General features: G+C 38.4%; 8 protein-coding genes and 1 long non-coding RNA gene across 13 annotated transcripts in view; 3 read left to right on the top strand and 6 right to left on the bottom strand.

Annotated features, from left to right (window-relative positions):
- aifm1 (apoptosis inducing factor mitochondrion associated 1) overlaps positions 1-2,451 on the bottom strand; it is a 15,254-nt gene extending 12,803 nt beyond the window's left edge. Inside the window, exons 1-4 of one of the 3 annotated variants that reach the window (XM_054625380.1) lie at positions 2,183-2,451; positions 529-659; positions 297-417; positions 98-121 (exon numbers count right to left, since the gene is read on the bottom strand). In XM_054625380.1, the coding sequence (XP_054481355.1) occupies positions 98-121; positions 297-417; positions 529-659; positions 2,183-2,270 (364 nt within the window). In that variant the 5' untranslated portion in view covers positions 2,271-2,451. The remainder of the gene's footprint in view (positions 1-97; positions 122-296; positions 418-528; positions 660-2,182) is intronic. The other 2 variants (XM_054625381.1, XM_054625382.1) reach the window with 2 other exon arrangements.
- A 5,950-nt stretch (positions 2,452-8,401) lies between these two features.
- tbc1d8b (TBC1 domain family member 8B) lies at positions 8,402-22,883 on the top strand. 2 transcript variants are annotated; one of them, XM_054625768.1, is made up of 21 exons: positions 8,402-8,528; positions 10,532-10,642; positions 10,858-10,976; positions 11,323-11,548; positions 12,056-12,296; positions 12,891-13,098; positions 13,196-13,363; positions 13,458-13,619; positions 13,874-14,024; positions 14,226-14,440; positions 15,030-15,147; positions 15,256-15,541; positions 15,635-15,764; positions 15,843-15,941; positions 16,024-16,092; positions 16,201-16,441; positions 16,531-16,596; positions 18,693-18,785; positions 18,960-19,007; positions 19,104-19,201; positions 19,320-22,883. In XM_054625768.1, the coding sequence occupies exons 1-21, from the start codon at positions 8,402-8,404 to the stop codon at positions 19,761-19,763; spliced, it is 3,420 nt and encodes a 1,139-aa protein (XP_054481743.1). In that variant the 3' UTR covers positions 19,764-22,883. The 2 variants fall into 2 exon arrangements, with proteins under 2 accessions (XP_054481743.1, XP_054481744.1); XM_054625769.1 differs by lacking the exon at positions 18,693-18,785.
- A 5,674-nt stretch (positions 22,884-28,557) lies between these two features.
- On the bottom strand, positions 28,558-29,640 carry gja2 (gap junction protein, alpha 2). The gene has a single exon (XM_054625404.1). The coding sequence runs from the start codon at positions 29,626-29,628 to the stop codon at positions 28,558-28,560; it is 1,071 nt and encodes a 356-aa protein (XP_054481379.1). The 5' UTR covers positions 29,629-29,640.
- Positions 29,641-34,667: 5,027 nt separating this feature from the next.
- gjb1a (gap junction protein beta 1a) lies at positions 34,668-37,663 on the bottom strand. Its single transcript, XM_054625975.1, has 2 exons — positions 37,636-37,663; positions 34,668-35,404 (listed from the first exon to the last, which is right to left on the bottom strand). Exons 1-2 carry the CDS (start codon positions 37,661-37,663, stop codon positions 34,668-34,670), a joined length of 765 nt encoding a protein of 254 aa, XP_054481950.1.
- A 3,879-nt stretch (positions 37,664-41,542) lies between these two features.
- LOC129113631 (oligophrenin-1-like) lies at positions 41,543-67,250 on the top strand. The gene is given in 25 exon segments (XM_054626039.1): positions 41,543-42,247; positions 43,566-43,661; positions 44,117-44,178; positions 45,029-45,100; positions 46,883-46,984; positions 47,090-47,200; positions 47,343-47,447; positions 47,546-47,675; positions 47,787-47,887; positions 48,081-48,172; positions 49,580-49,658; positions 52,364-52,397; positions 52,594-52,656; positions 53,317-53,391; positions 54,143-54,227; positions 54,635-54,693; positions 55,679-55,784; positions 55,954-56,113; positions 56,473-56,620; positions 57,521-57,820; positions 58,371-58,436; positions 58,439-58,517; positions 59,653-59,703; positions 65,936-65,972; positions 66,099-67,250. Coding segments are annotated over 25 exon segments (2,373 nt in total). The 5' UTR covers positions 41,543-42,093; the 3' UTR covers positions 66,105-67,250.
- Positions 67,251-72,659: 5,409 nt separating this feature from the next.
- ar (androgen receptor) lies at positions 72,660-96,217 on the bottom strand. Its single transcript, XM_054626472.1, has 8 exons — positions 95,036-96,217; positions 87,727-87,878; positions 87,432-87,548; positions 82,103-82,381; positions 77,905-78,049; positions 73,625-73,755; positions 73,343-73,494; positions 72,660-72,941 (listed from the first exon to the last, which is right to left on the bottom strand). Exons 1-8 carry the CDS (start codon positions 96,097-96,099, stop codon positions 72,783-72,785), a joined length of 2,199 nt encoding a protein of 732 aa, XP_054482447.1. The 5' UTR covers positions 96,100-96,217; the 3' UTR covers positions 72,660-72,782.
- Positions 96,218-112,550: 16,333 nt separating this feature from the next.
- On the top strand, positions 112,551-115,152 carry LOC129113928 (N-acetyllactosaminide beta-1,3-N-acetylglucosaminyltransferase 3-like). Its single transcript, XM_054626412.1, has 2 exons — positions 112,551-112,596; positions 114,015-115,152. The coding sequence occupies exons 1-2, from the start codon at positions 112,589-112,591 to the stop codon at positions 115,150-115,152; spliced, it is 1,146 nt and encodes a 381-aa protein (XP_054482387.1). The 5' UTR covers positions 112,551-112,588.
- A 4,310-nt stretch (positions 115,153-119,462) lies between these two features.
- Positions 119,463-121,911, bottom strand: LOC129113787 (uncharacterized). The gene is made up of 3 exons (XR_008532405.1): positions 121,846-121,911; positions 120,044-120,166; positions 119,463-119,903 (listed from the first exon to the last, which is right to left on the bottom strand). It is a non-coding gene; the product is annotated as an uncharacterized LOC129113787 (long non-coding RNA).
- Positions 121,912-125,098: 3,187 nt separating this feature from the next.
- On the bottom strand, positions 125,099-139,964 carry LOC129113466 (moesin-like). 2 transcript variants are annotated; one of them, XM_054625778.1, is made up of 13 exons: positions 139,661-139,964; positions 131,332-131,415; positions 130,658-130,753; positions 130,235-130,509; positions 130,016-130,099; positions 129,469-129,615; positions 129,241-129,337; positions 128,976-129,139; positions 128,658-128,788; positions 128,375-128,535; positions 128,191-128,283; positions 126,651-126,881; positions 125,099-126,087 (listed from the first exon to the last, which is right to left on the bottom strand). In XM_054625778.1, the coding sequence occupies exons 1-13, from the start codon at positions 139,670-139,672 to the stop codon at positions 125,923-125,925; spliced, it is 1,740 nt and encodes a 579-aa protein (XP_054481753.1). In that variant the 5' UTR covers positions 139,673-139,964; the 3' UTR covers positions 125,099-125,922. The 2 variants fall into 2 exon arrangements, with proteins under 2 accessions (XP_054481753.1, XP_054481754.1); XM_054625779.1 differs by lacking the exons at positions 130,235-130,509; positions 130,658-130,753; positions 139,661-139,964 and having other exon boundaries at positions 131,332-131,390.
- Between the last annotated feature and the right edge of the window lie 4,215 nt (positions 139,965-144,179).

The following is a 144,179-nucleotide window of genomic DNA, read 5'->3' as shown; positions in this document are numbered from 1 at the left end:
GAATATACCATGGTTAAGTGTTCCTACCTATTAACTTATTAACAGAGTTGGAGTTTGATCTATGAATATCTACTCATATGAGATTGAAATCACTCACCCTCTGTCTCAGTGGCTTCTGCAGCTAAAACAAAACAAAACACTCATCATAACAGTGAAACTCTTAATTGATCCAAACTGAAAACATATCACAGAAGAATGCTGTGGCTCTGATAGAAATATATTTAAACTTGTTTGTTGATTTAAGTAAAAGGTCAGTTTTATTATCACTTAAATAGATAGTCCTTAAATCTGCTCACCAGGAGGCTCCGACTGGGTGGGTGTGGCTGGTTTTTCTATGGCTTGTTTAAATGGTCTGGATGCAATTTCATCGATACGCTCCTGATATCTTTTTTGGTCTCCCTTGACAGTTCGGTATGCCTATGAAAATAGAAAAGATTTCAGCCATGAAAATTTGTGAACTTCCTGCAACTAATGACTTCTGATTTTACACACATGTACTGTATTTTATGACAGACGAAGCTTACTCACATATACGCTGCCACCAACGGTGGCTACTCCAACCAGAAGAAAGTACAGCTGGTTTTGTCTACCTCCCCCTGCAGGCCCGGTGGACATCTGGGCTGCAGGTACACATGATGGTATTCTGCCATTGTTTAACCCTGAAAGCAACGACAAATAACAAAAATTTAGATTGGTCAAAACTGCATCAATTTCGTCAATGAACCTCAATGTTGTTTACAAAAGTAATCCAAACATAGGTCAATTGTAGTTGCAGTGCATCTCCAAGCCATGCATTATGATATACACACACATGATTAATACACTGAATTTAGGCTTAAAGATGAGATGTGTGTAGATTTTTGTTAACATTTCTTAATCCTGTATGGTTGTTGTTGACAGGCTTAGTTGCGGCTATCTATATGACAATGTCACTTAATCAAATGATGTATTCATTGTTCATAACATCTCACTTTGCGATATGTCTAGGCACAAACAACAGTGAGGCAAAATGTAACAATCATGACACTGCATTTCCTTTCTATGGTTAATATAGCATGTGTATGAAGGTGACTGCGACACAGTTGTGATACTAGTTATGTATGGGTTTTTTTCTTGTTGTTGTTGTTTTGTTTATTACTGTTATTATGTCATCTCTCTGCATTGTTATTTCTTTTATTGCTTCTGTCTTTAGCATGTAAGTTGCCTTTGAGTACCTTTTAAAGCGCTATACAAATAAAATGTATTATTATTATTATAATAGTTGGCAGGAATTGTTGAAGAAGAATCCCCGATAAAAAATACTCAAAGTTTAAACTATTTGTGTAAATGCTGCTGGATCTATTTAAAAAGGAACATGCCTGATGACAACGAAAACATTTCTTACTGCAAGATCTTTCCAAGATAATATTACATCTCTACAAGTCAGCATAAGATAGAACTTGACATCCATAAAATGGAGGGAATGGCACATTTAGCTGCCATGTCTGCTCGTGAATCTTTGAGCTTGTTAACTTGGTTAATTAAAGACAGGGTGCGCACACACACAGACAATTTGAGTTTTGAGACTTGAATCCTCATTATGATCAAACTCTCTCATGAACTATATATATCCCTCTAATAACTGTCAATCAAAGGGGGTAACTACTATGCAGAGGGACCCTGTTGTACATGCTGTTCTTGTACCTTCAGGGTCGCAGGAGATTGTAAAATGCCCGTGATCAAAATCTAGATCGGCCTTTGTGATCATGGTCAAATCGGACGTGATATAAACTATGGCGTAACACCATCGACAAGCAGAGTGAAAAGCAGCCCTGTAGCAAACACATGTTGGTCAGTGACACGAGATTATGTTTCATTCAATAGCGTTGCTTTATGGTAAGGTTCAGGCGAGATCTTGCACCAGTGTTGTGCAGTACGGATATAGCCAAGCTCACGTTAGTTATCGACATTATGTCACTGACTTGTGCATGTTGCCATTTGCTAATTTGCTCAGTTAACGTTAGCTTTGAAACAGCCATGCGAAGGTCAAAAACTTGGACTTGGCTATTAAAACATACCACGCGTGGTTTAGCAAATTGTTGACAATGTGCATTATTATTCTACAAGCAAAGCGTGTTTCAATTGAGTGAAGCTAAGGAGAAGACACCGGGTTACTCTACCTATCGTTAGGGACTTCACTTACCTGCTCTTCTCACATTCAGCCGGCACGCCGTGGAGGAGGCTCTCGCCAGAGGTGCAAGCTTCTTCCATACACTTCTACATTTCAGCATCGTGGCTCCGCTCCGCTGTGACGGCTCCCAGTTTACTAGCGGACCTGTCGGACACGAACACTAGCTAGTTAACGTTAATTAAGTCCTGGAGCCAGCACGCACTGACGAACAGCAGCACAGCGTTACGAGCCAAGGCCAGAGACAGGGGACAGGTCATACGTTTCAGGGGAGTCATGGGTAATGTAAAGACTCTTTGAAGGCGTGAGATTGGTCACCACTAGAAAACTAAGCAGCGTAAACGCAATGGAAGAAAGATGGCGTCGCCGGTCGTTTCAGTGACAGCGTTGACTTTGTATTTGTTGTTATTTTTTGCTATGATGCATCATGTCTTTTTTTTCTGATACTATTGTCAGCAGCTAAAAAGTTAACGTTTATTTTATACATATTTGAAGTCTGTTTTGAATGCTGTTGCCTCGAACCTCAGCTGTGATCGTATCTTTCCGTCAAGACTCTTTGGTAGCTGTCATAATCCCGGTTCTTCTTCTTGACATTTCTACAGATTACATGCAGCCACAATGTGCTACTGCTGCCCTCTACAGTATATTCAACATGCAGTACGTGTTAACGAAGAGAGGCGGAGAATAAAGAACAGGTATGTTTTGGAGAAGATAGAGATTAAACATGAGGTTGTGGAAATACATGATTCATGTAAAACAAACGGCAACATAATAAGGATTTACTAAAATATATTTAATCAAAAACACATGAGGTAAGAGATAAATCAAAATGGTTTTACATAATACATAATGATTTGTATTTCAACTAATGTAGGCTAATGTGTGTGGGTGTAATGTAAGTGAGTCTTTCAAGAGAGAAAGAGATCAGATTTAGCCTGTTTGTATATCGATATACTGCAATCAATTGCATGATGTTGTCTTCTGCATGGGCTTAAATTGGTCTGTATTTATCTGTTTAAAATTGTTGATATTAAGGCAGCTGATTATTCATGATAAGAAATCATTTTAATTGTGACAATGAGGATTTATGTTCTTCTTAATGTAAGATTGCGATGATGAGAAGTGGGCAATTGGTGGCATGTCAGTGTTTTAGTGGCAAAATAAGTTATAAATACACTTATCTCTCTAGGGATAAAAGATCATTTTATAATTACCAAACAAGCCATTGTGTTGCTTAGGTGTCTTGGTGTATTTCAGTAGAGTATTTGTCTGATGTATATATTTGATTAAGTCACTGATAATGACGTTAAAGTTAGAACATTTTAAGTTTTTGATGATAATCTAGGAACTAGGATTAACTCACCAGTGTGTGGAAAATGCTAAACGGATGAAGTTAAGTACCAGTAAATTATTGAGCCTTTTAAATATTGAATCTGTCAAGCATGAAATAAGGCAAAGCTACATATGCATTGCCATCAAGTTTCTAAAAAGTTGTAGACTCAGCAGAAGAATAAATTCTTGAGCCACTTGGGGGCAGCAAAAATCTGACTGCAGCAACAATACTAGCATATGATGAAGTTTATTTGGTATATTGAACAACTCTCTACAGTTTGATCTCCCTTTCATTGAACTGTGTTTACTACTGATTCATATAGCCTAGCATTCAGTCATCAGTGTAGCTTAATTCTGAATCGCCTACTATGAGTCAACTAAATGGATGTGATTACATGGAACATATCTCAATATTTTAGGCTCACTATGTGTCTTATTAACTGCCACCAGTGGTGGAATGTAACTAACTAGGCTATAATTACTCAATAACTGTGCTTCAGTACAAAGGAAAGAATGCATACTCTTACTTTTGATTATACTCTACTACTTTAGTAAGATTTTGAATACAGGATTTTAAATTGTAGTGGATCTGAATGCGTATTTTTTTTCGTCCACTATTTTATTTCAGGAGAGTTTACCAAACTATTGGGTGAACATAAGAACATTACACGACACTGAGTATCTTCATTCCACAAACAGATTAAAACAGTATTGGTAAGAATCTGCCTTGAATGTATTAAAAGTTTTTTTAAGGGCACTTTGGTGGAAAGGCTTCAAAAAGACAAAGGAACAAGCTCAATAATATATATAGTACCAGTCAAAAGTTTGGACACACCTTCTCATTCAATGGTTTTCTTTATTTTTATTTTTATTTTTCTACATTGTAGATTAATATTGAAGACATCCAAACTATGAAGGAACACATGGAATTATGTGGTAAACAAACAAATGCTCAACAAACCAGAATATGTTTTATATTTTAGATTCTTCAAAGTAGTTGTCCAAACTTTTGACTGGTACTATATATATATATATATATATATATATATATATATATACACACGTGTGAAATTGTTTTAAGTTGGGTGTGACACATTCATTTTGACATAAACTTGATTGTTGACTGTTGTAAGCCAATCAAAAGAGCTGTTAGTGTTCTTTCAGCTGACTTTCCCTTTTCACCGCAAAAAAAAAAATCAAGGAGGGCTTTGAGAGCTCAAACAGGACCTCTGTTGTCCAAATTAAGTTATTGCAAGCCAACCTCCTCTGTCAGGAAAGAAGTCCTTTGATGTCTTGTGGAGTATATGGTCAAAAATATCACCACATAACTGGGCAGTTGTTCTTGGTGAGAGCCAGGCCTATTTTTCCCAGTTCAGGAACACCTTAATTTAACAGCATAAAATGGTATTGTTACATTGCACTTTCAACTTTGAATATAAAAGTTCTGGGATGACCTTTTCATGACTCAGCACGACAATATCCTCTGTCGCAAACCAGGGTCAAAGAAATAGTTTTCTGATTTTTGTGTTTACGAACTTGACTGGCCCTGCACAGCATCTTTTGGAGAGCCTTCCCGGAACAGGCTCTTGATGCACGATCAACAGTCACATACAGTGGGTACGGAAAGTATTCAGACCCCTTTACATTTTTCACCCTTTGTTTCATTGCAGCCATTTTTTTTCGCATTAATGTACACTCAGCAACCCATCTTGACAGAAAAAAACAGAAATGTAGAAATTTTTGCAAATTTATTAAAAAAGAAAAACTGAAATATCACATGGTCATAAGTATTCAGACCCTTTGCTCAGTATTGAGTAGAAGCACCCTTTTGAGCTAGTACAGCCATGAGTCTTCTTGGGAATGATGCAACAAGTTTCTCACACCTGGATTTGGGGATCCTCTGCCATTCTTCCTTGCAGATCCTCTCCAGTTCTGTCAGGTTGGATGGTGAACGTTGGTGGACAGCCATTTTCAGGTCTCTCCAGAGATGCTCAATTGGGTTTAGGTCAGGGCTCTGGCTGGGCCAGTCAAGAATGGTCACAGACTTGTTCCGAAGCCACTCCTTTGTTATTTTAGCTGTGTGCTTCGGGTCATTGTCTTGTTGGAAGGTGAACCTTCGGCCCAGTCTGAGGTCCTGAGCACTCTGGAGGAGGTTTTCTTCCAGGATCTCTCTGTACTTGGCCGCATTCATCTTTCCTTCAATTGCAACCGTCCTGTCCCTGCAGCTGAAAAACACCCCCATAGCATGATGCTGCCACCACCATGTTTCACTGTTGGGATTGTATTGGGCAGGTGATGAGCAGTGCCTGGTTTTCTCCACACATACCGCTTAGAATTAACGCCAAAAGTTCAATCTTGGTCTCATCAGACCAGAGAATCTTATTTCTCATAGTTTGGGAGTCCTCCATGTGTTTTTTGGCAAACTCTATGCGGGCTTTCATATGTCTTGCACTGAGGAGAGGCTTCCGTCGGGCCACTCTGCCATAAAGCCCCGACTGGTGGAGGGCTGCAGTGATAGTTGACTTTGTGGAACTTTCTCCCATCTCCCTACTGCATCTCTGGAGCTCAGCCACAGTGATCTTTGGGTTCTTCTTTACCTCTCTCACCAAGGCTCTTCTCCCACGATTGCTCAGTTTGGCTGGACGGCCAGGTCTAGGAAGAGTTCTGGTCATCCCATACTTCTTCCATTTAAGGATTATGGAGGCCACTGTGCTCTTAGGAACCTTGAGTGCTGCAGAAATTATTTTGTAACCTTGGCCAGATCTGTGCCTTGCCACAATTCTGTCTCTGAGCTCCTTGGGCAGTTCCTTCGACCTCATGATTCTCATTTGTTCTGACATGCACTGTGAGCTGTAAGGTCTTATATAGACAGGTGTGTGCCTTTCCTAATCAAGTCCAATCAGTTTAATTAAACACAGCTGGACTCCAATGAAGGAGTAGAACCATCTCAAGGAGGATCAGAAGAAATGGACAGCATGTGAGTTAAATATGAGTGTCACAGCAAAGGGTCTGAATACTTATGACCATGTGATATTTCAGTTTTTCTTTTTTAATAAATTTGCAAAAATTTCTACATTTCTGTTTTTTTCTGTCAAGATGGGTTGCTGAGTGTACATTAATGCGAAAAAAATGAACTTTTTCGATTTTAGCAAATGGCTGCAATGAAACAAAGAGTGAAAAATTTAAAGGGGTCTGAATACTTTCCGTACCCACTGTATGTTTGGGAGTCCACATACGTTATTGCCACATTGTGTAGCTTGAGCCAATTCCTCAGACCTCACTATCATGTAACAAATGATCAACTATAACCTTTCGGCTGAGCATTTCATTCACCAAGTCACAATGCTTCTGCCAGAAGTTAACATTCACACCATCAATGGTAACGGATTTACAGTTATTCATACTGCTGATCTGTTCGTAAAATCATTGCACTAACTTCCTGGAAAGTGAATCACCCGTAATGGTACTCTCGCTTCCTTCAATAAGGCAACAATCATTTAAGTCTGCCAGTATTACATTTTACAGGCTGCATAGAGTTCTAATCTTGTTCACACACAACACATTTTTATTTTACATTTATTAAAGCACTAAAATACCACCATTAGATGAGTCATAATAAGTTCATAGGCACCGCACATACATCCCTGGTATCCCTTGTACAGTTTTACAGCTAACATTTGTAGATCAGGTAACATCTTAAGAAAGGGTCTTTGCTATTTCATTTTTCCCTATAGCCTTACTGGTGAGAATGAAATCAAAGCATGTTAAACAGTTAAACATTTTCACACCATGTTACTCAAACCATTAATATGTCAGTGAGCAGAAATGTAGTCTAGGGGTCTGTCACAAAGATCTGTTGATGTTTACTAAGGTACTAGTGCTGACATTGCATTAAGGGACCCATTGGGTACTTAAGGCAGAATTTCAGAATGAGGTTCAAAGGGGTCCCATGAAACCTAGACAGTGCAAAGAAAAAAAAGATAACTATAGTCATTTAGATATGGACAGTGTTAGGGATGCTAGGGATGGGATAGGGATGCTTCTGATAAGGGAATGCTGTGCTCCGTCATTACCCTCCATGCAGTGTTACTAGGCCCTGTCAGGTCTTTGTGTCTTTGATAATTAAAGTTGTTGGTCTGAGACACAAGTATACATCTTTTAATGTACGGTATCTATTTCAACAACATCAGTACAAACACTAAACCAATTTAGAAAATGTTGTTAAGCAAACACTGTTACAAGTTTATTTAAATAAAACTTCACAATGCAAAATATTCTTTTAGTTGAAATAAAAACACAAGAAATCTCAATAAAAGGGAAAACTTAGAATGAAACATGCAAATTTTCTAAGTTGTCTTTTTAAAAAGGAGCTGTTTGCATATTTTTTTTTGCCACTGTTCTGTCGCCTCAGACAATGGAAGGAATTGTGAAACAATGGGTGTCTTTAAATATTTTTTTTTTGTGTATTTAGAATGTCATTTGTTCCTTTTAAAAATAATCCCCCTTTATTTTTAGGTTATATGAAGCAATGGATTATTGAAGGGAATATTTAACAAATTTTGTAGCTTGGATGAAAAATAAATAAAATACTTCTTATGAATTAAAGATGAGCAACTACAATACATATATATATGTATATAATAAAAACAATTAACCAGTTATTCAGTAGTTTTTTCCCCCTTTTCATTCATTAAATAGTGTGTGTGGCGTGCCGGAGCACCGCCTTCTCCTCAGAAACTACAATCCCAGAATGCCTTGCAGCGTTGGCAGCGTTTCTTGTCGACGTGGGAAGGGAGGGATTCAGACACAAACAAATGTCCACGGGTTTGATGTCGGGCCACGTTACAGACAAACTGTGACATGTCAGGCGGATTTGACAAATAACTCCATGACAGCTGAAACATGTGGCTCAAACCCGACGAGATCCTGCTGAAAAATGCGTTCAAACTGTGGGTGACGGAAGAGGATAACGAGTACTTCGTCCTGCAAAGGAGACGAGGTTACGGAGAAGGTGGAGGCGGGTTGACAGGTAACGTGTGCGCTAATGTTTCTCGCCCTCCTCTCGCATGTGTGGGACAGCTGCTGCGGCTCTGCGGAGACACGTTAACGGGTTAACTCGCTCCACGTTTGCATAGCTACCGTGCCGTCTGCCCGGTGTGAAGGGCGGGTGCTGCTGTGGAGCCCATCCGTCTACGGGGACATGTCCTCATAGCAACAGGTCTGAGCCGAGTGTCAGAATGGAACGAGTCAGCTTAGATACTGGTCAGCTGGTTCGCCATGTTGCCATGGCAGCCTTCAAAGTCTTAAACAGGGTTGAGTGTAGGTGTTATTGCATTGTTAAAGTCTGGCTGTCCACTAACGTTGCATTGTTCATTTCATTTCCTGCTGGTTTAAGCACCCTGCTGCCTGAGGTTATGTTGCAGGATGAACATGGGCCTAAAAACTTTGAGCCATTGTTGTGACAGATTTTGACTAAATGTAAATTACCAGCTGACAAAAGTAGACAAATTCAGAGTATTTTGGAGTAGCTATGTTATGAATATACTGATTTAAGGACTGTGTCAGCAGTAACGTTTTGTTGTTGTGTCCAAGGGCACTTCAGTCAAGTCTGTGAAGAGTTGCACCACTTTCTCCCTGATGCTATAAATATAAGAGAAAATCCTTGCATTTATAATGTCAGGGGCCGCTTCTGTCTGGACAATGAATGTGCCAGAGACATTGATGCTCAATTGAGTTGTTACACTGTTATTTAGGTTATATCAGCGCTTTGACAGCTGTTTTTTTTTTTACACGCTACAACTAATGAATGTTTTCATTAGGCCTATTCATCTGTCAGTTATTACTAACAAATCCTAAAGTTATTAAATTCACAATGACATAAAACCAGGAAGGAATTTTAAAAGCCAAAAGAAGTGAATTTTGTATTTTTTTTTTCCTTGTTAAAATACATTACTCCTTATGGATTATTATACATTTTATTTGATTTTATATCTTATAATTTATTTTGAAGCCGTTTGTAATATTTCCTCTTTCGAGGACAGTGACTGAACTTTAACATATTTACCAGTTTTAATGAAGAGTGGTGCATTTTCAAAACTAACCAGAAAAAGTAACGCGGGAACTCTGAAAAATAATGGCATTCTCTTTGGAGTGCACCCTCAGGTCCTCGGTTCCAACCAAACCCCAAGTTTGTTGGAGATGCAGTCACAACCTCTCAATAACCTTACAGCATGACATCCTCTACTGACTTGGATCTTTGAAATTCATTGTCACTTGCCTGTAAGAAAGTGTTACCTATAATACCACCAATGATTGTAACCTACAGTTTCTAGCCACATGCCTCGGTGTGACAGCCACAAGTTAATTAATAGCTAGTTAATGATAATAAATGGTGTTCTAGCTGAAGACAAAAGGATCAATGTCCTGTTTGGGGGGTTTAATTGTAGTGGAGGTAAACACTACCTGATGGCGTGATGCACTTGAAGCCCTCTCCAGCACAAGAGCCTTTTATGTCTGAAGCATCATTTATGTGTTTAAGTCTATGCTCTACTGTGTGATGTTGTTCTACACTGTTAAGGACATTATTTATGTGAACTGTGTTTGATCCTTTGAATCCTTTGCAGCTCACTAGTAGAGCATGTGGAGAGTATTATGCTGATGCAGTGCATGAGTGTGGTTTCACAGCGACCTTGTTAATAATTCATGGAGGGCATGTCAGAGAGAAGTTATAAAGGTAACAGATTTTGCTAATTTTAGTTGTGCAGCTCTGACGTGGACCTGAGGGATCTATCCTTTCTACACTGACAGTGCAATTATCAAGGCTCAGTAGACTGTCATAGGGTATTTATTGCTTAATAACACATTGACTGTGTCAATGTTCTAAAAATGAAAAGTTGTTATTTTTGCTTCTGTTATTTTTTATTTATTTCATATTTGTCCAATATTTGTCTTTCTGATTTTCAACGGTGTCACATGGCTGAAGGTCACGTGTGACAGAGGTGGTTAAAAATATCAATGTACTGTATGTTACAGGCCTCCTTGTGGGAACTCTGGATACTGTGTTGGACTCCACATCCAAAGTTGCTCCTTACCGAATTCTGCACCACACACCAGACTCACAGGTGTATTGGTCCATAGCATGTGGTATGTCAATCATTCTAATAGTGCTGTCGAAAGATTTGGTGTTCAAGATTACTAGTTGCAAAATGTCTTTGATTAATTGCATATTAAGTCATATATGGAAAGTCACAATGAAGGCAATATTCCCAAATCCAAGATAAAGTTTACAAATTTTACAGTAAAAAAATAACTGACAGTTGAGTTATTGTTTTGTGTTTTCTCTCTTGACGTTGGGTCAGGTGTCACCAAAGAGGAAATTGTTCAGCACTGGGATTGGCTGCAGCAGAACATCATGAGGACACTCTCTGTTTTTGACTCCAGCGAAGACATCACCAGCTTTGTACAGGGCAAGATTAGAGTAAGAACCTCTGAAAAATACTTTTTTTAATGGGGACTCCTCATCCCACACGGCTTATATGTCTACATGTTAATCTCTCAGCAGGGATGTAATTGTAATACCATAAAATACTGTATAATGGCCTCTTAATTCTTGTAATACTGTACTTATACCCGGTCATTTTTCTGGCCACATAGCGAATAAGAAGGTGTGGGTTATTCACCAACAGCAACACTTATCAGATTACACAGAGTCATTTTTTCCATTGTTGATATAAAGATATTTATTCAAGCAGCTTAAAGGAAGATGGTGCATTCTTCTATTGTCACCCTCCGTCTGCGGTAACCTTTGATGTTTAATGTCTTAGGGTCTTATTGCTGAGGAAGGGAAGACCTCCCTGGTGCTGGAGGAAGATCCCGAGAAGTTCCGGGAAGCACTTTTGAGGTTCGAGAAGTGGTTTGAGCTGCCACCGAAGGAAAAGCTGGTCACATATTACTCATGCAGCTATTGGAGAGGCAAAGTGCCCTGCCAGGGCTGGCTCTACCTCAGCACAAACTTCCTGTGCTTCTATTCATACCTGCTGGGATCTGAGGGTAAGCTGATTTTTGCTTCATTTATTTACATGAGCTGCCATTTATCTTGCCAATTCTGATGGGCGGAAACAAAGACTGTGGCAGCTACTAATGGCAACCAGGCAAGTTGGCTTTTATGGACTGAAAGGAACACTATTTGAATATTTTTTCTCAAGGTAATTATAGGTTTCATAATTGTGAAAAAGCCATGACATCATAGTGGAGCCAGACTTAAAAAGCAGTGTGGATACTGAATACTGAATATTAATGAAGCCAAGCGACATTTTAAGAATTATCACAATAATGTTATGAACATTTTCAATGTTTGGAATCGGCAATTCTTCATAAAGGAACTAGGAAGTATGTTGTTACTGCAACGCATTTCCTATATTTTAATGAATTAAACATTTGACTATTTCTGTACTTAATTGCGCAGTTATAATTTACCCATTCATTAAAGATCCTTATCCTGGCAGCTGTGATCTCTAATCACTGTTCTTGTTTCCACTTATTTTGATGACTCTGCAGTGAAACTGATCATCTCCTGGGATGAGATCTGGAGGCTGGAGAAAACCTCTAACGTTATCCTGACTGAGAGCATCCATGTCTTAGCCAATGGGGAGGATCACTACTTCTCTATGCTGATGCACCTTAATGAAACATTTGTTATCATGGAACAGCTGGCTGACTACTCCATCAAGCGCCTTTTTGATAAAGAGGCCTTCCAGAGAGAGCCAGCGCTCTCCGACCCCCTTCAAATTACCAAGAGGTAACTGTCTGCCTGCGGCGCTGCACAGCTTCACATGATCCTGTTAGTGCTGGCTGCCCGCTTGAAGAAGCAGAGTAAACATGAAGTCTGACTTATGTCAAAAAGCATTTGTGTTTGTTTTAGCCTGTCTGGAGTGGCAGGTAGGCCATATATGACAATACCAGTGGCAGGTATTTTAAAATCCACATCCTGTATTTGTTTACTTTGATCATTTTGACTTCATATTAGAGCTGTTGATTTGATCTGAGCTTTAATTCTAAATGCTTTAATTAAAGGTTCTAATGATACAACAGGATAATTTAGAAACTGAACTTGAACAAAAAAATCTATATGTCAATACTATGATGTACAGTATTATATTAGTATACTGTATGTATCTGTAATGATCTAAAGTAGTCGTAGGCACTGAAATAACCTAATATTCTAGTGCCTAAAAGATTGATATGGAAGGTGACAGTCAAGAGAACAAAAAAGAGGTTATTGTGTGACTGTTGTGTGTTTTTGAGTCTGTAAGCTGCTAAAATGTTGTTCTTAGAAAACTTAAACATACTGTTCTGCTCATGACATTATTTTCTGCTTTACTTCCCCCCACAGAGGCCTAGAAGCTCATGCAAAGAGTGAGCAGTTCCGGACGTTTTTCAGGCTTCCCAAAGAGGAAAACCTGTTAGAGGTGCATGAGAGCTTCCTGTGGGTGCCCTTCAGCCATTTTAACACTCTTGGCAAGATCTGTCTGTCTGAGAACTACCTGTGTTTCGCCAGCCAAGACGGAAGCCAATGTCATGTCATCATTCCAATGCGAGAGGTAAAGTGAAACGGCAATGATATAAACCAAAATGACTCAAAAAGCGTCCCAGACGATGATAGCAGAAAACTTACCATTGAACGTTTCCCTCTTCCAGGTTATTAATGTCGAGAAGTCAGACTCCAGCAGCAGGGCTCTAACGGTGTGTATGCGTGGAAAGAGGGCGCTGCGTTTCTCCGAGGTGCGGGACTACCAGCGGCTTGCCAACACGATCCGCAGCAGGTGTGGGATTAGTGCCAGCCCTCAGCACTCTGCATCATCAGAGGTAACATGTTTACTGATTTATTTGTGCCATTGTACTTTACCCACAGCTAGCATTGCTTTCTGACATTGAAAAATGACATGTTTCTATGTCTAAGACCATACGAGGCGAGTGCCAGTCACTCCTCAACCACTTTGAGGACAACCCAGAGGACGTAACGCTGATGGTGGGACAGAAAGACAGCAGCAAGGCTGTAAGCACCGAGGCTCTCATGACTGTTTTCCACCCCCAGGATGTTGAAAACCTTGACCCTAAAATGGTAAATATAGTAGAGCATCGTTTCTAATAATACATAACCACCACTTACAAAATCTGACTGGATTACCTTGATGTTATTGTAATTCACCATGATCTTCTCATGCTCTGCAGGATAGGGTTGCCTTAGTGGGCGTCTAATCAATTCAGGGGTCGACATAAATATAAATGCCTCCGTTTAGAAATGCAAGCGGTTTTAACATTGTTGCAGAGCATGTACAATAAAACTGTTTTGTGTGCTTTCTGTGCGTTTGGCAGCTGAAAGAAAAGATGAAGGAACAGTCGTGGAACATCCATTTCTCTGAATATGGACGTGGCACGAGTATGTTCTTCACCAAGAAGACACGGGACTTGATTGTTCGTGGTGTTCCTGAGGCCTTGAGAGGAGAGCTGTGGATGCTTTTTTCAGGTATTTACACAGCAGACATTTCTCTGGCCGTGTCATGTTTACTAAGTGATATGCCGGGTGAGTGATTTCTTAGCGAAGCATTGCTTGATTGAAAGTGTTGTGTACTGAGTGCTTGCTCAACTAAATAATTAAATAAAATGTGGTTGGTGTGGGATCTCTGCAGCATCTGTTTTTGGACTGACTGTGTTTCTAACTCCGTAGGAGCTGTGAACGACATGGCCACCCATCCCGGCTATTACACTGATCTGGTTGAACAGTCTCTGGGCACAAGCACTTTGGCTACAGATGAGATTGAGAGAGACTTGCACCGCTCTCTGCCAGAGCACCCTGCCTTTCAGAGCGACACGGGAATCTCAGCTCTACGCAGAGTCCTCACTGCCTATGCATACAGGAACCCTAAAATCGGCTACTGCCAGGTGCTTTGATTTCTTGTTTTTAACAGGCAGAAAAGCCCTGATTGAAAATGATTAACATTCCGAAGCTCTTTAAATAAAATGTAGGAACATTAGCCATGTGACTGTATGTAGCCAGAAGTTTATCACAGAAAAACACATATATGATTAATATGAAAAACATGCACACAAAAAAAGTGTCCAGCCAATTTGCTCACATGAGCATTATCTCACTCTTCATTTGTAGTGGTAATTCATGTGGGATTATCCTTTGTTTTTGCTTTTTTATAACAGTGACAGATGAGGTGACAGATGGTTATGGTACAGACAACAAAAACTATGAACCGTTTCGGTTTTAAATCCGTGTTCTTTAGTGCGATTGGTCATTTTATGACACTGAGGAGTGCAGTAACTGTGAAAAGCAGAGGTTCATTTTTAAAAGGCCAAGTACCTAGGAAAGGCTGTAGAGCTCAGAAATGGCCGCATGTGATATAAAACCATTGAAAAGGCTCTTGTGCTCTGAAAAATGTACCTTTTTGACACACATTTGTATATTGGCCTCCCACTCCCGTTACTGTAACCTTATACTAGAAATCCTTTTTTTCTTCTTCAGGCCATGAACATTCTTACCTCAGTTCTTCTGCTCTACGCCAAAGAAGAGGAGGCTTTCTGGCTCTTAGTTGCCGTCTGTGAGAGGATGTTGCCGGACTACTTTAACCGGCGCATTATTGGTGAGAGTGGAAGACATTCTCATTCTGTCTCTGCTGGTAATTTCAGGACTTGAGTGATATCAGGAGTGAAGTCGCACTCTGAAATGTTGCCATTGTCGCTTTCTCTAGGTGCTTTGGTTGACCAGGCGGTGTTCGAGGATCTGATTAGAGAAAACCTCCCCCAGCTGGTGGAGCACATGACAGACCTGAGTTTCTTCTCATCCGTGTCCTTGTCCTGGTTCCTCACCCTATTCATCAGTGTCCTCCCCATAGAGAGTGCTGTGAACGTGGTGGACTGTTTTTTCTACGACGGCATAAAAGCCATCTTGCAGCTCGGCCTGGCGGTGCTGGACTACAACATGGGGGCTCTGATCAGTTGCCACGACGATGCAGAGGCCGTCACCATCCTCAACAAGTTTGTGTTAATACAAACCAAGCTGGACTACTGTTTTTAAACATTATCACTGTGTAAATTAAAATCCCTCTTTCTCTAACAATGTTATTTCAGATTCTTCGACAGTGTGACAAACAAAGACAGCCCCCTGCCTCCAACAGTGCAGCAAGCTTCAGTGGGCAATAACGATAAAGCATCAAACTTCAACGTTGATATCACTGAACTCATCCGAGAGGCCTACGAGGTACGGGATGTCTCCGTTCCAGTATTATTCAGTGATGTCAATTTTGTGCTTGAATTAACTAGTTGTGCTTGGTTTTAGAAATACGGAAATATCCGTTCAGAGGAAGTCGAGAGTTCACGGAAAAGAAACAAACTGCATGTGATCCAGACACTGGAGGATACGACCAAACAAAATGTGGTAAGAGGCCATTGAGTTTACAGTAGTTAGTGTACTTGCATTGTTTCTGTTTAATTAAGAATACATTTTATTCTTTTCTAAGATTCGGGTGGTGACACAAGAAGTCCGATTCAGTCCCTCACATCTTGACGGGCTTTATAACTTGTTCAAAGTGAGTTAAATACATGACACAGCACAGCTTGAGTGTCGTACAAAAATTTCAACAGTCAACAAAAAGAGAGAAATGGACTTGATTTAGATTTTTTTTTTATATTTTCAGAGGCAGCATTTTCTGTGCTGCTACTGGACAATGAAGAGTCCAGCTCTGCTCCATCATGACCCCAGCCTGGCCTATTTGGAGCAGTACCAGTTGGGTTACCAACAGTTCAGCGTGCTCTTCTCTCTGCTGGAGCCCTGGGCCTTCTGCAGCTCCAAGAGCCCCCTCTCCCTCTGGGTCTTCCGCCTGATAGACGAGAACCAGGATGGCCTCGTCAACTTTAAAGAGTTCTGCTCTGCCCTCGGTGAGTTCACTCGCTGTCTGCTCTCCACTAATGCAACCGTTAACATCAGTATCCCCACTGCTATCATTTCTTATTGCTCCTCCCCGCAGATACTTTGTACAGTGGATCGTTCACAAATAAGCTGAAATTCCTCTTCAAGCTGCATCTGCCACCAGGTGAGTGATGGAACCATTGTAGCAGCAAATCTCAATGACATAAGAAAAGATTAATAGTTCTCAAGTGACAATTCTAGCCCCTAATCCTGTCTCTCGTTAACTACAAGATAGATATGTGTTAGTGTAACTTAAGCTTCAACCTCTGACCCATTCCTCTCACAACACGTCTACAGTGATGATACACTCCTGCAGGTTCAAAGTTCAAATGCAGCACATATTTTTGAACTAGATCCTTATCGTTCTGCAGACTCTGCACAGCGTGCAACAAAACAGAATCAGCCTAAAGTAAAACCCAAGGTCAGATAGATGTCAGTCTTTGTGCTACAAGGCTTGAAAATGTGGGATTCGTCCATAACCCAGCATCCGATGAGTGAGCACATTGCCCTGGGTTAGAAACTGTCCTTTATTGTGTGACTCTCGTCTGTGTGATGTGGCAGTGTGGGCTTGAAGGCAGAAGTAAGAATAGCCTATACTGGGTGAAACAACTTTGCCATGGCAACGATGGGTGCGAGGAGCTGTAAGGGCATTTTGCAGTGGTCTAGTTTCTTCACAAAGAGGGTCTGTGACGAGGATGAAGTGCTCAAATTACAGCTGACAGCTTAGCACCAGACGAGCACTGAGTCACCGCTTGTGATGTGCCAGGCCAGTGAACGTCAAGCAGCAGAGCTTGTTTTTTTTATGTCTGGTGGAGAGTGCGAGCACATCCCTTCATCCCTGAACTCTTCCAGACTTTAATCAGTGCGAGTGCTCAAAATGCATCTGATAAGTGGGACAGCACTTTCATGATGTCATTTTACCTGCACAGTGATGTTTTTTATGCACATAAGTATGAGGCTGATATTTCAGTATGGAGTTAACCAAAGTGGGCCATTTTTTAGATGGGTTCTTGTGTAGAAGTAAACGAGGTATACCGGACCAAATCACCACATTAAGACAAATTAACAACACATGCCAAGTGTTTTGTTTTTTATGACGCAAAAAAGCACTATCAACACAGCTTTTGACGTCACACTGCAATGCATTGTGGGTTTTTTTGTGAACTTTCCGAAAGTTCGCAGAGAGGGAGCTGAAAAAGTCAACCACAGGGACCTCAACCACAAGATTTCACAGTGGGACAGCCCTGGGGCCTGGAACTGGGCCAAACGCACCATTGATCAAGGAAATTAAATCATGTGCTCTTTCGTCTGTATGTTTTTTAGTCTAAACACAAAGTGCAGCAGCTGTATTCACTCATCAGCTTTAATCAGAGAGCAGGGACTACACAGTGCCCTCATCTGTGCCGTGATTGGTTGTAAGGACAACAAAATACCTTAACTTATAGCTACAGATAGAGTGCTAAAAATGTGAACATCAGGAGTGCACTTGCCGTTAAGAGTTGTACAATTGTGGAGCCTGAACATAATATACGGCAAATATAAAGCTGTATCTCATGTGTAAATGGAAAGTTAGTGTTAATGTATCATTAGTTATCTGTGTACATAGTGATAATGTGATGGATCGTTGATGAGAGGGTCAGAATTTGAAGATAATAATAATAATTTGGAGATAATCAATAAGTTTCATGATCATCTGCCCATTAGATTTTAAATAATATTTTAGATTTTTGTCGGGAATTTGAGCCTGTGTCTGGCAAGTTAGGAAAGGTCACCACAATCATAAAGGTTAATTCTGTTTGGATCCTGAATATCAGCAACAAATTTCCCATCAGAGAAGCACAGAACGACTGACAAGGGCGATCATCAGGCTGTGCCGCTTATGCAGCACTAAGCTATCTGCCAAATATAATGACACTGCTTGTTTGTGTGGGTAATTGTTTAATCCAGCAATGCAAACTGACACACATGCATGAACACACAGACAGACAGTCACTGCTGTGGGTTGGAGCAGAGAAGTAGAGCTCATCTATTCAGCATGACCTCAGACTTTGTCAGATTCACAAACGTGCAATCTATTTCAGGATTCTCGATTACACTGTATCTAATAAACTGGTAATTTAGCGTGTATGAATATCTTTGGTTTAACAAATTTGTGGTTAACTCATGTGGATCTTCTGTCTTCATCTTCATCTCAGTGCTCTCACAGTCTGTATCTTGTAGCTTTTACAGGTAGTCCTTTGCACTTAAAGGAACAAAGAATCCAGCACTTTATTCCAGTGACTGAAGACTCTTCCCACTTGAGTAGACTCACTGGTTAGCCTCTTTACTCTTTCTTCTCCTTATTAAACTCAAATTTCACCTTTTCCTTTTCTTCCTTAAATCTGTCCTAGTTCTGTCTTAATGCTTGTCGGATTTCCTGATTTTATTCTTGTTGTTTTTGAAGCATTTTGCTATGCTTTTTGTTCACACGCTGCATCTATATTTCAGCATTTGATCTACCAGAAGATGGCGTGATAAGGAAAAGCCCTGAAAGAGGTAGCATTTCAAAAAATCCATGGCTACAACAAAACAAAGCTCTAAAAATGTCTTAGTTGTGTTTGATAGTTTACAAATTGTGTGTCAAATTCACAGGTAGAGGGAAAGTGGACCTACAGGCCTACCTGAAACAATGGCAAAATGAAATACTTAAGAAAGAGGAAACTATTAAAGACCTACCCCGAATTAATCAGGTAATTTAATCCATGTCGTGTTTATTGATTTAAGTGACCATTTTCTTCCTAAAAAACGATGTGATGTCAGATTATCTGAGGAAGCACAAAACTTATATATTTTTTTGTTTTATCTCAGACTCAGTTCATCCAGTTCTCCAAGACACTGTACAACATCTTCCATGGCGATCCAGAGGAGGAGTCTCTGTACCGAGCCGTGGCCCATGTGACCAGTCTCCTCCTGAGGATGGAGGAGGTGGGACGGAGGCTGCAGGAGCCGATCAGCCCATCCGAGACCACAGAACCTCCCGACAACGCTGCTGCTGCTGCTGCGGTGGAGGAGGAGCCTTCAACGAAAGACGCTCCTACCAGCCCGGAGAGCTCCGGCACCTCCAGCTCCCGCAACAGTCAGGACGCAGGGACCGACCTCACAGAGACACAGTGGTCGTTTTCGTTTGAGCAGGTCATCGCTTCTCTGCTCAACGAGCCGACCATAGTCCGCTTCTTCGAAAGGCCTGTCGACGTTCAGTCTAAACTGGGACAAGCTAGGGTTGCCCAGCTGAAGCTAAAGGCGAATAAGTGAAAGGATACATAAGTGAATTGATAGTTTGCTTCTGATTCAAACACACAAGTCAAAATGAATTTCCTTTCTCCACTTGGAAAGGACAGCGGGTTTTGGCGAGGCAGCGCGTGGTCTCATAAATAAAGAGGAGACATCAGATTTTAAAATCTGGGCTGTGTGTGTGTGTGTGTGTGGCTCCGAGCAATGATGGCTTACAAAGCAAATAAGGCACAAAATCTTAAAGCCACTATAAACACTGTTGTTACAGTCCACTGACCAACACCTTCAGTGCATTTTTATGTTGGGCCTCGTTGCTTACTCCAGGCTGTCGTTCCTCAAATCTGATTATGCATTTTCAAACTCTGTGATGAAATTCATCCTCTCATGTAGCCTCAGATTCTTTCGGATTTTAAGGGAAATTAAGTTAAATATATATTTTTTCCCCTAACTGCCATGGAGCATCTACAGTATAGTTTTGTATTTTGTAAGGGACACTCAGTACTGTTCCCTGTATTTAGAAACATTACAACAGATTTTGTCCTGCCCTCTCTCTGATGTCATGCTGCTGAAGCTCAAATCCATGGCAAATGACTTAAACAAGGTGACGGAGAGGTCGACGGGATGATTTTCCCTCTCGATATCGTGATATATTTTCTCTTAAAGATAACTAGTTACTGCTGTAGTAAAACAAACTAGTGTGTCCTGTGACTTAGGTGTCTACTGTTCTTAAGCAACATCAATGTTATTCTGTAATTGTCTGCGTATTGTGAGAAACAACAGCTTTCCAGTTGAAGAGGCACAGAATAAACAGTAGTACAGTGAGCAAGGTAAAGCATTATTGTCCCTGGAAGCCATAAAGATGAGCTCAATGAGGATGTCAGATGCATTTTATTCAGTGCATGAAAGATTCTAATATGGTATTATAAATTTGCAATAATACACAAGAGAGGATGCCGTACTGCCACACTTAACTGTCTCGTTTCTCTAACAGCAGCAAACGCTGTTACATTATCAAAGCATGACTTCAAGCATGTCATACTGGAAACTATGGTCAGTAAAGGTTAAATAATTTGAATGCAACAGTGCTGCTGCTGCTGCTGCAGGGAAATCTCCTGCATCGGCTTCTGAAAATGTGCCATGTGTTAGCTTCAGAGTGCGATTGGTTGATGTACTGTTAGCTTATGTCCGTCTTAATGTATATGTAGAATGTTATGCTCTAGTATAAGTGCAGCATTTTGTACATAGAGATCATTTCAATAGTCGTTTGATTATTGTATTTATGAAGCGTGTATCGACAATATAAGATATGAGCTCGTAGACTGTTGTTGACACAACTTAAACCTTTTGAAGGATATTTTATTTTATCAAATCTCAGGGTGCAATTTGTGTAAAATAAAAAGGAGAAAAGGGATATTTTTGGGATCTGGGATATATAAAGTATATAACAGAGTTATACATAGCTTACAAATGTCTGTAACATTAAAATATAGAGCATGTGTAGCATAGTTACAGGACTCGCCACTTTATGTTAACTTTCAATGAACAGCAATTATAACTGCTTGCTACAGAAAGCCAGATCTGACTTACAGTATTTGTTTTTTTTCTTTTTATCTGTGCTTTTTCTGCTTCTTTGTTTTTGCTTCTATCTCAGTGAATCATCTGCACAATTGTTTGAGATTCACACGTTATAGATAAGCCTTAATCTAGGCCAGATCTTGTAGGCGTTCGATTCCAAAAAGGTTGTGATCGCCTCAGCTGCAGCTTGTTGTCTCTAGGGGCCAAATTCAGAGCTTTATCTCTGCTTGTCTTTAGGAAACAGTGTTCTTAGAAGCGCTTTAAGTGCAAGTGCAATTCTCTGTATCCTTTATTTGAATTATTTTGCCTTTTGCTAGTAAGGTTTTGTGGGTTTTGTTTTTTCAATTAAGACTTACAGACCAATTTGAAATGTATTTCATTGTGTAATTATCGGGTTAATTGATATAGATTGTTGAAGTGAGTTGTACATTTTTTGAAAACTCATTGGAACTGAAAAGACACATCTGTCACTGTTTACATGACTAATGTAAAAAAAATGAATATCAAAATACACCCTATCAGATATCTTCTCACTGCTCGAATTCAAAGCTCAGTCAGTGACATCCGTCCAGTACATTAAGCCATAATGAAACCGTACTAAAGCGGCAGAGTTTCAACAGGAGAGCTCAGCATACTCTCAAAACAGCAGCGCTATTTCCACAATTTTAAACAATATTCTCTCACCGTGGTCCAACTATTTCAATAAAACTGTTCCCTGGCAGTTGAATGCTGCATTTGTAACCTCTCTGACCTTCAATAAATCATTATAAAATGCAGATTAAAACATCTGATCAAAAATTGTGTTACAGTTAATTGCTTTATCTACTTCTGATTATGTGATAATATTTTAAAGATTAGAAATCCTACAAAAGTTAGTTACATTTTTTCATCTTTATGGAAGAAACGAACAAACAGACTGAACAAATCTTAAGATGCTCAGTAATTTCCTAACTGGTTCTTTAGGCAAAACTTTTGGAAAATGGCACATGTTTTTTTAAGTTTGTGGTTTTCGCTTTGTGAGGAAATAAATGAAAGGCGATGACGTTTTAGGGAACAGAGAAAATGTGAAGATTGAAAATCTTAATCCTCCTTGGCATGCTATCAGATTTGCCATTTAGCCTCACAGTGTATACAGCAGACATAGACAATGCTCCAGCTCCTGCATTACTATGATTAATCAAGTCTGTTTATATGCAAGTGTAGTCTACAGCTTTTATAGTCTGTAGCTTTTGATTTTGAGCTTGTTTTGCAAAATATGTGAAGCACAGATCGTTTGGTTTACCTTCTTGATTATGGTTTGGTTTTCCTTTTTTATTTCACCATTCAACGGTATCAGAATAAAGAGTGATGATACTATCAATAATTAGGTTTTGGTCGTTTTGAGTGTTATCTGGAGCACCTTGGATCTGCACACACCAACAGTGATTTGAAATGAGATCTTTGACATGTTAATTGGTACTTGCTTATTTGTGTTTTAAGGGTCATAAAGTACTGCCTGTAAGGGTTATCTATCAGTAAGTCATGTATGTTTATATTTGTCTATATGCATAAAATAAAAGGGAAAGTTATGTAGAATTTTATTGTAAAATAAATATAGCCATGGATGAATAAGCAGACTGTCATTGTTGTAACACCTCTTGTTTGAAAATCAAAGGGCTAAGTAAAAATCAATTTATATACAATGTACAATACAAATACAATTTTTAAGAAGTCGCAGCAGAGAATGTAGTTAGGTCTGTTACAATTAGGGGCCTTCAGGTATCCCATATTCTGCCCATAGATGTGGGTTAAATGTAATATTGGGCTTTATCCTACAATATCTAATATAATTATATCCGGCCACATATTTATTTATTTTTATGGAATCAGTAACATGCCTATTTATATCCCTGCGATGATACTATTGCTCAATGTTTAAGAATATGTACAGTATGTTTAGTAGGCCTACGAGGAACATTAAACCTGTAACTTGCTTTTTGGTTAAGATGGTTATTCACCAGCAGTTACGGAGCAACAATAGTAATTTGGAATCGTGTTACGTGTCCAACTGGTGTATCTAAGTCCAATATTATTCACTCTCAGTCAACTGTTTTCAACTGCTAGGGGGAAAATCCTGCTGTTTAGCAGCTAAATGCTTGACTATGTTCTCTTGCTATCTTAGCTGCTAACTGTGTCTGCCTATTGTGGCCTAAAACGACGTTATGACAGCTTGACAGTGAACCAAATCAGTAAAGTTGTGGTTAGAAAGCTAAATTATAAACTGAAACTCGCGTTAAAGCCAACAGGAAACACGTTATTTTCACATCGTCAGTTGATAAAAGGAAGCTTTGATTCAATGTACGCTTATTGTATCTGTCATAGTTGTGAGAGAGGCTCCAAACTTAACACACAGGTCTGGAATGGCTCTGCCCCCTCATAACAGCTGACTACCCCATCACAAACAAACAATAAATATCTACAGCTCCTGGCATGTTTCCTGTTCAGATCCAGGCAAACAAAAGCCTTGAAGGATTCCTTTTCATATGGTGCCTCAACATACAGTAAAAATGGGATTTTTTTATGAAAAATTCTGGGATTAGGATATATGGTTATGTTATAGTGCAATTTAATGACAACTTCACGGCCAGTAAGTGAGACCTTTAAAAGTTTTTTAAAACATTACAGAGCTTGGTGACAAAAGCCCATTATATAGACCAAACTACACTGATATTAAATGTTTAGTTCCTGGCTTTTCCAAACCACATGTATGTGAGAGTAGGATGAAAATGCATTGGAAATACTTTTTTTCGAAACACCAGGAATTCAACGTTCAACATCCAAATGATTTGTGTAGCATGTAGACAAAGCAAAATTAAATAAGGTGCTACGTCTTGGAGAAAGAGAAACACAAATCTTGTTTGTCCTCCAAGTTCTGCATAAGTGGGTGATATTTTGGCTTTATGATTGACACTTACAGTTTACCATTAATGGCGACCCTGCAGCTACAGAAATAGCCTCTCTATGGCATGAGAAAAACATGGGACCATACAGTACATATAGGCCCACAATAAATCTTCATTAACACTAAAATGTCCCCTCGTTAACTTGTCCCAAAGCTTGCACTCTGTCTGTCTGATTTACGAGAAGCAGTGTGACTCGGTGACGGATCGTCTCTGCGTTTTGGGAAAACTATTCTGGCTCGGATATTTGGTTGCATATGGTTGTATCCCAGAGTTCACAACCTTCACCCTCGTCACCTGTTCAGTTTTCAGCTTTGTCCTGTCAAGAGAGATTTGGCTGCTCCGGAGGTTAGAGAGTTCATATCTTGGTGTATAACATTGATGAGAGCCAATGGAGACCTTTAAGGGGATAGTTTGGATCTTTTGAAGTGTTTTTGAATGTGGTTCTTATCTGTATTATCCACATTAGATGGCAGTTAGCACGTCCCTAATTTTGGAGGAACAGACAATAGTGTGGGCATGCAAGGTCAGCAATATACTGCTTTGGACAGGGACATAAAAAAAAACATATTTTAGCGACATAAAAAAAATAAATGTTCTCTTCAAAGCCACAAAACTGACAAACTGTCCTTCCTGAACATACTATTACCACTTTGCATCGATATTGAGGCGTGCTGTGCATGTGATTAAAAAAAAGCATTAAAACTCCAAAATGCTGCTGGCGATGCGTTGGAATATTACTAATATTTGACTGGATGAATGAAACAATTGCGGTTGTTAATCAGCTGCAGGGCAGAGAACAGAAGATACATTGCACTATGCACACCAAGCTTATTGGTTTTTATGTGGGCCAAATTGTTTATTGTTAATGTTGCTGATGCAGGGGAAGAAACGTTTGGCCCCTACCCTAAAAAACAGCCACAATGCTCCTGAAAGTGTGCATGAGAGCTATTTATAGCAGCAGTGAGGAAGTCTGTGAAGCAGAGCTCTCGCTAGTGTATGATGGCATGTGTTTTGCAAATGGGTCCATCCACACAGCACTCAAGTCTGTGCATGTTTGCTGCAGCTGCTGGAAACCAAGCAGTTAAAATGGCAGCTTCAGGCTAGCAGGGCTGCATCGACACACTTGGCAAATCGAATCATAGCAGTGATTGCAGTTCACAGTTACACAGATCTTACAAACTCGCTAGTTATTGCGATAAAACGGCATCGACTTTTATGTTGTTTGAGCAGCTTTGTCTAACGTGAATAAGCATCAATTCATCCTTTCTCTTTTTTTTATCAAACTGATCCATTCAGTACAAGCGTTGTTTTTGATTGGCTCCTTCAAATAATTGTCACCATCTCTCATCCAATAAGGTGAGAGCATGGCTTTTAAACAAACATGTCAGCAGTTGCCCACAGGAGGCTGTTGTCAATCGATTGGAGGATCTTAACCTTTTGCTGAGCATTTATTTGTGAAACATCAGGACAACGATTTATCTAGGGAAGTCCTGAGCAAGTATTTCCTGAGCAAGTATTTCCCTCGTTTCTCATCCTGATTAGAATCCTTGATATTGTGTTTCTGCCCTTTACGGAATCTGATCTAATGTAAGAAAATAAAATGCTCATCCAACATGTATTTGAAACATCAAAATGAAAGCTGTAGCTGGCTCCATCTGACACATCCCTAATTTTCTCTTGTTCCAAATACTGAAGGGCCTGATTCCTAATTATAAAATCAATCAGTAGAAGCTCAGTCTATAAGGGACTTGACTTAGGAACTAAAGGGTAGCTGGTTCAGCACTGATCGGATTGTGGACTGATAGCTGGAGAGGTGACAGTTCACCTCATGGGCACTGCCAAGGTGCCCTTGAGCAAGATTTCGAACCTCTAACTGGAGAAAACGAAGGTCATCACTGGGCTTACAAAGAGAAACATGTTACCTGATTGTTTGTACACAGAGCTTTGTTCATTTTAAATTCAGAGGAGGGATCACAGTTTAGAATCTGAGTTAAGCAAATGTGTTTATTTCTGGCAAACTGGCCGTTAAAGTCATATTCCCTTGTATAGAGTGCCAAGGGTTGATGTTTTTTATAGGCCAACCAGGAAGTTAGCATCGCACTGCTCCCCTCGACAAAATAAGTGGAATTTTTCAATTGGTGCTCATCACAGACCTTATTGCAGGCATCTAATCAAAAGTCCATTCAAAAAAACCCATTGACTATGAAACAAGTAACCTGAAATGCAAAAAAGCTAACTCAATCCAGCAACAGTATCGGATCCGCACGATACCAATCCACAGGAACGGGTCCGGCATTCCCTACATCATTCCTATATTGAGAATAAAATACTGTATGACCAAGATGACCCATATACTTATTTTTAGCAATCATTCCACACACAAAACTAATTTTGATTTCTCAATACTGCTTTGGTTTTTTGCAAATGGTTGATTATTTTTTTTTATCAATATTTATTTTTGGTCTTTGTGCTTCATGACGACGTTCTGACTTTCTGATACTCCTATTCCGTTAGGATGCATGTGTTTTTTTGTTTCTTATTATTTTTAACTAAATCCATATTTCTATCATACCTCCCTGCCTATTGTCATGTTGTGTATACAAAAAGTTAAATAAGTATGTCACAAACAAAAAAGAGATTAAAATAAGACTATGAGAAATTAATATTTGGATGTAATTACTTCAGAATCACTTCAGTGATTTCTACCTATTGGTAAGCATTTTTGTGGTGATGTCAGTTTTTTATTATATGTGACATTATTTTTTTAATAAATCCTTGGCAGTAGATTTCAAACAAGGTTTTTCAATATAGTGTAGCTTCTTTTTTTTCTCAGTGAATTAATGTCAACTCACCTCTTGTAGGTCATAATGTTGACAGCTTAAAAACTGTTATATACTAATGTAGCTGACAGGTTGCAGTCAAAGAAAGTAAATAATTATTTATGTTAATGTCTAATGTGTATATAACTGACTTAGTGGTAAATGTTAATATGTTTTTTTAAATCTACATCCACTTAAATTATTAAACAAAATCATAATAAGGTGAAAGTGCAAACACCCAACTGTGCTGACTAAAACATTTCATGTTTAAAATACTGAAATGTAGGTGTCACACATTAAATTCACATTTGATGATTTAATGCTGTGATGAACACTGAAACATCAGTCATCTTATAAGAGGTTTATATGAATACTAATATGGTCTGGCTCTGAAGCTGTGACATTTGCTGAGCTGTAGGATGAATAATACATTTTTATGAATGCAGTTTTTCACTATCACCAACTTGCCTCCAGCGCTGGGCATGTTGTGGAAAAACTGTATGTTAGCAGAAGAAATACTGCTAGAGTATATAAGAGTCTAACATATTTATGATAAGAATTCAAGGAATCAATGTTATTTTTCACCTCTCGATGATCACAATAGATCTGCTATTTGACTTAGAACATGAATATAAAAAAAATAATATTTTGCTGCACATCATAAGGCTTGCCAGTAACAGTTGCCAGGTTGCCATTGGTTTTGAGAAATTGGCAACCAGATATTGGATTTTGGTTGCCATCAGTGGCAACTATTTCTTAACATATATATTTTTTTATATCTCTTGCCCACATTCTGTTGCTACATGATGTGTTGTTTGCTCTCTCATTCTCTGCAGCTGGATGTGAGAGGGGTATCAGCTGACTATCTCTGAAAGTATAGATGATGGACTAGACTTCAATGCTCAAGGGCCAATGGATCTGTGATGGCCATTTTTTATTTTGGGCATTCAAAAGCTGATGTCTGGTTGCCAGCCTGACAAACCGTGCGTCCGATTATTGAAATTACAAAGTCACATATAAGTAAGTAAAGACAATTAAATGTTTGTGTACTTCAACATATTTACTTTTGGGAGGAAATCCAAATACTCAGAACAAACGATGAATTGTGGTTGTAGTTGATTATTTCACACCACAAGAGGAACTCATTAAATTAAGATTCGAGTGAGAAGTGTAGCTTCCTTTGTTTATTGTCTCCAAAGTTGTATCCATCACACAAATTAATAGTGAGAGCAGAGTAAAACAATTCAAGTGTCACCATATTCAAATCTGTCTTCTTCGTAACATCACGTTACTTGATCTCTCAGGTTTACTTCTGAGAACATTTGACCACAGAAGCCATTTATGGGTACAGTATGTTCTTTTAAAAGCCTGTTTGTAATGGCCTCTCACATGTTCTACATTTACAAAGCTGTCCTTGTGCACATTTTCACAGACAAATGCATGTTGTTCCTGAGTCTTGGGTCAAAACACAGAAGGTCCCTAGATCTTCAGGTCATCCAGCCTGCTCTTGTTATTGCTGTGCTTGCTTGACTGGCTGTTCCTGCGCGAATTTTCAATGGGCATCTCAAAGACGGGGCTGGAGATTTTCCTCTCATTCACCTCGTCTCCCTCCGGTTTACCTTTTCTCTCCACGGCCAGATTGTCTCTGTTCTGCTTGTAAACCACTTTGCTGTTGTAGGGGCTGTAGGTAGCGTTAGGCTCTGCCATGCTGTACTTTGAGTCCGCGGGGAAAGGTTCAGGCACTGCAGGATGACCGGCAAAGAAGTTATAGTTGGGGACGTACGGCATGACTGTCTCAGTAAGGGCCTTTTGAGCCTCAGCTGCAGCCTGCGATCGTCTGTAACTAAGACCCTGGTGGCACTTTGTGAAACCTAAATGGTACATTTCCACCAAGTTGAGCAACAGGGAGATGCAGGCCACGGCCAGCATGAACACGATGAATATCGTCTTCTCAGTGGGTCGAGAGATGTAGCAGTTCACCACATTGGGGCAAGGCCAGCGGTCGCAGGTGTACATCGCCTTGAGCTCGAAACCATACAGGAAGTACTGAGCTACGATAAAGGCCACTTCGAACAGGGTCTTAAAAATAACGTTGAAGACGTAGGTTCGCAGCAGTGCGCCTTTCAAACGCACGTGGCCCCGGTTGTCTTTGACTGGGGCCTTCTTGGCTTTGGTTGGATGTAACTGCTGGTGTTTGTCACTCTGGACGGTAAGGTCCTTCTCTTTCTGTTCCTCCTTTTCCTCCATGCGGACCAGATGAACGATGTGGCCCAGATAAATGAGAGTCGGCGTTGAGACAAAGATGATCTGCAACACCCAGAAGCGGATATGCGAAATGGGGAAGGTCTTGTCGTAGCAGACGTTCTGACAACCAGGCTGCTTGGTGTCACACGTGAAGCCGGACTGCTCGTCACCCCACACCTTCTCAGCGGCGGATCCCAGCACCAGGATGCGGAAGATGAACAACACCGTCAGCCACACTTTGCCCACAACGGTGGAGTGTTCCTGGGCACTCTCCAGCAGCTTCCCCAACGAGTTCCAATCCCCCATACTGGCTCACAAATATAGACTAAATTTATCGAAAAAACCAGTAGAGATGCCTGTAAGGAGAGGGAGTAAATATTTTTTTTCTTGGATGAGATTAACACACAGTTTTGTGGCAGACACTGGCCTAGTTTCTTTAACTTTGCACTATGTCCTAAAGTTACAAATCAGGCCCTCGATTTAACATGGTTTTGCTTTGAAATTGTGGTTGTGAAAGTGGTTTTCTTTCTTTCTTTTATTGTATCTTTTAAAACTTGCTGAACCCTCCAAAAATACATATACTGTATTAACTACTAAACTATACTAACATTAAGGAATTAAATCAGTGATTACAGATTTTTTGCCCCCCAGGGGCAGCTAAAAACAAGCTGTAAAGACTGACTTTTAAGCTGATTTGGTGATTTGGAGTAATTATTCTAGCAGCTTTAAAGAGAAATTTTGAAATTTCGTATAAATCTGTCACGCAATTAATGTGGGAAACTAACGTAAATCCTATCAAGTGAATTATTAACTATCTGAATCTTCTTAATAATAATTTAAGCTGGCAATCTAAACAGAATCACATTCAATCCAATAAGGACATTTAGTTTCTGTGCGATTTACTAATGGCATTCCTTGTTAACTATTATAAATATGGTATTTGTTTTTGCAATACTGTTACCCCACAACTGAAGGCTTCAGTTGGCTTTTTTCAGAGATTTACAAATAGAAACACAGATTTATTATGAATTCACTATTTGTACTCCCAGAGGTTGTGTCCTATCCAGACTATAGGCTAATAAAAAGGGCAAGGACACAGCTGACTGTGTGTGAGAGGAAGCCCTGCAGCAGGCAGATGAGACTCCTAGATCTTGTGACACAGTAGCGAGCAATGCTCCCCGTCTCCAGAATTAGGTTTGTAGTTTAGATTTCAGGGGCCTATTAGTTACAACATAAGGCAAAAATGAACTTTAAAAATAGTTGTACTTTTCCTTGTGATCAAAGTACACATTATGTGAATCGAATGTTAGAAATAAGTAAAGCTTGTCAACCAGGAATTAAAGGATATTTTAAAGGATCACACTTTTTATGCAGTAGTAACTTTTGTTAGTTTACTTAATACTGAGCCTGGATTTAATTCTGAAATCTATAGTCAGATATACTTTGTAAAAGATACTGTAGATAGCCAAATTAACTTCAGAACTGTAACACGTTTTTTGAATATTAAGTTAGACATTAAAAAAAGATTATCTTGGGTATCTTCATTAAGAAAAACCTACCGATAATGTTCATCTCCTACAGCAGTGCAGATCCAGAGTCAGTTGGTGACTCAGCCTCTTCAGTTCACAGAGAGGCCATGTTCTCTTGAAGAAACTGCATAGCCGAGATAAACTTCTCTCAGATAGTTTTTAACCGGAGGTTCTATGATCCCGCCTGCTGCGCTCCCACTGACCTGATCAATGCCCAGTGTTCAACAAGCCACCACAAGTACACTCGTCCAGCCTCAGTGCCAGCACAGATGAAAACATTCCCACTTGTAGGAAAGTATAAAACCCCTCACCCAAGAGGTGTTGCCGTTCAATGGAGTGGCAGCTGGAGGGTCCAGTGAGGATGCAGGTTAGTCCTACATGTCCAAGTAGGATCTAAATATAATTCACGGTGATGGGAGTGGCTTTGTTGTCACTCTCACGGTGACCCTTGACTGTGTGGAGGAGCGTCAGACACTGTTGAGCCTCCACTCAGCGCTGCAGTGAGCGCTGCTGCTTGTTGAGTGACTGATAAGCTTCATGCATGGTGGTAATATGCGCAGAGAAAGATGATATACAAACTCGACGCTGTTCTTTAGACTGCGTGACTGGAGTTCTTTATTCTTTGTATCTACTTAAAGTTTAGCAGCATTGTGTTGCTGTGGTGCAGACGACTCAGCAGTGGCGGAAAGAAACTACAAAGTAGCCTACATTTACTCTCATTCTGTACATGAGCACAATTTTGGTACTTCAGCAAATTCTCATTCTCTTATTACAATTTTAAGTAGGATTTTAAGTAATGTATATATATATATATATATATATATATATATATATATATTAAAATTGTAATAAAGGAATGTAAATCATAAACAATAACTTCCCTTAAAGTTGAGAGGACTACACTATATATTTTAATGTCTTTCATGCATTTAGGTTGTAGAAGGTCCTCTTTACAAAATAGACGTTATCTTGTATGGAGGTTTTGCAAAAAAAAGTTTTTTGCATGGCGAACACGCTGTGCAATGGTTCAACCAATAAGCTATAAAAAGATAATCGTCAAAATCAGCGTCCTTCTGATGAACTTCTATCTAACTTTGCCAATCACTTAATCAAAACGTGTGGGTGGTAGTGAGATTCCCCATATATATGTAAAAACTTTGCTCACACACAGTCACCACTAACACTAGTCACAGACAGGAATACCAGGTACAGTGCTACCAATGATGTTCACGTCTACCTGAACACTATAGATGGTGTTTGTCGACGCGTTCCATAAAAAGATAAATGCCCTCATGCTCGGTCATCTCAGGTCCAGCTGTCCTATAGGTCAACCATTGACAGTGTGGTGACCCACACACTGACCCTGTACATGGCCAAGCTATTGATAACCAAAAACCTCTGCACTCTGGCCTTCAGAAGGAGTTTAGGAATAACTTAATCAGCCTGAGACGATTCCTCACAGGTGGCAACGCGGCTCCGAAGACCTCTCATCCAAAGATGGTAACGCTGCCACTACTGTAGATGTGGGATGGAGCTTCATTCACGTTTATGAAAGTGGCAAAACAGTGCAGATTAATTTCTTCTTGCAGATAAGTACTGCTCTCTGTTGATTTCAGAACTATTTCCACTAAATCCTATCAAAATATTGTACAGCAGAATAATTTTTCACCTGGTATGTTGGAGCACTCCCATCTGAGTCTAAGACAATTTCAGAAGCCATGGACAATCCACAATAGTAATTTCTGCATGTGTAATCATTTGTCTTTGGATTTGGAGAGAAAACCTAGTAAAAATTACAATAACACAAACTGTGGTTGATTTTATTCTATTGTGCACTGACAACATATAAACATCCAGCTCCAAATTAATTAATGAATTTAACCCTTGTACCTCACTTTAAAGAAAACAATGTTGCTCTAATGTCCTTGGACTTAAAGGACAAAAATGCCCACATTAATAAACTACCAGTAAATGTTATACATATATTCATTTTCACTGTTAAATGTTTCAACCAACTTCAGCCCTGATCATCACTTCCAAATATCCATTCATTTTCAGAATGTTAACCCTTTGAATGCCAGTTGGTTTACATAATGCCTCTGTTGTTGAAAATAACACAACAATTGAATGCTTATCTGAATAATAAATGAGAATGACGCAGTGGTCGAGCAAGCTACAGAGTGAATGAAGAGAGGGAGCAGCGATAACAATTATTTGAGAAATAAAACGTTTTGTATCATAGTCGCTAAAAGGTGCCTCGGCATCAGACTCTGAAGGTTGTAAGACCTGGGATTGAGAACGTGACGAACACCCTGCGATGTTATTGACTTGGGGTCACACATCATGTGGGGCCAAAAGGCTATTTGCTGACGCCAAGAAATGTCCCGAACACAGCAAACTAAGAAGAAAAGTTGCTCATATATAACGATTGAGAGGGATTAGTTTTATTTCAGTCCAAACATTGTTTTGAAGGAAAATACTGCATATTATACCCTAAAAAAAACTTCCACTAGTTTAATGCCATTTGCTGTTGTGTTTTAATGATTATTCTCTGTATTATAAATGCTAGGGTGATTATTTTCACAGTCTGGGATGTGTCAATAACAACATTGATTTTGATGCATTGCATCAAACACTGCAGTACTCCATAATACAGCAGCAATGGCACCAGTGGAACCCAGGAAAATAGTATGAATAAAATGGCCAAAATCGCTCATTGTTGTGAAAAAAAAAATTAAAAGCAAGGGCTCTAGATTGAATGCCTCATATAATTGAATACATGATTTTATGGTGTAATGGCCGTGGCTTCAATAATTGTGGTTTCAATGGGTTTCAATGGGGACATTTTTGTCCTGAAGGGAGTGTTTTTGGCTACACTGTTTGTTTTGGGAGCTGAGGTCGATCTTCCAAAATATGAGAAAAAAAACCAACACTCACACCCTTGCAAAACAAAATAAAAAAAAATGAAAAAGACAAATAAGTCCCTAGTGAGGCACAAGGATTATAAAACAAGTTAAGCATTATTAATACATTGAAATTGTTATTCTTTTATGTGGGTTATTGCTTTTTTTTTTATATCTAAAGGAAGTAAAGAATCAGTATCAAACAAACACTTTCAATGTTATAACATGTTTTGCATGTATTAGTACATCTCTCTCCTAACAACTAGAATACATAGATCCTCCAGTCCATTAGATTCAATCTATGGCGATTAAGGCAAACACATGATGTTCGTGATCATATTTAATGTAAATAATAGAATATATAAATCAAAAGGCCCAAAATATTAAAACATTGAATGCCGGCACACTTCTCTGATTATTTTAAATAGCACGTGTCACATTTCATGATTTAACATTTTCATTTCAAGACCAAACAAATGTCCACAATTGTGGATATTAAAGCCCATGACAATGAAAGCCTATAATGTGGTCAGTTGGCATATGTCTTCATAACATGTTACTTAATTGATCTCTATTTGCAACATCAATAGATATCACGTCAGTACAAAGTGCTGCTGTAAACAGTCTTCAGGTTCAAGGCAGAATATGTAAACTGTAGTTCCTGTGGGAATTCTTCCAAGTATTATCTTAAGTCTGGTGAGAACACGTGTTGTTTGAACAGTACTTTTTCCCTACTTTGGCATTAAATGCTTTGTCACTGATATTATAAACCACTGGATAATTCATCCCATGTCAAACTGCCATATACAGTATATTATATGCACTTTACTCACAAGTTAAATCAATAGCTGTTGCTAGAAATCAAGGATAACATATATGTCCCTTTGTGCAAGTATGAAATCTGTGTGTTTTGTTAGAACGAGCCAAGCTTTTGTTGGATCCAAGCCCCCACAGTTGAGTCTCCAGCAGTGTGCAGATGTTTACCGCAGGCCTTCCCCACCAAGAAAACCACCTCTGCAATGTTGAGCAGAATACAAACCCCTGACACGGCCAGCATGAACACGGTGAAGACAGTCTTCTCTGTGGGCCTCGACACGAAGCAGTCCACCGTGTTGGGACAGGGGTACGAGTCACACTTCACCAGCCGGATCATTTTGTACCCAGGGTAGATCATATAAAACAGATACATGAAGGTGACCTCAAAGACAATGCGGAACAGCAGGCTGATGACGTACGTCCACCACAGAGCACCTGAGATTTTCATCTTCTGGGTCTTTATCTGCTCCAGGTCTTTGGGGTTGGACCGCCCTGACAGTTTGTAGAGCCTCTTGTCAACGTGGCGACGGTGGGCGACGTGCATGGCGACCAGCAGGGCGGGGGTGGAGACCAGAATGAGTTGGAGAGCCCAGAGGCGGATGTGGGAAATGGGGAAGAAGTGGTCGTAGCAGACACTGTTGCAGCCCGGCTGCTGGGTGTTGCAGGTGAAGCCGGACTTCTCGTCACCCCACACGCTCTCCGCCGCAACCACCAGAACCATGATGCGGAAAATGAAAAGGACAGAGAGCCAGATGCGACCAATGCCTGTGGAGTGTCTGTTCACACCGCTGATGACAGCATAAAATGATGCCCAGTTCATCTTTGTTTCCTGGTCTGATGGAGAATACATCAAATGGTCAACAGCTGAGAGAATATTGTGCTAAATATGTTTGGTTTTTTTGTAATGTAAGCTTTTCCACTGCAAAAAGGACATCATGCAACAAAAGAGCTACAGTAAATCATTAGGTACATGGAGCAGAATAAACAGAACAAATCTGTTGGGGATATAAAATGAGCTAACAGAAAGAAAAAAAATTAAAAACCAATAAACAAAAATTAAACAACATAAAAAAACAATACTACACATACTATAAAAAACTACAACATAGAAACACTAAAAAATAGGAGTATTTTCTCCAGATTTTGTGTCTTTCTTTCTATAAAATACAAAAATTAAACCAAACTTCTCTTGATCATTATTTATAACCACCCAAAAATGGCAATGTCTTTCATTAATTTGAACCTTTCAGCAAAATCAGGCTTCGATGTGACTATTCACTCAAAAATACTTTTGATTACTCATTTCCAAAAATAAATATTTCAAGGGTTAAATGCATCAGTTCAAGACATACATTTCCAATAGTAACTTTAATAACAATACAGCCAGTTATTAAAAGTATAATAATACCTATGTTTAATTTTGTAGTGTGTAAATTTGCCGACTGCATCACTAAATGAGGTAAGATTAGGGAATCTTAACGTGAGAAAAAAGTTATCAGTTCCTGATTAGTTTATACATTAAAAACTAATTGCATTATACACATCACTAACAGATATTATTTTCTTATTAAATGTGTTAACTTTGACAAGACAACTGATGACTGTGATGACTTTAAAAAACATGTTTGTTAATGACTGTTTAAAAGTATATTCTCACTTTAATTGCTGAAAAAAATTAATTGAAAATAGATTATGCTAAGAATTTATATTATTTAGCTGATTATTTTGGCCTATACTTGTCTCTTGCCCTTTAAGCTTGACTTTTGCTAGATACATCCACAAGAGTCACGAGTGTTCACACGGCGAAAGTGACATCATCAGATTGCTTGTGTTTGGGTGGTTGTTCAGTTTTAATAGATATTCTTAGATTTCATTATGATTAAATTAATTAATTAATTTAAATTCTTATTTTATTTTTTGTTTGTTTTTAGCGTTTTATTATTATATTTGATTATTGTGATTGTTCTACCCTGTGCAGCACCTTGAGATTTCTTTGTATTTTAAAGTGTGCTATATAAATAAAATCCATTATTGTTATTATTATTATTATTATTATTATTATTATTATTATTATCATACTATCAGGCATCGCCCTGATGGTATGATCCAACATTTAAAAAACATTTTTAAAAAACATTTTTAAAAAACATTTTTAAAAAACGCAGATCTGTATGAGAGGTGAAAAATGGAGTTATGAGGAGCTTTGAGATTGTTTGTTTGCTGCGAGGAGAAACCAGCGCAGAAATTAAAAATCAAAATGTTTCCTTGTCTAGATTCCGTGTCAGCTCATGTCTTTGCAACCATCCATACGTAAAGTATATCCGAGGCTTAAGTCACAGCAGATTTTAAAGCTGCAATAATAAGATGATGAGTAAATTAGTTAATTGACAGAATATTAACCAACAACTATTATGAGTAATTTTTCCAGAAAAAATTGCCTAATTGTGAGGATTTGCTGCTTTTCCTTGTCTTACATGATACATTTTATATCTTCAGACTGTTGTTCGGACAAACAAGTGGAATTGAGGAATTGGCGCCATTATTAAAATATTGTCATACAAGAGATTCACAGAATATTAAAGGAAATAATCAGCAGATTAATCAAAAATGAAAATGATCATTGCGGCCTCACAGTAAAGAGGTGGCAGGTTACATTTCCAATATTCTGTTGTATATCTATCCAGTGACAACCAGAGACTCAAAACATTTAAAGAACATTAAAGAAGCTACAAAGAATTACAAGTATTTTAGAAGCAAACTTACAAACACAACTTGAGTCTGAGTGCAGATTTAGTATTTACATACTGGTTAAAATACTACTGTTCCTTAATAGAAATTTGTAAACTCCAAATGAACTCTCGATGCTTGAATAAAAATGAATCATACTTCCAGTTTTCTACTTCTTTCCATCAAATAAGTTAAGTTTTGTAAAGTTCTGAATTAACTCCAAGCCAACAAATCATCCAAAATGTAATATCTACTCTGTGCTGATCATAATTGGTTGTCCTGTTTTAGCTTCTAACGTGCTTGAATTTCCAGTCTGGTATAAATGTCAGAGTTGTTACCCGGCTCAGCAGGAGGCGTAAGAGGCATAGGAGACGGCGTAGAGGACAATGTTGACCTGCTGGTTTTGCATGGATGTGAATCCAGAGAAGAAGGAAGGCTCTCTGCCCCCCTCTGCAGTTGGCAGGCCGCTTAAGAGTGCAACACTGAAGTCTGGCACCGTGTGTCATGTGACATGCTTTCACCAGTCGCCATGGTGTAGCATACAAAGTGGGCATCTGCATCCAACATAACGGTGTCTAATACTCTTAATTATCGTAAGGGAAATAGTTTATGGTCCGAAAGTGTTTTGATGTTTATTAAAGAAGGAGTCCTCTGGTTATAAATTTATGATGATTCAGTGACTGGCAGTATAGTTATCCATAAACATGACTCAGGGACTGTAAATACTGTTTTGTTTGATTTGTTTAAATAATAAAGAAAAACTTACTTAGTGGAATGTCACAGTTTTATCTGTAACTAACTGTACATGCACATATTTACCAAACTCTTTAAGGTCAAGACATAACAGTAAAGAACAAACTGCCCATGAACACAGATTCAATCATCTGAAGACAATGAAAATCTTGTCCTCAGCGACATGATCTAAAATGAAGCAGACTTACCGTCAGCTGTAGTTTGGAATAAAGCACATCCAGAAACATTTACGTTGACATTAGCAGATGTTTTTTTTTTTCAAAAATCTGTGACTGTGAACAAGAGTATCAGAGCACCATGACTTTGCATTGCTAATGATTTCCCTCACACTAGCCACTGCCCTGCACTGGAGAGGTCATATGATTCTGTGTCCAATATTTGCATACAATAGCCCCATTGACAGACACCAAACAAACGGCTTCAGAATTCAGATCAAACGTTTTAATTTCTGCCCAGCTGAGGAATCTGTGTGGGGACTGCGGTCGGTCCTCTCGTCCTCATTGTGCTGTGTTGTGCAGGAGGAAGTGGAGGATGCTTTTGACGCAATATGGAGTAAAACATAAAAGGTCTAAAACAAAGAAAGACCCATTAAATCTTAAGATAAGAGAACAAGAGTGTATTGTCATATTTAAAATGTTCACAGTTTGACGTATTACTGTGGGATTAATGACCCGTGTTTTAGACTGAATAATCTATTTAGCTGACTGTTTTTAGCAGTGAGGTGTTGAAGAACTTCAACATAACTTTAAAGCATTTCCACAACAACCACATAATTATTTATCACGTTGCAATGTTTATTTTGTAAATAGATATTATTTATGTACAGCATAAATAGAAAGGGGACCAATACTGATCCTTGTTTGACTTGATTTGAAGCTATTGGAAACAACAGTATGAACTCTACCAGAAGGATGTGATCAGAAACAGCCATATGCAAAACATATCAACAAAACATTTGGAACGCAGCTTTTTTAAAAACAAACTAAAATGATCAACGATATAAAATGCAAGCAAAATAATACTAACAATTAAACAATTAAATCTGATTTCACGCTCAGGGAGTTAAATAAAATTTGGTTTGACTGATGTTAAGGTTAGGATATATCCAGGAAATAAATGCAATGTCTGTGTATCAGTGTGTGTGTGTGTGTGTGTGTGTGTGTGTGTGTGTGTGTGTGTGTGTGTGTGTGTGTGTGTGTGTGTGTGTGTGTGTGTGTGTGTGTGTGTGTGTGTGTGTGTGTTCATCATCTGCATTGTTTGATGCGTTCTCACTCTGATGAACACTTACGAAATGAGTTGCTGGCATTGTGAATGTTGTAACACTTTAAAGGTAGTGATGGATTGTGGATATTTAATCAAGTACTGTACTTAAGTACAATTTGAGGTACTTGTACTTTACCTATACGCCAATAAATTTTGGAGAAAAATATTGTACTTTCTACACTGCCCTTAGTTATTTTGCTTATTTAAACAAAAATTAGCCTGAACTATCAGCAGCAAAATTTAAGTGAAGAACACATTAATGTATCAAATCCTGTAATATAATGTCAATAATTCTGAAAGGGCCATTCTGTTTATTGGTACTTTTACTGTTTGTACTTTAGGGAAAATTGATGCAAATACTTGTTTTGCTTTTACTTAAGTAAAGTTTTTAATGCAGGACTTTTACCTGTAACAGAGTATTTCTACAATGTAGTATTGCTATTTTTGTAGGTCCAAAGTATTGGGTGAACCTTTTTCAGATAAACTGATGAACCATCATCAAAATAAATGAACTTAATTAACTAAAAGTAAATGCTGTAGTCTCCTGCTTCAGTTCAGACTGAATGATGACATCTAGAGGTCATTAACAGTCATTGCAACATTTTAATAATACTTCCCTTACACTGCAGAAGTGAATTCAGTCTTGGGAGAGTGACAGGCAGTAATTTGTTTAGTCATCCAGGTCCACATTCCTGAACGCCTCTGAGGAGACAAACAAGTCTGCCGGTGTGTCAAATAAACTGAAAGCTTCATAACTAATGTTCATCAGGAAGTGATCAATACCTTTATTTCCAGAAATCTTGATATTTCTTTAATATTCCTAAAGCGGTACTCAGCTGAGTCAAGTGACCTTAATACTATTGTTTTTGTGTGAAGACATAGTTTTACATTAATGTTTCCATTGTGTGAGGGACACTTCTGTGCTTGTATAAGCTCCAGTAAGTCTGGTGAAGGTGCCTGTGAATAGACCAGTGATATTATGGTGCTCATTCTTAAATGTAGGAACACACCCAGTCACATGCAGGTGTGACCAGTCTCACTGTGAAATAAACACGTTCTCGTGATGTGTTCAGGGCCCTACACATTAATAATTATTTTTTATTTTATTTATTTTATTGGTTTACTTGGTAGGGACAGTGCACATTAATAAAACATTTCTGTAAATGCGCCCGAGTTAGCCAAGAGGTTATTTTTCATCTGTAGTCCCTAGACAGATGTTACAAAGTCACCCTAAAAACAGAATGTAAGTTAAGTTTAACACTTGTTATACACTTAAGCAATTAAGTGTCAGTGCAGCTGTGTCTGTACTGTGAGATGCTTTAAAATTTAAACTATGTTCCTCCAACACACAGTGCTACCGTAGCTCTAATTTAAAGGTCTATAACAATGTTAGCAAGTAGAACCTTTATTTCATTAATTCAGGAAAGTCGACATTGACACAGGGTGCTGCCGATTACAACCAGAGACAGATCTGTTGTTCACTGCAGCAGTTGAGAGTTAAGGGCCTCGCTCAAGAGCACCTTACTGTATCCGGTTTCTGGTCATTAACTCACTTCTCTAACATTGTTGTTCACAACCTTCCAGGCTTTTGATCCCTTAAAATGAAGCAATGTCATCTTGCAACAACTGGTTGTGACCAATTCAAACTAAAAGTATTGATCACCCTTTGATTTAGCCTATTACTTTCTAGGGGTAAAATGTTCCAGTAATAAAAGCTAAGATTAATAGAAAGTCTAAAAAAAATGTTGTTATAATGATGATTTTAATGTGGCAAAAAGTATTTTATCTTTATTTTTGTCGCATCTTGTGACCCCTCAGATTTATTATGCAAACCTTTTTTGTGGTTTGGAGTCACTGCTTTAGGTGATTTCTGCACCTCAAGAACATTTTTAGAACTGTATATCTGCTGAATAGCTGCTAGTTGTGCTCATGATATATTGTATATTACCCTATGAATACAATATAAAGCGTCATTTTATTTATTTATTTATCTTCTTTAAAAGAGGATGGATAGATAGCAATAATATACGTATAGTTACTGGGCTATTCCTCTTTCTTCACTTTCGCAATTGTTATTACCACTGTGTTTCGGACATTTATTCCTGACAGCACTTGAAAGCAGCATCTTGAACACGAGTACAGAAACTGTGCAGCAGCCCTTTAAGAATATCCTGGGTGTGGAAAAGGGGGAGTTTTCAGCAAGTCCATAGCCAGCATGTCGCGTCCCATTTAGCTTTGTGTGACTCCTCTCTGTAAAGATGTGAGACTTACAGGATGCGTTTGATATCTCTGTTTGAGAATACGTTTTCACTAATGTGTATTCAGTGATTTAATAGCGTGCTGCCAACTTAACAATTCAAATTCGATGTCAAACCAAGGTAAAGGATGGACAAGGTTTCGTGAAAAGCGTGAAATATTTCGGAAGCGGACGCGTCCAGATGGATTCTAGCCGCTCTTCTCATCACGACACCGCAGAAAGGAAAAAGTGGTAAAGAGGACCAGGATACAACTAAATTACAGTTTCAACAGCGCGCCAGACGAGCTAAAGAGGGAAGTAAACACAGCACCGTGCCTCCTCACTGTTTGGTTCCCTTCACACTCGACCAGCGGCTGCCGCAGGCTCCCACGGACACCATGGTCTCTGCTCCTCCGACCAGATGAGTGTGTGGAGTCGCTTCAACCGAGCAGCGATGGCCAGTGTGCGGTAGACAGGCGAGGGCTGTGAGGCTCCAAAGAACAACATCTGTGCTTTTATTGACTGAAACCCATTCGTCCAGAAGATGGGGCATCCTCCTCTGGAGTTTAGCGACTGCTATCTGGACAGTCCGGAGTTCAGAGAGACTCTTAAGTGTTATGAACTGGAGCTGGAGAGGACGGGCAAATTTCTCAAAGAGTTGATCAAAGACGGCAACAGTGTAATCTCTGCGATCAAAGGTAAGCTTAATGCTGGCATCTCTCGTTTTAAAATCAATAAAAGTACATTTTACACATTGCATGTGTATACAGTGGTATGAGGAGGCTTGGGATCAGCATCAGTGGGGCCTTTTTTTTAAGGGCCCACAGGATCAATGTGGGAGAGGCTCATTCAGGGAGGTGCTAGTGCTCCCTCGGGAGAGGACCAAACAGCCTGCCTTTGAGAGGCCATGGATCTGGTGCAGATGTGCAGGATGAGGGGCTCAGTTCGTTTCCAAAACAACACAACAGCTGCCCTTCTTGTGTTGCTCAACCACCTCTCCTCCCCCCCTGTGTGGTGTTTTCTGTCATCTCCCTGCTGCTGGTTGTAGAGTGGGACCAGTCCCACTGATAGTGTGGATCAGAGCCAGTGACAGCACCCAGTAGATGTGTTTATTGGGTCAGTGGGGCACATATGAAGGCCAGCACTGTTTTGTTTTTGTTGTTGTTTGACTCGCAAAGTGACCACTCTGCTGTCCAAATCACCCGTGACCAGCTTTTCACCTCGCAAACAGAAACTGTCATTGTAGGTGCTGCAGCAGGGCTGCATTGTGGTTGGGGTCCTACTGCGTATTCAGTCCACAGAATAGCCAGAGGTCACGAGTGCTCCTTCTTGGGGTGAAATGCATCGATGAGAGACATTCATTGAAAGTCACATATTTATCTCGAGTACTAATAATCTGGACTCACTGTTCATGTACTCATTTTAAACACTGATCTCCAGCTGTAAGTGCAGTGAAATGGGCTATGTGTGTTCTGGCGTGCACTTTGTCAACAATAAAAGCTTTTAATAAAAAGGCACTTTTAAAGCAAGCTTCCAAAATAAACTAAAAGAAAACCCACATTTGGTTGATGGAAAAAAACATGTGATATGGTGGAAAGTTTAAAACTGTTCCATAACAAAGAGGGATATAAGGAGGAATTTAGAGTATGATACTAAGTGCTAAGTATGGTAGCCAAGTTCCTCAGCCAAAAAGTCCAATAGTAAAAAGAAAGACTGTTTTTGATTTCATTAAAAAACGAGACAAAGCAGGGATAAAATATTGTCCAGACCGCTTACTGGATGCAGCTGCTGATCTGATGAAACCTGCCAAGGATATCTTTCATACATCGGACTTTCCTGCTAGAGGAAAAAAGAGAAAAGCACTGTTTTCATAATCCTTACATTTTATGAGAATTAGATTGTATTTAGAGGATAAAGAGAATTGTATGCTTTATTGTTGTTTAAAGTAGTTGTGACAGAGGCCTTTGTAACACAATTCAGATGTTTCAGAAGGACTAAATGTTGGTTTTTTTACAGGCTATTCTTTAGCAGTACAGAAGTTTTCCCAGACTCTCAGCATGTTCCAGTTCGACGTCATCGGTGACTCCCTGACGGATGATGAAATCAATATTAGTAAGATAATGCTGATTTGTATTTATTCACTGTTAATATTATGATGATAAACTGACAACTAGCAGGAGATGTCATGCCATATCCCAGCAGTTTTTCTGTTTATTAAAACCATATGGATAAATACACATTTTCCATCAGAACTAGCAAAAAGACTTCCCCTCCTTGACCTAAGTGGAAAAGAAATGTTTTGCTCCTCTCCACTTAGAGAGTTAGAGAGTTGTTTTCACAACTTGAATGTGAAGAATCAGGAAAACAAATGGTCTGGGAAAAACATCAATTTTGTATAAAAAAATAAAAAGTTGGATAAATTATGATCATAAAGTCTATTCTAATGCACATTTGTTAACACTGAAGTGTTTTTTTATCTTTCACATTGCGTTTCCTGCACCAGACACTTAAGATAAGAATGTGCGATGTCTTTATTCCGGTCATCATGTTTGTGTTTTCCTCCCCAGCTCAGTCGTTCCAGGAGTTTGCCGGACTCCTGCAGGAAGTAGAGCACGAGAGGATGATGCTGGTGTGTTATCAACTTCCTCCACACTGCTTCTGCATCCCATTCAGACCCTCATTAGCTATTAGAAACCACACCAACAGATGCTGCATGAAAGTTTAGACCACTTGAAAGGAAATGTTTGGCACATTCGGTAACAGATGACCAACTTCCTCATTGTTATGATGAAAAATCATCACTTTTTTGCATAGTAGATATTCCATCTGTCTTTAGTCATTTAAATGTGCTATAATGAGACACCTGCACACACCCAGATGCTGAAGCTTAGTCAATGCTTGTAGAGAAGTATGCTGTAATTATATTGTTATCAGTTCCTCTACTGGGTTTCTTGTTCCCTTTTTGTAAATGTGTCTGATGCCGTTATTTCACACATTTATTATACTGTAACTACTGAAAATTGTATAGTGCTGGTGTTGTGTTTTAAACTATTTGCTTTATTTTCATAATTGATATAGTTGCACACAGGTTTCCCACATCTTTCCTTACATACCAAACCAGATGAACTCAAACTAACCTTCTTTGATTCATCGTCGTAAAATGACAGCAATCAAGTCATGCAACAGGAGTAGAAGTTCCAGTTAGACTGGGTTTTCTCGATACAGTTCTACATTATAAACTGGAAGTCATCTGGTATATTGTTTTGGCAATGGTGTGGAGGAGCAGCATTATTATGAACTTTTCATACTCACACTTTACATTCTTTACTCTTTCAACATGTTTCTGCCCCCCAAGTTTATCCTCAAACATACCTTTTCAAAGAGTGAGTCCTACATAAGGCAATACATGATGTGTGTGTAAATGTTTGTGCATGTACACTTGCAAAACATTAACAGCTGTTCCATTTTTACCCATCCAGGTTCAGAACGCCTCCGATCTGCTCATCAAGCCATTGGAGAAGTTCAGAAAGGAGCAAATAGGAGTTACAAAAGTAAGTGTTTTTACCGATTCATCTGCTCTGCAAGTGAAATGTGGCAAAAGTAATCAGTTCTTCAGTTAGCACTGCAAAGCACCGTTCTGGTGTCTCAATGGATGGAGATATACATACATAAACATCTATATAATGCTTTCCTTAGGTGCTTACAGACCAACAGGCTGTTATGAGCTACTTCCCCAAATCTATTTATGAGTATGTGTGTGTGTGTGTGTGTGTGTGTGTGTGTGTGTGTGTGTGTGTGTGTGTGTGTGTGTGTGTGTGTGTGTGTGTGTGTGTGTGTGTGTGTGTGTGTGTGTGTGTGTGTGTGTGTGTGTGTGTGTGTGTGTGTGAGAGAAACATTAATCTGTTCAGAACACTAACATCTACCTCTCTTCTTCCTCAATGTTTAAAGACGTTTTGTTGAAAGCAGTTTTGTATTTTCGAACAGCTCATGTTTTTCTCAGGTGACCCCCTGTGTGCCACTTAACCAACGTTTTATTCTGCTTTTAAAGTCATCATTAATCTCTGTGGGGTATCACCTTGATTATTCAGAATGACATTTCAGTTTTTTTCTGGTTGTGCTCTGGTGATCAGAAGGGTGTGTGTCGTCGCCCCCCCCAGTGTATTTATTAACCAGCCGCTTCCTGTTATTCATGCTGCTGTTTATTCAATCTGCGAGTGGAATTAAAGTATACATAAAATATACAGGTCCCACATGACTTAAAAAAACAGATGCATATTAAAAACAACATTCTAATCTAATCCTATCTATCAACTTATTTTTATTATTCCATTAACTAATGCATCTTATTCAGAAGTACACACGTTTTGCCCAATTTAAATAATAATAACAATAAATGTTAATTTCAACAATACTAAAAATCTACTTGTTATAAAAAGATGTCTTTCAAAATAAAAGAAACGGGGTATCATGTCCTTTACGAGGACAAAGTACATGTCAGTAAACCAGGTTTTAAAACAGTGACAATGTTCAAAATAAAATTTACTAGATCTGTCCCCAACCTTCTTTATCTGACCCCCACCGCCCTATCAGATGAACTCAAGAACCTCTTCATCGACACGACCCATCATGTTTTAAACGTGAAATTTGAGTTGATTTTAAACTGAACATTAACAAACTATCTTTAGGTTGCTTTGGTCAAGTTTTCAGTCAAACATGACAATTTGGATCAGCAGAAGCTGAATGTTCCACCATTAATCCGTTACTTTTAGATATCTATTCAAACTGTTTATCTTTAGCTAACAATTTAATCAGTTTACTTTATTATTTTTCATTACTTTCAGTTTATAATGCCAACCACAACTTTTCAGCTTACTGTTTAGATTCCTTTACACACAAGCTAACACATTTTGTAGTTTTGTCACTGTGTCATGTAGTGTTCAGGTGTTGCAGGGGACTCAATAGGGGGATGCTTTTTGTTTCAAATCAGTGTATTCATCAGAAGAAATTGCATTACAGAAATGCCAAAAATATGTAATTTAGGTGTCTAAATCACAAAGTCTGCCCACGACCACAGAACCTTTATCAAAGCTTCATGCTAAACTTACATATGATGTAAATTTAAGGAATCTTTAGCAAAAATGTAAGTACTAGCTTGAAAATTCAGCTCAAATTGAAGATTTTGCTAGTTTTAGTTTCTGAGAGCTGCTCAAAATGCCAATGAGGGATGAAAGTTTCTAAACGCTATTTGTGTTTCAGTCAAGCTGTGCTTGATTTAAAAAAAATAAATAAATAATTTAATCTTTCATTTTCACAATACCACATCTGTCCTGCAGGAAAAGAAAAAGAAGTTTGAGAAGGAGAGTGAAAAATATCACTCCCAGGTGGACAAACACCTGAATCTTTCTGCAAAGAAGAAAGAGAGTCAACTTCAAGAGGTAAAGTACAACAAGTATTTATCAGTGGTGTAGTGAAATGTAGAACTGAGAGCAACGAAGTAGTCACTGTTTCCTTTTTCTATTTATTTTTCTATTTTATTACAGGCTGATGAACTCCTTGACAAAGAGCAGGTGAACTTCTATGAATCTTCAGTGGAGTATGTGTACCAGATCCATCAAGTGCAGGACAGGAAGAAGTTTGATGTGGTGGAGCCGGTGAGTGCTGCCTGTGGTCTCCCACACTTCCTCTTTAGTGCCACACGCATGAAACAAGAGATCAAGGAAGTGTATATTAGAATAGAAGATCTCGATGATAAATATCTATCATCTATATTGATATCATGCTTTGGTTGGTCAGGTGCTGGCGTTTCTACACAGCGTCCTAACGCTCAACAACCTGACAGTGGAGATGACTCAGGACTTCATGCCTTACAAGCAAGAACTGCAGCTCAGCTTGCAGAACGTAAGTGGTGCAACAAATTATTTGCCATAAGTGAGTTTTAATATCTTCTTAATCGGATGTCAGCAAGATTCTAAAGTGCTGCCCGGTTTCGCCTGCAGACAAGAAACCACTACGAGAGCACTCGCGAGGAGATGGAGGAGCTGATGAAAAGGATGAAACACCCGTCCCAGATCTGTAAAATGCACAGTTTGCTGCCCATGGAGGGCTATCTGTACTGTCAGGAGAAGTGTACGTGTGCTGGATGTTTATACAGAAGCATGATGCTTGTACAAGCTCTTGCTGGAATTCTTTCGACAAGCCCTGTCCTTTTTTAAAATTGTTTCTTTCTTGTACCAACAGGGGCTTTGGGCGTGTCGTGGGTCAAATATTATTGCAAGTATCACAAGGAGGGGAGACAGCTGGTCATGGTGCCTTGCGAACAGAAGCCTACAACTAAACAGGTGCTTCACTGAAAATGAATTATTATTAGAAACAAATCCACAACTGTTAGCCACGGACCAACTTGCTCTTACATCTTCAGCACCTGTAGCCAGTTTATATCCTAAGACTGCTTCCTCTACTGTCATCGTCTCCATCACACGTACCAACTTTCTCTCTCTCTCTCTCTCTCTCTCTCTCTCTCTCTCGCTTCAGGGCCCTACGCAGTTGACGCTGAAATCCTGCTTCCGCCGTAAGACGGAGTCCATCGACAAGCGCTTTTGCTTCGACGTGGAAACGAACGAGAGGTGAGCGCAAACAAAATCCAAGACACTGGGAGGGGAGGCAACGCGGGAGCCTTGTGGGATAAACAGGTTCAGGTGGCGGAGTGAACAGGTGGCTTACAAGGACAGAGCGCGAGGGCTTAATGGACTGTAGCCCAAACATTCCCTAAGCAACGGGCAGGGAGCTGGAAACAGATGGAAAACGCTGTGATTTTCAGGGGAAGGAACACAACAAGCTCTTGTTTATATAAGCGGGCTGTTCAGTACAGCATGCATTTTAATGGACACTCGAGCCATAGGGTTTTTTCTTGAAATGTGTGGAAATACTTTGAGTGTCGTCAGGGTGTCTTTTAAAGGTTTAAAGGCTGCTTGAATTATTCATGAAGTGCTTGAAAGTGTCTCTGAATGTTGAGCCACTAATTTGTCAGCCGGTATTCGAGCTGAACAACACAATGAGGAGTAGGCCGTTTGATAAACTGAAGGTGGCAGTGCTGTCTAGTGAAGAAGATGATGTTGTTGGCTCGAAGATGTTTTAAAGTGAAATGCTCCCCAGTGCTGCTTCCTGACCCTGACCTTTAACCTCCCTAGAAGGTGTTTACATAGGGTTTATATAATCCTATACTCTTAATCCATCCATCCATCTTCCATAACCGCTTATCCAGTTAAGGGTCGCGGGGGTGCTGGAGCCGATCCCAGCTGTCAATGGGCGAAGGCAGGGTACACCCTGGACAGGTCGCCAGCCTATCACAGGGCCCTATACTCTTAATATCTCAGATAATTTGTTTAAATCCCAGTTTGCACAATGCCAGCATACCAGTGTTTGATTGGCTGTTTCAGGTGTCCCATTCAGGAGTACTGACATGCAAGAGCTTCAAAACAAATCAGGAAAAGAGGGAAATCTGTAACATCATAGCCATGTGACTCCTACATATATCAGGGTTATCTGTTTAAATGGCGATAGAAAAGTTATTTTATTAAAGTTTTTAAGGTTGTCATAGTTAGCTGATTAGTGCAGTTGGCAGCTTAAAAAATCATTGCACAGTTGTCTTAGTTAACAATTGATCCAGTCTCCTATGAGCTGTAAAATTTGGCACTGGATTATGTTGCTTCTGCAGAAGACAGATTGCAGCAACTGATTCTCATCATCTCTTCAAGCTTGTCTTTTTCATCTCCATTTCTTATCTACATCATTAACACATTGGATTTAATCAGTGACTTCAGAGACAACGCTTAAAGTACTTCTTCTTGTGCTGTTTTTTGTTATTTTCTCCACTCTGTTTTATGTGAAACGTGTGTAAGATCTGTGACTTGTGGCAGCTCTGGAAAAACTAAATATTAACAATGGTTGGAGAATGTAGCAGTACAAAGTGTGACTGAATAATTGAATTGCAACCTTTGCCTCTTTAATGGCATTTGTTACTGTTTCCATAGAAACACACCTGTCACTTTCCAAGCTCTTTCGGAGGGAGACAGGAAGTTGTGGATGGAGGCCATGGATGGAAAAGAGCCTGTGAGTTCATCTCTCATCTCATTTTGGATTATTATTCTCCTAGATATCATTTTGGTCAAAACTGCTTTCCTGCCAAAAATATCTTCGATGCAGTATGGAGTCTGCTACTAAGGGGAGACATGGCTACTGGTTACTGTGGTGACACATACAGCTCCCAACGCCAGTTTATATTTCCAGTCTGGATTGCACAGTCTATCCAACCAACAAAGGGAAGAAGCTACAGTTATCTAAATGGATGTCATTTGCAGCTTCTTAATTGGATTGCACCAAATTAAATGTTTCATATTCACAATTTCAGCTTCTGAAATAAAAACTGATTTATGAAGAACTGTGCTGTGTAAATAGTATATGTTTAACAGAAACAATATTATGTTTTGTTATCAAATTCATCATGTAAAGGACATAACAGCTCACATGTGACATTTGTTAAGCACCGCAGGATGACGGCAGGGGTGATCCCATTATGGCTTCTCTGTTACAGATCTGTGAGGTTGAATGAAGCCTGTTATACCAACAGTGTGCAGTTAATGTTGGCACCTATCAATGATTTTCTTTTTGTTCTTATAATCATCTTTAGTTGTTAATGGAAACCTCTCTGTAAAAGCAGCTAAATGTTTGATCCCACAAATGTTGCTCCTCCCACGTTCTGCTTTTGCATTCAGCAGATTTGAGGCAATGATATACCAAATAGCCTTACTCACAAAATTTACGATTTAGTTGGTTCCTCTTTTGGTTGTATCGTCTGCTTTTTTTCTGCTCTCTCTGCAGTCCCTCGTGTATCATATGTTTTCGGTTTAATGGTGGATGTCATGTGAGTTGTGGACAAAACAAATCGACCGTCACTGCCAGAGGATGTGAAAATAACAGAATGCACTCTTTTAGTGCCCTTTCTTCCTGTGCAGCTTCCCCAATGACTTCTGTATATCATGCACATTTCACAAGAGCTTTTCCGACCACTCTGCCCAAATATTGTCAAGCAAAGATGCACTGCACTGCACTATTGCCAGGTATACTCTGGACAAGGATCAACTCTGGTGTTCTGTTAGAATAATCTGTTCTTCCAAACTGACTCAATCGAATTTATCACACTCTGAATGCCCTTTAGCCCTTTGAATGGCTGACATATAAAATGCATTCTTATGGACACTTAATATTGGCTTATATGGGCCTCATAGTGCAGCATGTTGTTGCTTCGTGTTATACGTTTCAACATGTCTCTGTACATACCTCATCTTTTGAACCTCCCTGATACTCTGCTGTCTCATTGTTAGTCTCTTCACTACAGAGCTTTGCTTTAAGAGTATGCTGATTTATTGCACTTTTAATGCACAGTGTTGATCTAGTTACCCCAATCATCTAACACTTATTGACTTAGATTGGAAACTACAGCTGAGGTAATTAGTGGATTTAACTAATAAAACTAATCAGCAACCAATAGATTCATTGTAAAATCTGTTTTTCTAGCAGAAAATGCTGAATATTCCCTCCAGCTCTTCAAATGTGAGGATTTGCTGCACTTTCTTGTTATATATATATATATATGATAGTTAACTGAATATTTAAGACTGTTGGTTGAAAGAAAAAAGTAATTTGATGATGTCACCTAGGGTTCTGGCAAATGTGATTGTTAATTTCACTCTATCTTCTTCCTCACATTTCCAAACCAAGAAGCGGTTGACATGCATGAACCTGTGTGTCAATATGGCCAATGTTATGTAATACTACACTTTCAGAACACTTGAAGGCCCTTTTTTGTGCACTTCTTATAAGTTAAAAGTATTTTGCATCAAAGTGCTGGACAAAGAGAAAATGCTTGCACGTTCCTCTCCAAAAGCAAGAGGACATTTTGACAATTTTCTTATTAGCCACTGAAATTAACATCATCATTCAAACATTGGAAATAATCTGACTTTTCACTGCCTGTAATTCCTTAGCTTCATTATCTTTGCATGTACGGATCAGATTTGACCGTCTTGAACTAAAGCTACCACGTGATCTTATTTTTTTAATTAAAGAAACTCATGTTAGACTGAGAGATTTTGAGTAAAATCCTCCCAAAACAAAGCAGAGAGCGTTGTAATAGTTGTTCTATTCTCAGGCCTAAATCAATAACAAGGCGTGAAAGGGATATTTCAAAGGCTTGTGACAACAACACTCATCATTGCTTAAACTGGACTCTGCTGTACCGTCTCCAGCTGCTCTGACAGCTGGCCCTGACCTCTGACAGTCATTACTGGGGAGGGCGACAGAGTAAAAAAAAACATTGGAGAAGAATAAGACAATGCATTTATATAATAACCACTTAGAGTTGGATGTGTTGGTTGTGAATTACTGACATATAAAGCTTTTCCAAATTGCTGCCAAGAGAACTGAATTATTTCAATTTCCGTTAACAAGACACACATTCTGTCCTCTCATCCTTTTTTTTCTCTCTGTTTCCACTCTTACTATTTTCATGCAATGTGAATCTGCACATAAGGTAGACTTAAACTGGGCTAATAGTCCCATAAACTACCCGGGGAGCTATTACTATATCCAGCCAAGTTGGATTTTAAGTGAAGCAGCTCTGTGTCCTCCTCAAGTTTCTCTCTTATTTTCCGTGAAAGAAATGTTCATTTATCATCATGTCGTGAGGCCAGTCTTAGATTTTTCCATATATTTCCTCAATTTCATTTTCACTTTTTTTATTTATTTTTTCATTTCAGATCTATCATTCCCCAATTCACAAGCAAGCTGAAAGTAAGTCAGTCAATACCCTCAAAGTCTTACGTTTTGATGTTGATGTTATGAGATTTAGACAGACACCGTAACATTTGGGGTTTCACTTTACATCTCTTGTCACTGAGTGCATCTGTATTCACGTTTTAACAATGAGAAGATTTGTCTTAAAATTATTGTTTGCTTTTAAATCTTTTCATCTTTTTTACTTCCACAGTGGAACTGAATGAAATTGGATTTAAGTTTGTGCGAAAGTGCATCAACTACGTTGAAACAAAAGGTAAAGGAGTCCTGTAAGAGGTTTATTCCAGCTGTATTTAGCTCTGTAAGTTTAGTTACTTTCCCTGAAGGGGGCGTAGTTGAGTCAGAGGTTACACTCTGATGCCAAGCCTGCAGGCTGCTCCCAAGGAATAAATGTTCTTAATCACAATACTAGTATTCTGAAATAATGGTCCTATTCAGATTGTACAGGATTTGAATCATCTTTATGCCACACATTTAATATAACATATAGATTTTTTTAAGGATAGATTTCTTTATCATCATTTCTTTAACAAAAGCCCTTCTCTCCCTGCATGGCTTTTATGTAAAACATAAAAACCCAATAACTGAAACCTGTCCTGAAGGACGCTGCAACTTTATAATTCAACAGCCACATAATGTCTCGCCAGAAAGGTGATTCATCTTACAAGAAAAGAAGAGCACTCAAGCCATAAGCATGTAATTCGACTCATGATCAAAGCATGGCACATTGTTCGTTCTCGACCTAAATGGTTAAATGAAGCGTGCACAAGCAGGAAAGAACATCTGTAGCTTAATTCTGGCTCTTGCGGTTTCTGAAGAGAAGCATTTGGTACATTTCCACTGCTCTGTATTTGTCCAGATTACACTCCCCTTTTTTTAAATTATTTCTTTTTACCTCTCCCTCTCGTCTTTCCAGGAGTCACACAAGAAGGGGTGTACCGAACAGTTGGCAGCAACATCCAAGTGCAGAAGCTATTAAATGCCTTCTTTGGTAAGGGAATAATTCTGTGAATTTGTTTAACATCTGTCCATTCAATGTTCCTCTTCGCTTGGGCTTGTCTTACTGAACAAAACATAGCAGGTTCTGACAATTCTGTGAAGCTTGCTTTAAAGTAGCTATATATGTAGTGGCCAATTGTCCGAAAAATCCAAACACAAACATAAATCAAAGGGCCACTGTCGCACCATGGGTTCGTGGTTTGCGAAGGCAAAAGAGTTAATTGTCCATACAGAATTCTGTGTTTCTCGTGATTTATTTGGTCAAACAAAACAAGCAAGCAAACAAACAAAAGAATAAAGGAAATCCTGTGGCTGACTCTCCTGCGCTGGTAAAAAACCATAGGCCCACCCCGGTGCATGCTGGTCCTATACCTGCCTACTCCTATATATAACCGCAGGTGCCCACAGTGTTACCCAATTCAAAACAAATTACCAAACCAAAAAACTAAGTATACTAAACTACAACAAAAATATTATTAAACTAAACAAATGACCATCAATAGAAAAGATCTTAATATATCAAACAATCTAACCTAAATAAGCAAACATCTAGAAAAATGTAACAATTTTACTTATGCATAAAATAACTAAATACTAACATCCAATAAATAGCTCCTACAATATATGTATATATATATATATATATTTTTTTTTTTTTACAATCAAATGACTATGCATTAGAGGTGTGTTTGTAGTGGCATTAAATATTTTGTGCTTGTTTGTTTTGATTTGCGCCTTCATAGACCCCACAAACCCAGGAGATGTGGATCTCCACAGCAGTGACTGGGATGTTAAAACCATCACAAGTGCACTGAAGTTTTATCTCAGGTATGTGTGTCTGTGAGTAAATAAATGATAGTAGGATGCACAAAGTTAATATGTGGAAAATACTGAATAACACTAGCTCCAGATCTACGGCTGTTTTTGACTGGCATTGTTTTAATTAATTAAATCTGTACATCTGTTCTGTATTTTATCTTAAATTAAATGCAAACAATTATAATATTATAAAAATGAATTACATTATTTAATACAATTGAATTGGTCAAGAGTTTTTATTGGTTGTTATTAAATTAGCAAATGCAGCGTAGACAGAGTTTGCACTCTCTAAGTGCTTCTTACTGTAATTGTGTAACAAATAAGTGCTGCTTTTTGTTTTTTTGTATGTCTGACGTGGTGAGTTATATTGCACTGGGGTCTTGCACTTGTTTACATGTGTGTGTATTTATCTGCAGGAGCTTGTCTGAACCTCTTATGACCTACAACCTGCACAGAGACCTCATGTGTGCTGCAAGTAAGGCGTATTTTAGTTTTGTTTGTATGTTAATGTTTTATTGGTCTCACATTTTTTAAACTATCCTCTCAGATCTAGACCTAACCCTAAAATATGTGTCAAACTCACACTGGAGTTTCACTCAAAATCTAATCCTCTTGATGGCGCACAGTGATTAGGTCGATTGCAATTTGATTATTTGCTTTTATCTAAAACTTGTCCTCACCTGTGCAATAGGGGAAACAACTTCTTAATTTCATGCATGCTTATTCATGTTCTACTTTAAGTACCAAAAGCCTTCATGCTTTTTATTTGCAAAAATGAGAAGAGAAAAAGATATGTGTACATGGAACATGCGGTTTGTAAATACTTGTAACTTAAATGTTGTAATTACTTGGTTCTAAAGGATATTTCACAATTAACCGACGCAGTTTCCTGAAATTAACTGACTGTTGTCTTGTATAATCTATAAATTACAGGTTAGACGCTCAGATTACATTTGTGTGAAGATTTCAGATTACATTTCCAGATAGTTTGGTTAGTTATTGTGAATTTGCCATGTATCTTGCATATCTTTACACCTGCGTTACCCTCGAGAAGCATTGCCTGGATGGCAGGTACAAAAAAGGCATTGGTAAATCAATGCTTTGCAAGCTGCAGGTTCAGCAGTTTAACAGGCAGTACTAGGTCTGTCTGGAAGCAATAAAAGTCCTCTGCTTATTTTTCACTCAACGTCATTGTAAAACAGAGAAGACAATGAGTTTAATAGCATCAGCCTCATTCTGTCAGGATGTTACAGTAAGGCAAATGGTGGCTTCAGTTTCCTGGAAATTGTTCACTATTTGAGTAGGGGCTCCTCATCAAACGGTCTGAGTTTTTTTTCTAGACTTTTTTACTAGTCTTGTGCCATTGCAGTGTATGGCTGGGCCCCATTTTATATATTGTGTTTCTTCAACATCTTCATGATTTAGGTCTACAGATACTTTGTTTTGTCTTTGAATCACAGAGTCAGATAATCTGGACTTTCGACTGAGTGAGATTCATTCTCTTTCCCACAAACTACCAGAGAAGAATCGGGAGATGGTGGAGATGCTTATTAAACACTTGGTCAAGTAAGTTCTAGCATACAATGTTTTTTATTTTCTCTTTTTACTGCTGCCACAGGACCTCCTAATAATTATCTCAGATCATCACAAATTATCTGAGATAATGTGTCACTGCCTGGTGTTAACAGTTAAATTACTCTTTATTGTATTCACCCAACTTGATGTTTGTTATCAGCGTGTGCAGTCACAGTGAAGAAAATCGAATGACCCCTTCAAACATGGCAGTTATCTTTGGACCGACACTCATGAGAGCCAAGGAGGAGACGGTGGCGGCCATGTTGAATATCAAGTTCCAAAATATTGTTGTTGAGATTCTGATTGAGGACTTCAAAAAGGTAAGTTTCTGGAGATTTACGTTTTTTTACTGAGAAAAAAAAAAGTGAGAGACCATCAAGCAATAGCATTTTGCATAACTTAAAAAAAATGTTGAACAATGTAATGCTTCTTAATGTGATTTTGTGAAGCAGAAGCATTTGTTTGCCATATAAGTCACTAAGTCACTAATTTGGTATTTGTACTAAGTCCTTTCATTAAGATTGTTCTGTGAAAAATAGCAGTAACTTGTCTTTCCATTTCTATTGTCATTGTCTTTCTGCTCCTTCTCATGTATGATATATCATTTTATTTATTCAGTTACAGGCTGTTACCGTAGCCACTAAACCAAAGTGAAACTGTATCTTTTCTGTGATCACAGATCTTCAGTTATATACCAGAGGACAGCACTTCCCCACCAGTCCCTCCTCCGCGGATCACTCCAAGAAAGCGGCAACCAATCACAATCTCCAAGCGGCCACCTCGTGTTTATCAAGCTCTAAATCAAGACCACTTCAAGCAAACAGAAAGTAATTATCAGCCTCCCTTGGCTTGATTGTCATCATCACCCTCATCATTAACTCACCCTGCCAATGCTGTAGTACACTTGATTTATTTTTATGAAAATATTGCAGAAAGATTTGAGCCACAGCTTCCCTGCAGGTTCCGTTCTTAACATTTTCTGAAGTACACTACAAATTATGATTTAATGTGTATTCCCATCAAATACCATTCCCAAAAAATAAGACATATTCTTTAACATGAAATCATTCTTTTGTTTGTCAAAGAATTTCAAATCAAAATTAATTTAATCTCTGTATTCCTTTTTTTATTCTTTATTGTCAATATGAAATTCCTCTGGTACTTGTTATATTTTAAGTACTAATAAACTAAACCACTCCTCTTTTTTTCTCGAATTAGTCTTTTTCTTCAAGGCCTTTGCTAAATCGTGTAATTTTCTGTCTGTTTGAACCCCTCATTAAGTGGGTGTGTCTCATGCTGTCATACACTGTGGCAGAGAGATTTGGAGCACCTGCAGCTTGTCCTCCCTGCTTTGGGTTAATAACTATTCTTAACTTACTCCTTGAATAGCTAAATAATGATTAATCCAAACTTTTAAATTTATAAAGATTTTTTTTCTTAAACCAATGCATCACGTGGTTGGGTTACTAAAATTTTTACGGCCATTTGTATTCTTATGTGACCTTCAGTACATTTTTTGCTGTCCTTTGCTTGTTTTTTTCTTTCACATTGAAGACAATTTGTATTATTTCATAAAAGAATACATTTACATTTGACTGAGGCCTAGAAATACTGTATCGGATAGAAATAACAATATACCTATCTTTATCTTAATGATTATCAGTTGAGTCCACTCCTAGTAGTCAAGTATCTTGCATTCATCAGTTATGTTTTTTTCTTTGCAACAGATGGCCAAATCAACAGCTCTGTCGCGGAAGGGGAAGTCTCAACGAACCCTGTTCCCCTACAGCGGACAAAACCTGCAAGCTTTGCTCCACTCGTTCCAAGAGAACCTCCTCCAAGACTAGCATTGATGCCCAGACCAGCTAGTCGACACTCAGACTCTGACGCTGGCAAGATAGACGACACGAGGCAAAGACCAGATTCTTCTTCAGCGGCAAATGGGGAGTCTGGAGTCTATGTGAGCAGAGTACCATCCTTCCAGGGCAGAAGACAACCTCCTAAAGGCACTGGAGCCAACAAAGAAGGTATAATGAACCCGGTGTTTATGTGGGTAAACTTCCTTCAGTCATACTTGTTTATCTTTAACCAATAAAAATACAAATCTTCCAGGTTTTATGGGATTTTAAAAAGTGAACACAAAGGGATGTAGTCTAATGTAGAAAGCATAGTTCTGATTTATTGATCAGATATTTTGGGACATGAAAATATTCATAGTCATGTGGAACATCGTCAGCCAGCTCTTAAGAATTTTGTCTGCTCATTTTTGTCATGTGGCTACAAAACAAAATCATTCTTCTCTGCTGTTGATTTGTTTTATGCCTCTGCGCCGGCTATAGACATGGCCAGAGGCATTAGGTTTTTGTGAATTGTCTGTCTTTAGCATTGTTATGAATGCAATATATATCGCCTTGAGGGAATTTTCTCCAAATTTGATAATTTTAGTTTATTGTTGTTGTGTAATAGTAGTGTCAGTTGTGTTTCCTAACCTCTTAACCCCTTACAGCCTTTAGTCTTAGTTTTGACATTTACAATTGCCTTGCACAATGTGTAATTCTATATTAATGTGTCTTTCAGGAGATTCGGATGGTCTGGCCAGAACAAGGTCCACAGAGAAACATGCCATTTGTAGACCCCCTGTCAGGCCCCTGAGCCCCCCTCCAGATGCCCTGCTCCACAAAAGACCCAGAGTGCAGCCAGCAGCGAGGGAACAGCGGTATCCTAGTAAGTGCTCATCTGTATTCCAAAAGTCTGTCGCCTCGCTTAGGAGATACTGGTCAAGAAGTCCTATAGAAACTCCACTATAGATCTTCTGGTTTTATTTAGAAAAAAAAACTTGAAATAGTCCCAGACATGCAGAATCAGCAGCCCTAAGGCATGAGTAGCTTCGATGATCAAAACTGTCCTATCAAAGAATGGACATGTTGCCAAGAGTGGCCGAGAAGACAATTATCTTTTAGATTCAGTCATCCCAAAGATTATTAAAAAGAACATAATCAATATTAATACATCAACGATAGACTAAGCGTAAGGGGTCGCCTGAGTTTTAGCATCTTTCAGCTCATTGATATGGTTCTACAGTCCACAACTTAAGTGTTTTGGTTCATTCTTATCGCTCTCATCAACATCATTTTCAGATGCAGCAGGCAGCGGTTTTCAGTGGTAAAAGCTCTAAAAACCCACTGTACAATACCTGACGAATGAGCAACTAGCTGGTGAACATACGTTCAATTTCTTAATTGCTGAACTCAGCAATTTAGCAACTTAAGGAGTAGATATTTCCCTCAGGGAGTGGTAGAGACCAAAAACAGAGCAAAAAGATTGTAAATATTGGCCTTAAATACACCAGGTGGCCAAAACCACTTATCAAGATAAATACTTATATTACTAATGTAAATAAGCGTGAGTCAACAACCAAAAAAAAATCTGGCTAAAATTGAAGTCCGTGAGAAACAATATCAGAGAACTGTAGCACCTACATTACATTACAATTATTTAGCTGACGCTTTTATCCAAAGTCACTTACAATAAGTGCATTCAACCGGACAATAGGAGATACAGAAACAGGTGAGAGTGTTTTATTGGGCCAAGGTTGAATCTGAACAGATGAGTTTTCAGTCTATGACCTACATGGAATGCATCAAAGGCTTAGCTTTCATAGATAAGTACCACACAAATGAAACACCAGAATATCAGTGGGAATAGTATAGGCAGGTAGTGGAGTATAAAAAGCACAGAATACTAAATGATACGCACTGACTGTTGGACCACAAAAGGATCTAATGAGGAATTCCACCAATGAGATGAACCATATTTTTACCTGCAATACCAACGTGTTTTTTTCTTTTTTTCCCTGCAGTGTTGCCTCTAAAACAAAGTTTTTTGAGAATGCCTCCAGACACGTTGGGAGGTATGTAAAATATTATTTTTATTGTAAGTGCTCCAACCTGTCCTTTTCTTTAGTTCAGTACACTGACATGTTTTTACAATCATGTAGATGGTTAAAGGTTATTAACAACCCAACTGAGTATTAAAGTGAGACTCTTTCTTCTGATGACATAGTGGAAACATGTCTCCTCTTGATTTGCTTGGATGGTCCAAGTTTTGGTCTTTGCTGCCCTCCCTACACAAGCAGTGAAGAAGGCTATAAACTAAAAATGCCTGAGTGGGAAGAGTTTGTAGGAGTGTTATCAAAGAGAGTTTATCTTTTTTCTACATTGTTCTCCATTAGTGTAACAAACAGTTCACATTACCGTGTGGCCTCTGCTGACATAAAGGTCTCATTTGGCCTTTGGAAAGAAGAAGCACATATTTTGTCGCATAGTGATTATTATCCCACACAGCTGTATAATATGAATATTGTGTAGATATATGTAGATCTAATAAATAGTTGTTAGCCAATGAAGATTATTACAGGTGGTACATAGACAAACAAGATAAATCAATTACTTTTCATTCCACTAACATCACAGTGCTACAATAAGCCAGTTCCACAATCTGACCTGATGCATTCAGACATTAGACAATCACAATAACATGAACCTGCAAGATTCCTGTTATCACATATATGGGCCATAAAAAGTGCAGTCAGTGATTCTAATCTAGAACACTTTGTCAAATTCAGCAAATTTCTCATCATGGTCCGCTAGCTGTTCGTTCTGTGTGCTCTGAAAAACTAAAATCAGGTGTTCACATCCCTGGCTCTGTCAATGGTAAACAAACAACAACGCTATTCCAGCCAATCAGTAACTTGGGACGTTCTTTCTCCTGCACAGAGCAGGGTAAAGGCCATGGGTGAATAAAGGGAAAGCAGTAATGTGTAGGGAAATCCTTGCCTGGATAGGCAGTGACCTATGACTGTGGCATATGGATATGTCCATGCTTGACTTGGATATATATTCTAAATTATAAGATATACATTCGTTTGGTCATTCAGCAGTATGTAGAAAACAGCTTATTCACCTAAAGCGCAAAATGCATCCACACACTATAAGCATCTGGTGACAGCCATCAGAATGAAGAAAAAAAAAGAGAGAAAGCTTGGTGTCAGCGCACCGGTATACAACAGTTTACCACTCCTCCAAAACGCAAAACTTCACCCACACACAATGAGCATGTGGCGACGGCGCACCAGGATAAAGAAAATAGAGAAATATTGCTGGCAGCGCACCAGCAGAAAGCAACTTCAACCATCCTACAAAATGCTCAAAAGTTCACCCACACACAATGAGAATCTGGCGACAGCGCACCAGTAAAAGAAAAAAAGACATAACTCCTAGTGTCTGACATCAGAAAACACACACAGAGTCATTAAAAGGGTTTTAAAAATTGTAAAAGTTAATAAATAAATTAGGCTAAATTAGGGCTGTAACAAATCATGTTCTACATTGTTTTTTTTATTTTATTAATTGACAATTGTCTTGATGCCATCACCCTAAACAAATGTGCAAGGTAAGATTTTATGTTAGTGTGGTTATAAACGTAATTTATGGTGATGTAAGATTGCTTTCAGACTGCCCCTGAGAACAAACTGGTTCTGACCACAGTACAGAAAAATGTTTTGGAAGGCCTGAATGGCAACAAATATATGCAGAATACTTTTTTTTAGAAAAACACATGATTAGAATTTCGGAAATCCCATCGTATCTTTTTCTAGTAAATTTTGACTTTTGGACTGAGACAATAAGGTTAAAGCAAAGTGTGTTTGAGAGGGTGTACTATAACATGCTATGTCTCTAAGCTATTATTAATATGATTAATATTAAAAATAATAATAATGATGATAATAATAATTGATATGATTGTTATGTTGTTATATTATTAAAAATAACAATAATGATATTAATATAAAATGAATGTCAACATTAATAAACAAATCTTCAAACTATTTGGTAATATAAATAAATACTATATAGTATTTATTTATATTTTTAAAGGAGGCACTTACTTTCTTTGAAGAGGAAGTCCATGCGCCTTTCCCTCTGGACAAAGATGTTACTGACTTTGATGTGAAAGTCCTCCTTGTTGGTTTATTTCTCAGTTCCAGTTTGTGGCCGCGGATACAGTCTCGTGCACACCATTGCCAGTCAAAAAAAAAGTATTTAGCAGCTGCACAGGAGTCATTCCTTGGACTGTTTATGAACAGTATAATCCCACCCAAAAAAATATTATAATCCAATCAGTTCAAATAATTCATATCTATACAGCTTTTCATTTTTTCTCTTATCAAATTTAGCTTACAACTTTAATGCATTACTTTATTGTTCAGAACTATCATAAAACCCGTCAAACAGCTGATTGGTTAAAGTACACATGGCGCCTCTGACGTCCATAGTGTTGGTTTGAGGAAAAGGAAGCAGCTGTTTGTGAAATCCATGTTCATATCCACTTTGACAAAGGATGCTGCTCATATGTCACGTTGTATATGACTTATGAGAACTTAAATATAATCATTCAAGTTGAGGAGCTAATATGTGTTTTTGTGTTTTTTTTATCTTCTTCTGCCAAGACATGCAACAGCCTTTTTAAAAAAAAATATTCCCCTGTTTACCTTTCATTGTGCGCGCTGATAATCAGCGCTGATAATAGGTTAATTGTTCAGGTCTCAGCTTCCTCATTTTATCCACACACATTTGCTGCTAGAGGAGAAGAGTGGAAATGGGGGAAAAACAAAACAAAAGTTTGCCAGTTTAATGTCAGTCCTCCTTCTCCTACCACGCGGACCGTGTAGTGCGTGGCCGGTGGGTAAGATCATGCAGGTCATGTGTTTTCTTTCCATTAGCGTTCACAGCTTCCCCCCCCTTCTTTATTAGATGGTGTTGAGTGTTTAAAGTCAGGAATAGCCGCTGGGATAACCGCGCTACTTCGATGCGGTGTTGCCAAATCAGGTTGCCAGTTGTCCAACTTGAAACCTGCCCATTTCAATTAAAAAAAACTTTGCCAGAAACATGTGTAAAACCATTACCTGCGCAATATAAATCACATCCAAGCATAGAAGGCTTAATCTTTGCATCAGTTAACCAAATATAAAATGTTAAATAGGTGATAGGACAACCCACAAAGAGTGCAGTTGGACAACCAAATACACTAATTCCCATATCAGTGATGATGATGATGATGATGATGGGTTCGTTCGAAAGTGGACGAGAGCAGCGGCAGCAGCAGCAGGGGGCGTTGGAAACAAAACTGCGATCAAGTCGAACAGTTTTCAGCCGCGTTCAATGAAAACACGGGAAATGTTTCCATCCTGTTCGTTACATTTGTAGGCTACCTGTAGTTCCAGACTACGGTTGGGTTATATGGATGTCCATCAGTGACAATCGTTCTCTCCTTTTAAAAGGTTTTCTGATGCTTCACTTCGTTAATCTATGGACTGAAAACATGGTGACATCAACATGGAATTAGGCTTTATCAATAAATATCTTTATTTACAGATACTAAATAAATAACCTTATTTATTATGATAATAATAATAATAATTATTATTATCGCGGGTTATTATTATTATCAGCCACATCATTGCACAACATGAGTCCACTAGCCAACAATCTAGCGTCAAATCTTACATTTACACAGAAAATAATAATTTTCTACAAAACGTGGTGTTTGTTGTCAAAACTAAGAGTTAGCTCTTTATCATAATAGCATATATAATATAAATACAGTACGCAAAAATAACTTCGACGGAAAGGATGCCGTCAAGAGGGGTCTCTGGTCGTAATCAGTCGCAAGTCCGGACCAATCAGCATTCATTAGCAGAACAGCCCAAACTGTAAGAAATCGAAAGGACATAAGTACTCACTCATTTGACTTTTGTTTCCAGGTGAAAGAGGCAGTTTGGGACTCCCATTCAATCATGCAGTGGGTGGAGAGCAACTGGCGCCTGGCTGTAAAACCTGCAGCCGCCTCGCTCTCGTGAGGTTATCGTTGCCCACGTGTTCATGACGTCAGAGCAAGTCGGGATCAAGTCGGACACAAATCTAACCGGCATGCATTGCGCGGCGACCGATTCTGCGCAGGACTGGCTTATCAAGAACGAACCCATTAAGAAGGTCCTCCGATATCCCCAACTACATAATCATTCACCAATCAAATAGTTCTCAAATTAAATTGGTCAATGATGTGAGTAGCTGGATACAACACAGTTGACTGCATTTTCATATCTGTGTATTTGACCATAAAATGACAGTTTGATAATATTGTTTTTAAAATATATTCATTTGGATAAAAATCAGCCCACATGTGCGCAAACCGGAGCAATCTGGCAACACTGCTGCGAAGGGCACCGAGGCGTGGCCATGAGGAGTTGAAGTCACGTGACATGAGGCAGGGTCAATACGTCAGGAGGTCAGAAGGTCATTTCCATGTATTTCTGTGAGATCACACAGACAGTGGCACCGATATCTCCTCCGCCGTAGCGCCATGGCCCTGCACTCCCTGCATTCATGGAGGTATTTTTTAGGATCAAGTGGCAAAAAGAGAAAACGATACTATTTGGACTATTGGAGTATATGTTGGCCTAATCCTGGGACATATTTTGAATGATGAACATTCAAACAAATACCATTTTTAAAAAATGATTAGGAATATGAAGAAATCAATGCATTAAACCAGGGGTGTCAAACTCAAATACACAGTGGGCCGAAATAAAGAAATTGATCAAGGGCCAGATGGGTTCAACGTTTATTGAAAACTTATTGAAAGAACCTTAGTGCACATATTGAACCTGGAACTAACAAGGCCTATAGAGTATTGCCTATAAAACAACATTAATTATGAAATAAATGAAATAAAAATTATACATAAATAAATAAAAGTAATAGAATCAGTTTCATTAATTGCTTATGGCTCTATCTGCAGTTTTTCCAGAGTAATTTCAAGTGAAAACATTTTCTACAGGCAAACAACAGCCAAAAATAATTTATTTCAAAGAAAAATCAAATGTCCTGTAGTAGCAAGAGAAAAAAAATGCAAAAATGAAACATTAAAAACTGAAAATGCGTCAAAGCACCGTTTGCTGCTCTGTGATGACACTTGGTGTCATTGGTGACACTTGGTGTATCTTGGATACAAGTTCATCAGTGTCTGGGGTCAGGCTCTGAGCTGAGGAAATCCTCAGGACTGAGTGAAGGTGCTCATCAGTAAGACGAGTCCTGTGTGAACTTCTGTTTATCTTCATCAGAGAGAACAGTTGTTCACAGTATGTGCTGCCAAACATAGAGAGCGTCTGAGCAGCCTGGGAGCGCAGCTGGGGCATTGTGTCGGGATGAAACGTGGAAACTCTGCAGCCCACAGACTCATATTTTTCTTATGTTGTATTCTTTCATTACAGCCACACTGTCTCCGCACACAAGACACACAGCTTTGCCCTTTACATCCGCCAACATATACTGTGCCTCCCACCTGTCTTCAAAACTCCTGTTTTTTTTACTTTTTTTCCATTTTTTGGGGAGAGGGATAGTTGAAAGTTGACACAAGTGGTATGTAATACAGACTGTGAGGCGCTTGACGTGCCGACACACGGACAGTGCATTGTGGGATTTGTAGTATTTTGGTGGTGCGTGCGATATACCGGCGGGCCAGTTCTAATAGTAAATAGATTTTATCATGCGGGCCAAAGATAATTCATTCACGGGCCGGATGTGGCCCGCGGGCCTTGAGTTTGACACATGTGCATTAAACTATCATGTAATAACAACATTTCTTTCTACCTTTTGTTGAGGCAGTGGGAGTGAGACGAACGGTAAATCTATTGATAGATCTAATTGATAAATTAAAAACACAGTAGCCTACACAAATGTGCATACAGTGCTAAAATTCATCAGGATATCGCAATAAAGTGACTTATTTCTATTAGGTGGATAGGAAGCAGGCAGGAGAAGGGGATGGCATTAATATGCTACTAATATTCCATTTTTACACAAATACACCAACAAAAATTAAACCTCAATTTATACCTCTAATCATAAAAATAATAATGATGAAAAACACACAAACTTGGAAACCAGACCAAAGCTTGGAACTGTCCCAGAAACCCGTGTGAAGAAATGTGCATTTGTTTGGTTGTGGAGTTAAAATAGCAACCGTCTTTCTCAAGAATCGAAAATGGATTTTTAATTTATTATTTTTTTCTTCCAATTTAGTCCACCAGCTTCTCCAGTGGCAAATGTAAAAAAAGAGGTGAGATTTACTGTGATTGTGACAGATTTTAAATCATTAAAATACTGAATCAATTGAGTCTACCTGTATAATAAAGTGAAACATGATTTATCTGTTTTAATTTGTCTATTTCCATGCTTTCCTCAGAATTAGAGATAAGGCGACATCATGGGACCTCTACATGTGCTGTTGGGTGCTGATCAAGCTGGAGGGAGTCATTGTCAATGATCTTAGCGGATAGACTGAAGAAGTGGCTCCCCATATATAACAATGGCGATATTGATTCCATTTTATTTTTAATGGTAAGAATGATGTTGTAAGGCAACACAGTAGCAAATGGACTTTTGAATGGGCTTTCATAGTGGGCTAATTGTCTGTGTTTGATCATTATTCCAAAGTTAGGATGGAGTAATGGTACTGTTTTTCCCCTTGTTTCATGCCAGTTGACAATTTTGTCCACTCATTTTACAATATTTAGTCATTTTACAGTTTTAAGAAGTTTGAATGGCCAATTTTATTATTTTTATTAGAGGGAACTAACTTCCATAACTGGTTTAACAGCTTACTTAGAAGTCTTGTCTAGAATCTTAAGACTTGTTTTTTGCATTGTAAAATAGATCTCCCAAAGAAGACTAATTGATTAAATAGGGTTAATCATTATTAATTTGAAAACATGAAATATAAGTATTATTAACTTCTTGATTTTCTAATGAACCATGTCAGGGTCTGTCAACGAGCTGGATGAAGCAAATTCATGAAGTAAGTTACATCCATGAAATGATTATTTCTGTGGAAAGCTTTTTTAGTTCTTTAGTTTTTAGTCTGTTCAAAAGAATATTTAGATAAATTCAGCCATGAGTCACTTTTAAGATGCATTACAAAAAAAAGTATTTTGCTCCCCAGTGTCAGCCTGTATTCCAGTCAGTGTAGCTAGGACATTTACATGATCAATATAATGCTAATGTTGCTTTGATAAGGAATTATGGAAACTAGTGTACATTCCTTCACTTCTGACCTTGGTGTCGATCACTTCTTACCTCATGTAGGAAGGTCAGGCTGCACAGGAGAGTCCTTGAAGTTTACCTGAATCTGTTGCACCTCAAATAAATTGTTGGGATTACCAAAACGGGTCAAGTAAACTGAATGTTACAATAGTTTATGTGAAGATAACACTCCAATGTTTTTCTTTTTATTTCTTTGTTCTTAAAATAGTTATGTTAATTTCACACTTTTGTTTGATAACCTAACTTGATAATTCTGGTTGGATTTGTTTTCAAAAAAGGAAATAAACATGATGTTCTTAACATAACTCATGATAATGTTTGTGTTATTGCATGATGTTATAGTCCTATCTCTTCTCAGTCAGTGAGATGATGTTTGAAATTAGTCATTCATTTGTTATTCTTAATTTTGCACATGGATATTGTAAACGAGAGAGGTAATTAATATGTAAAGATAAAGGATAGAAATCAGTCAACTGTGGTGGAATTTATACTACCGTACAACAAAATCAAACGGCGACAATAAACAATAGAGGTACCATTAAACTGAAATTCAAGAGAGAAAAGGGATTTTTTTTTTCCAGAGCAAAAGCAGCAACATAAAAAAAAGAAAAGAAAACATCCATGTCTGTCTTATTAGACATTCTCATAACCAGGATATGAATACTTTAAATTAATGACCCAAAATGTGTTCCGTTAGGTAAAAATGACCTTTGACCACCAAATTCTAATTAGCTCGTCCTTGAGTCCAAGTGGACGTTTGTGCCAAATTTTAAGAAATTCGCTCAAGGCGTACCCAAGATATCTCGGGGATGGTATGATGTGAGGTCACAGTGACCTTGACCTTTGACCTCCAAAATAAAATTAGTTAAACCTTGAATCCAGGTGGATGGTTGTGCGAAATTTGAGATATTGTGTTAACGATAATGGACGTACATCAAGAGACGGACAACCGAAAACATAATGCCTCAGTGCCAGCGCCAAAAAACCCAGATTACCCAAAATCTTAAAATTTCATCCTGAGAGGAACATGAATAGACTATGTGTAGTAAATTCTCCATTACCCCTGGAATAATGGAACAAATCTCATAGAGCCATCTGACTATCACCTTGGATCCTCTCAAAAAACCCAACCATGCTGCCTTTGACAAGCAAAATTACTCCTCGTGTGTCATATTTCCATGAGGTTTTATCTTAATTCACTTCAAATAAAGAATTGTATGCACTTCCACAATAGGAAATGCTTACAATTTAAGGAGCAAGATATTCTTACCAATGCAAGTGAAGTTAAAACAGTTAGACCACAAACTTTCCCACCGGAAACATTCAAAATGAAAAAGAGAAACACAACAGTTGCCTTATGCCTTATGCACTCAGTGCTTCAGTATAAAAACCTCAGTCTATTTTATAAACCTACAGTTGGACATTGTATTTAAGTTACCTTTATTGTTACCTAAATTTATGAGCTTGAGCTGCTGTAAATGAATATGCAGCCAAGTGTGAGACTCTCAAATAGGAGACACACACACGAGAACAAAAGAATGTGTGTTCTCACTGAAGCAAGCGCACGGTTCACCGGATGTCCAAGCTGAACTAAAAATGTATTTAGGGCCAACAAATTTTCTTTGGTAAGGCATCAATACTGGCTGAGTATTTGTCCTACTTTTGAGTTAACAGCATCATGCTTACCAGCTAACTATGGCACATTTCTCTCTATTACTAAGATTCTTTTCCCCTCTTTTGCCAGGCATTTAAGCAGTCTATTCAATTTAGAATCCAAACAAATAAAATTAAGTACTCCATTTAAAGACCACGAAACCATTTGGACTTGGAGATAAAATGAAGACATGCCATCGCCACTACTTTACAGTATCTTGTACAATTACATCAAACAATGAGTCAGAATTGTTTTAATTGCCTTTAAAAGATGATGCAGCTTTACACATTTGAAAAACACGCATATCCAAGTCACAAAAGGTATAAATCATACAAGAGGTGACTTTAAAAGTCAAGTAATGGGACACCAAAACAGACAGTAAACAAATCAATATATACAGTTACTGTAGCATGTACAAAGAATCAGGTTAATATGCAGTACACTGGGCACATACCAGCTTTTGTCAATTGACATAATAAAAACACTGAAGTCCAATATGATTAAATGATATTAGTATTAAAAAATTAACAGAGCCACTAGGTGGCTCGTTGAGGTGTATGACTCACTCCTTCGAATTCCCTGTGTGTAATACATAACAAAGTTAAAACAGCGTAAAAAAATCACAACATTCTTTAGAACCAGTGTCATTTTAAAGGATAAATAGTTGCTGCAACATCAGTCTTAACATATAGTGCATTCAGGAAATGTGAGGTTTGATAAATATCCATTTTAGAATTTTTTTAATTTGATCAAAACTTGAGCATTATGTGATAACTTAAAATACAACATCGAATCATTTCACTTTTTTTATATATAATTTGGGTTTTATTATGTTTTAATTAAGTTTCTGTGTCGTTTCAACTTCAAAATGAACTGCTGCTTTCTCAGATGACAGCAGACACATTTATTCATGTAGTCAAGTCTCAGGATCACCTGAACTTGTCTAAAGCTACTGGATTCCATTTTCTCCCCCATTCCTGTTCACATAGCAAAGATTGTATAAAAAGACAAGACAGAGACATTCATTTCTGCAGATGGAGTAAAGTACTCTAAATGCTCAACTGCAGTTTATGAATGAATCGCTTACAAAACACTTAAAATTACTGTTATTGTCACCTTATCACTTTTCACTGTACAACAAAATGGCATCATGCCTTATGAAAGATGTCCCATGCGTTGAACAATGCTGACATTATCAGTCAGTATACAAAAAACAAGTACTTGGAGTGATACATGGATGTCCATGCATTGTTTTGTGTAAAGCTAATCGTGATGGCTACATTTATAAAGTCACATGATGCATGCATCTACAAGCTTGTTAAAAAAATGTGGAATTGTTAAAAAGTGTTGAATTTACAGACTTATGAAGCATTTTTGCAGAATGTACCACAGACGTGAATTTGAAGTTTTGTTTGCGTTGGATTGTTAGTGTGCTACACTTTTAGTTCATTGACTGAAAGACACTGTTTCAGTGTAATGTACGCATCAAGTAGACAAAGATGTATGTACAAAGTAACTTATGTTTCACCGCCTTGGTTTACGTTTCATAAATAAAAAATACAAAAACTGATAATTGCATTTGACTATATGAATTAATACTTTTCACAGTTTTACTCAAGTGGCTTTGTTCAGTTATCTTCAAGGCATTCTTCAAAAAAAATTCTTGGTTTTCATCTCTGAGATTTGGCAGGACAAGTCAAGGACTTCCACATTCTACATCTGAAGCCTTTCCAGTTATAAGTTGGCTGTAAATTTCTATTTGTTGTCCTGTTGGAACATTCCTGCCCTAATCTGAGATCGCTGGCTCTTTGAATTATCAAAGTTCTCATCCAGTGTTTGCCTGTATTTGGTGCCACGCTCTCGTCTTGTGTCCCTACAAGTCTCCTAGTCCCTGCTGCTGCAGACCGCAACACACAGCATGGCGCTGTCCACACCATGTTGTCTATCAGAGAAGTTCTACTCTGCTATAGTACACAGCGCTCGGTGCAGACAACTTGGTTTTAGTTGCATCATGAATCTCGTGCTTCAAGCTTGTGATTTATCACATGCATTTGTTTTGCCTTTATATGCTTTATAGCAAATGCAAAAAATATCAAAAGGGGGGTTTGATACTTTCTAAATATCTGTAAAGACATCTGTTTGGCAACTTCTTCAAAGTTGCACTACGAATATTCAGTTAGCAATAGTGTTATACCTGTGCAGTGGAGAAATAAAGTACCGAAACATCCTAAACTAACAGTCCAATTTTCTAAAATTTCACTCATGCCATGTACCTGCTTTGACAAGTTTACCTACAATATATTTGCTAGCCAATGCTTTATAATTTGTAACATCAAGAAATAAGCTCTAAACATTTGCTGCCAATGTGATGTGAAAAGGTTTTAAGTGCAGACCGATAGTAAGCATGCAGTAAGTAAAAATGCAGATGTTTGAATTGTGCTGCATTGGCGCAATCAAACAAGGATAACCGTTTGCAGTTTAACAGTATATAACTCGCGTTGTTTCATTACATGGCTGAAATGTTACGTTATGCTGTATTTTGTAAAAATTGTAGAGATTATGCATGATCATGTATGATATTTGATTTCAGAAGTAGACAAGAGCAAATAGTGATGAGCAGGTGAAATGTTCGTTATGCTTGCAGGAAATTTCTTCGGCCTTATACTCAAATAAGGCTGATATAAATACGGCTGAATACCCCAGTCAGTCAAAACACTGGAAAATCTAACATCATCCATAACATCCTTTGGAATGTTATATTTGGATGCTATTTTCACTGTTGAAATAGTTCTGTTTTTTAGCAGCATCTAGAGCAGAACCCCATGTCAGAGGCAGACACTAAAATGCTAAAATATCCAGCAAGTCTTCCTAGCTTCAAACTACTGTAATTTCAAATTATAGCACTGAATGCAGGAAGAGCAACACATTTTTCAGCTGTGAACTCAGCTTTCTCTGTCAATAACAGGCCACCCACTGAGGAATTTATTGCCTCAATCCGTTACATTTACCATAAACCATGATTTAAGGTCACAAACCTTCCCTTTAAACTACACAATGTGTCTGTGTTTTTTCAACTAGTTTGCAGTGCTTCCCAAAAGACAAATTGAATAAGTCTTTGACTTTATTGTGAATTTAATCTTCAATAAAAGTGATTTTAAGTGAATACTGGATGAACATAGTCTTGCATTCATATTTTTTACAGTCAGATAAAAAGAAATATACTTCAGCTGTCCTCGATTGCTGTCAGAACTACTTTAGTTAAATATTCAGTACATTTTCTGCAACCTTAGCTGTTCCGAGACATGTGAGCCAAAGAGGTAGTAACAATGATCTTATTTATCATTTTTAGAGTTGGATTTTCTCATCAGTAACCAATACTCTACTAATAAAACTACTGGATACTCACACAGCAGGACAATCTAATATTTTAGGTTCACTGTAACCAAGTTTGTATTTTACAGTTGGACTAACTACAGTATGACTATCATATCTACATTGATTGTCATAGAAATGGATTTTGCCCATTTGTTAAAAAGTTTATTAAAAATGATTTCAAAACAAATCTGAAATCATTTTATTTTTATTTTTAAGGCACTTAAGCACTTAAATGCCTCCCAGGTTGTACTAACCACTCTTAATATCACAAGCAGGTACTTAGTAGGTGCGTCTGAAAGCGGCACTTAGAAAAACAGATTTTGGGAAGTTGATGGGAGACAAGTATTTGTTTATTTCTGTGATCCAATTCTCATCTGCTCTTTGGGCAGTCTCTTGTTTTTCAGTATTTATGAATACCTTGTCATGTGTATGTAGAATGAAGGTCAAATGCAAAACTTCCAAAAATGTTTTTAACCCTGCTACTTTTAGGTTGCTGTAATCATGATTTACAGACTTACTGTGTATGTAAAGTAGAATCTCTGTAAAACACAAACTGTCCACTCAGAAATAACAGAGCTGTCAACAGGTGATGCCTTGCGGTGCCTCACATAAAAGCTTTAGAACAAACAGTCTCAATTATAGCTAAAAGGAAGAAAAAAAAAAAAGCTTTAGCAACAAAATAATGATTACAGGACAGGGTTAAGAGCTATTAGACTGAAGCTGTAGGTAAACAGTACCTTTGTTAAAGTTTATGGAGGCAGCAAAGATGAGTCACTATTTGATAAATAAAAAATCCCTCTACTGGTGAAACAAGATCGGTTTAGCCAAACCTGCCAGCATCTTTGGTACATGTACTGAGATTATTTCTCCAATCATCTCTGGGAAGCTGACCTTCGTGGGGAGTGACTGAGCCTGGACGAAAAGGTCAAATGTAAACTGGTGGAGCTTCTTTACTGTCTGAAACAGAAGACACAAAATTAAATGATCATTGAACCATTTGGATAACATTTACTACAAACAGTGTTTTGACAATGACTCTGGAGACATGTCTCGTGAAAATATATGACAAAATGAAAAATCATATCAAACTCTTCCATTAAACTTATTTTTCTAAAAAAAGATTCTGCTTGCACTAGCTTGAATGCTGCATATTTCCATGGGCTATTAAAAAAAACATAGCATCCCCTGTGATTTAATTGCATGCAAAGCCAAGAAATGTTCTCCTGGCTTGTCTATGATGCACCTACATGTTCAGATGATTTTAGATTTCACAAACTCTAAACCTTTTCCCTCTGTTGGGGGAAGGAAAACATGTGCACACCAGTTAATTTGAAACCACTTGAAGCGCTTTGTCTCACCATCTGGAGCGAGTCCAGGAGTCGGGTGAGCTGGTAGAACCGCTGAGGACAATTTGTCGCCATTCGACAGTTGATGAGGCGATCCAGTTCGTTGATGTAGGTGAGACGTAATTCATCAAAGTACTTCTGACTCTTCAGACCCTCAACTGGAACTGGTGACAACAGAAAAACAGTTTGGACTATAAGATCAGCGGTTGACTTTCTCCTGCATGTCCACTTATGGGATAAAGTGAAGCAGTTTGTTTTGACATTTCGATGCTCAGTACATTGGGCAATACTTACGAATGCTGAAGAGGAGCAAGGCCTTCATGCAGAGGAACTCTTCCTGAGAGATCTGCAGCAGCATGAACTCCTGTGAAAGATGTCTCATCCGTATGCAGTGCTCATACATTGTGGAAATGTGCATCCGATTTCTGCAGATGTTAAAAAGGTCAGGATCAGAAATGTGAAATAAAGGAAAGTTTCAAATCCGAGAGTGAAGGAACAAATTGCTTTACACCTTGGACATTTATTGTGAAATGAATAACTACCGAATGAGAACAATTGTCAGAGGTTAGATCCATATCTATTAATGGTGTAATGGGGTCATCGGCACTGAATTATCTTTAAAACAATACAGAGTTCTGCCGTGGGATATTTGACATTTGGAGCAAGATGTGTAAAACACACAACTCCGTTACATTACAATCTCTCCCTTTATAATTGGCAATAAAGTTCAGTAAAATGTCCTAATCATTTAGAGTGAAATATTAAAAGCGGTGATTGGATATTTCATGTTCATCATGCATGAACAATCTTCAGTTATTTAAACGAGCCTGGGAGAAGAAGAGTGGGAGAACAGGCATCTTGATCAAAGTTTGCAATCTCTACTCTGTGATTAAACGATTCTGCCTTTATTATCACTGAGGAAAGAGACAGTTTGTAACATATTCCTATGCTGTGAAGATAGAAATGCAATAGAGCTAGATAGAGCGGAATGTTCCCCATCTCTCTGGAAGTAAATGCAAAGTTTCATATATGCTATTACACAGTATACATGCATACCTTACACAGATCATGTTTAATCCAAGAATTGCACATTTTTGATAAATTCATTAAAGCAAGCTTTGTTAGAATGATGAGGGAGATGGTTTGTTCATTGGGGATGATGTTATTGCTGAACTGACACCCACCTCCAAACAATGATGAGCGCTATTGCACACTGAGCTGCTGAACCTTCTTTTAAAACGCTATGTAGCCGACAATATATGACTTTCAAACTTCATTATCAGTTTGATGGCTGAACTTTCTGGCTTGAAAAAGTCATTGTAGAAACACTTGTTACGTGATTTGTAATGGCTCATACAGCAAAACTTAACCCCCCTTAGAAGATTGATACCACTCTCATGTCTCACTGGTGATTATACTCCTATGGCCAGCGGCTGGTTAGCCTAGCTTAGCTTAGCTTTGAGTAAAGACTTGAAACAGGCAGAAACAGCTAGCCTGGCTCCGTCCAAAGTTAATAACATCTGACAACTAGCACCTCTAAAGCTCACTGATTATAATGCAGGACAGTTAATTTTTTTTAATCAGATTTTGGGCCAGGAGCAGCTTTAGTTTCTATACCTTATGCTAAACTAAGCAGTAGGCTATTAATCTTTTCATGTAGCCCTTGGCAAGAAAACAAATATATTTGTATATATGCATTTTTCGAAAACTTTAAGCCAGTTTTACCAACAGCAAACAGAGATTTCATTTGAGATAATGTATCACAGCAGATATCTCTCCCTTCATGTGAATATACTTATTGAACAATTAAAGTAAACCAGAGAACTGTATGCCTGATGTGCTTGTAGCGGGGTTATCTAAAGTTAAGGTATATAAGTAGTACACCTGCACTTATAGTTCAATAAAAAAGCCTAACAATCTTTCAGTCAGTCCTTAATTCAGTCTCCAATTACGATGACTGTGCCAGGGTTCTTACCCCCTCTTAAAAAGTAAAGACTTGGCTCGACAGGAGACGGTAAGCAGCTAATTTAAAAGATGACAAGGAGCAAATTATCCACCTTGGCCTCCACCAGCCCTAATTCAACCCTCAAAATCTGAACTACAGATCCACCACACCTCTAAAAACAGCTGAATGAATTAGCTTCTAGCATGATATGGAACTTGGTCTTCTTTATTTTCCAGGATGTTGATTTAGACTAAAGCAAAGGTTTTGGAAAATGAGAGGAAAACAAATACATTTTTCCTATAATCATAATTTGAAACAAATTCCTTCTCTAAGCCCAGTGCTTATACACAGGTATATTCTGTCAGCTGTGAAAGGAAAAACACCTGCTGTGAAATCACTTAACTGAGTGTGGCATAAAAAATTAAGCAAGGAGAGTTCAAAGCAGTTCTCCACTCAGTCTCAGTCAGTGTGAATTTTTAGATTTACATAATAATCAACATTATCTGTTCAGAGCGGTGTGACATTCAGCAAACAGTCAACAACTGCAATCCGCTTCATGGAGAGCTGTGTACATTATGGCTTTATTATCTCCACCAAGAGGTTAATTATTTCGGATAAGTTTTATTCTCTGTTCGTCAGTAGGATTACAGATAAACTACTGGCCCCGAATGTCATGAAACTTGATGTAAGGCTGAAGCCATGGCCAAAAAAGGACCCATTACACTTTATCACTCTATCTTATCTTAAAGAGGATCTAAAGCACAGGTCATTATTTTCACGGAAACGGCCTTGGTGGAGGTCTGCACTCTCCGAGTGCCCTTCTACATTGCCCCTTGTTAACTGAAGTCACACATCAAGTTCAGTTTACTCATCACAAAGAGTTTGATTCAGTCTGTGTCTGTGGAAGAAGCTTTTCAAATGGCAAAATGACCATGGTGATGTCATAGCATTGTTGTCATAGTGATTTTATCAGGGTTATCTCATTTGGAGACCACATTGGTATATTTTGCGGAAAGCCTAATTTACAAAATGGTGATAGGTAGGAGTTTAAAAGATGTGTCCATTTACTGGACAGAAAAGGTTTAATGAAAGATACTAATTACTACCTGCATGATATACACACATAAACTAGAGAAACTAATAAAAGACAACGGCTTTTAGGTTTACTGATTGCTACAGGAGTAAACCTAAACAGTAAGTACATCTGAACACTGTGCTCGCTTCAGTTGTAATAAATGTTGATGCTTCCTGCCAAGACTGACACATCTGTTCACTGCGTTTCCACAGCTTGTTAAAAACATTTTCGCTATTTTGCATTATGATTGCGATGTCACATTCAGGGAGAGTAAAAACAGCAAAAAGGGAAAGAAAACAAAACATTAATGGACCTCCCTCATTTATTCGTGAGATGGTTTAAGTTTAGTGAACCAAAGAGCAGCTATAGAGCTGTCTAACAGCTAAATTCTACATCTAATTAAATGCAAATAGCTGTTGTAAATTGGGCTTTTGTAATTCACATGAAAAGTGTCACCAATGTGAGGTAATATTATTAATTGTTCAAGCCTTTATTGAATTTTCATATTTCCTGACACTTGGTTGCGTGGATAATTTGAATAACTACGTTACCTAAAGCTGTATTTATTCAGTGCATATTGGTTGAGCAAGACCCTGCCTCACACTCAGTCACAGAGTTACACAATCATAACTGGGAGCTGCCCAGTATGACCACTACTGTCTGTCAGCCACTGAGCAGCATCAAATGAGCAGTTTGGGTTTTGTTCATTAACTTCCCTGCCCAGTAAAATCTGATAGGGGTTTTCCCCAAAGCAAATTCCGTAGATATACTCAAACATATTGTTACTGTTGTTTGCATAAAAAATGAATAAAGCAAGGGAGAGGTGGTATTGGCTATATGTTTACACAAAAAAGATACATTTTTTCTAAATATGAAACCTATAAATTGCATGCATTTGTTTGGTTACGGTTGATGAACAAACGCATTGCACATTAATTAGACATAAATAATTCATGCATAGCTTAAATAGTGCTGCTGTTATGAATTACTCTTTTCTTAAAATTATGTTGTTCAAAGAGGCCGGGCATACTATGTTTACACAACACACTAAATACTTGAGCTTTTAAATAAATAATTATTGATTTATAGATCAACTTACATTTTCTACTTCCACAGATTCCACAGTAAACATTTGATGTGACTAAATAAGACCATTAATATTCCTCAACAATACTCACACAGACCAAACCACTGTTGTCTGTCATGAGTAATATTCAGAGCTGAATCAGCTTCCCCAGGGCTGTGAAAGTTTGAATGCTGGAAACTAATGTTCCTCCCTTTAATCTCACATTGACAAAAGAACACCTAAGGGGGGAATTGAATGAACATGATCCAAAAAAGCCTGCCAAAAATGTTAGAGATGTCTTTGTGTTGTGAGAGATGGAGAGGGTAGACAGAGAGAAACTGATATGTCTGTATTATGTTTTCGACAGCGCCAACTCTCACACTGGGGCTTATCTCTATATAAAATGAGGAGCACAGCATGTTGGTCACCCCTTGATTAAATCATTTTAGAGAACACAATTGAATTCAAGACTTCAGAGTTGTACATACTCATTGAACACAAGATCCGGGGCGAAGTAAAGCATCCTGCCGTTGACATTCTTGTAAGACCTCCAAACCAGTGCAAACACCATCACGCCCATCCAGGAATGTTGAATGACAGTCATTTGGTCGTCCACATGGAGATTTCTGAAACCTAAAGACAAAGCATCAGCATCATAGAATGCAACACTATGTGGCATATTTTGTGCTAAAATAACCACAAAGTCATGTGCAGTAACAGAACATTTACATTAAAGGGATAAAAAAATATATATTTTCAATACACTGAGGGGATTACCCTTTCTTGAACTGTTTTCAATTGATCTGCCTCCTATTTTATCTCTTGGGCTGACAGTTCTTTGTTTTTATAGATGATCACTTTTCAACAAACTGTAAAATAACTTGTGGGGTAGCCCAAGGATCAATTTTAGGGCCGCTACTTTTTAATCTATATACAATAACCCTTGGTAGTGTCATCGGGAGGCCCAGCATCTCTTTCCATACCTATGCTGATGATACACAGCTTTACATGGCCGTGTCTTGCAATGACAGAGGACCAATTAATACTCATTTATTTAACCCCCTTAATAGTCATCAGGTTTTTCTGAATAACAAATGATACATTGAGATTTAGCTTGCTGTAAATATTTGATTGTAAAAGTGAGGAAATATTTGCAAGAAAAATACATAACTGAATTATGTTGTATGCATTAGCTTTCAATACCCATGCTCTGAAAGCACTTAACACAGATGAGAAAATGGGCTCACATGAGAACACAATTAGGAAAGGCTACAAAATAGTATCAAAGTGTTTGGATATCCCAGTGAGCAGTGTTTGATCAATAGCCAGGAAATGGAAGCTGCATCATATTACACATGAACTGCCTTGACAAGGCCGTCCCTCAGCAGCTGAGTAAGAAGAAAGCTTGTGATGGAAACCACCAAGAATCCCAAAAATAATTTTGAAAGAGCGACAAAGTGCAGTAACTTAGAGTGAAGTTAGGGTGCACCACTCAACCATATCTAGAGTTTTGCGTTAAACTGGGCTGTATGGGAGCATGACTAAAGAAGCCATTACTCAAGAACAAACATATGAAAGCATGTCGTGAGTTTGCCAAAAAGCATGAGCATGACGTTTTTAATGTTCTTTGAAAAGGTCTACTGGTGAAATTTTTTCACATGGAGATGTTTTTCTTTTTATTATAATTCTGTCTATATTATTGGTAGAACATATGGATTTGAAAAAAATAATATTGAATGAAAATAATGTGTAAATATCCTTTAATCCAAAGAACTTGATAACTTTTAATCAGATTTAATAACTTGCAAGTCACTGTACATACAGTGGGTACGGAAAGTATTCAGACCCCTTTAAATTTTTCACCCTTTGTTTCATTGCAGCCATTTGCTAAAATCGAAGAAAAAAACAGAAATGTAGAAATTTTTGCAAATTTATTAAAAAAGAAAAACTGAAATATCACATGGTCATAAGTATTCAGACCCTTTGCTCAGTATTGAGTAGAAGCACCCTTTTGAGCTAGTACAGCCATGAGTCTTCTTGGGAATGATGCACCAAGTTTCTCACACCTGGATTTGGGGATCCTCTGCCATTCTTCCTTGCAGATCCTCTCCAGTTCTGTCAGGTTGGATGGTGAACGTTGGTGGACAGCCATTTTCAGGTCTCTCCAGAGATGCTCAATTGGGTTTAGGTCAGGGCTCTGGCTGGGCCAGTCAAGAATGGTCACAGACTTGTTCCGAAGCCACTCCTTTGTTATTTTAGCTGTGTGCTTCGGGTCATTGTCTTGTTGGAAGGTGAACCTTCGGCCCAGTCTGAGGTCCTGAGCACTCTGGAGGAGGTTTTCTTCCAGGATATCTCTGTACTTGGCCGCATTCATCTTTCCTTCAATTGCAACCAGTCGTCCTGTCCCTGCAGCTGAAAAACACCCCCATAGCATGATGCTGCCACCACCATGTTTCACTGTTGGGATTGTATTGGGCAGGTGATGAGCAGTGCCTGGTTTTCTCCACACATACCGCTTAGAATTAATGCCAAAAAGTTCAATCTTGGTCTCATCAGACCAGAGAATCTTATTTCTCATAGTTTGAGAGTCCTCCATGTGTTTTTTGGCAAACTCTATGCGGGCTTTCATATGTCTTGCACTGAGGAGAGGCTTCCGTCGGGCCACTCTGCCATAAAGCCCCGACTGGTGGAGGGCTGCAGTGATAGTTGACTCTGTGGAACTTTCTCCCATCTCCCTACTGCATCTCTGGAGCTCAGCCACAGTGATCTTTGGGTTCTTCTTTACCTCTCTCACCAAGGCTCTTCTCCCACGATTGCTCAGTTTGGCTGGACGGCCAGGTCTAGGAAGAGTTCTGGTCATCCCATACTTCTTCCATTTAAGGATTATGGAGGCCACTGTGCTCTTAGGAACCTTGAGTGCTGCAGAAATTATTTTGTAACCTTGGCCAGATCTGTGCCTTGCCACAATTCTGTCTCTGAGCTCCTTGGGCAGTTCCTTCGACCTCATGATTCTCATTTGTTCTGACATGCACTGTGAGCTGTAAGGTCTTATATAGACAGGTGTGTGCCTTTCCTAATCAAGTCCAATCAGTTTAATTAAACACAGCTGGACTCCAATGAAGGAGTAGAACCATCTCAAGGAGGATCAGAAGAAATGGACAGCATGTGAGTTAAATATGAGTGTCACAGCAAAGGGTCTGAATACTTATGACCATGTGATATTTCAGTTTTTCTTTTTTAATAAATTTGCAAAAAGTTCTACATTTCTGTTTTTTTTTTCTGTCAAGATGGATTGCTGAGTGTACATTAATGCGAAAAAAAATGAACTTTTTCGATTTTAGCAAATGGCTGCAATGAAACAAAGAGTGAAAAATGTAAAGGGGTCTGAATACTTTCCGTACCCACTGTAAACACTCACTCACCACATATTTGTAGCCACACAGAATAGTCCTCCCAGTCTTAACCTATAAAAATGATAAACAGCTCTAAACCGTTCACTGCAGTCTGTTTGTCCTCTGTCTAATCACACATTGTTATGTTCAGTCTTGTTCGCATCACTTAGATTTTGTCATGTTGACATGTCTACTATGCTCTATCAGTGTTTTGAGCGTTTTGTTCTTCAACTAATACACAAATAAAACTTTAAACAGGTCAACCAGGATTAACTAACTAAAATATTAATAACAAATAATATTAGTTATAGGATCTAAGTCTCAGAGAGCACTATCTAGAACTTACCTATAGTCAACAAGTAAGAAACCTTGATGGCGTCTTTGAGTCCAATTTAAAGGTCAAGGCTTGGTCACCACATGAACTTTTTATCATCCAAAAACAGCTTAAGTGCGGGCACTTCTCCCACTGAGAGAAAAATACAGACTAATGCATGTGTAATACTCAACTTTGGAAGGTGTTCTATAGTGCGAGACTAAAACTTCTGTAGAGGCATCTTACAGTTTTTCTCTGGCTTTTGACTGGAAACTGTATTATTTAAATAGCACTTTATCATTTATTTAATTGCATTCATCTTTTTTTTTTTTTTTTACACTTATTTTCTTCCAATTCAGCAAAACGGTGTTTGTATAATCTTTTGAAACTGCTTTTATTGCCTCTTAATTTTATTTATTAAAAAAATAATTTTAACCATTCTATTTGTTTATCATTTTACTTTAGTCCTTTCTATTTCTTGTTTGAAGTTAGATTAAAGAGCAGCAGCTGAAACATGTGACGAAAGAGCTTGTTTACTGCATTTTGTCACAGGTTGGACCATATGAGATGGAAACATATTCGTTTGACACCGTACAAAGATAAATTCTCTGACTCCAATCAGTATTTAAAGCTCTCAGGATAAGCTAATCAGGATATTTACATTAACCGATCAAATAACTACTTGTATGTGAAAGGGGGTCACTCGTAGTGACAAACCCACAGAAAATTATCTCTGCAATTCCCCTCAGCTCTATGGAGCCTTTTGGCATCTTTCAGCTCATTGTTTTGGTTTTACCGATTGCAACTTTGTTGTTTTGATTCACTCTCACTGCTTTGATCAAGGCTGTTTTCAGACAGCGTCATAAACCTGCCCAGCACCAAACGTCAGAGAGACACAGATAGCGACTAGCTGGTGAACACAGCGAAGCATCTAGCAGCTACAAAGCCACAATGCTTCAAAAACCTCAACTAGTGTCCTACCTGGCAATCCTTTTGCCCATTTGACCACTTTGACCAGTTGTCTCTCTCCCAGCTCGTTGAGGCTGGTGAGCAGCGTGGCAGCTGAGTCTGGTTGGCCGTAGTCGTGCCCTGCATTCACCACCTCGGGTTCGATGGATTCCAGGATGTTGAGGAAGACCATTTGGGAGTTGAAGCTCAGGCCTGATTTTGGGGAGAAATTCTGGACGACTTCTGAAGGGTCCTTCAGAGGAAGTTCCATCTCAGGGTTTTTCTGTTGTCCAATCTTCTTCAGTTTACGGGCTACAAACAAAAGCAAGAAATTAAGAATCTGTTCATTTATTATTATGTTTATGCTATTTTAAGGCACAACTAGTTAAGAAGCCAGTCGGGTAATCAATCTCCAAATCACCAGACCTGAATGTGTTTTGCAAATGATCCTAAATTACTAGATCTGATTGAGTTTGACTGAAGAATCCAGTTTTCTTCTAAAATAAGGGTTCTCAAAGTTTTTAAGACAGAGTGCCAATTTAGAGAGCCAGCATATGATAGAGGGCTGCAAAGGAAGTTGTAGGATTTGTGATTTATCTCATAATGGTGTTGAACATTAAATTCCTTGAGCACCGAGTCCATCCGTTTGCAGATAAGGCAGTTCTCTTTTTCTGTCCTCCGAGGTCAGACGAGTTCATTTATTTATCCTGAAATATACTTTTCTCCTCAACCACACAGCTTCTACATCCTTTTATCTATCTTACTTCTACACTAAACTGCCAAGTTATCCACCGAAAACCTTTTCTGTCTTTACCAGCACTATAAATGTAAACAAAACATAATACCCATGACACTTGCAAGGTGCCAATAGTTGTCATTCAACCAGTAGTTTTATTTAAGTCATCATTCTTAACCTGATAGACGCTTGTTACGAACCTTTGACCCAAATAAATCAATAAATTACATCTTCCCAGGTCATCATTGCTAAAAAGCACAATCTGAACAGTACTGAAATTAAAAATCCAATTCTCCTTTAGAAATCATTTGTTAGAAATATTTCATTGTGCAACTGTGGGTTTTAAGTAACCTTTTGAGGGAAATATCAATGTTACCCAACTACACTCAGACTGATCTACTAATCCTGTCGAAGATATTGACTGTTATTCCATTTGAAAGAACACTCTCTGAACAGATGAGCCTCATCTGGTGGAAAGCCTTGTGGTCATCTTGTATGACCCCCCGTTATTAATTTTTTTCCTCCAAAGAATGTTTTGCACAGCGTTGAAAAGATATCATTGAACTATAGCACTCACTAAATCATGCATGTTTTCATTAGAAATAAGTTTCTTTACACACTGCAAATCATATGGGGATTAAGAGACAAAAAAACTCAAGTTCTGTATGTTTAAAAAAATAAAATAGCTCATCTTGAGCAATGAAAAAGCTGCAATTTCTTTCCCGACAAATGCTGAAACTCCCGAGGCAGCTGCTCCATATGACAACCCGCACTTAGAAACCAAATTGGAGCCAGTTCTTTGATTTGGTGGAGCAGACTGCCATGTACAGTAAGTAGTGATACAACCAAAATGGGATGATTATATTCTGCTAAACAGCTGCCAAATACATTTGGTTTTTTAACAGTCATGGTTTACGACCACCAACCACTGCACTCAGTAACTGAATGTTTTATTTCCACAAGTTAAAGAGCTGCGAGCAGTTAAACTCAGCCTGTTATTTCAGGATGACGGCTAAGCCCGAGTGAGTGGCAGACAAATATATGTAATGAGTTTTTCCTGAGAAACCAGTGCATTGAAGAACAGACATTGCTGTTGTTCACTTATGTTTAACTTTGTTACAATCAGCTTAAACAGATAAGCTCTTTCAAATAAATGTTATCTAATTAATTTGACGTTGAATCTGATTTAGCTTTAAGAGATAAAAAAACAAAAACTTATGGAATCGACATATGATGCAACATTATTTCTATAATCAATTCATTTAATGTTGACTGACTGTAAAAATGGCAATACTTGTAATTAAATTGCCTCTTGCTGTGTAGAGAATGTCTCATTAAAACTGAAGCCTGGCTTTCTACTTCAGTTGGATAAATATTGAATTGACAGTTATAGACAGAACTTAAGTCTCTCTCAAAAGTAGCAGGGTTGAAAGACAATTGCAGATTATATAAAAAAGAAAATTGGCAAGTCTCACATTTCTATGTCTGATCTATTAAACATTTCAAGTAAGAATGGTTAATTAAAAAATCCTTTCCCAGGATTTGCAGTTGTGACACAGGCAGGCATCTGTTCTTTGCAGAGAACAGTGTAAATAAGATGGGTTGAGCTAACCTCAAGATCCCCGTGCTTGAGTGGAAGCCAATATAAATATGAGGTTGACATCCAAAACGATGGATTCAAGCACAGTATTTGTTACACTCACAGAGACACCGGCTAATTAGTCAAGCTGTTGTTAACTACGTTGGATGAGTGGTGTCAGTATCATAGATTGTTTTCAGCTGAAACTGACCTCCGGTGAATGAGCTGCAGACGTATCCATTTCAAGCCCATTTTCACTCAAATCAAATTGCACATGAAAATTTTATTGGACATTTTCACCTCAATATACTCAAATTATCTTGACCACTTCCCTCTGTGTCATTACTCTTCTCATCGCCATTATAATCACCATCTTTATCCTAACTACCTTTTCAGGTTGCCAGGTATGCTTTGATTGAAGAAAGAAACTCCACGGTCAGTTTAGCACGTTTCCTCCTCTTGAAATGTCTTTTTTGTAATGTGTGCCTTTGCAGATCCCATTTTACTCTCACTTTGGTGTCCAGGTTGTAGATGTCATTACATCATTAGCTCACCGATGTCAGTTGGGTTTCTGGAAGGGTTTGAGGGAGTAATGTGTCAGAGAGTCTCACTCAAAGAGGGAGAGATGTGAGAGAGCTCTAATAAAAATCTTCCACAAAGACTCCTGTCACTTTCTTCTTACTAATGTAACGGATATATTATGGTTTTGATACTTTCTATGAAATAACACAAATACCCTTAAATGTTGCCAATGGAGAAGAAGATGAGTTTCAGTATTATTTAGCTTAAATACTTAACTTAAGGGATATTACTCTATTAATACCCCACTGTTACTTTCTGTAATTAAAACACCCCTTCTCACATTATTACTTCATAATTGCAAAGATATTATACATAACATTTAACAATGACTGATTATTATTTGCAAATATTTAGATTTTCTAATTTATTGATAAAAAAATAAATGATTACAACTATTTTGGTCATTATTTAAAGAAAAACACCAAAGATGAACCCAGCTTCTCCAATGTTAGGATTTGCAGCCGTTTTTGTTTCTGTAAAGAGTTGCAGCCGTAAACTGTTTATCTTTGTGTTTTTATCATTTTTAATAAATTAAATACAAAGAAATAAAAAATACTGTTTGCTGCCCTGCCCTGTATTACACCATTATTACCTTGTTATTATGACTGAGCTGAAAAGCCTAGTGCTACCCCAAAGCAGCATAAAGTGAGAGTTCAGTGACTCTCAGGCACCTTAGAATTTAGTCACTGCTATTTTGCATTTAGAGCTAGTAGAAGTTTTGAGAAATGACTAACTGGGAGAAGACCTCGGGACAGACGAGGACAGGCTGCAGGTGTAAGACCTCCATACTGGTTTAGAGTCACGTGGGATTCCCGAGGTGGATGCATTCTGGGGAAAAGGAAATTAATGCTGCTATGCTGACATGGATATTTGAACTTTAAGTTATAAGCTATATACTTATTCCCAAATAACAATCTGGAAGCCGTACCCTTCAATAATGGACCAAGAGTTTAAAACCAATTCCATATAAATCTATCCTCTGGACCTGGCCTGAAGAGCTTCAGTGTGGTTATTCATTCACCATTTGATGAGAATAAATTACCATTATTGAAATTTTGTAAATCATAAATTAACTCTCACTCGCTGGTGGTTAAACGGAAGCTGACTGACTTTGGACGCATGTCAAGCACACTTTGGGTTAGAGACACAATTTGTTCTCAGAGTCAGGAGTTGAGTTCATAAACTGTAAACGGTTTTAATATGATCGAATCTGAGATCTCCATTTGCCTTGAACACAAGAAGCCTTATTGCAGATGTGCAGGGGGCTTTCTTCATGTCGCTGCAGAATGAAACCTCTATCCTAGTTCGGCGACAGCAGCCTCCTTCCAAGCTTCTATTTGTGGATGTAATTACCATTCCATGGATTAATATGGGATTCAAATTATAAAAATTAAACCTTGGAGCAATTTATAATAACTATGCTTCTCAATCTTGAACAGATGCCAAACCCATAAACGCAAGATTCAAAGACTTTTTTGCTTCTCTTCAGACCTTCCAAACTACGAGGAGAGAAACTAGAAACAGAATATGTTATGATCTAATGATACAGAGTTATAATTTAAATGATACATTAAAATCAAATGAGTCAAACCAGCAACCCTCCTGCTATTTGCTTTTTAATAGTATTTTGAGTAAAAACCCTCTGGGATAATAAGTATAACTTTTCTGCCTCCACTTCTAAAAATGATTGTCATAAATTTTCCTGTGAAATTCAACGAGTGAATGACATGTCCAGGATGAGAACGTCAGTGAAAGGAGGCTCTTTTAAGCCACAACTAGAAAAGGTGTGCCTTTTTACTTACAATCGCAGCATTAGAACACATTTTCCCTCCATGGGGTTTTCACTGACTGGTGGCAAAATTACCAGCATGTCTGCTGCTTTAATTCACATGTCTCATGTCAGCTTTGTGCTTCCCATCCAATTTTCACAGTGAACAGAATGAGAAAATGGAAGATAGTGAAAATTGAACACAAGACTAAAATTAGTCCACTACATGTCAATCTTTACAGCCTAATATGACGAACAGGTGTGGGTGTAGAGAGAAGTGAATGGAATAGGTCTAAATTGCATGGCAGCTCAGTCAGGGGCTTGATTATCAGTAACATCCCCTATTGCGATGATGCTGCAATTGAAGAGAGACAGCTAGGATGTGGAGTGCAGAGAGAATAAGTACTTGGTCTTGGGGAAACCATTAATAGTTCCACTTTTAGGACTTCACTTTCTCTGTAATGTGCTTTGTTCATACTGCGTGTAGTGCACAGTGTTTATTGTAGTCCATGCTGCACTGCTGTATATTTTTTAATGCATATTTCTACAACACACATCCTTTGTCTGAAGTGAAATGCAATTGATGATTGTACTAAAAATATAGTATATTATAATAATATATATTATAATATACTATATTTAATAAACGATCATTGTTTCCTCTAAAAGCAGATTTTAGTATATTAATTAATCCTACCTCCAAGTGTCATTCCAGCTTCAAAACACTTCTTCAGCCGACAAGATGGACAGTTCTTCCTTCTTAGCTTATCAATAGTGCAGTCATTTTTGCTTGCACACAAGTATTTCTGTTTGCCTGAGTGGACAGAAAAAACAGAGGTTACTTGCAGATAAACAATCTGTTGAATGAATGAAAATATAGAAAAACACTGGATGTACAGAATCTGTATTACAATTCAAATAAAAGGCAACAGGTTTAGCTGTTGAGTGCTGGCATCAAAGTGGAGAAACTCAGGACCCCTCTTGAGTTTTACCTTCTGCAGCTCTTTTGAAGAAAACCTTGCAGCTGCCACAGGTGAGCGCACCGTAATGGCAGCCAGAAGCCTCGTCCGAACATATCAGGCACATCCTCTGTGGTGGAAAGAAGAACTCCATGGGGAACATGTGCTCTCTGCCAGCCTCAAACCTGCAGTAAAACACATAACACAGGACTTCTATGAACCGTGAACAGGACACTCATAAATACAAGGTGATGAATAACATTTGATTGTTGCTATTAAATCTGATTAATTTCCTAATTTATTTTCATTAGAAATCACTTTTAATGTTTCCCAGCTTGGATGTAACAACTGAGTCACTGCACGGCATTGTTTCGGTATTTCACGTTTTTTTTATTTTCTTGTGAAACTAATAGCCCATTTTTAACCTTAACCTTGAGTGCATACACCAAAGCATATCCATATTGGTTTACTGGTTTAATACGGTACAAATTGTAACCACAGAGCATTTACTGTTCACTCCCCTCAGCCCTGCTACGGCCTCTCAGAGTGCGATTTAAGGAGGACAGAGGGTGCGATGACAGAAAGTGTGGGAAAGATTTCAGTGCCAACACCGCAGCCAAGGGGTGTGTGTGTGTGTGTGTGGGGGGGGGGCACGATGGGCGCCCAGCTTCAGCCTTGAACACGGAGAGATTGGAAAAGGTTCAGACACAACGTTGCCTTAGTGACGTGCAACTTAAGATATCAAGGGTCGCTGTTAAAGAGACAAGGATGAAGTTAGACTGTGTCCTGATTGATTTTAAGGTGACAGAGGAACAAAATAATATTTTATATATATATATATATATATATATATATATATATATATATATATATATATTATATATATATATATATTAGTGATTTTTGGTTTAGGATCCATCAACAATACAAGATAAAAAATATGCATGTCAATCTGAGGCTTTTCATTGGTAAAAGACGGGTACCAAACCATATTTATTAAATTTCTCTTGGATTCAACCTAAATGAACACATGGTGACATTTTTCAGAGTAGAAAAAGGTTAAAGAGTTGTCCATAAACTTTAGACATTTAGAAATTTGAGTCCAGAGAATGCGGCACACTGCTGTGAGGTTTTGCCTTATATACAAACTTATCTTTAGGCGTTGATCAGGTAATTATCTCATCAGGTGGTCTCATCATAATCAAGATCTCCTTTACAAAAGGCCAGAGGACAGCAACAAAGGTGAAAATAAACGGATAGAAATGCAGTAATTAAAGCTTTAAATAAGCCAAGCCTACTTTCAATGTGCATTATTACAAGTTTCGTTCCAGTGTGTGTAGTACAAGAAAATAGTGTGCCACGTGTGGTATTTATATGAAGAGAACTCAAGATAAACTAGTCCAGTGACCTGAAAGTTCCTGGATTTAAAAGCATACAGGGATGAAAGATCCTGGTTTAGTTTTACATTTGTTAAACTTTTTAAAATGCGATTGATCTCATTCTCTGTCAGGGTTTGGGGAAGATTCACTCTTCTTCTTTCCATCTTGTGAGGTTAAAATGTATTTTGACATACTGGCTTGAATACTGATTATTCTGTCATCTTTGAGTTGATTAAATGGGAGTATACTTATATTATATAAAAGCTAATTTGCTCTAATAATTTTGCTAGAAATAATGATCATATTCATGATTAACCTTTGGAAAGCAAGGCAAACTAGGTGTATTGTATACATGTAACAAGAATTATTGTATTACAAAAGTAGAAATACGTACGATGCACAAGACTAAATTAAATACTTTGCAGAAACACATAAAGTCACTGCTTAATGTGTTCTATTACATTTTACTGGTACTGAAGCATTTTGTGTGAAACATTCCAAGACTGCAATTACATAAAATCTGACAATTTAAATAATACGAAAGTAAAATGGGATAAAATATCCAGCATAAATATATACAGATAAATACGAGGTGGAAATAAGCCTGAGGACCAGATGATGCTAAATGAACCACTTTAATGATTGATGGTCAGATAAATATCAATACACAGTTTGAAATACCTGCCTTATTGCACAGATTTGCTTCAGCTTGCTTGATTTTACTCTGTATAATTTGATTGACTTATATGCATCCATAAAGTGAGGTAAGTATGTGAGTCTGGAAACTTTGTGTAGTGCTGTTGCTTCAGCTAAATAGTTTTAAGAAACATCTGTTTTCATTCATTTGGGAGATAACAGCATGCAGTTCCTCTTTGGTCAGAAGACACCAATATCATCACGGACTAGCTCTCTCCACTGAATTCACCCACTGTACATTTCTGTCTCGCTGCCGATTGAGCTAACTGCTCATGGGTGAGTGGCGTGATTTTCTCCCACTCCACTCTGGATATAATGCACTTTACTCCACACACAGACGACTACAGGGTCCACTTCTCATTCTGCTCTTTGCTAAAGCCCTTTTACGTCTTAAAATCTGGTTGATTAAAGATAAATTCATCACTTCAATCCGTTTGCGTGACAATTATAACCAAAAGTGTAAGTACAGCACATGCCAGCAAAGCGGTCCTATTAGAGAGTCTTTGTTAGAACAATTACAGGAAATGATATCTTGGTCTAAGACTGGAATCCTTCATGTGGCCTGCAGACAGACGAGTGTAGCTGCTCCGTCAGACTGAGTCTCAAAATTGAACCAAAGCTACAACTACATGACTTCAATGCCATTCACTCAGCCAGCTGAGCCAGTTCACTGCCACACACAAGGCAAAACACAGTGGTCAAATAACTAACTATTCAGGTCCTTGACTTAAGTTGAAGCAGGAGTACTACAATGTGAAAATACTCCACTACCACCGAAAGTCCTGTTATCTAAAACTTCCCTAAGTACGAGCATGTAAGTATTATCAGCTAAATGTACTTTAATTATCCTATTGTGCAGTAAAATGTTGCCCATCAGTGTTAAACTATTATATGTGATGTTTCTGGCATAATATTACTGCTGCAATAATATGTATGTTACATTTTAATGCTCTAAATGTTTATGATTGGGTAGTTTAAGTATCGCTGTCCTGTGAGAACAATGTTTATCTTAAAATTCATAAATAGACCTTTCTGACTATTCATCTTCAAGCTAATTGAAGAGGGTTTTTACATTGATTATCTTAAAAAGTAGGATAGATTTCTTATCCATAAAGGAACACTTGATCCTTCAGTTAATCAAGAAAGAAATAGTCAAATTAAAAATCACTTAATTTGGAGAACCATGATTTTCACTGGAAAGGAGGGGTATGAAAAATTGTATTCTGAAAAGTAACTTAAGTTGTCAGATCAATGTGCATTAAAAAGTACAATATTTGCCTGTGAGATGAAGTGCAGTAGAAGTATAAAGCTGCATAAGACGAAAATACCGAAGTAGAGTACTAATACTTCAACTTTGTACTTGAGTAAATGTACTTAGTTATATTCCACCACTGCCAAAATGTGTAATACCCATTTATGTTTTTCTCAAATGGCAACTTCCTCTGTAGTGAACTACACACTGATGATTTTCCACGTTTGGTCTGGTTAAAACTGCAACACATCTATCTATTGCATTAATTTATGTTTCTGCAAATAATACTGTGGTATAAAAACTTTCAGTTAAAGCCTGACTCATCAGCAGTGTCGCATAGGCTGCGTCACTTGTTTTCACTTTTGCTCAGCCTGTCCCCGTCTCAGGTAACACAAGTCCCTGCATTACTTTGCAACTGTGACTGTCACCTGACTCACCTTCCTCATTCCCTAATCACGCCCCACAGTATTTAACCATGTCCATTTCCATCTGCTCAGGGCGACGAGCCGATCTAAGACGCAAAGCAACAGGTTCATGGCAGAAGAGATATATTTGCAATTTGGTGAGAGCAGCAAATCATCACAGCAATAACTTAAGGAAGGGGGAGTGTATTTACAGTTGGCTATGTGGTCGGCTTTTTTCCTATGGCTATTTTTGGTTTATTCTCAATCTTAGAAAAAACTGATTGTAGCTATGTCATTAGATTATGATCACTGTTGCAGCATATTCATCTAAATGGTCCATTAACATAAAAAAATCCAAAAGTGCTACTGTTCTATAATGCTACAGCCATCATGCATCATGGCAGGTATAGTGATGAGCTGTGTATTAATCAATTAAAAGACTGAAAGAAATTGTGAACAAAATCCAAACTGCTGTATGATGCACTTGAATAACTGCAAAGTAAAAAACTCAGATCTGGAGCAGGGCCAGATCAAAGACGTGCTCTGGGTTTTATTCAGCAACATTGACCAGATAGATCAGAAAACCTGCCTCTTGAAAAAAAGTCCAAAATCTTGGGGTGAGAAGTAAGAGAAAAGCTGGACCTCTCAGTGCTCTGATGTCTCCTTTTAACCTAGAAGTCTAAACTGAACACCATATAAACCCTGTGTACCCCCATAGAGGACTGGCTCAGTACCTCAGTCACAGATCAATCATCTCTCCATTTCCCAGTGTTTCCTGTCTCCGCCTACAGTCCAAGTATTTAATAAAGAAAAATTGCCATAAAAATAAAACCGGCATGTACCTTTTGACATTAGGCAAATATGTTTAGGGCTCTGTGTCTCCTTGATTCAAAGCAGATGAAGTCAGAGCACAGCTCGGGGGGTCTCGGTGCCTCCATGTGTTTGGGGGCAGTTCCTTGTTTGGGATATTTCAAACAGTTTCACTGTTTTCACATTTAAGACCACCACTGATCACAGGTATTATGATTGAGAATGAGAAAATGGAAAACTGTAAAAAGGCCCATTATTCCAGGAATTGATATCAGACCTGGGCAATTCTTGAGAGAATATTCTATAGCCTAATAAATTAGGGAGATAAACACAATAATAAAACGTTTCTGCAGTTTCACTCACTACAGGGGAACCAGTGAAAACACCTTTTTGGCATCAGGTTGTATGATTTAATTTAATTGCCTGGCTCATAAAGCACACAGGGGTGGTCTTATAGTGATATTTGAGTGATACATCATGTTGCTATGTGTATTTATAAATACACAGAGACAATTTCTCTGTAGTGAGACGGTCATGACTCACACAATTCAACACAATGTCAACATTCCCCCTTCAAGGACCATTAGTGGACAATTAACAGTGTTACGACACTACAGGCAGATATTGTTTTTCATGCACTGGTCTATGTTGACATTTTTGGCTATTTTGCTGCTATAAAGTGGAAAGAAAACATCAACAATACACATTTAAGTTTTTATTTTACTACTTTGACTATTTGCGTCTGTAAAAATGTCTCATAAATTCACCAAAGGTTTGCATTAGATAATGTCTAAATTGCACATTTAAAAATACCATTTAAAAAAAATTGTAATACAAAAAAAAAGTATTGTCGCAATGTCATGTAAGTAATTAACTGGGGAAGATTCATGGTGAGATCTGTTAGTATATTTTGTTTATATATCATTCACATCCAGATATATAGAACATTTAACTCCTAAAAATATGGCCACAATGAAATTTTTCTATGTCCGTTTGTCATTAATGCATTTATAAAAAGAGAGATCCTAAACCAAATGAAACAAAAATGTTGAACCTTGCTTCATTCAATGTTCAGATTTCTGTTTTGGAAATGTATGCAAATCAGCATATATTTTACAAGTTAATTGTAACCAATTTGCATATTTAAACACATTTTCAGAAAACTTGTAATATTCATGGTTATATCCATTAGTTATATATTTTACCCTATTCCCCTGTAATGTCTCTCTTTAACACTGTAATTTTGATTCACCTTAGTTTATTGGTTATTTTGTTATTGTCTATTTGCTTTTATTTATCTTTAAGCATCAGTCAATTCTCACTTATTACTTGTTTTTATGCTGTGAGCTGTTGTCAGGGATTGTGTTGTTTGGTTTTATATGAACTGGTTTTGAAAAACAAAATGGAGTTCAATGGAGTTCATTGAGATTCAGTATTGAAACTCAAACTTTTAGTCATAAAAAAATACAACCACGGATCACTGCTTCATCTATATTGCATTTCTAATGTAGTAACACACAGGAATGCAGTTATGTAGTAACCATTACATTGGTCTCAGTGTTCTCAATCATTCATAAACCAAGTGAAATCACAGACGGTCGGAGAAAAAGGAATTATGACGTCAGCTGTATCTGTACACATGGTAGTTAACATGTCCAATCTGTGTACTTTGGCATACTGGAGGTCACAAGAAAAATAGATTTGTGATTGAAAGCAAAGCTGTCTTTCAGAAGAAAAAAAACACATTTCAGTGATACACATTCGTTTTCACTGGGTGCATTCAGAAATACTTTCTTCATTCATTTTCATACGGATGTTAGGAGCAGTTGCCACAAACAAAACACCAACAACGATATTTATTTAATGTTTGATGACGGAGTCTAAAAAACAAAACAAATTTGGTCTTGAACAGAATAGATATTATTACTTTATCTCTATATTTATCTTTTTGTTTTGTTATTTTAGAGTGTTGAAATTAATAAACAGATATATTTACAATGACTTTACAATGGGGGATTGATTATTCAAATAAAAAGGAAATATTTTAACAAGGGCTGCCTCCACTCACATACAATCTTAAGGAATTTTATTTTAAGTTTGGCAGTGATATTTGAGATATTATAACATCAAATCAGTATCGGGTTGCACGTACGTCTAAAATGTCAAGGATGTGAACCTGGCACACATTTCCTACATCTGTTTAAAAATGCAGTGCAAAGTCAGGTGCGTTTTAGTTTGCAAAGCATTTATTAAAAGTAGCCTGATAATGTCATAAAGTACTCTTTTGTCTAAGCAGTAGAACATGTGTTCAGTTTGGCATTTGATTTCTAACAAAAAAGAAGTGAAGAATGAATGTATTCCTTTTCATTAAAAAAAAACATTAAGACCTTAAACAGCTGTCTGCGAGAAATGAATAAACGCAGAATGAAAATAAATCAATTTATCTATTATGAAGTTGTCTTGTATTATGATTAAGTGTTTTACTCACCCTTACTGCAGAGCAGCTTGTCCATCTACACTTAGCCAAAAACATCAGATCTACTTGGGAGTAACTCCACAGATGACAGACTCTTAACACTCATGTCTGTGGTCAGATTAAGGTCAAACGGTGGTCACATTGGAGACCTGTGGCATTCAATTTAAATTAGAGTGTACATTTAGTTGCAAAATATCTTCTAGAAGACAGAGCAAAATCACCTTTCTTTGCTCCCTAAACATTTTTGCAACTTTGTTATCCTATGACACAACATACATGTTATAATATTATTGTCAGTATTATTATTATTATTATTATAGCTTACCTGGAGTCATTGTAGGCGACATCCAGCCACTCGCCGACTTCGGTCTTCACGTAGTTGGAGTTGGGATACGGCGGCCTCAGCATCCCGCCAGGGTACCACTGCTCCGGACGCATGACGCTCCTCTCATACGGGTCACATATGAACGCGGTGTCTGTGTCCGTGCCGCGCGCATTCACGCACTGCCTCGAGCCCCAACACTGAGAGCTGTACTTCTCATTAGAGGTGTAATTACTGCCCCACGATGTCCCGGCGGACTCTCCGTCCTCACATTTCACTTTGACCATGTACTGTTCCGGCTGATAACCACCGAACTTGCTCTCCGCGGCTTCCCCGAAGTCCGTCGCCTCTTCGGGGGGCTTGTAGACCCGGCACTGTCGCTCCGCGGCACTCTGCCCAAAGTGTGCCAAGTCGCCCTGCGTGGATGTGGCATAAGGGCAAGAGGCAGTGCGAGCTGTGTCCAGATGACCGACCTGTTCTGCAGTCAGGTCATCAGCCTCGCACAACGTGAAGTTCCGCTCGTCCACGGATGTCCGAGTGGGGGTGAGGTGTTGGAGACGCGCGGTGGTCTCTGAACTTTTGAACATTTCCACCAGTTGCTTGTGGCCGTGCGGGGGGCAGTCATCTCGGACGGGACACTTGTACTCGCTGACGGCACCGTGAGCTCCGGGGCGGTTCAGAGGCATGTACACATACTCTCCAAGCATCTGGTCATGTGCGGGACGGGCGGGGAGAGAGGCGTCCATGTCGCTCGTGTCGTTGGACTCCATGGCCAGTCCCAGGGACACGGACACGGCCTTGCAGAGCTCCCGGGCGGTTTCTGAGATTGTGGCGTAGGCAGTAAAAGAGCAACTGTCTCCCACACGGCAGTCAGCGTTTAACAACTCCTCCTGAGGAGCAACAGCTGTCTGACAGCAGCGTGTCTCCATGTCACGGGCTGGCGGATCAGTGTGTCCGGAGCCCAAAATGTTCCCGTCTGCATTAAGGCGCTCTTTTAGCCTGTCGGCACCGTTTCCCGTTGAGTTATTGGTGAAATAGAGCCGACTTTCTTCAGTTTTTAGCGCCATGCTGGGAGCACTTGCAGCGTTGCCCGTTTTTATTTTTGCCCTGACCAAATTTTTTGCTCCGAGATAACTGTCGGTCAAATTTAAAAAACAAAAAAGTGTTTGTCACGCCAGGAGACTGAACTCTGCGGGACAAAGGTCTCTGCTGCGACTCTCCTCCCGCGAACAGTTTGGGTGGAGGTCCTAAGGGAGCTACGGGAGTCACAAACTCCTCCTAAACTGAGATCCTCAAAGTCAGACGCGCTAAAGGTGCGTTTGATGAGAAGTGAATCCAGCCGAGGACTTTTGTAGCTTATCTGGCAACCGCAGAAACTTTTCCCCCACTGAAATAAAAGCATGGCGTTGAGTGCTTAATTAGTCAAATTGAACATTTTTAGATGCTTTGGCGGAAGAGAGAAGGTAATTTACATTGATTATTCACTTTAGGACTGTGTTTAAAGACTTCATGCTGCACACAAACCAAACTACGTGTTAAAAGAAAACGCATGCAGATGAACATGAAGTGAGTAAATGAAGAAACGTCTTTGCTATTGCAATTTTGACCTACTTATCATCTTCAATTTAGCTGTGGGATGCACTGTCTGGGATGGACAGATGTGGCCCCGTCAGTGTTTCTTTGTGGGTTGAATTTCTTTTTTTTAACAAAACCTTTTAGAAGATTTCTAAATTACTCTGAAGCATCCGTCAGCTCTTGGAACATTGTTGCACCTCTTTCCAGATAGATTCTCTGACTTTCCAAGTCGGAAATTTGGCCAGGAAAAACTATTGGCATGTTTAACATCGAGGATCGAGCTAGTAAGAAATGAAATGAGGTTTGCCTCATTGGTCCTAACATCTCCTGGGACTGTTACTTGGACAGTATCCTTCCTGACATTTGTCACATTCAAAGCTCCTGTCATCTGCGTTAGTTTCCTCACTCTCACGCTCCAGTTTCTGCTTTTAAATGATTCATAAGTGACGCAAAAATGAATTCCTCATCATCAGAGGCATCAGGTAGCCTACATCTTCAATTTCAGAGCTCATCAAAACCCTGCTCATCAAACAAATTCTGCTCTGAACTAAACGTGGCACCCAGGTGCTGCCCCATAAATATACTGTGAGAGTAGGCTAATGTAGACAAACCTTTTCATCATCATGCATAGTAACAGTTGGACAACAGCGCCATCATGAGGCCAAGCAGGAAAACATTACCTGCATGCTTCGGGTCCCAAGCGACCATTTTAACTCCTTAGATAAAATTATTCGAAAAACAATGCATATTTTTACACAATTGGCACCAGGATATTGTCAAACAAAGTTTTTTAGGAATACCAGGGAGTTCAGTGCTTAATCATGAACTACAGACCATCACAACTGCCGCAACATCAAATTGGACCAGGGGTTGTATGTGGGGGGCCCATGGCCCATTCCCTACTACCTACCCCCCTTCTTCCTCCAGCCTTGCTTGGACCACACCCATCTTTGAACGATGCCTTCATTTTGATTTCAACTACACAACCGTGAACTTTTGTGACTAACTTGCACTGTGGTGACGCTATCAAGGGGCCAAAATCGGTCCACAGACAGACCTATTAACACCTGGCAAAGCTTCAAATTAGCTTAGGTATGCATTTAAGAATGCCTGGATCAGATAGAATTTCTACACTGTGACAATATCACATATGATGTGGCTCCTTCTTTCATCACTTGTGGATGTGGCGACTGCACAATGACAGCATATCTGAATATTCAAGACATATTGTCTATCCTTTTAGTTTACAGATTTCTGACAAAAAAGCCCGATGTGTTTTGATTGTTTGGATCTTGACTAGAATTGAAAGTAACATTTGGAATCTCTGTATTGTTCTCTTTGGCGACACTTATGGAGATAAGCGGTAATTGTATGTGTGTTGCTTTGAATTTCACTTCCCAAAGATCGCTGCTTGTAAATTTTCCAAGGAATGTCGGTACAGACGCCAGGTTTGTAATATACTGCTAATGCAGGGGTTTTCATCAGCGGGCCGTCAATCACCATTGTGTTACTTCTTGCGGCAATTTAAGTGACTTAACAGACATTATTTTAGTGAAATTACTTTAAAATATTGTTCTGTGATATGAATAAAGTTTGTGATGATTTCAGTAACTGAAAGCAGTAAAGGATAGATTTCAGGGGACCAACAGCAGCAGACCTTGCTTTTACTAAATACGAATAAACTGCTAAAATAGAGATTCTCCTCCATCTCATGGTGTGTTTCGTTTTGTTTATAAAAGTAAGTGCTTGTGAATCGTAGGATGATTTGCTAGTCTGTAGCTCTTGGCAGTCGTAGACGCCAGTCCAACCCAATTATGAAACTAGTAAGCAGTTTGCCCAGAACTACACACACAGGCATGTTGGCTGCTTGATGGTGCTCTATACACAAAGGCGAGCCACGGCGCTGACACTGGTTTCACCTCTCTAAAGTGTACTGCTTGATACATTGTGTCAAATGCTTGTTTCAAATAAAAATCAAAGCCTAGTATTCATGTTGCCTGAAGCTCCACACGTAACTGAGGCTCACAAGGGATCATTGGGAGGCTGACAGGTAGAGTTTGGGATCCATGTTTAATGGCGGCCGCCTGACTGATACCCCGTCATAGCCCTTGGTTCTATACTTCTTTAATTCTTGTTGTGAGATTGTTTTTCTTATAGATCTGGGGATCTTTGTTTAACAATGCCTGAATGCTTGATCCCTCTCAAGCCCCATTTACTATGTGATGAAATTATATGATGTTACTATAGGGTGCTGTGCACTAATAAAAAGCAATAATTGTGCCCAAAAATAACACATAATCCAATAATATATATATTTATCATCATGATGTAATCTTCTTATAGATTTATTGTACACATATGGGATTGAAACTATGAAATCAGTGAGATGTTGTGTCACTGCTTTGGCCACAGTTTTGACTATAAACAGATGCTATCATTTCTACAAACCAGAGATCCCTTCTATTTTCAATATCCCGAAACTAAGAACCCTTTAACAGCATCAAAACAGGAAGCTGGGGTCCTTTCCCCACTTCCTACCCTTCCTATTTCAGGCGCCCTTGCTCGGAACACTCCCATCTTCAAACTCTGCCTTTTTTTTTTTATCTTAACTGCACTACTGTATAGTTTCATGTCTGCATCTTGCACGGCTATGACAAAATCACTGTGACAAAATTCGTTCCAAAGACAGACAGAAGTATAAACAGCTAGCAAAGTACTCCAATCAGCTTCTGTGGTAGTTCACCGGTACAGCCGTCATCTCCAGGACCACTTTGCCATGATGACACACAAAGACGGTCACTGTCGCAGCTTGTGAAAAGAACTTCAAAAGGCTTTGTGTAACCGTCTCTACTGAATCCAACTCCGAAAAGCTTCTCATGTTTTCTCAGCATAAAGAGGAAGAGGGTTTGAGTTAAACTTTATGATCTCTACTCAACCTATCGTCAACATATCCATCAAATGATAAAAAAGATGGAGAACTGACCTGACTGTTATTTAAAACTAAATAATGTGTGGTTCTTCTTTTTCTTCCCATTCAAAAGCAGCTGGAAACCAATGTTAAAGGGGCATGCCACCAATTTTATATGAGTCAGTTTATTTGTCATGAGAAGTGCTTGTGAAAACAATTGTATAATGTTTCCTGTGGCTGTGGAAGGAGCATCAAAGTTGCGGAGTTTGAGAGACATGGGGATATAACACGTGACGAGGATCAGACAAAATATGCTCATTTGCATAATGGGAAGTAATGAATCAGAAGTTTAGGAGCTTTACTGATAATTAAAGTAAGGATATTTTAGCCTCACCCGTTTTGATTTTTACTTTTCAAATCGTCTGTGTTGCAAATCACCCAACTTTATGTCAGTACATAACTACTACTACTAACTCACTTAAGCGCCTCTTTAAAAGGTGCTCTGTGAGGATTTATGTCTATGTTTGTGTCATGTTTATGTTAAGATTTATAAATGCTTATTGATTTATGAACACAGATGTCCGTTTTATATATTTGGGCAATTATATGTTGCATGAAGACGTTGAGCTCCCATTTAGTTTTTACAAATTTGGGCAGGTAAATAACAGATGGCAGCATCAGGTAAAGTGAATGCAGCTTGGGTTGTTGATGTTCTGGATGTTGATGGACATGGTGACACAGTGAACACCCACACAAGTGCTGAACTAATCCTCACCTGAGCCTCCTCCCTCATACGCCAGATAGAGGCTGAGATGACCCAAAGTCTTCGTTTTAAGAGCGTTTTTATGTATTTACACTACAGCCCTGACCCTAACATCATTTATCTTTGATGCAAGCCACATGCATAAAACATATTTAGACTCATGGCACTGCTCTTAACATATCACACTTTATAGTTAGTAGATTACTAGTAACAGTTTCACTCTAACAAAGGGCATTTTTAAGCCCCCATAGGACGTTGAAAACAACTTGCATTGAATGAATAATGTATCTGTCTCGATAAAGATGTTCTTCCTGTACATTCAACTGGATTTCCTGGGAATAATGCATCTTTTTCATATAATGCCTGGATTGTGTGTTTTGACGTATGCTGCACCAAGTTACATACAGTATCTAACTATAAAAACAAGGAATCTCTGTCTCTCTGTGTGTTCTGTGAATATTCCAAGCAACGTTCATCCGATTGTCCCTACACTTGGGTGGTGTTTTGCTGACGACAACATTGAGTGTTTTGTCAAATTTTGTGCAAATTGGAGGCCGTGGCTCACTGTTCGCTGGATGCTGGATGTACTAATGGTACAATCAAACTCTTCTGCACGTCCCTGCAGCACGTCTAGCACCGGGAGCCAAGCAATCGTTCTGCTCTGAAAGAGAATAGCGGCCAGATGCAGCACACTGGCACTAAAGTGGTAACATTAAAAACAGCTGACCAGTGACTCAGATAGTGCCATCATCGCCAGTCCAAAGACATATAGCACATGCAGTTTGACATGAACATCTGTCTGGCTTATTCATAGCATCAAGTCTGGCTTATTCCCTGCTTGTGCTGTGTCCTTGGTGCTGTGAATTTGGTTGGACACTGATCCGTACAGTGGATCTGAGGGTTCTCATAAGGTTAAGTACAAATTTCAACTTTTCTTTAAAGATGGCCTTCACAACGTTTTTTTTTTTATATCTCCCTTATCTGACCATTTGACCCATTGCCAGCTGGGAGAACATGAGTCGGTGTGGGAGGCAGCCTTCTGTCAATTTGACACTGTGGTTGCTTTAGATGAGCTGTATCTAAAAGAGCAGGGCCTCAGTGCCGGTGCTGTTTGTCTTTAAAAATATGCTGACATTTGTCCTGCAGCTCTCCCTTAAAATGTCAAGGATTCTCATCACCGGTGGAACCTTTCAAATGGCTTGCAACACCAAGACGCCATGTGGGGTAGCTGTTATTCAACGCAAGTAGTTCATACCATGGAAGAACTTTACATGATTTGGACAATATGTTCATTTGGCTTCTTCTTGTCAAACAGTTTACATGTTGTTGGTCACGCATGTCAAAGTCGCCCCAAGACTTTAGTTAAAATCACAATAAAAACCACAGTAAAGATGTCCTGCTGAATTGTGTTTTTGTCTTGTCTGTGTTCAGCTATTATCCCGAACCATAGTACCACTGACTCCAAGCATAACCACGTTAACTAATATGAACTACTTCAGAAAGACAGCTCTTTTAAACACGCAGCATAGGGCTTAAAATTAGGAGAATCGTGTCAAATCGAAGGGAAAATGAAAAGATTTGTTATAGCCCCAATTTCCGTAAAGGGAATAAAATTCTAGTATGAAGTTTCCATAATTCTTCGTATGTTGTCATGTCTTTCAATGTTATCAAGGATGATACCGTGAAATGTGGCTCTGCTGCACAAGGCGTCTTCTATTTATTTCCGCTGGTGCCACAACATGGGCTGCTCAAACAGTCACAATCTTATGAGATTTAAAAAATCTGGAAAATCCAGCTCCGTAATCACATGTTGTTGAAGCTAAACTTCCACAATAATGTTGCTTTTTATGATATCTTATTGTCATCCATTAAGCTATTCAAGTGGGAAAACATCAGAAAGGGTAATATCTTCCTATTTGCCTTCTTATGTTTCTTGCTGCTCTCTGTTCTCAACTATCCAATAAAGGCAAAAGACCTGTTCTTAACTACACTGAACTTTGAGACTCGTACACTAATTCACAATAAATAAAGAACCAACATGAAAACTTGTCAACTTGTCTTGTCTTAACTAACTGAAAGCAGATACTTCTTAGTTGACTTGAGGGTCTTTATTTAGAAGTTTGATTTATAAGATGAAGAATATATAATATATAACATAAAATCTGTTATGTAGATTCCATTATCAGTTAAGCAACCAGAGACCACTAAGTGTCTGAATGTTACAGCATCAAAAACCTTCACCCATGTGACCAAGCTTTGGCTTGTTACCAAGCAGTACATGTAGGCCAAGGATCCCTGCTTTTGATCCACATTTACCTTGACGTTGTCCGGGACAACCATCTCTGCTGTGCAGCCACTGAAACAAACTGGTCCCCAAGATCAGCCCATTAAGGCAGGAAGACGAGAGAGGAGGTCCTTCAGAAGCCAGTTATTGGAGTAGACACCGAGGGAAAAAAGGCAGGTGGACTTATTTTTTTTTTTTTTTAAAAGGCTCATTTAAACTGGAAAAACTATTTTGTGGTGATAAAACAATGTACGGTGTTTTTGTTCATTAATATTCTGCGAGCAATGACAGAAAATGATACACATGTGCATGAACAACTTCAATGAACATTGCAAAATATATTGGCAGTCTCCCCAGTGAGGGCAAAGAGTCCAAACTGGGAACCCCCATGCTGTTTGTAACCTTGAATTTCCCCTTTCACAGATATACTCGTTTTTCAGGAAAAGACAGTCTAATGTCTCAGCCTTGGCATTTTGCCTCTTAGAAACCTTGCTATTTTCCTCTCCATTCTCCCACACATTCCTGCCTTTATCTCCTCCCTCTTTTAGCTTGAGAGTGAAGTTAATATTAGGGTTCATTTACTGTCAGAAAAAGTAATAGTGACAGTAAGTTGTTAATTTGAGTTCTTGCGAAATATTTAAGCAGGGAAAGTGTAATTTGCATGTTGGTTCTCTCACTGTAGAGCCTGCGAGGTTTAAGCCAGAGCAAACATAAATATAACTTTAAGCACAACTTATAAAAATGTTTTTTCAGGTGAATTACAGATTTGGTACAGTTATAAAGTTACGTCAGTAAATACCCCGGTTGCTAACAAATGGCTAAATGCGAATACAGAGGTTATAGGACAATAAAAGGCATCACACCGACAAGTCCGCCTTCAAAGCATCGTTATGAAAACTCGACCGTGGTGAAGTTTGTTTAAAGCTGTCGTTAGCTTTTTACTTCTGGCGATAGCATTTATGTTTAAACAATCATAAAAAGAACATCAATACAACAATCCGGAACCATCATAGCCACCTTAGATGCAGATAAAGCCTACGACAGAGTAAACTGGACATTTCTCTTAAACACACTACAAAGATTTGGCTTTGGGGAATTATTTATTAACTGGATTAAGATTCTGTACACTTCACCTTCAGCCAGTGTCATCACCAATGGACAAACCTCACAAAGCTTCACACTGCACAGGAGAACTAGGCAAGGATGCCCACTCTCTCCCTCACTTTTCACCATTTTCACTGAACCATTAGCTGAAGCAATTTGTCAGAACATGTATATAAAAGGAATCCAAACACTCAACACAAATCATAAGATTAGATCTTACCGAAAATACAAGGAGGACTTAAGCCCCACATTACTCTCTAGCAAATAAACTTCAATACATAAAAAAAAGAAAAGTGGTGTTAATTTCTGAAGAAAATCTTGCTGAACAAAACAAGTATCACACTTTTAATTAATTAATCATTTTAATCCAAATCTAAGGGGAAAATCCCAATGGCTTTTTGTCCAGGGAACCATGTTGATTCTAACTTCTAGGTTGGCCTACAACAATGCATCATTCCCGCAGGACTCTATAGGGCAAAAAAAATAAAGAAGAAAATGCAGGTGTTAAATGTTGCAGTGGGCCTTCTTATCAGGGACATTTCTGTCTGGCAGTCATTCATGGCCTTCATAAGGCTTGCTCCTGCTGGAACAAAATCGAGTCCTTCAAGAGAGTGGACAATAAAAGAGGAATGTAGGGCTGCGTTGAAACTCATAATGTTACAATTTTCTTTAAAGGCTCATGCCAAACCTGCTTAGCTCTAAATATTAAGTACACAGTATGTAACGCTCTACATCAAACAAACTGAATGAATACTGCAAGTCACATAATGTCCTTGGTCGATATACATCCGCTTTTGTTTTGATCTTTAAAACAGGTCAGGATGAATTTTGGCCTAAATTTAATATGATACAAGCTTTTGAAGTGCATTTATTTGTTTATTTATTCTGACCATCTGCAATAATGATCAGCTGGGAATCAGATGAGTGATGATTGGCTGTCTTAGAGATACTGGTAAGAAAAATATGGTGGGGTTTGCGCTTTTTGGAACCAGGGCTGCATTCGATTTAATTTATCGTTTTTCATTAGACAAACTGAATTGTGACAGTTTAATGATGACCACGACTTTCTGGCTTGGATCATAAATCATATCCAGTTGAAGGCGGTAGACATTAATCTGTGGGTTGACATTTAATTTTATAAACACAACCTCCCAAACTATATCAAGCAAATGTGCGTCTGACTTTCCAATGACCTGGAAACAACGGTGAAGTCATTAACAGTTACTTTAGGCCAATTCAATGCAATACCAATAACAGAGCCTAGGAAATGGGACGCAGCAATTTTCTGTCAAAAAACTCTTCTTTGATGCTTTTTTAATGCACTCTGGCAACTTATTCACATGCAAGGACTAAATTACATGTATTAATCATTTATATAAAATTAAATGTGTAGCCTACCACAAAAACTTCTATTAACTTTCCAGATTGAATATGATTTTTAAAAAAAGAAGTGCTCTTTGCCATTTCTCCACAACTGTTGCAATCACTCAGCAATTACCACCAGAACCAAACACATACACAGAGTTAGTTTAGAGACCTGCATTTATTTTGACAGGCTGTTGTGTTACGAGGACTAATCTCACACTCAAACGTATAATTGTCAAGCTTCACATTGGCTTGTATCCACTGATGCCCGTAACCATAGTAACTAATTCCTGCATGCACGCAGTGAGAGAGGAATGGAGAGACGCTGCTGCTAGATTAGCTGCTGACTAAATTTACTCTGTGCAAGTAAGTTGCTAAATTCATCAAATTTCCTTTTGGGTATAATAATTTACTTTTAATCATCATGGTGGCATCTTGCTGGCTGGTCTGTCAAAGCACTTTGTAAACCTTGTTTTTAAAAGGTGCTATATAAATAAAGTTATTATTATTATTATTATGGTCAAAACATAGGGAAATGATTATGACACAAAATGGTGACCTGCATTAAAGTTCATCTTGGATCAGAGTCGCAGACAGATTGGAAGTCTCACTATTTAATTAGAAGTAGTTTAATTTTCTGATATTAAGTTGTGGGAAATATTGTGCAAACAATTAATTTTATTTTGGATGTACATCATACTACTATGCAAGCTAGTCAAGGTAAATGTATATTGCCAAAACTGCAAACAAGTGCATTGAAAATTACTGTAATACATTGAGCTCTTGTTTCTGTACATGTAATTCAATAAGCAAATATAAATTAGTATTATTTAATTAGTATTTCAATACAGCACCTCCTTGCGCACTCTCCATATAAATATAAAACCAAGATGTAATATACGCTCAGGTATTCTATCAATCACTCTAAGATATTGAATTGGTGTACTTATAGTTAAGCTCAGTTCAATTATAACTGTATTTTGGTGACAAACAAGGTACTTGTTTTATAGAGAAATGTAATATTGAGCTGTTGTTATGGTGCGTTGCAATGTGATATTATGCTGTTTGTTGATGCAGTGTGTGACTTTCTTTGGAAGACATCATTTGCTTAAAGCCGAGTTTAAACCTAATCAGGTTGGTCTGACATGCCATGTACTGTACTAGTAAACCACAGAGAAACAATTCATAGTTGAGTAATAACTGAAAAGTTTCATTTCCTCATCTATGTTGTATCATTTAGCCTTGTGTACTGAAATCATTTTTGGTTGTAAAGCTTTTCATATATTATAACAGTGACATTTATATAATATTACAGGTGCCAACTCTGCAGTCACTGATTGTACTTTACTTCCCCTAGATGTAGTGTATGTGTATATGTATATGTCTAGTATGGCATGGGAGCTACTGTGTGGCAGTCAAAACACAGAAAAATAATCAAAAAGTTTCTTAATTCTCATTCCTGTCTACCATTTTATAAATATCATCATAGCCATTTTTGTCAATACCTCAGTTTTTTCTCTGTCTTGAAATGTGTTTCCCTTAATCCAGATGGTCATCTTCTCTAACAAAAAAACCCTCCACAGCAGACAATACAAACTGCCTATCTACAAACTTTATACAGAGTCAGTCATAATTGACCTGAAGTCCAGGCAATGGTGGTCAGTAATGATGTCTCGACTGTGTATTCTCTATTCATGTACAACACAAAGCTTTTCTTGTACTTTTTTTGGAAGACTGTGGAAAAACAAAAAAAGAAAGAGAAATGCCTTGTTTATTGCAGTATAAACAGTGCAGTATAATACAAACCATGTGTGATTTTGATAAATTTTTATAGGCTGCAAGTTTACCTAAACAACTCTAGTACTGGCTAAAATATTACAAACTATGACTAAATTAAAGATCTTGCCTTGGGGAAAAACACTGATTCTAAGACCTCAAAAAATGGTTTGAACCTAATTCATACTCTTGCTTGACTAAGCAAAAGCTTTCCTAAACACATAACTTTTTAGGCTTTAACATCTTTTAAATTAAGTGGTTTTTAAACATTGATACCAAAAACTCAGTGACATTTAGGGAGTTTTCTCCAGGACTTCAGTTCAGTCTGACTTTCCTTGTACACAGCATCTAGTGGCTCATAGAGAAACTGCATCCTAACAATACTACATGAACAAAATGTCAGCTCAAAGAAGTCAAAGAGTAAATCATCATGATTCCCACAGGCAGTAAAGAATTAAAATAAATAAATAAATGAAATACCACAAACAAGAGAATTTGCATGTATTGACACGTGGAGAAACTGGTCTTTCCAGACGAACAGATACTGCCTGAGTTTCTGCATTTTAGCCTTTTTAATCTTCAGCAGCTCTGCATTGTCTACATACAAGAAGAAACTAGTTTTGCAGGACTAAAATCTGAACTGATTTGAAATAAGGTTAAGGCGAGTCACATGGGTGCTTTTCTTATTTGTCCCTCAGGCTGTTCGTTTCACTACAGACTTCAGGAAGGATTTGGTTTGTTAATGATCACACTGAAAGAAACTTGAACTTTTTATAGATTCTGAGATTTTTTTAACAAAGTTTTTAATTACTTTTTAAGAAGTAATTTGATTTTCTTTTCAGACTTTGTGCAAGGAATGTGGAGAGGGATATGAGCTACTGAAGTCTTAACACCTAAACATATCAAAAAAGGTCTATGTAGTACCAAAGTCAAATATTACATTAATTTTGCCTGAAAATGAAGTATGAGGAGGGCTGCTGTTTTGTAATTCACACACAAAGTTCCATACTTACAGTTAAAAAAAAAAATCACTTGAACTGCATAGAAGTCTCTTTGAGCAGGTCTAGTACAGGTCACTTAATCGGATTAAAATGAAATCACACTCTTGGTTGTTAGATACATGTGCCAGATGAGAAAATAAGCATAAAGATGCATCCATACCAATACTGATATCTGATACTGACTCAGGTATGATGGGTCGATCTGGATCAGATTCCATTCTATGAATTAATAACAATTCAATACAGCTATATCTATGTATTTATTTGTTACAAGTTAAGAAAACAATGTGCAAGTCAAGCCGGATGTTGCCTTCAAATAACAAAAATGATAAATATTGATTAAAATTGTTTATTTCTCATACATCTGCCATTCTCTCCTTACGCATGCTCACTCGTGTTTTCCTCGCTGTCATCTTTCGGGGGTGTCAATCATGATATCAGCAGTTTAGATCAGCTGGTCTCCTCAATCCAATAGCACAGCGACATCATTACATGGTTAGCCTATCATCTTGCTGCTGTCTCTTTTTAAATATGACTGTCTCTCTACCTTTAGTACGTTCATGCTGCTGCTACGCGCCCTCCACCTCCCGATCTCCGCCCAATCTTCGCAGATTCATCAGCTTCATCAACTCATCATTCTATCAGCCTCATCAGCCACCACCACCACCAGTGTCTGGACTCCATGGGGGATTTATCTTGCTGCTGCTCGGGGCAGACACCCCTCGATAACAAATCTCCCTGTAGAGTCCAAGCGCCAAAGACTCTGTCAAGACTTTATCATCACATATCATCTGTCAATAATAAACGATAATCTTTTCCTCATTTGAATGGTCTCTCCTGATTGAAATAAGCAGGGAAGCCAAACACCGTTCATCTACACTGCATTCCCTGTATGAATATTATCTAAGTTATAGGAAAACAAAAAACTTATTTCAGAAAGAAGCTGACAGAAGGGTCTTCAATATGCGAGAGAATATGATTAAGAGGACATATTCAAACTGATTCAGCAGCGGAAACAGGTTAAAAAGCATAAGATACTGTCACAATCCAAAAGCACAGAAACCCAGGAGCACGACTCAGGAGGCAGTTGAAAATTAAAGAGTCTTTACTGAAGACAAAATACAAGGATTTACAAATCCAGGCAGGCAAACAAAGAACAAAGGGGTCAGGCTGAAGCAGAATCCAAGGTTCACAGGCAGGGTCAAACAACAAGGTACAGTAGATCAGGATCAGGAAAACATACTAGTAGAATTAGTTAGTTACTAGTTATTAGAATTAGAAGAGCTAGTGGAAGTGGGCTGGTAGATATGCTATGGAGCTAATGAGTGAATGGGGAACAGGTGAGTGGGGAGGATGAGCAGTAGTGCATGGTAGCATAGTGGAGGAGCAGGCAGGGAAGAACATGCAACATGTATAACCATCAAAACTGAATAATATAAGCAGATTGAAATACAAAATCATGACAGATAGAAGCTAAAGGCTATAGATCACAGTGTAAAAGTGGATCTTGGCTGCATGTCATACCCTCTCTCTCCCTTTTCCTGACTATCACCTGGTCAGAACTGGCCGATACTACGAGAGCAGGACTTAGTGAAGGGTCAACCGAGGCCGATGGGAATTCCATTAGTTTTGTATGTTTATTCTCAAAAAAGGTATATTGGACAAAGTCATATCGCTAACATGGCTAAAAACTAATTCCAGCATGGTTTACAAAATGGTTAGCTGTGATGTCAAGTGATTGTACAGGAGTAAATGGGCAAAAACATGCAAACCTGTATGGTCCTTTGAGTCATTAAGTCACACTGTCAACCCACTTTGGTGGAGTAAAGCTACTGATCAAATAGAAGAATGATGGCAAATGTCTAACGGGGGCTATTTTTTTAAAGATACGAATTTGGGATTTCTTTCACTATCTGTGAGAGAAAAAAACATTTTACCGTTCACTATTTGAGCATTTAAAAAGGTGAAAAGTTCTCGGCCTGGCTGAGTGAATGCACAGTATGTTACAAAATAGGGTTTGAAATCTATGATTAAGCCTTAAAGGTTTGTTTTGACAGTAGCAGCTTAAGTTAAAAAAAAATCTTTCTTACAGGGAATTTCATTCCAAGTTTCTCCATTTGACAGATATATAAACATCTTTGCCGAACTTTGCCCAGGTTTTTTCATGACCTCAAATAAGACCTTGGCACTCACAATGCAAAAGTCAATAATACAGTATTTAATACGCAAATGTTTTGAAAATATATGTTTTAATCAAGTGGACAGTGTGAACAAATACTCTTCTGCATTGGAAGGACGCTTTATTGAAAAAGTCCAACAGGTGCAGTCATAAATCTAATACAGTATCATTTGTGTAAGTCCTCTTACCATAGCAGCACCTGTGTGTTGTCGTTTTATCCCTTCCAGACAAACCCTTCCCAAAATCCTCTATTCAAAAAAAATATGTCTTCCTCAATTAAGTATCATTGCATGAGCTGAACATAATAATGATGTTCAGCCAGTCACCGGAAAAGTAATAATGTGAGCTTAATGATGTTTTTATTTGAATTACTTTTTTAGTAGCAGGCAGGGAACAAGTAATCCTCCTCCAACCACGTTGCTATCTCAATTAACAATCTCCTCCAAAAAGGATGCTTGGCTCCTCCAAGCAAAAGTCAGAGTGACATTGAGAGTGCAACATCCACAATGAATGGGGTCACACTAAACCACTGAACAGGAAAGGCAGTGCTGAGGTAGTTTTCTTTTCTGCAACATCAATTTATATGGCAAATTATTTGTGGTTCATTCAGCCATTGCTGTTGCCATTGGGTGGCAACCAAAAACAACAAGATCCTTCAAATATTGCCTGAGTACCCAAAGCCTGATAGATCATACTCCACTGGGCCATAGATCTCTATTGTTGTCCAAAAACTATTAAAGACATTGCTTGTTTGTTTGTTTGTACAGACATGACATAGTTATTTACATTGTGAGATTTATGTAGTTTCAGAATAATCACAAAATTGAGTTCCCAACTTGGAAAATTCAGGTGAACTCTAGTCGTAACAATTACTCAAAAACAGCTAAAATGTTGTTTACGCAATACAATACAACCCTTTTATATATACATTCAATTTTAATCTATTAAAACTGTATAAGCTGCAATTTGGTGCTTTTGACTATGGTCCCCTGAAACCCCATATATTGGTATTTCAAATCATTTTTTAAAAGCACTAATTAAAACAGAAAACGATTAAATGAAGTCATCAGGAATAAATTGCTTTGCAAAGTAATGAAAAACTGGAATAATAGAATAAAGCACCTGTGAGATCTGACAGGTATGAAGCAATAAGGGTCGGGCTGGGACGACCAGCAAGAACTTCAATTTACTTTCACCTCCGCTCAGGAGTGTGTAGTGTGTTTTCTCCCAGCATGCACTGTGGAAACAGGTTTGTAGACGTAGGTCAGTTTATATTTCTGCATGTTTCTGTAATGTTTGGCTTTATAGTATTAGCTGGTTATTTGTGTTTTTTGTGTTATGCACATATAAGTGCCCAGTTCACATTTACTTATGAGCAGGAAGTTTTAGTTTATTTTACCTGAGTAAAAATACTGTAACTATAAAGAAATGTTACTCCACAAAAACTAAAATGACTAATGTAAAAATGTACAGGGATGAGGACGATGATGATCATGTATACACATCACACCACAGACCCCCCATCCAAACTGACAATATATTAATTTTCTAAAGACCGACTTTTGCAGCCTGTATATACAAATGCTAGAATAGAGACGGCCCAATTAAACACAGCTCCTCCTCTGTACAGCTTGCGTGTTGATGTCCTCTACTTACCAGGTCATTCTGCGAGTCTCGCGCACCTCGAAGTGCTCATTCTCAACCCACCATGTGACCAGTTTCTCTGTTCCGCTGTGCTTGTCAAACTTTTTAAAACATGTCGACCCAAATGAGGCTCTGCATTTACGTCAGGGATGTTTTTCACAAGCCGCAGAAAGGCAGCAGAAAAGCCTCACACACCTTACTGAAATTAGAAATACAGTGTGCATTTTTAGCATTTATCATGTTAGACATGAACCGGCATGCACCTATTGACGTCACAACGTAGGTGCGTTTGTTATGGTGCTTTCAATCACTGATTAGTGAAGGCTGATGTGAACAACCTTTTTTTAGATTATGCCAGGAACAAAAGATAATCTTTAACATAACACATAACTACGTCATCCTTCATTTTATTTCATTTTTGTGAACTGTGATGTTCCGCAGATCTCTGAGTTTGATGCATTCTGTTCCTGTCACAAACTAGGCTGTAGCTAATGACTTAATGATGGCCTCCGTAAAACTGGTTCAAAAGCTACTCTGGCAGGTTCAGCAGCAGGACTGGGTCTGGGAGTGGTGGTGGGGGATGGTACCTAAAATTAGGTACAGGTGAGAGGAATGTTGGGATCAAATGTGCCTTTTATTAAAGATGGGATTTCTTATTTCTAGTGATTGCTAATATATATTAAAAAGTGATTTTATTCCCTTCAGGCTTCACCCTCACAGCAATACTACCTAACAACAATGTTTATCTCCCAGCAATCTGAGCATTAACCAGCACAATACAAACTATGTGAATCATGCACTTTGTTGTGAGCGCACTCTGTCTTTCTGCGTAGAGACTAGCTGATTGGCTGAGCCCCTGGCCTTCTGAAGGCTACATAACCTTTACCTTTATCACAATCTGCACTAACCGACAATCAGAGAGGGACACTCAGCAAGCGCTCGTCTTTATCTGCCAACATGTTCAGGTAATGTTGCTGAATGGAAGTTGATTTGATTGTGTGCTAAATGTTTATGCGAGTTTCATTCCGCTCCTGAAAATCGATTTAATTATAAGAATAACAACGTATGTTTTTTATTTTTACTTAAATATTTGATCATGTTCTGATTTGGAGGTCTGATTTAATTGTGATGGCAAAAACTTGACTTATTCTCAAAGAATGCAATATTTCTTTATTATGAAGTCTATCAATTCTTTATCAAGTCTTTATTATTGCTCAATGCTGGATCTACTGTATATAATGAATGGTGCATTGTCTCCTGCAGCCTTACAATGTTTCAGCATAACGACAATTTATGCAAAATAACATTGGAAATCGAAATTCTTACCAAAGCCACCTTAACAAAAAAAAAAAGCTTGGTGATACCTCGTGTCTGTTCATTTTTGTATACAGAGGCAGAAGAGAAAACACAACAACACATATTTTTATAGTGGCATTCACTGGCTGCCAACCTCCTCTAGTGCTGACGATCCACAACTCTCCTGGGAATTATAATATAGGAGTGAGTCAGCTGTAGAATGCTAAAGAACAGGAAAAGTACGTACACCTCTCACCAGGAATGTGCTTATGTACACCTATGATGTGTAGTTAACAGCCGGTAATTTGGGTTTTTTATGTGTTTGGCTTGATTTTCTGACCAGATACTACACGTTTGTTTGCTTTCACAGGAACTTAAATGAGCAAAAACAATTTACTTTTTACCTGACGATGATGGGAGGGGGTTATCTTACAGTTCATCCTAAGGAGGGCAAGAGTGTCTGTTCCAAATTTCAGGACAATCCATTTCGTAGTAGATGTTTCACTCAAAACCAAAACTCCAAACTTCTTGGTCGAACTGGAGAAAAAGTCAGCGTATGAACCTCTGAGATATTTACCTGGATCTCAACTTCAAGTCTGCTTCCTTAAAAAGTATCCAGTTGTACCAGAATCGTTGGAACTCTAATTACTTAAAAAACAATGCTATGAAAACATTTCATGCTGACGAAGCATCCCTTCATTCCTTCATTGCAAATTATACATCATATGTAATAAATTCAACCTATCTTTTTAATTGTGTTTTATGTAATTGTAATAAACTTAAAAATGAGAAACATCCCAACTGATAACTAATATACTATTAAGTAATATAACACTTTCATCCCAAAATGTTTCACTCAAAACCAAAACTCATTCCGCACAGCTTCTCCAGTTTTCTTTTTTTTTTAAATGTTCTGTTTGTTTGTTTTGTTTGCTCCTTTGTGTTCTTTTTTGTTTGTTTGTTTGTCTTCGCCCTATGTAAAGCGTCTTTGGGTATCTAGAAAAGCGCTATATAAAATTAAAGTATTATTATTATTATTATTATTATTATAAAATGCAAAGCCAATCAGTTTTTTTTGTCTTTGCAGACTTTCAAAGAAGATGTCTTCTAGAATGAGAACCACCATTCTGTTGGCAGCTCTTGTCATTGTCATTTATTTCTATAAAGATGTGATCGACCACAGTATCACCCGCCGCCAGTTAGATGTGAGTAAGGATGTCAATCAAACAGATCCACCCCCCACAAATTCCTCCTATGTATACTCCTGGCCAAGATGTGAACGAAACATGTCCAGTACCAAGATCAGAAACTTCACCCAACTCCCCGAGATTATACAAAACGTCTTCTACTATCGACACTGTCGACATTTTCCCATGCTACTGGATGTTCCTGACAAATGTGGAGGAGTTAATGGATCCGCAGACGTCTTCCTTCTACTGATCATTAAAAGTTCACCTGAGAACTACGACCGCCGAGAGATACTGCGCAAAACCTGGGCTGGAGAGAAGTTACACAATGGTGTGTGGATTCGAAGGCTCTTCATTGTAGGATCGAGGAATGCTGGTTTTGACAAAGTGAGACTGGACAAAGGCCTCGAGCTGGAGCAACGCGAGTACAATGACATCCTCCAATGGGACTTCAATGACACGTTCTACAACCTCACCGTGAAGCAGATACTCTTCCTGGAATGGAAGGAGAGACACTGTCCACATGCTCGCTTCCTGCTAAATGGTGATGATGACGTCTTTGCCAGCACAAACAACATGGTTGACTATCTCCAAAGCCTCAAGGACAATACTGGAAACAAGCACCTCTTTGCCGGTGACCTGATTGAGAATGTTGGGCCTATTAGAAAGCCGGACAATAAGTACTTTATTCCAGTTGAGCTCCAGCAGTCAGACCTATACCCCCCCTACTGCGGGGGTGGGGGCTTCCTCTTGTCTAGCTACACAGCTTCGGTTATATACAATATGTCCCATTCCATCACCCTTTTTCCTATTGATGATGTTTACTTTGGACTATGCATGGCCGAAGCAGGAATCGGTCCTATTTCTCATAAAGGGATGAAGACAGGAGGACTGATCATGCCTTTCAGAGGTATAGATAGATATGACCCCTGCTATTATAGAGATGTTCTGCTTGTTCACAGATTCCTTTCGGCTAAGTTGTATTACATGTGGAACCAAGTGAATGACCCAAATCTGGATTGCAGTTTAGAAATATAATTTACAGATGGTGTCGGGGCTTGTTGATATTAATATTCACTCAGTGGCCACTTACTTAGGTTCAAAAAGGTCTCCTTCTTTGGACAAAATGCATGAATTTGTCTTAATTGCATTAATATTGAGAACAAATAACTTTTAACTGCAGTGCAGTGATCAAAAACAAAAATAAAAGTCTTCAGTCATTATAAAAAGTGTATTAGTAAAAGAAAAGGTGCCGTCATGGCATTTGTCAATGTTTCACCTCGGTCACACTGAAGTTGTGACGGAGTTGATGCCAAGCAGCTGACCATGGCAACACTTTTAAAATGAATTATATTTGATTATATTTTAGACAACACATATGCTGCTGTTCCTCAGTTGTATCAGAGACTGCTGCTCCACGAGGGGCAATTCATGCTACTGGAACTTTTCGCAGCGGAAAAGTTTTTTTAAATATTTTATCCAGTTGTTAATTTGTATAGGGTTAGGGTTAGGTAATACTTTACTATTGGTTTCTCATTTTATAGTAAAACTCACCAAATCCAATTACTAAATAATTCAGTCTAAATCCACTCCAAGACCATATCCAAATGAAACCCCAATTTGCACTCCCAAGGAACCTGAATCATAAATCAATGAATGAATTCTTACAGTTTTTCATTTCCCTGAATTCAATTGGAAATGGGCAAAGTGGCAACTCACACATTTGTGTGAAAGCAAAAAATCTTTCACCTCATTGTGACGTTAAATGAATTTCTTGATCCTGCAAATATATCTTTATTTTATTTGAGTATATTTTTGCTTTCAACCGAGGTTATCTGTTTGTTTTCTTATTGTAAAAACTCTGATATCTCTGACAGGATTTTAAGGAAAATTCGGGAGAATGATGCATCTCTGCTTCAGCGTTTTCACTAAAATCATTAGACGCCACTTTTGGAAATCAGGTATTCTGCTGAATCATGATATCACACCAAGTCCAAGTTAAACCTTGAACCTTAACTGCTGACTGACCTTGTCATTCATGGGGTACAATATGTTCGCTTTAGCTTTCATCTCATGGCAAAAATGTTGAAATTCATTGTATTATTTGTGAGTAATTTATTGGGTATTATAAAAGAATTTGGACCTGGCTTGGTTCTTTGTTGTGAAATATCTACGTGTCAAAGTTATATGTAACCTCTGTCTCATTGTCAGATTAGAGATCCACAACATACATGTTCATTTAACGAAATAAAGTTTTCGGTCCATGTTGGTTTGCCTTGTATAACACAATACATTTGCACCTCTCAAAGCCCTCCAGTTGTTCTACAGGAAGCAGTTACAAACGTTTAGTAAAACGTTTTTCATTCCCCTAATTGATCCCATATATGGGCCTTTGGACAGTATTTGCTTTCACTGGAACCAAACAACATCCTGTGACCCTCAAGTTACTCGTGTTGAGTACAGCAGTTAAGAAAACCTTTAAAAGGATTTAGCCCCTCTGTATAACGTTTTTAAAGAAATATCAGGAAACATTAATGGCATAAAGTGCTGCTGTAATCATTTTCACTGTATAAATAAGAAAAAGATATATGTCACAAATTATTTGCACCAGTCCTTATGAAGCATTTAAAAAATATATACTAACTTTGACCGTTTTTTTTTTCAATGATAAATCACAATAGTTCAACAGTTTATTAAATCATGAGCCCAGATTCAAAGTTGTAAGAGCTGAACAATCATTGGAGGCTTGACTGCCTAGCAGGCCATATTAATTAGATAAGATAAAATAATATTCTTTATTAGTCCCACAGTGGGGAAATTTACAGTATTACAGAAGTAAAGGGGAGGCCTCAGTAAAAAACAAAACAAATACAATAAATAAGATATCAAACAGTAAAAGGATGATAAATAAGTGAAGTATGTTGGAGATATACCTGTATATTTCTTTATCTCTGTATGATATCTCCAACATACTTCATGCCAATAGTAAATTATCATCCAACACAAGTGTGTGCATTCCTCTCACACCAACAGTTAACATTGTTGTTGCCATTATGGACCAATTGTGTACTTTATCTCTATAAACAAGAAAGAAGATAATTAATGTGGTGTGGTAGCATTGATCTAACTCGTGTTGATTTAAGCTTCTCGTTCTAGTGAATAACAAATATCTTGAAAAACTGAATATGTTTATTGGTGGATTGTTTTTAATATCAGATTCTTTATTCTGAAGCTGGCCTAATGTAAGAGACAACTCAAAGAATAGAGCTCTACCACCACTTACTGGTATAATTACAGCAACAGATTGAAGACAGCAAAGAAGACAGGAAATAAAGAAGAAATATAGAAAAGCTAGGAATGGAGTGGTGTTTTTAAGTAAAATACAGTGTTTTATTAAACACTTTCCAGGACACAGCTGTCAAAATTGACCAAATATACCTGTATTACTCTACTCACTATATATGAGAAAAAAAGTGTGGCGTGAATCCAACAGATACAAAGATAACTTGGAAGTTTATGTTCAAACTTCTTATGAAAAATATTTGACAGACTGGAATGGCTTGTCTGACACAGAAGACAGACACTTTTACTGCAACTCCCATTGACTCCAAGCTACATTGCAAAAAAACATTGAAACACTGGAGGGTAAAATTTGTCAGCCTCTTCGGAGGCCCATTGTTCTTGTGCAATGACATCAGCTGAGAATAGCACATTGCATTTCCCAATAAAGCCTACAGCCTGTGTGTCTTAACAGTTTGATAAAAGTGCACCTTTTCCTGATGTTGACCTGATCTTATAAAAACATAAGGATCCTGTTACAGACTCCGAGTTATACAGATGGCCTTAAAACATTCTGGTGAAGTCCTGCTCCAGACCAATGTTAATTTCCAACCGCCTCAGAGGAAGAACAAGACTTGGTTACTGTGTACAGTACAACTTGAAATTTGGACAACCTTCAAAATACTTTATCTGGATATCAATAAAAGCAACATGGTTTGGCTGCAGAGATTAACAATGTATTAATGTACAAATCTTATTTTTCGAGATAATTTGAATTAAAGAAACTGCCAGAAACCATTTTATCCATGAAACCGTATATGGGTGTGCCTTAAAAACAAGATCTGTACAAGCTGCAAATAATGCTGGGCAGATGCAACACGACTGCACATTTTGTTTATACCAAGCATGTGTTGGTAGCCAAAGGGATGGATGCTTCCATTCCTGCAGCCAAGACAGAGTGCTCATGATTTACATCATGTGTTAGCAGCCTCACCCATGCAATGATGCATAGCAGTAGACATTCAGTTACTGTGCACTCCATTACCCATAAGACCATACGATCTAGTATGCCAGTAAAAAAAAAAAAAAACATTAAGCGTTTCCCAATACATATGTCAAATGCAGTTTGCCAAAAACACCAGGATGTGCTACAGCATCGGGTCACATTTCTGCCTATTCTCACCCACAATGATTAAGTCCCTTTAAAAACTTTTATGACAGTTCGTGAGTAAACACTTTTAAAAATGCCATACAGGAATACACATTTGTTCACACACATGCAGGCAATGCAGCATGTCCCCACAGGAAGAGGAAATGCAATGCGGACCGATAAGTTCCGTCAGTTGGATGATAAGCTTCTGTCTGCAGCACTCACAGCTCATGAGTATAACCCTTGAGAGATCACACATCAGCCTATAAAAATCATTATACACTGTGATACACATTTTTTCAGATCTTGTCATCACACAAAAAGTCCCCAAAAGAGTCAGAGGACAAGTGGGCCACTGTTTATTTATTCTCCACCTCAAGTCACCCAAGTGATAGTCCAGTTTTCACAGATGTTGGCAGGGAAAGGACACTTCCATCAAGGCTGAGAATAACAATTAAGCAAAAAGACTGAATGGGAGAAATGAGGCAAATACCTGAAATGTTTACAGGTGTGCACTCTCATAAAAAGGCTGGTCATCCCTTAGGTCTTGTAGAAAGCGATTATTTTGTCCAGAACATTGATTTGCTTTTAAACCAGAAAATGTGTGAACACATAACATTAAGCATGCATTTTAATGTTTGAATACCTGGCAACTGATTATCAGCAAACTCAAACCTCCCATTTGGTTGTTCCCATATGTTTAGAGCAACATTTCTCATTACTGTATTTTAACCTCTGTAACCTTCTGGGTGCAAAATGTGTCAAAACACTTAAAAATAAATATGAGCCGAGGAACCACAACACCAGATGGAATTTCAGAGCAGCCTTACCTGTCCTGAAAATAACATGTGGCATGTTTGGCTGAGATGTGTAACGACTGTGCTATAAACCTAGAAATAAACAGACTGAAAACAGAAAATTGGGTTCAAGAGGTTAGTTTTTTTTGGTCAATAAGTCCAATAGCACACCTCATTTTTATTAAAAGAAATCTCTTTGAAACCTTTGTTGGTTCTTTCGTTCACCCTTTTTGGATTCTGAAAGCATAGATAATATTTATGTTCATTAAAACTTTGATATGCATGAGGGTAAGTTACATGTGATTTAGTAAATAAATTGCAGTTAAACAGATTATACATGACTAAACACAATAAACATGGTGCTTTTCAGCGTCGTTGGTGCGAGGGAGCACACTGAGGAGCTGGCTGTTCAGGCTGTGGAGTAGCACAGGTTTGGACACATTTGTAGTCAAGTGACACCTCACTTGGGGTATTTGACAAACTGACACTCAGAGATACAGAGTGTCAAACTCAGCTTGTCAAATACACTAAGTGGGGGGCCTGATCTCCAATCAAAGAAGGCTCTGTGGAAAAAAATGAACACGACACGTGTCTCTCCAACCAAACATTATCAAAGATACAAAAACATGCAAATATCTTCCCTTTTTCAGAAATGGTAGGGCATTTGTGCACAACATTTTAGAAATAGACACCAATCTGTTACCTGAGTTCGGATATCTTGATGCTGAAGCAGATGAGTCCGAGTGCAACGCTCCTCTTTCTCTCACAAGAGATCACAGTGATGACTCCGCGCACAAAACAATTCGTTTGACCATCGAGCCTGACGCTGCAAAGAGGAAGTCAAAACAAGGAAGATAACTGCAGAGCTATAGCTCTCAGGAAATGTGTGGAAATAAAGTGTCAACATGTCACAGTTGTGAAATGCTGTTGAAGGCTTTCATGGCTCACAGCTTTAGAGATAATGGTTTGCTGAGACATTTTCAACAGTTTCATGTGTCCCAACTATTTTGCAGAACGTGCTTAAGGAACTTTATATAAGTTTAGAACATTAAAATGAACAAGAAAGTAACAAACAGGCTAGGGAGATTTAAATAATGACAAATTAGATCAAATAGCGTATAGATGGTATTTGACAGTAGTGTTACACTTGGTGTTAAAACTACAGAATGAGATCAAATGAAGTACCATGGTCTGTTTTATTATTTTGTATTACACTATTTTTTAAACAGTATTTCTGTTAATGGTTATGTCAGTCCTATTTTGCTCAAATTTTCATCCAAATCAACCTTTGCTGGCTGTCAACGCTCCTTCCAGCTTCAAAGACGAGCGTCATCATTCAGTGTACACTGCTGATTGGTGCGACGCCAGTTTACCTCAGTCCATGCAATTACTTCAAAATCTCTGGAATCCCAAACTTCCAAGTAACACTCAAAGCTGTTCAGGTTATGACTTAACTTTTAACTTATACACCATAATTACCTATTGTTTGTGCAACAACCAGAATGTGCACCCTGCTAAGAGCTGTGCAACTTCCTCATTTTACTATGGACTAATGCACCATGATGAATCACTCACTGGACTTCCCCCTGCACCCACAACAGTACTGTAATTTGCTCTTCCTTAGCTTTCAAAGGGACTAAACACTGAATTTTTTGTATACCGACTATTCAGAGCGGACTGTTGTTTTTGTGGTTGCGCAGCCAATCTCTTTGCAGCAGGATGCAGAAGTCCACATAGATACAGGAAATAAATGGACAGACTAATGAACCCAGAGAGTTAGGAGAGGCCAATAGTAAGGAAAGGCCTAAACCAAACTTGATATTTGACAGTATGCAGTGGATGCAGTCAGCCTGATGCATTATGGGAAACGACCATGTTGCATTATCACATTGAGATACAACACCATGCACTTTAGAAGCTCTTATGAGCAAACTTTATGATCCATTAGTCAAAATGCCCCCATCAACAGGGGTCTGCACCCTGATACAGCTCTGTTTATGAACCACCCTCACTACATGTGAAGGTTTACAGCATGGGCTGTAATGTGACTCATGCAGTAAAAAAAAAAAAGAAAAAGTAAATGTTTGTAACACAAACCATCTAGATTAGTGAACTGGATTTTCTTGTAAAGTGTAGGCTCAATTACATTGCAGTTTTTCAAGTGGAACCTAATGGCATTAGCTAGAATCTAGACACAGAGGCACCAGAATTGTGAACGGTGAGCCAGCAGATTTAACCAAAGAGGGACTTTATTTTGACATGTGCATACCTTATAACTGAGTGGTGGGTCTGTATTAGTTATAAAAATAAAGAAAGAAAGAAATACATAAGTTCAATGCTTTCTCTCAATTTAGTCTATTAATCATCAAACTCAAATTCTTGTTGGCTCTTAACAAAGTTAAATAATATTCAATAAACAATGCATCAGTTTTAAACTGGAATTAGTCAAATGGAATATAAACACATGGCATTATCAAACTTGATAGACCTTGAAAAACAACTCACTTAAGATGCAATCTGAAAAACAACCGTGACTACAGGTCTGATCTTTGGCAGAGCAACAGAGGAATGATTCTCCTTCGAGTTAAAAGAGCACTGATTCAGGGCAGATTGAGCCCACCTGGGTCTAGTTAAGTCCGGTCAGCACAGGTGAGCCAGTGGCCCCTCCCAGAGACATGGCAGACACAGAAGACTTTCAACAGTAGTATGTTATGATATAGCATAGCATTGCATCACAATACAAAGCAGTTGCAGATCAGAAGCCCTAAAATTAGTTGTTTAAAGGAATGCTTTGACTTAAAAAAAAAATGCTTCTTTAAGGTCTTGCAGAAAGTCATATGAGAAGATAGATGCCACCCTCATGTGTGTATGATACATACAAAGTTGCAGCCAGCTGTTGGCAAGTTTAGCTTAGATGACTGGAAACAGGAGGAAGAGCGTCAGAATCGGTCCAAAATTATCAAAATGCGCCAACCAGCACCTCTAAAGATTTGTTAAGAAAGGCTCTGACAAGCACATTATTCCGTTGTTTTGGCATGAGACATGATTTAAATGTGCAGAGGGCAGTGAAAATGTTTACATTAGGCACATACAGACTGGCTTAGAGTTCCCAGATTGCCCCAATTCATCATTCTGCTATGACCTACACGATAGTCATATCACCATAGTCATATTTTTCCCACATATATTTTTTAAAGACATCTTCAAACCTGGCTTTAGTCCGCCCTTTTAAAGTACTATTTTGTTCCCTGCTTAACTGTACATTGTTATTTTACTATTTAAGAATTAGGTATGACAGTAAAGGACTTGAAAGGCAATGGTATGTAGTTAGAGTTCCCATATGACAACCTGAAGAAGAATGAAGTGAGCAAAGCTATTTACAGAGATCCTGACTCACTCTGTGTGAAACACCGGGGTAAATTCTGTGAGTCTAGTTCAGACAGTAAGACTCATGGCAGCTTATCTCTATGTGGCAGTTCAGAGCGTGAACCATTTCAACACCCTTTTCAGGCCACTAATACCACAAATATAGAGGAAGTGGGAGATGAAAAAACACCTCCTCCCTTTGGTGTTAAGAAAGAGATGGTTGATTTTCATCAAGTCGTTCAACAAGACTTAACTGAACTTCCTGTTGCAAAAGTATGTGAAAATTCTCCTTGATGTATTTGGTGAAAAGGTATTTCCATGAATGAAAGAATCATTTTCACTTCTTTTTTTAATTTAATATTAATGATAAATGAGAGCCTCATCCAGGTTCACGGATTTTGAAACTCAAATAAAAAAAGGTCACTGGGTTTCCTATGTATTTGAGTTTTCAGTCTAAACCTGAATGCTTCAGTGCAAACTGCTTAGAATTTGTCAACAATAATTTGCAGAACAATTTTTTAAACGATTGAGGGTCTGGATGTCCTTTACAAACATGTTTTCTAATCTGATGATCGTGATAGTTTTGAATTTTTATCCTGAGAACTTTGCTTTGGTAAACTGCAGGAAATTTTAATTAAATATTTCTATATGCTATGTACAGATGAGTACACTATTGATTAACATGACGTTTATATTATGACAATCTGGATAACGTCGACCAAATGTTCATTGACGTGAATAAACTTTCACATTGTTGCCATGTCACCCTTATTGAAGACTGAGGGTGAACTGCCATCATGTGGCTCACTGTAGGATTGCATCTTGGTGTACAACAGCAGGTGTGATGGGAACTAAAGGCTATTAACCAGTGGGTCAAAGGTGATGAGTGTGACCACTGTATTATAGACTTAATGTAAACATTTTAACAGATTAAATCTGTGCCATTATATACTTAAAGAAATATGGATTATAAGGATGCTTATGAGACATGGCTAATTAAACTGGTTTTCTACTTTAGTTGAGATGGTGGTTCTAAGGAAATAGTCAGGAAAAAAAACGGTTTAATTTGACTTTTATTCGTTGGTGAAAGGAAGACTTGAAGCAGAAAGATCTGATGGAAAACCTGGGCAAGGCACTATTTGTCAATTTACAATGTCACGTTTCAGCCCTTTTTGATTCAAGACAAAATATTGAGCAGCATCTTTTAATACATTTCTTTTTCACACATGATGACTGGGGTTCAAATAACACTTGATTCTTAAAAAGAAGGCTGTCAATACATGGTGCTTCAGGTAGAACATACACAAGTTATCGTCAAAGGCATGGAAAGGTATCCAAATAGCAACGACTGCATTTTTTTTACATTTCATGGTACAAGAACTTTACGCAGCGATGGGCGAGAATACTGTTTATCAAAAATGCATCTTGTTACAAATGACAAAAGTTCAATCAATGAGAGAAATCTAAATAAAAATAAAAATAAATCTAAAATACATTTACTTTGAACTTGCTAAATAGTTTTAGTAAATCTTTCAAACACCAATTTCTAAATATCTAGAGAACAAGCAAAACCCTTCGCATGTCTGCATCACAAAATGTAATCTGGAACAATGGCACAAGGAAGTTTTGTTCATTTTCATGCAAAATGTTTTGGCCTGGTTTAAAAATTTCCATTCACGGTATTTTGCCTGCCTTGAACAGAATTTCCTGTAGCGCCTGGCTCTTCATTGGTCCACTCACAGGCTTTAGGGTGTTGCTTGCTCCATCAGCTTACTATCACAGCACTGAGCTGTGCTACTAGTTTACACCACAATACTGTTTTCAAAATGACGTTCGTTCTGAACAAAAGCTCCTACTTTGACAAGTACTTCTAGATTTTATAATACAAAAATATCTTCAGTGGTGCCGTTTTTTCCACCTTACATAGTTCTATCACTTCTATAACAAATAACAAAATACACAAACGTAATTAATTACATACAGTATATAAAAAAATGCATGCATTGGAAATAGTGCCAATCTGGGATGTTAAGTCTGTCTTGACTCATTTTGCAAAGGTAAGCTATGATTTTCCAGTGCATGTTTAATGGAATTATTTTATTCTATGGATCAAATTCTATAAAGATTTTGTTGAAGGAAAGTTCTCTTATCTGTAAATAAAACACATAAGCGAGAATGTAAGAGTAAACTACAACTTTTACCTTTACAGATTACTTTTTTTTTGTTGGCAAAGCAAATTGACATGTGACAACTACAGTGTAAGTCTTTATGCTGAACTGGTTATATCAATGCAAAAATATATATATTTCAATTGTCCAACAGGCCAATCACAACTAGGCAGAATTAAAAAATAAAAGCAGAGAAATAAAAACCAGGGTAAAACTCTTAAAGGTACAGTAAAATCAACTTCAAATATCAGTTTTTATTTTATTGAATGCTGAGTTGAATAGATGATGGCACTGACAAAATACAGCAACATTTACACTAAAGCCTTGTAATTGCAAACTGACTTGAAGATGTTCAGAAATGTAAAATCAGACAAAAGATTTTAATTAAATTGATCTTTAATATCACCTCTTGAGTGGGGCGTTAATACTGAATGATTTGTAACAGCTTGAAGATTCAGAATACACTCAATTGATCAGGAAGTAAATCTAAAGGGAACTTGCAAAAAAATAATACTGCTCTGTTAATGCACTTCATGGACAGATTACAATGCATTTGGTTTTAAAACTATGGGCAGCGGATCATTGGAGAAATATAACCGTCCAGTTGCATGTGAACAGCAGAAATATGTCTGCGGGCACATTTTTCAATCTGAAATTTGGATTGTTCTGTGAGCCTTTTATTTTGAAATCATGATACAAAAATGTGACAGAAATATATAAAGAAATTAAAAATGCTCACTCAATGAGTCATGAAATGAGGCGTGAGCCCATCACTCATATGCTACATAAACCCCTTATGAGGAATGAAACCAGTAAAATACAGTTTGTCCCTTTTTCAACCAGTGACTTGCCTAAATTCAAAGCTAGGAATGATAACAAATGGAGTTTTCCAGATCCATATTTGTACATTGTGCTGTGCTTGTGCAACCATGTCATGTCGAGGATCTGATTTATTTTGGGTGCAGAGGAAACAGCTTGTGTGAGGCAGGACTGCAGTCCAGGCAGAGAGATCCAGCTGTGTGGGCTTTAGCATCTGGATGTGCAGGCATCACATGCACTCGAACTCGTCAATGCGCTGTTTGGTGTTCCCCGACCGGATCTGTCTGAGGGTCTTGTACTTGTCTCGTCCTGCCTTCATGTTCTCTGCGTGGATCATGTCGTTCACTGTTTTCTTGGTCTCGTCCCGAGCGTTGGCCAACTCTGAGCTCAAAGCCTGCAAGTACAGTCACAGCAGTGTTAATACGTCTCACAGCAGTCTGTTATTATGAACATATGAGACTACTTCTTCTGCCTGAATGTGCAAACATTTCTTGCACTACGTTTTTAGTGATTCACATCTGTTTTTGCACTAACCAAATGGGTTTAAAAAGTGAAAATCCTTCTCTATATCATCTGTTTCTCTTTATCTTCCTTTTCTCTTTCATCATAAAAATGGATTTATTAAAGAGAAATCAAGATGCGAAGATTCACCTCATCAGTCTATGAGACTTGCCAGCATCCTTCATTTTCACTTAATTCATAAACACCTTCGTGCAAGTCAACGCTGAAGGAAAGCAGTACTGAGACCCACTTGCCAATTTTTTCTTCTGCAGTATGATTAACTTCAATATATTTATTAATTCTAATAAAAAAAATAAAATTAAAAAAAAGCCCTTTCAAATGCAGCTGTGTGTCCTATAAGATAAAAATTCTACAACTAGCCCTCCAATCTATCAAACCAATAATTTATTGACGGATAAAACTTATCTCATGTATGAGATATGAGCGGTGACTTACGAGTAGATGTTTCTGCAGACGCTCGTTCTTCTCAGCCTCGGTCATGCGCTCCTCCTCACTGCGGTCCTTGTACGCGACAGCAGCTTCGAACTCGGCGCTGGCCTCGGCGCTGCTCTCGTCGTTCTCGTCGGCCTCGTGCTCTGCGTTGACGGGCTCCTGAACGTGAGCCACCATCACCTTGTTTTTGAGCTCTTCTTTGGTCTTCTCCAGGTCCTCCTGCACCGTGGTGGCCTGAGGGAATAGAGAGCGCGAGGTGAGGTGCTACAATTTTTACAGAGATTCAATTGATGGAAATGTATTTAATGTTTGGGAAAAAAATGGACAACAGCCTATTTATGTTAAAGTAGTACTGCTTCTACACAGGCAAAACAAAACACATTCCTCCTGTGGGAAACATGAAGTACGCACAAAGTTACACGCCAATCCATCCCATAGTTTCTCTAATCGCAAAATCGTCAACCTGATGGAGGCGCTAGAGGAAAAGTAATTTTAGCTCTACGTTGCTGGCTGTGCAGATTATATTATTTTGGACACTAAAATGAATTTAAACAATCTATTAAAGACACTAACAATCAACTTCAGCCATCGGTTTTTAGAGGACAACTTGTGCTTCAAAATTTGCTGATCAACAAATTACAGCTGCTGACAGAGTGAAAACGGAATGCTTGTGCTATGAGCAGCCAGGAATATGAACCTATTATGAGTAAGACAGGAATTTCTACTGAAACTAAACTGTTTGCCAAGAATGCACAACATGGAAACCAGCACTTAGCACAGCAGTTGTTTATAAGACGGGATATCATAATGGTGCAAAAGAGTTACGACGGGATTTCCTTCACACAAAGATGTCCGTCACCGCTTGAGTCACACTGCCCATAAAGACGGCGCTCTCCTGGCACACATGGTTTTTACCTAAAAAGACGCGAGGCAAGCTGTGAGCTTTCACAACAACAACAAGACGTCAGGAATGTCGGTCCTCACTGTGGGCCAACATGATCAGCAGAATATCAGATTGATTAACTAACTCATTTCTGCCATGTCCACATTGAGCTCATTCTGAATACTTGATGATCACGTAACACAGGTGCCTTTAAGTGTATTTATGCTGCCGTATGACTGCCCAAGCAAATAATAATTAGTGCAGAAATGCAGAATTTACTGTTCCACTTGCTTAACACGCGGGCCAAAGTAAAATCACAATTTTGTACTTGTTAGAGAAAAATATGCCAATGTCGCACGTCTCCACGAATGATGGCTGTAATACATCGTTTTAGTTTTTACCGACTGAAACGGGGAAGAAGAAGAAATAAAGCCGTCTAACTGTGTATATGTCACTACCTTTTCACGCTGCTATGGAGGAAGGTAATTTGCATATGTATAAACTTAAAACAAACACCTTTTCATGTCAGTTCTCATGTTCGTGTAACACAGTACTCTCCTTTGTACTTTGATTTTTAACAACTAAAGCAACTGATTTCCGCTGTAATCAAAGGAAGAAGACTGTTGGGTTACTATAAAAAAGTGGCCAATCAGATCATACCTTCTCTTGCCACTGCATTGCCTCTTCTTCCTTCTTCTTCTTGGCATCCTCCAGGAGGGAAATCTTCGAAGTCAGATCAGCCAACTCTGTCGCCTAAAAAGGAATTTTTCATTTAGTTTTCCTTGATAATAATTTTGGAGCATCAGAACACTTGTTTCTTTTCATATAGCTTTGAATAACTGACCAGGTGTTCTTGGTTCTTCATCTGGTTCTCCGACTGCTGCAGCAGCGCCGTCTTGGCGTCCTCAGCGCCCTTCAGATCAGCCTCCAGACGTCCGGCCTCCTCCTGAGCGCTCTTCCTCTCCAGCTCCAACTCCAGAGCCCTCTGCGTTTGCTCCTCCAACTCTGTGCAGACAAACATTCACACGCACAGAGGAGCACTAAAGGTCAGCATTGTGTGAGAAAAAAAAACCACTGTCAGCATTCACTGCAGTACAACGTGCAAGCTTTACTGACGAGTCACCCACCTTGTTGGGCTTTTTTCGTCTGCTCCTCGATCTGCTTTAACCTATCCATTAATTCTTCCTTTTCCTTTTCAATCTTTTCCTTTTCCTTTTCTGCAACTTCTCTTTTCCTCTTTTCATTCTCCAGCAGAGCTCTAATGGAAACAGAAACAGTATACAAGATGTACTTAAATAAACAGTAATCATAATCCTTTGAGAAGATGATCACCATATTATACACTGGGTATTTAAAAATAAATGAGTTTACACATCCATAATACATGTTTGGTACATTTACAGTGGAAGAATGAATAAATGGGGACAACAGCTTGTGTCTCTTACCTCTCCATCTTCTTGTGATTCTTCTCCTCCCGAGCCTGAGCCTTCATCTGCTGCACTTCAATGGTGTCCGGTTTGCGGCGGCGCATGTACAGCTCATGGTTGCCCATGCAAAGAGCCAGGATTCGCTTGTTGATGCGCAGTCTTGGAGCATAGAATACAAAGTCCTAAAACAGCGACATTAGAGATAAAGGAGATTAGGAGGGATTTAAAGACAGATGATTCATCAACTGTTAAGAAGTTTTTCCGTTATTAAGGGTCAACTTACAGGTGCTTTCTTGTCAATCGGTTTAATGACAAACTTCTTGTCATTAAAGGAAATGTTCCTGATTTCACTCCAAGGAAATCCAATTTTCGGTGTCATTCTGTTAAAGACAATGCAAAAAACTCTGTGTCAGCTGCTTGACATTGGAGAGAAACTAGTAATAACTATAAACACTAATTGTGCTGAGCGTGTGCATTAACGGCAGCTTCACTTTGTTGGGGAATCACTTACTTGTCATTCTGTTCATAGATGTTGAGCCCCAAAGCGTCCACGCCCAACCACAGTTCTGTTCCCTTCTTATTCTTGATGTTGAAGTAGTTGACTCCGTACATCTCCAGATCTTGAGCGATCTTCAGATACTCCATCATGGACTCCTCTCTGTGGACGAATAAGAAGAGTCTTTAACCAGTGCTACAGAGAGAGAGAGTGATTAAGGAGCACACAAAAGCCTGAGATGTTGGAGCTTTGAGTTGAGGTAGTCTAAGAAGAAATGTCCCGACAAGGCTGGAAACAAACCATGAGAAAAGCAAGACAATCATTGAGGCTTCACATTTTCATGGTAGTGAGTTAGATTAGATAGACCAATGACATCACTAAGGAGTAGACTAAGAAATAGTTTAGCAGACACTCCAGTTAGATAGAGTCAATTGTAATAATCTCCCACATTTCCACACTTTAGTCATTATTTGGGGGTAAGATTGTGAAAGATCCTCTTGAAATGCAATTTGTTGAAGAGAAAGTCTCTTCTTCAAACGTGTACATGCATGTCAACCTTTACCTCATCATGCTCTTGTGTTCCTCGTGCCACACTTGGATCCTCTCCTCCCACTGGTCCTTGTTGAGTTTGTGCTGGTCCAGAACTCTGAGGAGATGAGACATACAGAGTGTCAGAAGCCACTCAAGAGACACACGTCGCATACAAACACACTGACTGAAAAGGGGACATCTATCTGACATTGAGTGCCACGTTGAAATAGTGACATAAACTCTGTGTTACCTCTGAGGGAGCAGCTGTTCGCTGGACAGATAGCCTGGCGTGTGGACTTCCTTGTTGTAGTCAGCATACTTGGCCTGCACTGCGTAGGAGGCCAGGAGGACTGCTGTCTCTGGAGGGCAATAGATGTCATCATTTAAGATTCCTTCTTTCACCTGCAGGAAGAACAGCCGCTGTGTGGCGTCCTGGATTAACTCCTCTGTCACATCCTCAGGGAAGAACTTGGCACGGAACTTAAACAGCAGCGGGCTTTCCTTCCTCACATCCTGGGCTGTCACCTAAAATAAAGGGTGACACAGGTGATGGGTGGAGGTTATACTTCTGTAAATAGACTTGAGCTCAAACGAGTAGTTCGATTTGGACAAAGAAAGACAAAACAGATATTGTATTAGACATTCTAGTGAAGGAAAAAACAGAGGATCTCACCTTCTTATTGAGCTTGAGCCATGTCGAGAAACCCTTTGTATCCTGGTATTGGAGTCCAAAGTACCAAACTTCTCGCAGCCCAATGGTCTTAACAACCTTGAAACACAAAAGTGGAAGTATTTTGTAATGTGCCTCCTTACCAGAACTTTAGCACACAGTGAACAGTGAACCGCAGGCAACAGGTTCCATTGTCATACTACTGTATGTTTGTTGTATGTTTCATAAACTCAAAAACAACAAATTAATTTGTGTCATCAAAAAGTGTTTTGTTGGAACCAAGAACATCCTAATCCTGCATGTGATAAAAATAGAAACATAAATAAATCAACAATTTAAAAATGTGACTGTATTTTCGAGATAAAGCAGAGGTTAACCCATATGTCTTACAATGGCAAATAACATGTATTACATTTACAATGGCAAGTGTTATGCATATAATAAGTTATAGAAGTATTACATTTATTAGTTTGGTTGTTATAAAAAAGTAAAGCACCATGCCAATTAGCTCTGCTAATAGTTTCATGAAATGTTTTATTAATCTAAATTACACCTTAGAAAATCACACGAAAAACAAACATTCCATAACTTGTGTTTCCAAATGACATTTGACCAAAAGTGTGTCACTATCACTGGAAACCACATGGCAGTAGTCACAAGTCATCCGTTTTACATACCTGGTCAAAGAGTTGCTTTCCTGTTGTATTTGGCTGAATGGCGAATTCCAGTTCAGCATCCATTGTAGTGACTCTTACACTAATCTGAGGAAGAGAGGGCATTGGAAGAATGAGTTCTACATTTTGGATAAAGAAATATCTCACATATATCTTTTAATAAAATCAAAACAGCAAATGACCTTTATGTATCTTAATTATCATTCATGTTTATCTCTCTGAGTTCTATTTTAAATGACTGTCCATACGCACACATCATGCATAAGAAAGCTGTCTCAAAGTACAGCAAGGAAACACTGAGTCCCTTGATGCTTTAACTAAAATAAGTTACTATATAGAGAATCTGAAAACGTCTCACTGTCGCCCCCCAGTGGTATTATTAAAAACTAAAATCAGAATGCCACAGGAAAATGATTAGAAAAGATTATATAATGACATATAGTTCTACATACAGTGGTTCATCAGCTGATCATCTTTTGGGAACGTTTTGAATAAACCAGGCTGTGCACAGGCAGCAGAGGTGCACGCCCTCCACAGCACACATGTGCCTACTGTGAACAATCAGCCAACCACACCATAGTATCATGAAAAATGTACATATATGTAGAATTCGGGAAAGATCACGTCTCAAGGTCCCGCCTTGTGTACGACATAAGTGCCAATCTGACTTCTGTCTCAGTATAGAACTTATCTACAGGAAGTAACCACATCCTCTGGTGGCTTTCAGGCCCCGCTGATGAACGCTGAGTTCTCATGAGAGTCGCCTACATCCTGTCATGTATCAGGCAACCTGTCAGCTTTCTGCTAAGCTGTCGGCCCAAGCAGAATTGAATAACTTTGTAAAGTAGGTTTTTCCTCATCAAGAAACACACAGCTGGTTATTTAGCCAGTGAGGCACTGCATATTTAAGAGACTGGAAGGGCTTGTACGTATTGCAAAACATGTCAAGAGTTAAATTAATATATTTAACCTTAACGCCCCTCCCCAATGAGGTCGCCCAGAGAATAAATTCATTCTGTACTGAGTAAACTGACCATGTAGGCATTTCTCATTTTCTCTGTCCTCTTAGAGATGACGAAAACAGCAGCAGGCATGTCTATTGGGAAATAACTGTGCAGGCTGATGCCCACGCCTGCCCCGGACAACAATGGTATGCATTATTTCCCAGTTGCGGGGCTGATTAGCGTTGCGTTCTTTCCCGTTCATGTCAGCAGGAGCCCATTTACTGCTCAGGATACTTGCCCCTCATCTCACTTCCTGTCATCGCCAGCAGCAGAAAGAGTTATAGTGAAACCTACGATCTGGGCCTCCGGCACAGATGTCTCAAGTCAACCAGACATACCACTGTTTAAACTGACAATTATGAGCTTTCATGAACATCTGTTTCATTAGTGTGTGGATTAGAGTTCAGTTCATGACCACCCTACTGGGGTTTCAGCGCCTTCATTTCTTGTCACTCAGTGACTAATTCTGAAAGAAAAAGGAACTGCACTTGAACATTTTCTGCCTGGTTAGGGTGTGTCTCTCATGGCCAGAGTTCAAAAACACTTAACACCCTATTATTAGCACTCGCTCAAAAACACCCATCTTAGGCCAACGCGTCAAGTTTCCATGGCCTGTTCTCTTTTTTTAACTACACCAACACTTTTAACAACTTTTATAAAGCTTTACATTTAGAGGCATAAAGGCCAACTCTGCTACAGTCTTTAGTTTTTGATTCACTTTTTGACAAGCTATTGGCTCGTTGAATCACCTCTGAAATGTGAAGCTCTCTTCGGGAGTCCTCAACTTCACTGACTGCCTGAACCTTTGGGTCATTTCTAATATCTCTATTTACTTTATTCTTATTCATACAGCTGTGTCGTACTACTTTTATTCACAGAAACCATAAAGGCTTCATTTCTCTTGTGTTAGTGTAACTGGCCTTTGAGTTATCAAACCAACTCATCACTCAATTACTGAAATTAAATCATATGAAATATAAAAATGATATGCTATAACAGTATATTATTATTATTTAAATAGATGTTTATGTATTCAAACTAGATTTACATCTAGTTTCAAGATTAACTTAGGTTCTCACAATACATTATTGGCCATAATAATAAACTCCTGACCACATAAATTCAAATCACACTCAACAAGACCAGGAGGAGAGCCATGCTAGCAGCTCTGTGAGTCTGTACTTAGGTCCATACAGTGGTGCTTTGAGCTGAATGCTAACATCAGGTATAATGTTAACCATCAGACGTTAGCATGCTAACAATTGCTAATTAGCTATAAACCAACATATTGGAAAAATGTAACTTTTGATTTATGTTGGCACTAAATGCAATTTTAAGGGTTCCCCAAATGTATTACAATTCATCATGTTGAGAACAAGAATGGCTGTACAAAATGTCATGACGACCCATAGTTTTTAGTTATTTCAGCTATTCAATATTTCAGCTGTAAAACTGACAATATTCAAAGCTGTATTAATCCCGTCAAGAGAGGCAAAACCCAACAACCATCATTTGTTTTAGTGGAGAAGTTTGTTTAAAGATCAGATGGCCATTAAGAACCATAAGCAACAATGGAGAAGTTAACCTCAAAAGTGAACTCTGGGAAACACGACAGGTTACCTTGTTCGGAAGAGGAAGTTCAATTACTGAAAACAGGTGTGATACAAAGCCGTAAAGCCCAGAGCAGACCCAGTGATGCAAGTACAGTCTATAGTATACTCTTTCTCCACTGAGATGCACTTTGATCAAACATCATATGTGGGAACATCCCCCATTAAATAAATAAAAAATCAGTCGCCACCACCCTTACATTCCCACACCAGTGTTATCGCTGTGTGCCGTTCACAACCACAGTCCTTCTAACCCAAGCCAAGACGGAAAAGATGATACGGCTAAGTGTTTTGGAGAGCAAGAGGGAACCAAAAATGTTGACCAAAAGCATCCTTATGAATGTGGATCACAGCATTTGTGCACAATAGTCTGGTTAGTCTTACTTCACAAACAATACAAGGCCGACCCGCTTTATGTGAGTGGTCGACTGAGCGTAGCCGCACACAGAATGCGCCACCTTAAGAGTGACAAATATAAAAAAATGTCAATACTATACACAACGGGGGCCAAATCTGAGTTGTACTAGTACTGAGTCATGCCGTCCACGGCAGTCACACAAGGTCAGCAACTACAGCTGAACATTTCGTTAACAATGGATCCACCCTGGTTACCACAGCAACCATTCTACTGACATCTACCACTACCTGATTCACAGCTTATCGGAGGCGACAGGTGGAACAGTTAGTATATTCACATTAAAATGAGGCAGGTCCTCACTCTTGTAAGCATGTTGGGTATCATTTTTGTACTTAAACAAAATATTTGAACTTATTAAAATGTGAATATAGGGTATGCACAGTTAGTATTTTCAAATATTCACTCTAAATTTGTCACTCCAAACCGCAAACAGTTAACAGTTATAATATCAAGCTGAAGTGTGAAAATATAGAGAAATGTGACAGTGATGACCAAATCTGTTTTGAGGCAACAGCCTTGTTATCGCTTGAAATCATGAGAAAAGACTTGTGAGAAGAACAACAAGCATGTTTATATCCTCTAAAGCCCATATACACATATTACCCTCCACTACAGTACCGAGACTGCAGCGAGCCAGCAGGAAAGTATCCATACTACGAAAAAAACTGTAAATAAAAACACCAGTGCTCTTGTTTCAGCAGTCGGTTCTCATCCTGTCTGCTTGTCAGATTATCCTTGTAGCACCACAATGCAGAAACCCTATGGCTGGAGAGAAGAGACTGGGCGACAGGAAGAAGGAGGACACAGAAGAGGATGAGGTTTCTGTCCAAGCAGGGGGCAGTAAACACAAGGGCAAAGGGGTCTTTTAAAAACTGGTTCCCACAACAACTTCTTTTTAATAAATCACGTCACTTCAAGAATTATAAACTAGCTTTCTGGTTGTTTTTAATAACAACATCTATCGTGGTAATAAACTGCTGCTTCATCCTCTCCAATCATCTACTTCCTGTTGTTCTTATTTACCAAATTAATCCTGTTATTTTATCAATCAGGTGCTACTACTCCTTGCCAAATTGACTATGTCGCCTGAGCTTTGTTCTGAACTTGTTTTTCTCTCCTTTATTCTGATGACATATCGTCTTTCATTTGACCCCTGCACATATTTGCCAACTGTGCCTGCCATCTTGATGCCAACTGAAAGCCTCCTACTGACCAAGTAAGGTCTGTTTTATCCCCACTGGTTTTGTCTGCCAAGTCTCCTTTTGGATTAAAATCCACTGTAATATTGTAACAGCCATATACACAAAAATATGTAGACCCAACAAAAAGACAAGGCAGCAACATGTAGTTATAATGCTTGTCTGACTATATTATTTTTCCAATGTACATTTTATATACCTAATACGACATTTTATACATCATTTCATGTTTCCAGTATAGTACAATCCCTAACGGTGGGAACCGTTTACCACACACACACACACACACAAGACGTCCACAGATACAAACCACAGGCTCTTCTGTTTGCAGCATGTAGTTATGCACTATTAAGTTGACTAATGCTCACTGTAGTGCTTTGCTTATGCTATTATTTCATTATGTACACAATTTGAACTTTGCTGGTTTGAAGGTTGTACAAGACACTTTCATTACGAGGGCCGACTAATCATAACATTTATCTCTCGTGTCATTTTAATGTGTAATTGTAATAATATTTTAATGTCTATAACGGCAGATTATGCTGATTGGGCCTTAACCACGGATAATGGTTAAGATGTTTTCTTTTATTACAACAGCAGATATAGCAATAGACAAAAGACAGAGGATAATAAGTATATATATTAAAGTCAAAATAATAAATGAATAGTAACAAAGAACTTACTTTCAGAAGTTTGATTTTCTCACAACCTCCAAACAGAAAAACATTGAACTCGCTATTTGTGTAAAAAGTTTTGATTGTAGTATGTCCAGCACCTCTACCTCTACACACACTGTTAATCTGCTCTGCTATGTGCACTATACAGACTTATTTAATCCCCTGCTTGCATACCGCTGGGTGTTTCCATTTACCATTTCTCCACAGCCACACTTGTTAAAAGTTTTGGTCCTGCTAACAAGTAAACAGCATCTGTGGTGATTTCTAGATTACGGGATATAATGGTAAGTTAGGCTCAAGTTTTGTGTAATAACAGTAGGCTGTTTCTGTATTTCTGGTTAAAAGGGGCTGTATACGTGTTAATAAGATTAAAATGATTCACCACTTCTGAATAATGAAAAACTGGTTCAAAAATACGTCTGGTTGTCTGTTGAACTTGTTCAAATAGCAAAAAAAGGAGCAAACTGTTACTGTGGTTAAGGCCCATTCAGCAATATAGTCAGTGGACTGGAAAAAAGAAACACTTTACAACATGTAATCAATTCAAACAGATTATTATTTTTGTCAATAAAGTGCTTGAGAAAAATGGCTTATCTAAAATGTAATTCTATATAAATTGAGCTTACTTCCTTAAAAAAAAAAGATAATAAGCTGCAACTTCATACCACAGCAACATTGAAACTATCTAAATTCAAAACTCATATCCACTAAAATGTAAAATAACCCTGATAAACACAGACCTACAGTAGGTCCTGAACTTGTTGCACTGCTGTAGTGCAATCTAAAGTGGAGCATGGCATCTGAGGACCGCGCTGGGGGAAAGCAGGGAGGGGAACAGCTAGACTGTGATGTGAAAGTCCTTATAAGGCTGCAGGCAAGGAAATTACCAGAGAGGAACTGATGTAAGTGCAGAAACCTTGAGTCACTTCATGACTTCCTTGGGAAACTTCAGCACTGCCAAGAGGAGTCCAGCTAACTCAGAGTTTCTCAATAGTTGTTGCATTTAACTTAAACACTAAATACATCGCCAAAACAGTTTATGGAAAAGCTACTTTGAAGGAGTAGACAGTATTTTACTCCCTGACCTGGTTTGTTGTGGATGTGACTACAAATCTGGAAACTACTTTCACTGGGTAGTTAGCTTTGGATAATTTTCTGAATCAGTGTCCAGCTTCCGTCTTTCATACGTCTTGTCTACTGCATTTTCACATGGCGCCAAAAGCTTTACTAAAGGAAACGGGCCGCTGAGCGTTCCAATAACGTGTCTGGGTTTTAACAACTTCATCACTGACACTACCGATACATTACTTTTCTGGATCCATACAAAATAACCTCTCTCTCTGGTCCCTAGTTTGTATGTTTAATGTTGGAATATAAGTCTTGTTGTCTAGATATCCCACAATCCTTTATGTCATCATTCATAGTCCCTGTTTATTTTGAGAAAATCTTGCTGCTTCCTCTGTACCATCCATGCGGTCCACTTCCTCTGTTCTAACTCTTTATTATGTATAACAGCAAAGGTCTCTACAACACAGCTGCACTTTCCCTACAGTGTCCCCTATGCTAATGTGAACTGATCGTGACTGCCAAACAGATTCTCTGGAGGTCCGTCAGGTCCCCAGCTGTTCCTTCAGTAGCTGCTGCACAAACTACAGGCTACTAGTGTTGTACAAAATAAAAAAATTTGGAGGACAAAATAAAATAAAAACACTTGCAGCGAACAGGATTCCGACCTTTTATGATTCTGACCAATAATATTTTACTGCTTTAATGTTTTTTGAACATTGTATTCTTGTTGTCTTGCGCAAACAAATCCACTTTATGACCATTTATGAATAAATGTGCCAATTTGTTGTTAATAACTAATAATAATACTTAAATGTTGATTGCCCCAGTAGCACAATTTGACTCACATAAAATGGCCCCGTAAAGTATAATTAAAAAGGCTGATATGATGAGGGGAATTCCTTTCAGGAAAAGGAGGGTGGTAAACACTTAAAGTGTGCTCTTTAAATGCCAGGATGCTTCGGAATTTATTTAAGGTTGACAGCTGGAAAAAAATTACAGAGGAAGTAGAAGCAGAAACAATACCACAGGAAGAAGGCAGCTACAACGTTTGGTACCATTTGTACTTCTGTCTGTAATTTGGAAGAGCAAGAGTTCACAATACAGGTTTAATGCTATGTCAACAGAGACAAAATATACATGCAAGTTTGTTTTTGCAATAACAATTAATGTGTTATTATCACATTGACCTAAAAGATATAGTTTTTATAACAACGCGTACATTAGGAAGGGTAGTGATTTAGATGCAGAAGATGATCTGATGATGCTTCTTTAAAAAAAATACTATTATAGTGATATAATGAATTAAAGGGCCTACACTGTGACATCTAAATGGCTTTGTACATAGCATCAGCTTCATCACATGGGTCATGCATGTCTCTTTTTGTAGCATAATGTTCCTTTTATTGTCAGAGTGAGCACTGGGTCAGCATAAACTGTGAATAAAAAGATTTCCGTTCCCATATCGACTTCTAAATTCAAAAAGGCATTATGCTGACTCAAAGCCCAGCTCATCCTTTCACCAGGGGCCAACAGAAGAGAAGGGTTGGACCCCACTTTCACTTCTGTTTGCAGATGATGAAGCCACGAGGCGGAAACGTTAGGCTTCGCCTTCTCCAATGCTGTTTGAATTAAACAAAGAGTCAAGTCTGAGTCCGACCATCATTCTCTTTGTTCAGAGCCCCACCAGCACAAATCCATGGAGCTATGGGTTCTTCTTCATGTGACATCACAGCGGGCAGCAACATTTGGGCCTCTTTTCTTTAACAGGGGCAATAAAGCACAGTAGTACTTAGTGCCTCCCCTTTTGCCACCTCCCTGTTTTAAGTTAGCCTCCATTTGCTCCAGATTTGGGCAGCACAGCTGGCCTGAATGACAGTTCAAATCCCTCCTTGTTAGACCTGAGTGAGGGAGGCCTAGCTCTGATGCTACTGCAGGAGGCCACACAGTCGGCTTCCGCCAACAGCCGACTGTGTGGCCGTGATTTCTGGCTCTCTTGTGCCCAGAGAGGCTCACAGTAACGTAATAAAGGGCCGTGCTGAGCCCGGCCGCCTTAATGAACGATCTGATTTAAGGCGCTAATTTTAATGAACAAACAGGCGGGAGCGCGCGCGCGCACCCATCTAACGGAAAGTACCCCTGTAGTAACCCTGCACGAGCCTGGAGGATGTAAATGATGTTAAAATACCACAACGTGTACCAGAGATGCAATCAGGGTTATTTAAAGGTTAATATTAAGTACCAGTGTCAAAAAAAAAAATCAAAATTCTAACTGTAAAGAGATAATGGAGCGAGAGAGAGAGAGAAATACCGCAACGTTAGTTTTTACATGATAACGTTAATGCGTTTCCATTCTTACCGTCTTCGGCATCTTTGCTTTCTTTTAGGTCCGGTTCCGGTTTTTATAGAAGAAAGAAGTTATTAAATGGGATCAGCAGTGAGCGAGACCAGCAGAAAACTTTTTCCCATCAGAACAACGGCGCCGATCGAACGCCTTCCCGTCGCGAGGACACGAACGTGACTTTTCGCTCGACAAACGGAGAACTATTTTCAACGTTACGCGCGTGCGAGTGTTTTTTTTTCTTTGTTTCGCCTTAAGAGTGAAACGGCTCGAGCTTGATTTCCTGCTAACGGTACCCCGACTGCAAAGACCACACCCAGGCCGATGACAGGACAGCAGCCAGCCAGACAGAGAAAGAGGGTTCAGGCCGCCAGACTCCGCCCGCAGCGGCCGCATCATCATGGCCGCAGAGCTCTGTCTCTCACTGCCAGCACTCTCACTCTCAGACACTTTAACACAGATCCATAGGTTACTGTTGTAACCATCCAAATGTGGTTTAGTCTATGAGTACATCGATACCATTAAAGCAGGCCCATTAAGAGGCGCTGTCACTTTAATTCATTTTAAACACTAAAACATAAAAGGGGACACACTTTTTTTAGATGTTGGGTCAACAAACACAAACAATATGATAGACAATAATCATATAACTCCATTATGGGTTTAGAGAAGGCATAAAAACCGAATACATAGGCTACTACACTGATTAAACTACTAGAGAGTAGCCTACTTTTTTAGTATTTTTTAAATATTTTAAGCTTAAGGACATATTTCCAATTACCGTAGTATATTTATTTTAATTTTAAATGGTGGTGTCTTATTTCTTAGGCTGCACACATCCAGTAGACTACATGTAGCCTACTGTTTGTACCATGAACATCTTAGTTTCAGTGGGTCTGACATAGATCTGTTATTCTCTTTCGGTTTTACTCATGAAGGAAGGGAAGCTAATGGTCCCAGTGTGGGTCATGTAGAGCCAGTGCAGATGTGCTTCACCAAAAATCCAGATAAAGAGGGTTTGAATCAATAATGACAGTCACTTCAGCTTTTTCCCCCTGTTAATTACAGGAGGTAGACACAATAGTGCATTATTAGAGGTAACTTCACCATTGCACTTCTGCAAAGTTGGGTTTATGAGGTTAAATTAAATTCATAAAAGGCGTAAGTACTGCAGTTTATGAGTGCTCAAAACAGAGAGAGAATACTAATAGAGCTCTAAATCATCAGTCATCAAACCATCAGTGATCAAACCACAAAAAAAAGTAGTTTCAAGCGCTAAATTGAGGTGCTAAAAAAAGACAATGTCAATGACAACCAACAAGTTATGTCACACATTCACAGTGGGAGTATTTTATTCCCCAGCAGTATTCAGCTTGTATGGTCAGATTTGAAGAAGAAATATTTTTTTTGTTCCGACAGTAATAGCCTTTTTAATGAAAAGTTACATTGTTTTGTTGGACTCCCTGTATAACATTTGTCTATCTGTACAGGACCAACATAATTTAAAATGGTGGAGACAATGAAGTTTACCACACGTTACCAACTGTGTTGTAATGACGGAGAAGTGGAAACATTCAGGCTCCTTTCCAGAAACATACAAGTATGGCGTATTTTTAAAGTTGTTTTTGTGTATGTGTTTTCTGTTTCCATGACCACTTATGTCCCGTAGAGGGATGAATATCATCCTGGGTGCTCCACTGCCATCAGGAGAGAACTGTGTCTCTAAAGAGAGCGACTCCGCTCACTTAAATCATCTTGCTTTGTCAGGGGTTCAACTCAATCACAAAATGTTCCCTCACCAGACTGAATTATCAGACCCACCAAATAGAGCATGGTGACGCATCAAACCACACCATTTTCCCACTGCTCAGTAAGCCAAAATATAAGTCTTCTTTGTACCACTAAAAGTGCTTTTTGTAGTGTGTGTGTGTGTGTGTGTGTGCGTGTGATACATGCTTGATATACTGCTTGGGTCTGTGGCTGCTCTGGATGAAACTTCCTGCTCTGCTCAGACTGAGTATTTGCGGTCAGCACTGTCTGAGTTGTCTCTGTCTTCTTTTCTTGGCAGCTCAAATCTTCCCAAATTAATTTCAATATATTTTGAAAATCTATTTTTCTAGACAGCGGCCCCTAGCTGAGGATGTCTTAACCTCAGTTTTCTTTCAGTCGTAATGTGTATGGCCTCCAACACATGTATTTAATATTTGAATGACTATTTCAAATAAAAGCATATTTAAAATCAAGAGAGTGTATTGCTATATGTACACTTGCGCAATGTGGAAGTAGAATTCAAACACAGCATTTAAGGTTTAAGCTCTAAAAGTGACTACATGGAAGTATCCCAGGAGACCGGCTGGTGCTTTAATAATACCAGAGAGAGCCCAGCATGGAGACGTCACTGCGTGTTGACTCATCTCACACTCCCAGGGCAGGATGACCTCACACAGTCTCAACTCAATGAGCCGCTCACTGCTGCCGAATCAAAGGGAAGATGGTGTGTAGATCCCGAAAAATCAAGGCTGATGCTGACCAGACCTTTTTCTTGTTTGTGTCATAAGGCCTCAGCTGGCCAGAGAGAACAGACCTGTCCAATCCTTCTTCGTCATGGTTACTGTGTGGGTCGAACTGCAGAATATACAATCTGCCTCATATTCACTATGCTGTACGAGGTGTAAAAACAGCAGCTGAACTCAAGAATTCCCTCTGCTTTAAATTACAAATTTATATTTTTGATTTGTTATAAGTCAGATGGGGACGAGAGGTATCAGCAGCTGTGGCCTTGTTTTTATTGCATTAATTCAACAGGCTGATTTTAGTGTCTGTTTGTAAAAGGAATTAATGTTAAATCATGAAAGTCTGTTTCCGTGTTCTGTGTGTGTCTCAATGCCCTGATCCATTCCACCCTTTAACCACCAGATAGTGTGCATGTGCTGTGTAACCTGTTGCACAACTACAGCTGCTGCATACACACACACACACACACACACACACACACACTCACACACACACACACACACACACACACACACACATTCACACGGAGGGGTTGAAGGCGACAGATATAAAAGAAACAAAGTGACAACATGGCCACGCTTGTGTCTAACTTGAGAGGAAGTTTCATAGAAGTCAAGATGGATTCAAATGTTAAAACTTCAAAGATTATGAAAACATTTAAAATGTCACAAAGTTTAACAATTTGGTTTTGAATAGGTGCTTTTTAATCATAAGGGCATTATTGCCAAACAACTACCAAACCTCTAAGACAAATACACTAAAATAAGACATTACATTCTTTGGGTACATCATTCCTCGTATTCGTATGTACCTTCCTCTAACAAACAATGGAGACTGTTTCCATTGAACAACCATTTCAAGCCATCTATTCAGCTGTCATGGATAAAACATGGTGTTATTATTTCAGTATGACTGAACAGGATCCATCCCACTTTCCTCTGTTCTAGGCTAACTTATTCATGAAGTGTAAAAGTTATTGAGTTGTTGCTACAGAATGGGCTTTAATCCAAGGAAATGTTGCATACAGTGCTGGAGGATAAGACCTATACATATTGAGTAGGAGGATTTGGAGATAATCCACAAAGGGAAATATTGTCTTAGCTTTCATCACTTCAGACATCACAATTTAATATGCATATTTTATTCATGTAAATAACCAACACACTCTCCTGTCTCATTAAAAAAAAATTAAACACAGTTTGAATAAAACTTTGCTTTATTTATGGAGAGAAACACATTTTGTCATTAAGACTTACATTTTGTTTGAGCCCACGGACCCAAATAGTCTATTTTTTTTGTATAATTTGGTCTATAAAAGCAATTCTATCCAGTCAGAGTGGATTACAATACTGCAGATCATCACAACACCAAAAAAAACGTGCTTTATATTACCTTTTTTTTTTTTTTTTTTTTTTTTTAATAAACATTGCAGACACACTGGTCCACTCAAACAGGAGACCTACTTCAGAAATGTGACCACTGCTTTTCTCAATATTAGAAAACACCAAAGTATGTGATTTAAAATGTTTGTGAGACTTAACCTGAGTATTACACTGTGCTTCTGTAGTCGTGTTTAAATATATCTACCTACTCTTGTTTTTACAACAATTCATATTTTAAATGAAATGGTTGCAGGAACTCCAAGACGTCAAGGAGTTCACAATTATTTGACCACAACTTTCTTTTCTACATGTATGTTTGAGCCAATTGTTATAACAGGTGTGTAATGTGTGCACATCAAGAATCCCTTTGTCTTGATCTAAGAACCGATTTGAACTTAAGTTGACTTTACATTCACAACATCAGTCTTAGCTTCTTTAAAACAGCACTAGCTTAATTTCCAGAAGGCCCGCTAAAACCTACAGTGTTCATTTTAAACAACAGTATTCAAACTGGCCTCAGATACATTAAGTGTGAAATTACAATTGGTGAATAGTAAAATACATCACAATCCAACACACCTCTTCTTCGTCAACATGCAGGGTTAGTCATTAAATCAATGGTCAAACATTTCCCAATAAAT

The sequence above is a fragment of the Anoplopoma fimbria genome, chromosome 24 (genome assembly GCF_027596085.1).
Source record: "Anoplopoma fimbria isolate UVic2021 breed Golden Eagle Sablefish chromosome 24, Afim_UVic_2022, whole genome shotgun sequence".
In the NCBI taxonomy this organism is placed as follows: Eukaryota; Metazoa; Chordata; class Actinopteri; order Perciformes; family Anoplopomatidae; genus Anoplopoma; species Anoplopoma fimbria.
Note: the sequence above shows the minus strand (reverse complement) of the source record. Positions and strands in the feature narration are given on the sequence as shown.

Coding starts and splice junctions, on each gene's coding strand:
- gjb1a (XM_054625975.1), bottom strand. CDS start 37,663: ATGCCTCTTACGCCTCCTGCTGAGCCGG. Junction 35,405..37,635: donor TACGCCTCCTGCTGAGCCGG/GTAACAACTCTG, acceptor ATTCTCCATCAG/ACCAGGAAACAAAGATGAAC.
- tbc1d8b (XM_054625768.1), top strand. CDS start 8,402: ATGTGGCTCAAACCCGACGAGATCCTGCTGAAAAATGCGTTCAAACTG. Junction 13,364..13,457: donor AGCACTCTGCATCATCAGAG/GTAACATGTTTA, acceptor TCTATGTCTAAG/ACCATACGAGGCGAGTGCCA. Junction 19,008..19,103: donor AAGGAAAAGCCCTGAAAGAG/GTAGCATTTCAA, acceptor TCAAATTCACAG/GTAGAGGGAAAGTGGACCTA.
- ar (XM_054626472.1), bottom strand. CDS start 96,099: ATGGCGCTAAAAACTGAAGAAAGTCGGCTCTATTTCACCAATAACTCA. Junction 82,382..87,431: donor AGCTGGAATGACACTTGGAG/GTAGGATTAATT, acceptor TTTTGTTTGTAG/CCCGTAAACTGAAGAAGATT. Junction 78,050..82,102: donor ATGGGCAAAAGGATTGCCAG/GTAGGACACTAG, acceptor CTTTGTCTTTAG/GTTTCAGAAATCTCCATGTG.
- LOC129113466 (XM_054625778.1), bottom strand. Junction 128,789..128,975: donor AATCACAAGAAGATGGAGAG/GTAAGAGACACA, acceptor TGTTTCCATTAG/AGCTCTGCTGGAGAATGAAA. Junction 126,882..128,190: donor CAATGCAGTGGCAAGAGAAG/GTATGATCTGAT, acceptor CTATTCCCTCAG/GCCACCACGGTGCAGGAGGA.
- gja2 (XM_054625404.1), bottom strand. CDS start 29,628: ATGGGGGATTGGAACTCGTTGGGGAAGCTGCTGGAGAGTGCCCAGGAA.